Source organism: Vanacampus margaritifer, chromosome 1, assembly GCF_051991255.1.
Source record: "Vanacampus margaritifer isolate UIUO_Vmar chromosome 1, RoL_Vmar_1.0, whole genome shotgun sequence".
Taxonomy (NCBI): Eukaryota; Metazoa; Chordata; class Actinopteri; order Syngnathiformes; family Syngnathidae; genus Vanacampus; species Vanacampus margaritifer.
The window spans coordinates 48,473,563-48,617,741 of NC_135432.1; the positions used below are offsets into that span (position 1 = coordinate 48,473,563).

The 144,179-nt window shown below is 39.3% G+C and overlaps 6 protein-coding genes and 1 long non-coding RNA gene across 14 annotated transcripts in view; 5 read left to right on the top strand and 2 right to left on the bottom strand.

The window, feature by feature from the left end:
* The window catches only part of gjb9a (gap junction protein beta 9a), a 14,997-nt gene extending 9,177 nt beyond the window's left edge, over positions 1–5,820 (bottom strand). The window contains exon 1 of the mRNA XM_077567388.1: positions 5,661–5,820. The gene's annotated coding sequence lies outside the window, so the exon portion shown is untranslated. The remainder of the gene's footprint in view (positions 1–5,660) is intronic.
* A 7,225-nt stretch (positions 5,821–13,045) lies between these two features.
* On the top strand, positions 13,046–20,268 carry LOC144053239 (protein tyrosine phosphatase type IVA 2-like). 2 transcript variants are annotated; one of them, XM_077567531.1, is made up of 7 exons: positions 13,046–13,212; positions 13,626–13,763; positions 13,981–14,524; positions 14,611–14,703; positions 18,254–18,384; positions 19,182–19,256; positions 20,029–20,268. In XM_077567531.1, the coding sequence occupies exons 3-7, from the start codon at positions 14,429–14,431 to the stop codon at positions 20,138–20,140; spliced, it is 507 nt and encodes a 168-aa protein (XP_077423657.1). In that variant the 5' UTR covers positions 13,046–13,212; positions 13,626–13,763; positions 13,981–14,428; the 3' UTR covers positions 20,141–20,268. The 2 variants fall into 2 exon arrangements, with proteins under 2 accessions (XP_077423657.1, XP_077423740.1); XM_077567614.1 differs by having other exon boundaries at positions 13,626–13,690.
* Positions 20,269–28,199: 7,931 nt separating this feature from the next.
* LOC144053336 (apoptosis-stimulating of p53 protein 1-like) lies at positions 28,200–86,814 on the top strand. 3 transcript variants are annotated; one of them, XM_077567743.1, is made up of 24 exons: positions 28,200–28,392; positions 42,350–42,497; positions 46,912–47,019; positions 49,650–49,711; positions 61,417–61,512; positions 65,226–65,282; positions 67,156–67,276; positions 67,357–67,436; positions 67,516–67,683; positions 68,703–68,843; positions 68,923–69,118; positions 69,440–69,568; positions 74,289–74,356; positions 75,142–75,352; positions 75,491–75,718; positions 75,788–75,994; positions 78,040–78,190; positions 78,283–78,320; positions 78,404–78,756; positions 80,249–80,386; positions 82,243–82,376; positions 84,910–85,076; positions 85,187–85,386; positions 85,633–86,814. In XM_077567743.1, exons 1-24 carry the CDS (start codon positions 28,384–28,386, stop codon positions 85,672–85,674), a joined length of 3,252 nt encoding a protein of 1,083 aa, XP_077423869.1. In that variant the 5' UTR covers positions 28,200–28,383; the 3' UTR covers positions 85,675–86,814. The 3 variants fall into 3 exon arrangements, with proteins under 3 accessions (XP_077423869.1, XP_077423947.1, XP_077424032.1); XM_077567821.1 differs by lacking the exon at positions 69,440–69,568; XM_077567906.1 differs by lacking the exons at positions 28,200–28,392; positions 42,350–42,497; positions 46,912–47,019; positions 49,650–49,711 and adding an exon at positions 55,442–55,678.
* On the bottom strand, positions 64,419–65,689 carry LOC144053488 (uncharacterized). Its single transcript, XR_013294461.1, has 3 exons — positions 65,536–65,689; positions 65,409–65,439; positions 64,419–65,315 (listed from the first exon to the last, which is right to left on the bottom strand). It is a non-coding gene; the product is annotated as an uncharacterized LOC144053488 (long non-coding RNA).
* A 4,000-nt stretch (positions 86,815–90,814) lies between the features above and the next one.
* On the top strand, positions 90,815–97,552 carry sdsl (serine dehydratase-like). Its single transcript, XM_077568106.1, has 10 exons — positions 90,815–90,908; positions 93,176–93,542; positions 93,620–93,778; positions 93,862–93,898; positions 94,001–94,140; positions 94,643–94,731; positions 94,822–95,055; positions 96,562–96,692; positions 96,787–96,873; positions 96,994–97,552. The coding sequence occupies exons 3-10, from the start codon at positions 93,632–93,634 to the stop codon at positions 97,098–97,100; spliced, it is 972 nt and encodes a 323-aa protein (XP_077424232.1). The 5' UTR covers positions 90,815–90,908; positions 93,176–93,542; positions 93,620–93,631; the 3' UTR covers positions 97,101–97,552.
* Positions 97,553–103,477: 5,925 nt separating this feature from the next.
* The window catches only part of syt14a (synaptotagmin XIVa), a 69,968-nt gene continuing 29,266 nt past the window's right edge, over positions 103,478–144,179 (top strand). The window contains exons 1-7 of one of the 5 annotated variants that reach the window (XM_077568327.1): positions 103,533–103,543; positions 110,663–110,710; positions 130,597–130,824; positions 131,427–131,579; positions 134,664–134,894; positions 143,495–143,766; positions 143,863–144,179. The exon at positions 143,863–144,179 is cut by the window's right edge and continues 133 nt beyond it. In XM_077568327.1, the coding sequence (XP_077424453.1) occupies positions 130,638–130,824; positions 131,427–131,579; positions 134,664–134,894; positions 143,495–143,766; positions 143,863–144,179 (1,160 nt within the window). In that variant the 5' untranslated portion in view covers positions 103,533–103,543; positions 110,663–110,710; positions 130,597–130,637. Of the gene's footprint in view, positions 103,544–108,498; positions 108,762–110,661; positions 110,719–130,596; positions 130,825–131,426; positions 131,580–134,663; positions 134,895–143,494; positions 143,767–143,862 lie in introns of those variants that run through there. The other 4 variants (XM_077568238.1, XM_077568501.1, XM_077568413.1 and 1 more) reach the window with 4 other exon arrangements.
* On the top strand, positions 110,736–123,533 carry LOC144053852 (uncharacterized). Its single transcript, XM_077568740.1, has 5 exons — positions 110,736–119,678; positions 119,756–119,806; positions 119,894–119,965; positions 120,077–122,726; positions 123,018–123,533. The coding sequence occupies exons 1-4, from the start codon at positions 119,301–119,303 to the stop codon at positions 120,161–120,163; spliced, it is 588 nt and encodes a 195-aa protein (XP_077424866.1). The 5' UTR covers positions 110,736–119,300; the 3' UTR covers positions 120,164–122,726; positions 123,018–123,533.

Genomic DNA, 144,179 nt, shown 5'->3' on the forward strand with positions numbered 1-144,179 from the left:
CAAAAATTGGGGAATTATACTGAAGAAGGATTTATAGCTGTCAGAGAACAATTGGCTGCAACATCACTCATGGCGTTCCAGAACCGCATTGCGGTCGACATGCTACTGGCAGAGTGAGGTGGCGTTTGCGCTATGTTTGGGGACCAGTGTTGTACATTTATACCAAACAACACATCTCCGGATGGGTCCCTCACGAGAGCCATTGAAGGCCTGCGCACCCTGAATCGAAAGATGAAAGAACACTCAGGTGTGTCCACCTCAGCATGGGACGAGTGGTGGGAAAAAACGTTTGGAAAATATAAAAGTTTGGTATTTTCTGTCATGATTTCTATGACTCTGTTCACCTCAATTCTCGTGCTGTGTGGATGTTGTCGTATTCCCTGCATTCGCGCATTACTCGTCCGACTTATCTCAACCGTCGTCGCTCCCACAAATTCTAAATTACAAGAGAGGTACCCTTTGCTTATTTCTGCAAATTGTGGTGATGGAGGGGACACTAATGACCAAACCAATGATGAGATAATTTCTCCTGCCGTCCTATTTTACACACCTTAAAACTTAAAACATAGAAAGGGGACATGATGGAATGTTTAAGTTTGTCATCCAGTAAATGATTCAACTAAATAAAACCTTTAAATCAAAGTTCTTTTGATGACAAAATTTTTGGAGGCAAATGTAGAATAAACAGGAGGGAAATGTAAGAATTATTTTGGAGGATTATTATACATTTGCCGTGTTGAAGTAAATTGCCTCTTGGGAAACACAAGTCAACGTAATAGTGTAGTAATTTCTGTTTATGATTGCTATGTATTGCAAAGGAGTGTTATTGTATTTGGTGAAGTTGCAAGTGGACGACTCAGCTGCCGAGTGGGGACAACTGATAAGAAGACGTGACGCACGTCAACGCCAGGGTCCCTGGACTTGCATGCCGCATTAGAGAGTGTGAAGTGAGATAGGAGTTGTTTTTCTCTTTCTGTCATGTAATCAGATGCCCCGATTAGTACATATAAGGGGACTATTTGAGTGATGAACCAAGAGAGACTCTGTACCGATCAAACTAAGGCTGCAGTTTTCTCTTCCTCATGACCAATCATGAGTAATAAATTTGGAACCAGATGCTTCTTCTCTCTTTATTTGATAAATGTCTACATCTAAACCTGATACTGACAAACACAGAGGCAATGTTACATAGATGTTTGATCTCATTCGAGAGCAAATAAGTAAAAATGGAATGCAATGAAATGTCAAAAGTTGTCCATGATCCTTTCCGTGACTCAGGTTAGCTACCAATTTCTTTTCATTTTGAAACAATTCCATTAGAATCAATTTTAGTTGTGATAATAATGAATGCCAACTTTTGCTTCCTTTATCATACAAATCTATAAATAAATAGACAAGTTAGAGGCAAGGCAGGTTTATTTGTATAGCACATTTCATACACAAGGAAATTCAGTGTGCTTTAGTCTGTTATAGTAAAACTAAACTCATAAAACGTGACCTGAGTGAATGCAGACTGGAGTGAATGCAGAAGTTATGTAGGACTTTCAGAAGACATGGAGTTGCGTTTTAACTTAATTAATTGTGAAGAGCATCAATTAAGTTAAAGTTTTGATAACTAACTTTTTCTACCATTTGGATGTTCTTAGACCCCTTGATGCCCTGCCACTAATCATTTATTGTAATTATACGTACAAGCTAATTCAGAATACAAACTGTCAACTAGTGGTGCAACGGATCACAAAAGTCACGGTTTGGATCAGATTACGGATTTGAGTCACGGATTGGATTGTTTTTCGGATCAGCTTAAAATAAATGAATAATAATAATACCTTGTCTTCATTTATTTTGTAAAATACATTTTCCCATTAAATAAAAAAAAATCAAAATGTTTAATATAGCACTTTAGGATTTAGGACATTAACTCTTTCACTGCCAGACGTTTTCAGAAACGGGTTGTCCCCACTGCCAGCCGATTTAAGCATTTTGAGTGATCTTTCAAGGTCCACAGAAAATGTTGTGTTTGGACTATGGAAACACACATACTACCAAATGAAAGATTGGACTCTCAGCTTTCATCAGAAAAAAAAAGTTTGTTTCTAGCTTATTCCGTTCTTCAGTAATCAACAATAGAAAATGGTTACTTTCACCGAAATTCTCTCTTTTGAAACGAGAGAGCTTTTTGTGAAACGAAAGAGCTTTTTGTGAAACGATGTTATTTCATGCACTCTAGTGAATTGTACACTTCTTTTTGTCCATGAATGATGCCACAAACACCTAAATAGTGCTTTACTTCTGTAAAACGCTTTCACCAACAATGAAAAAGTGTTTTTTGATTGCAAAATACGTTTATTTCCATTCAACAGTGTAACAATTTGACAAAACAATTTCGCAAACTATTTACAAATGTGTGCAACTGTGGTACTACTTACAATTATGTGGATGTTTCAAATACAGTTTTTCCTTTTGTAACGCTCTCCTGCGTGCAAGGAGACGCCTGGACTCGCACAACAGTTTACTTTCACTTTCACATTGGTCCGTTTTGCGTGCAAACGTTACACTTTCTTGACGGCCTTTTTTTCCGGGGAATAAAAAGCAAGTAGCAGACTGTACACACTTCTTCCGATGAATATGCATTGGACTCGGGGCACTCTCCGTCGTCCGATCGAACGTCCGCCTGTGCGTGCTCGGTTGCGCTCCGCGTTACGACACCGTCATAGCCGCCGCGTCAGCGGTTCCAATTTCGCCGTCAAGCTCGGATTCACCTTCATCATCATCGAGGATGATCACCGTCGTCATCAATGTACTATTTTAGCGTTGGTCGATGCCTTTCGTCTTGTAAGTGTAGAGCTGCTTGCAAACGCTCGCCATTGCCCGTTCCCTCCTCCATCTAGCTCCATCTAACGTCTTCTACTGCCGCGTCAATGCTTTCCAACCACGGAGTCACCCTCATCTTCATCATCTATGATGATCATCGTCGTCAAAAATGTGCTTTTTCAGCGATGCTTTTGGTCTTTGAAAAAAACGTCTCGGGTGTGAGCTCCTCGCGACCGGCCGCCATTTTTCCTTTGTCTTCCATTCTCATCTCCTGCTCGACGCTCTAGCTCCGCCTCTACTGACGCCCACCCGATCTTGTCAAAAGAGAGTCATCGCTGCCCTCTAGGGGCCAAAAATAGTCATTAGGCACAACAGACAGACTTGAAACTTTCTCCAGACATGCGGAAGGGTTTCCTCTACCCGTTTCAAAAAAAAAATAAAAAATCATTGGATGACGTCTTTTGACGTCATTGGCAGTGAAGCGTAGGTTTTTACTTGACGTCTTTAAACGTCAGTGGCAGTGAAAGAGTTAAAGTTGTGCTCCTAAAATCTAAACGGCTATGTTTAAAATTTTGAGTTGAATGTTGTTGTTTTTTAATGGGCAAAATAGTTTTATACAATAAATGAGGAAGTTCTATTTATTTATTTTAATGATTATGAAAATACCTCAAAATGCAGTTCCCTTCCTTTAAACATGGAGAGTGAATTACAAAGTAGCCTTGGTCCAGAATATTAAAAATAATTCAAGTAAGCAAGGTACAGTACCAGCTGTCAAACTCACAGTTATCAGCCAGACACTCATTGCTAATGCTACCACCTAGCCGCTAGCCACTTACGTCGGAGACTTCTGCCGTATCATACAATGACGGCGTAATTAACTAGCGGTTACTTAGTGTCCTAAATTACCGATTGAATATGAGTTTGGGATCGCATTGTGTTGATGTTGTTCGCAACTACAATGTCGATCAAAACTACGATAAAAAAAAAAAGCTAAACCTTTTTTCTTCTTTTTTTTCTTTGAGAGAGAAAAGCCTAAACTTCTAAAAGGGAAGTCAAGTTAACCATGACGCCACGACGTGGGCCAACTTCAAAGTTAAAGTCTGCCAAGGCTATTTGCATTGCCGTCAATGTATTACCGTATTTGGTAAACTTTATTTTGAAGTTAGTCTTAGCCTGTTACGTTGAGTATGTTTCAGTTTCCTTGACATGACTGAATGGTGTTCATTTTGAATGCACACTGTTGTTGGTACATAAGTGTTTTTCACATAAGTGAAACACATAAACACCATTTTTGTCATTTGTTTTTATATGTTTATGTTTTTGGGATGACACTGAATGCAGGCATCCCAAAAATATAAATAAATAAATAAAAATACAATGGACATAAGCGTTTTTCAAATAAGTGTCATTGTTTTAAATGTTTATGTTTTTGGGATGAAACTGAATGTAGACATCTCATAAACGTAAAAAATGGTGTTTTTCACATAAATCCATTTTTGTCTTCTTCTTTTTTTACATTTATGTTTTTGGGATGAAACGGAATGCAGACATCCCTAAAACTGGAAGACAAAAAAATTGACATAAGTGTTTTTCACATAGCAGCGACGTTATTTTATTCTTCTGAGCCATGTAATACTTTACTAAACAGGAAGTTCATAAACGTGTATCACTCTCATATGTCATAATAAACTCCACAAAAAGAAATGCAAATCACATTTGTGTACTCACTGAGCTGAAGTCTCTCAAGTTAGAAGGTGTGCAAAATACATGTCAAATCCAAACTACAAACTATGGGTTTTCCACCATCAATGCGGGCCATACAAAGACCGTGCTGTGTTTGATTAGTCCGTTGTGCAACAAGAAGCAAGAGGTGCGGCAGGACGGCTCGTGGCTGCCACCATGACAACGCACCTGCTCACAATGCCCTGAGCATCTGGCAGTTCCTGGCCTAAAAGAACATCAATAAGCTAGCTAGCTGACCTACTCTTTCTTGTGTTTTTTCCTCTTTCAAAAACTCAAGAGGTTCACCAAGGGGAATTGTTTTGAAGACATGGATGAAATTAAGATGACTGTCACAATGGAAGTGTGAAGTTTTGCGGAAGGTGTGGTAGAGAAGAGCTGGGAAAATCCTAATTGAGGCTCCACTGTGTAATAAAATCACAAGCTATAGAAAAAGTAAACTCCATATTGAATAAACAGTACAACAGCCCTGTTACTCTTAGCCCTGCATTCTTTCCGTGTTAGTCAAGGCTCACCCACTGAATCATTTGGTTTGGAAAAAAAAACAAGATTTGAAAGGAGATGTATGTTTATAGATGACCAAAAGCTGTCGAGGCTCAACAATGAAGACTTTTCTACTTTAAGACCAAACGACTTGGGCTTTTCATAGCATCTCTCCACTGCCCCTTTTTTTTACCTTCAGTGATGCTTGATCAACAAGGTGCCATCCAACATCATGTACATTAACCTGTAGTATATTTTTTACCCCATCACCAAACCTGATACGTACAACCAACCAACAGAACATCTCATCAAGCCTGTATAGGTTGTGTATCTTGATTGCAATGTCATCATGATTGACAATCATAATCTTTTTTCGTTAACAACTTGTAAAACTAAAACTCAACTCTATTAATAACATAGGTTACACACATTTTCCCTATAAAAGAGTGTTTGATGTAAAACAAGCCATAATTTTAGCTTGACTAACTTTTAGACGTGTTTTCGGAAGGTCTGTGTTTAAATGTTTAAATCCAGCTTCCTACACGCTCATGCGTGCGTTCAGAGAAGATTTTTCACTTTGCGAGACCGGGAAACATACGAAAATAAACCAGTTTTCAACTTACCTGGTGATGAAACCTTCCTTAAACTCTAAAACGGAATTCCTCCAAGCAAAGAAGAAAGTATCAGTTTACAACTGCTCAAGTCAGGCTGTGAAACAGCTGTAAAAAAATATTTAGCTCTTTTCTGCCTTTCCGGGATTGTCTGTTCTTGCTCCCCCCTTTCTCCAGAAATCTTGCCAAACCAGATTCAGCAGCTTTTACGTCATCACATACACACACACACCTACACATGCACGCCCTGTCTTGTCAGAGAGAGATAATAAATAATAAAATACCCAAAGGAGCGAGAAAGAAACAGTCAGATTTAAGCTTTACTTACCCATGTAAAAAGTCGTTTGTGAATGTGCGCCTGAGTGTGTGCTTTTAGGGAAACGTAGTGTGTGCTACGGGGAGCCACACCCTTCTGTCCCGCACAGAATATGAATTTACTGGAATGAAATGTTTTGAGGGACTCTGTAAATCCCATCAGTGTACGAACATTATTACAATACAATGATTATCTTCTCCTTTTCTTAGTGGTATGTATATAACTTCTTCCTACCTACTTACAGTACCTCTTAACAGTTTGTTCAGCCAAATTTTCTTCATTAAAAGTCAGTAAATGACTGCTTGTTATACTCCCAGCCCTGAGATTGATGCGCGACCATTACAGGTTGTACCCCCGCCTCTCATTAAACATAACCCCCGAACCTAATGAAGTTGGGTGGATGTGGTGCTATACCAAAAATCAGTGACAGGGACAGTAAACAGAAAAAATGTGTAGAAATCCATTAAACTGATAAAAGAAAATTGTATAGGCCTACCGCTGTAAGAGGTGTAGCGTAGGTGTAAAATATGGCCAAGTCAACAAAAAGCCACCAGAAGTTGACAATGATCATTAAAAATGACGGAATTTACAGTACAAATTTAGCTGTAGTCTTTATGTGAGATACCATCTTTCTAGCTATCTAGCTATGTGAGGAACTTACTGGGGAAAACCGGTTTTTGAATTGAATTAAAAATGGAAACCCTTCCTGCTCTTTAATGCTTTGATCGGAAGTCATTCTCATGTCATCATAATGATAATTAACCAGCATCTCAGTTGTCTTACGGCTTTTCTCAGTCGCGTTAAAACATTTCTCAGATCAGATTTGAATATCACAAAACAACTTGTTCAATCCTCACATCACTGTGTCACTTAATTGTGCACATCAAAAAATCAGTTTCTCATTTATTTGAAAAAGTTGTTTTGGTACTTCCATTATTATCCACAATTCTCTGCTGTTTCTGACAATATAAATTGCTTATGTCATGGTGATCAAAATGTACTGTAATTGGTCTCTGTTGACTTGTCTCACACCCCTCAACATTATGGTATTTGTTTATTGCCAAGGTGGTGTTGGTCATTGTAAATTTTAAATGTGCATATATATTTTTTAGAGTCTCTAATTAATTTAGAAACAGTATTTAGAGTAATACTGAAATTACTTAACTACACTGACTGGGTCAATAATTTACGGGGAGTGTGTCGTGTCTTGTATGTCATCCTAAAAACCACCAGTTGTTTGTTTTGTGTGTGTTGAAAATGTCTGGTAATATGAAAAACAAATGAGATATTTTTCAATTGTTATTTTTTCACAGTTAGTTCACTACATCAGCAAAGATGAAGCAAGTTCACCCTGTATTGTACAGTTGACGGGGGGAATACATTTTCACTTCTGAACTTAAGCACAATTTTTTACTTAAGGTGTAGAATAAGTACTTTACAAGACTTTTCTTCTTCACACAAATATGTAGAGCAGGGATGGACATTCAGTCTGCATCTATTGACCATTTGCGCTGACGTCACGTGATCATGTGATTGCCCTATGACGGCAGAAGGATATGATTGTTGAATGGAAGTGGACGTGACCTGGAGCGACTAGTAACTTAGCGACTGTTATTTTACAAATTAAAAGTTATTATTGCCCATCGAGCCATGGAATCTCTACTTCAACTGAAGGTTGTCTGTCAGTCGAAGTTGCACATTTAGTCGGGACTCATAGAGCGCGATATTTACTTAAGTTGGAAATCGCTAGTTTGAAAACAGCCCCTTACCTTCTGAAATTCACAGCGCACGACCCATATCATTATGTAGTCAATGCCGTCTCTTCTTACACCGGGGCTGATTCAAAAGCTTGTTGCTGGCTGAGTCTCTGAGACAAGTTGCTACGCTCACACCGGGGGACAATATAACTCGTAATGCAAAGGTAAAACTTGTTTGCCATGCTAACAGACTTATTTTTACACAGTCCGTTCTATATTGAAACGCTGTGATGATGTTATGTTACTATGTTTACTAGCATGGAAGAAATGACTCTCGTAGTGGCAGGCTATGAATATGATTCCGGCCGGCTCCAGAGTGAAAAACTCCAAGCACAATGACGAAATCCCCCATTATTTAACAGTCAAATGCACTTTATAGTTTTAAAGAAGGTACATTTTAAAACTAAGCTTTGTGTTCGTGCAGTTGGAGTGGATGCTAACTATCTGGCTCGTTAATGTGATTTCAAACAATTCGACACCTCTGTTACAATCTTTGTTAAAGTATACGTTTACTAGTAAAATGTATGAACATTTATCTACTAATTACAACATTTATCTACTAACCTCGCAAAAAATGATCGCTGCAAATCCGTGACTACTTTGTGGGCTGCCAGTCCTTTCTGTTGATTGCTGCTATCAATCGACGTCTTTTTTCTTCCATTAGTAGGTATGCGATAAAAAGCAACATTTGGTTTACTCCTTTGTCTATCTGTGCAACCGACCGCACAGCAAGATATGACATTTTATAAGATAATCGATTAGATAAAGGACTTTACACTGTACGAGATTCAATGGTTACAATACAGGCAAGTGGTTCTTTTGCCGTCCACCGTCCCGGAGGGGGCATTCCCATGAGAGCGGTGACGCCACGTGCAAAAGGGAGGGAGAGAGGGAGGGAGGGAGGGAGAGAGGGAGGGAGAGAGAGAGAGAGAGAGAGAGAGAGAGAGAGAGAGAGAGAGAGAGAGAGAGAGAGAGAGAGAGATTATAAACATGGTTGTTTACTTGTGTAGTGTAAAATTGTAATATCACTATTCACCACGAGATGGCAGACATTGCTTAGTTGTGCTTGCACCGGGTCTTAAACTGCAATGTGAATAATAGCCCTAAATTCTTGCAGATTTTGAATATCATGCAGGACAAACATAATTCCTGAATAATATTAAAAGTTTGTGTGAGTTGATTTTGCACAAAATGAGTTCTTGCACTTAATGTTGGTCATCCTTTTATGGTAATTTTTATGTATGACATTAAGGTTGGATATTTTATACATGCATCAAGCATGAACTATACTGTGATGCTGTACATATCCATGTATTTTGTCCATATTGAAAATGACATTGTAATCTTACTAACATCTTGTAAAAAAGTGTGTGTTCCTATGTGCCCCCCAGTAGCGCTGATGAAAAAAGTTTTGTCAACCTCCAGTGTTTAAATTCCCCATCTATGATTTAAACTGTTATTTAAGTACTGACTGTGAGTATACTTTTGCCACCTCTACTGTACCTCTGCATCCTCTGTATAGAATGACAACATGGAGGACAGACGACTCATTTCTCCAAACAATATGGAATCAGAATTGTGAAAACAACCAAACACAATTTAAAATGCAAACAAAAAAAATAAGCCTTGAGAGATAAACTCTAACTCAAGCAAAAAAATGGCATCTCAAAAGTAGGGATGGGTGAGTAACAGTATCGAGGCAATATCAGGCCTTATTTCAAGGTATTGGTACTCGCAAAGGTGACTGATACCAGTATCGCCGGATTCGCCGACCTCTTGTGGCCATTTTACGATTAGCAACTACACTTTAGAAATTAAAGAAAGAAAATGCTGTATTAGGATATATATATATATATATATATATAATGCTCAGCATAAATGAGTAAACCCCCTTCATATAATTAAACTTTAAACATTATGTCAATGAAGACAAAAACTATTTCCAAAATGATGACCAGACAAAATTTATATAACATCTGTTAAACTTATAACATGAAAGTAAGGTTAATAATATAAATTAGAGAACTAAATTTTCAGTTTTACTCAAATTAGGATGATGCAAAAATGAGTACACCCCACAGAACGTCTCTGGAGCAAAGCCCAAAAAGCCCAGATTTTACACTAGATACGCCTAGTTGAGTCTCATAATTCATGACACAAGCGTCAAGCAGACAGTTTGATATAAATGGGGTGTTACTTAAAGAAAACAGTTTCCCATTTCATGCTGTTTAGCAATGGCACCACATGGAAGAGAAATATTACAAGATCTGAGAAAGAAAATAATTTCTTTACACAGCAAAGTTGAAGGCTACAAGAAAATCAACAAAGCTTTATTTATCAGTCAGAATACTGTAGCAAAAGTGGTACAAAAATGTAAAAAAGATGGAACTGCAACCATCTCACAGAGACGTCCAGGTCGTCCACGGATGTTAACAACTCAACACAGCGTCTTCTGATGAGAAGGGTGGAAGAAAATCGACATGTAAGTTCGCTGCAGTTATCTAAGAAAATAGAAAGCCAAACTGGGGTGACTATTTCCAATGACAAAATATGGCATACACTGCAGAGGAATGGCATGCATGGGTGCCGTCCACGGAGGAAGCCTTTCCTAAAGCCCAGGCACAAAAACGCACGCCTAGAGTTTGCCAGGGCGCATGCTAACAAAGATGAAGACTACTGGGACTCTATACTCTTGAGTGATGAGACCAAGATAAATGTTTTTGGAAATGATGCCTTCAAAACTGTATGGCATCACATAGGTGAGGAATATGTTAGATATTATTAACATTTAAATTCTTTATTTCATATATTAACCATTGTTATACATTATTAACATTTATATTCTTTATATTAACCTTGTCGAAATGTTTTGTAGATGTGAGGTAGTGTTGAACTCAGTATAATTTGACCTTGAACTAAGCTGGAACATATTGTTTGGTCTAAAAAATTCCTTCTCAGTGTTCTGTGCGAAAACACATTTAGTCCTTGAGAATAAAATCTGCTTCGAACACACACACCCCTGACTCTGTTTGCGCCATCGCTCACGGAAAAGTACCCAGAGAGTATGTTTTGTCTACAAATGAAAGAGAGGCGGTCTGTTTAACTATAAGAAGCCATTTTACACGCGGAAGAGACACATTCGGACTCTGAAATTCCACCTGTTACGTGATGTTTGGAGTCTGTCACGATGTCCAGAGATCTCTGTTTTTTTTATTAAATCATTTTTGCAAAGGTGTTTTTTCTTACATTAAATCTGTCTTCAAATTTTGGAACACGCAAAGAGGACAAATAAATTTATTCCTCTTCAAATACAAGGAAAAATGCATGGTGCCTACAGTGAAACATGGTGGTGGCAGTGTCCTCATGTGGGGTTGCATGAGTACTGCTGGTGTCGGGGAGCTGAATTTCATTGATGGCGTCAGGAATTCACAGCCGTATTGCTCAATTTTGAAAGAAGATATGCTGCCATCACTCAGTGCCCATGGTCGTCGTGCATTTTTCCAACATGACAATGATCCTAAGCACACATCTAAGGCCACTATTGGATTTCTGAAGAGGAACCAGGTGAAAGTGATTCAGTGGCCAAGTAAATCTCCTGATTTGAACCCAATTGAACACCTATGGGGAATTCTAAAGAGAAATGTTGAGCATCGCTCTCCATCCAGCATCCAGTCGCTAAAAGAGGTTATTCTTGAACAATGGAAAAAGATTGATGCAACAAAATGTTGCCAGCGTGTTCATTTCATGCCTAGAAGCTGTGCTGTGATTAAAAATCGTGGAGGCCATAAAAAGTACTAGATTTAGTCATTTTTGCATCACCTTATTTGAGTAAAATTGAAAAAATGTGTAATCTAATTTATACTATTAACCTTACTTTCATGTTCTAAGTTAAAAATTGGTAGGTAAACTAAGCACTGAAATGGACCAATGAAATGTGAGCGGTTCAGCAAAGAAAATGTGCATCACTGACTGAAACAGAGACAAAACCACATAACCCAGCCAGGTGAACCCATACAGGTCAGTCATGCTGAGAGGAAGAGAAATCTCAGGGGACTTCAGGAAGTGGGTAGTGACAGCACATCTGTCTGGGGAAAGCTATAGAATCATCTAAAAAAAATTTGCTTTCTCATTCCAATGTGAAGCAGATCCTCTGCAACTAGAGGAAATTACTACAATCCAGCCTAGAAGTGGACAACCTTCTACAATATCAGCAAGAACCACAAGAAAAATTATAATTCAGGTAAAAAGCCAGCTCGAACATCACATCAAGGGATTTGTGGACCTCTTTTGCTGCATCTGGGACACATGTGCGTGTTTCAACAATCGGAAGAAAAGTCAATTGACAAGGCTTTCATGGAAGGCTTGCTAGGTAGAAGCCTCCGCTCATAAAACAGGTCAAAGCTGCCCATCTCAATTTTGCCAACGAGTACCTGGACAAACCTGAAGCTTTTTGGAAGTCCTTTCTGTGGACAGAATTGAACTGTTTGGTCACAACTAAAACAGTCATGTTTGGTGAAAAGTCAACACTGCATACCAGCAAAAGAACCTTCTCCCTACAGTGAAGCAGGGTGGTGAGAATGTTAGGTTCTGAGCTGGCTTTTCATCCTCAGGACCTGGACAACTCCACATAATCCAGGGAATCATGAATTCAGAGGAATATTGTGAAATCCTGGAACATAACTTGAAGCCGTCCTTTGTGACAGCCTGGTAGACGATGGATCATGCAACATGACAATAATCCAAAGCATTCCAGCAATACAACCAACGAATGTCTTAAGAACAACAAGATTCATGTTCTGGATGTGCCCAGTCAAAATCCTGACTTCAATTCTTTCAAAGTACTGTAGCGGGACCTGAAGCGGGCAGTTTATGCTAGACACCCATCCAACCTCTCTCAACTGGCTGCATTTTGCTCAGAAGAGTGGCAAAATTTCCCCCAAAGTAGTTGTGAAAAGCTGATAAATCACTAAAGAAAGTGTTTGGATGAAGTTCTCATTGCAAAAGGAGGTGCAATGTCCAATTAAGTAAGAGTTTCACATACGTTTCACAGTTTTTCTTAAATCAACAACTTTTGTTCAAGAATGAATGACACTATTATCATTCTTTTTGTTCAAGTCAATTATTTTCAATGTCAGCATTGTAGATTTGGGCATGACTAAACATTTAATAAGGTTATTTGAATAATTTATACAAAAAATCTGACCTTGCCTGCAGGGTTCCAAAACTTTTCAGCACCGTAAGTGTTTCATCCCAGCCCTACAAACGTTCACACCTCAGTCCGGTAGGTGGCGGAAATGCATTGGTTTGCCAACCGCTAAATAAATTTCACGAGGAGAAGAAGAAGAAAGAGAAGGTCGCACTCGTCTCGTAGGGAGCGGGCGGGGCCATTTACCATCTCGAGCTCGGTTGCATTGCGTTGTTTTGGAACCTGGTTGTTGTGACCTGCTTTTTGTAACCTGCCTTCCCAGGACCCCTTCGGACCAAATTAGCTGTAAATACAGTTTGATTAAACGTTTTTGTTTTGTGTTACATGCGATGTTTTTGCACAGAATGTCATATTAGTAGGCTATATTATCACGTCAGACGCCTCGTGAACGTTACATTGTAAATCAGTTAACTTGAGTACAGTAATAACTCATTTTTGGTAATCATTTATTTGGCATACTAGTCAGTTTATGGGCTGTAGCTATCAATGAAATTTGGCCAAATATCTCAAACCTAGACTCGTTTTTTCCCCCAATGTCACTTGTCTGCAAGTGATGCATTGAATATTGTAATCTATTATTAGAAACAACATCCTATTATCACTATTGCTTAAAATGATTTCGTCGTTTTGTTAAATAAGCCTTCCCTGAAACGTATCATTGCAGCTACCCTTAGCTACTGTGTTCTCTTGCACAACAGATTAGCAGCAAGCTAGCAGGCCGTTAGCCGTGAGCAGAACCAAAACACCGGCATCTTCATCAATGGTGGGTCTACATCCAGCAGCCGTCACATTGTCCTGTGTGTGCTCAATGAACTGTCTCCTCAGCTCACATCACAGTGAGTAATTATTGAGTTAACGTTTTTACCCCCCCCCCCCCCCCAAAAAAAAAAAAAATTCATTGTCTGTAGTCAAACCTCAGAAATTAGCTTCCCCCCATGGCACAAGAACTTTATGTCAGGCTTGCAAGTTTGCCACCAAGAACACAACCACTAGAACTTTTTAAAAACTACATTGAAAGAACAACACAAAAGTATTATTTTTCTCTCTTTTCAGGCTGCTCATGTATGGCAGTTGCAAGGCGTGAAAGGGAATTCTGCCAAGCCCAGCACCTGCTGCTCATTGTGGACAAGTGAACCACACATACCAGAAAGTCGAAAAATACTGCCATTCACACACGCATACCCACAGTTACGTCAACGTAAATAATCAGAAAAATATTTAAATATAACACACGGTATCACTGTTTTGCAGGACTTCCCTGCCATCCTGTTAAACCACATGAAGAAATCAGCAAAGCCTTTGTTTATTTGTGGTCTCAACCTAATATATACTTCTCTGGATGGGTTGACGTTTCCTAAAGAAAGCCTGGATTGAGCTTTTTTTTATTTGATTTCAGTTTTCCCATCTTGTTCAGTCCTAAGATTTTCTCGACCAATCATCCTTGTATTTCACAAAGCCTTTGCAATTCTCTATTAAGTAGCACACTTCTGCCAGTGTAAAAATGAACCGACTTGCACCAGTGGAAATCTCCTATGACTGTTTACGGTTCCTCATCACGCACAACCCCACCAATGCACAACTTGGAAGGTTTATAGAGGTAGAGCAAAGTTAAAAAAAAAAAAGATATATTGTTTGAAGAGATTATTGTGTCATATATTGATATCTGTATGTGTTGATTTAAAGGATCTCAAGGCATATAGCGCTAACACCCTGGTAAGAGTGTGTGCTGCTACTTATGACAAAGCGCCGGTGGAACAAGAAGGCATTCGAGTCCTGGTGAGTGATACATTTAGACCAGATTTTCCCAAACTTAATTAACCTTAATTTTATTTACTTTTCTATTTGAGCACAAACACAGACCCCAAAAATTTGGTTCTTCTCTAGGATGCTAAAGCTAGTGTTGACATTGTTAACATTTTTTGTTTTATTTTACATTTTACCTGTTTTCGATTTCATTATAGATGTGTTGATGAAGGTGTAATTATGTTGACCTAATATAACCTGATGAGTAATGCTTTTAACATTCTTGCTATCTTTTCTACTGTTTTCCCAGACATGAGAAAGTTAATATGTTTCTATGTTTATCTAAGAAGTATAGTTGCTGTTCGTCAGAAATCCGGTTTTTAAAAGTTCAAGGACGATCTAGTTTACTGGGAAAATGCAAACTCATTCTGTACCTCACGGGATGACAGAGGCGTTTCCTCATGTTTTGAATAAAGAGGCTGTGTGGGCAAAGGAGCACACACACATTGGATGACACTGCTTAGGTGATATGCAATTGTGTGACCAGAGATCTCTGTAATAAATTCTCCTTGCAAGGAGCCTTTTCACAGGAATCTCATCTTTGAATGATTTGAACACGCAAAAGATTACAAATCTTAAATATAACCCTTCACTAGCCAATGACAATCGGCGGTGGGGCATCCGGGGAGACGAGCGCTCTGGAGACGCGCATCAGACAAATCTAGTTCCGGGTTAACGAGCAGCGCGCGCGCCCGCTGTTCCAATGACCGTGCAGTGAGTACGTCATGCCGCTGTCTTTTTGTGGATTAAAACAAATGATGCAAAACAACGTATTGTAATGGGAGCCACCAAACGGCAAACTTGATCCAGGCTGACACAACATCTTTGGGAACCCCGAGTCCACTGGTTACAACGTTCACATGTGAGTGGCAAACTTATTTTAATCAGTCAAGCCACACAACACATGCATGGATAAATTGTATAATAATGCGGTTAACAGACTCACGCAGGCACACAAACAAAACAACAATTATATTGGAGCATAAAATTATTTATCACTAAGCACAGTTCCAGTAAAATGAGTGAGTTGAATTCTCTTTTTTTTTTATTATTGCCAAGTTTGTTAATGTTGATAACTGTCATCAAGTTCTAATAAAAAAAAAAGAAGAAGCACTTTTACACATCCTTTTGGATTGGTATTTTGCTTAGTTTTTCCACTGACCCCACATATCGTTATTGTATATTATTGATATATCTTAACTCAACTTTATTTATAAAGCTCTTTAAAACATCCATTGCTGCATATCAAGAGTTGCACATGGAATATAAATCAGTCTTGCAGTAGAGACAAGTGAAAGAAAATAACACAAAATAAATTAATTATAATAATTATCATTAGCAAGTAAGTATACAAGGCAAATACGATTAAAATTAGCAAATTAATAACAAGACTTGGGGAAGTGAATAAGTATTGAAATATGTATCAATAAAATAACACAAAATACTGAAGGCACCATAAAACACTGAAACAATGCTCCCCTCCCAAAAAATAAAGTAATACCCCCTTGTAATTTCTTTTTGCAGACTGGTTTGGCTACATACCTAGAGTGAAGAAACAATTTGCCAACAAAATGTATTGGTTTGATGATCAGGAAAAAATATAAAATTTTCCCAAGCCATTCAAAAATCTATTGTAAATCTGTCAAATTACAGGTGAAGTGCGAACATTTAATCTGTAAATGTTTTTTATATTAAGAAGTTTGGCACGTAGCAAAATGGCTACATACCTAGAGTGAAGAAACAATTTGCCAACAAAATGTATTGGTTTAATGATCAAGAAAAATCATATTTTTCCCAAGCCATTCAAAACTCTATTGTAAATCTGTCAAATTATAGGTGAAGTGTGAACATTTAATCTATAAATGTTTATTATATTAAGAAGTTTGGCACGTGGCAAAATGGCTACATACCTAGAGTGAAGAAACAATTTGCCAACAAAATGTATTGGTTTAATGATTAAGAAAAATCATATTTTTCCCAAGCCATTCAAAACTCTATTGTAAATCTGACAAATTACAGGTGAAGTGTGAACATTTAATCTTTAAATGTTTATTATATTAGGAAGTTTCGCACGTAGCAAAATTCCACTCCAAATAAACACTAGTGTTATAGTGTACTATACACATGTACACTATTCCGCAGATAGCATGCAGCTAACCCTGTAGGACAGACATGTCCAAAGTCGGGCACGGGGGCCAATTGCAGCCTGTGTTCAGATTTCCACCGGCCTGCAACCTTTGGCATAAAAGTGTGGCCCGCCAGGACTGTTGACTACAGTAGAAAATATACATGTACAAAGAAACTGTTTTGTATTTAACCAGAAGAACCAGACCTTTGGCCACGCTCTCGGGTGCATTTGGAAATATGCTCCGAGCAACGCACCCCCCTCGCTGTATGACCCTTTTGTGACTCTTTCCAGCCCAATTCCAAAATGGAGACTGTAGTGAAGAAAAGGAAAATTCACAGAGAGGAGGGTCGTTGCTTCCAGGACAAGTGTGAATTGGCGTTTTTGTTTTTTTCAATCGAATAGGAAACAGCTGTCTCTGTCTAATTTTGACAAATGACTGTGGCTGTTTTCAATAAATTTAATATCAAGACTCATTACCAGACGAAACATTCAAAACTACGACAAGGTGACTGGCAACAAACGCTGTGAAAAATAAAAGCAACTGGAAGCTGAATGGTCACCCCCACACATTTTCACCTCACCAAATCTGGTCCTCTGCAAAAAAATAAAAAATTAGACACCCCCTAATATAAGCATAGATTACGGGTTACTTTCAATAGTTACAATTAGCAGATACGGACATCCCTGGTTATGATTAAAAATGACGCCCATTTTTGCCACTTAATTGGAAGTGTTTTTATTAATAATAAAATATTTACTGACAGCAACTTTTTTGACTTATAGTTATTTTAATTTAAAAAAAAGTAACAGTTGCTATTTGTTTTTTAATGAAAAACAAAACAAAAAGTCTTTCCACTTTTCACTAAACTAAAATAAATTTCTTAAATAATTTCCAAATTAAACAGTCTTGTTTACTTGACATATTTAACTATTAATGTTATAATGGCAAAACTCAACATTTATAGTGTACATTGTCATAGCAATTAAATTTGGGGGACTCCTCCAGTCACACAATATGGTGTGACTGAATAAATACTGCCCTGCTCGATCCATTCCATATTTTATTTATTTTTTTGACCTGGTGTTATTGAAGTTACGTAGATATCACTGTCGACTGAACAGAGAGTATATCAAACCTTAATATTTGTGTTTTTAGCTGACAAACTCAAAATAGTGACTGTACCTGCATCCTGAAAATGCTAATTCAGCTCCTTCCCTCCCTGTTGGACATGCAAGTCTCAATGCGGTGAAAACGATAAAGTCACTCCCTCAGACGTGAACGTTAATTTGAATACTCCCACAATGCATTTCACTATGTTGAATACCAGAGATTTCCTAGACAGAACATAAAACGGTAGCGATGATGTTTCCCTAAATCCACATTCTCTATTCCAGGATATGCCATTTGAAGATGGCTCTGCCCCCCCAGATCAAGTGGTTGAAGATTGGCTGAGTCTTTTGCAGGCAAAGTTTCGAGACGAGCCTGGCAGCTGTGTGGCTGTGCATTGCGTTGCTGGACTGGGACGGTATGTTTGCCCTGCCGAGAGGCATGATTAACGTACTGTAGTGCAGTGAACAAATATTTGCCTCTGTTTCCAATTTGTGTGTGTGCAGTTTTCCCTTTTTTACGACGCAGTCTTAGGGCCACGTAGAAATATATATATTTTTTAGAGGGTGGGGGCTATATTCCGAGAAAAAAAACTCAAATTTGCGAGTTCATGAAGTGGCAAGTTTGTGAGAAAAAACTCAGAAACTTACAAGAAATACACGTACCGTACTACTCATATGTTTGTGCCAAGACTTTTCAGTCGGGTTTTCAAATAAGGAGATAGTAATTGCTTTAGCAGAGATTAACCATATTATGTTAAGCATTCGCTCTTTGAAGCATTGGGTACGGCCAGCAACATTATAGATGCCTTGCTTTGCGAACGTCCACACTCTGAGGATCAAGCATTTAAGTTAATTTGTTTTTTTTTCTCACAAATTTGCTACTTCACTTTATAAACTTGCAAATGGCAAATGAACGTTTTTTTTTTGGGGGGGGGGGGGCTGCTTTGGTAATTCAGGACCTGGACGAATTGCTGTGCTTGATGAAACCACAAATTATGCTCTCAACCAGAATTCCGTTCATGACCTCAAGCGCATTTAGGTTCTGCAGCAGGACAACCCCACTACCATGAACTGGTCCCTGACAGGAAAAATGTTGGGCACCACTAGTGTAGAATGATTGATGATAGGCCTCTCTCTAAATGAAGTATGCTAGGCACGTTCCGAAGTGTACAAATAGATTCCTTTATTGTTGGAATTGACTTTTTGTCTCCAGAGCTCCAGTGCTGGTAGCCCTTGCTCTAATCGAGTGTGGGATGCCGTATGAAGATGCCGTTCACTTCATAAGACTGTAAGTACAGGAGCACACAATGCCACATTTTTGCTATTATTTTCAGTTTCAAGTCAAAATTCAATTTCAATTTCAATTATTACACTCCACAATTAAAAAATCTGCAAAATCGTAAAAAAAAAGATTAATACTAATTTGCACTATTTTTATTTTATTTTAAAATGATTAATAAACTTTGTTTAATCCAAAATGAACTTGCATAATTATAGCGTTTCAAGAAATTGTATTTGTCTTAATACTTTTTGTTTATTACGTTAAAACTTTTTCTTGTTTTGTACCCAAAAGTAAATGATCGTCCTACTGCACAGTGCACATGCTGCACTCCAACTTCCAAGTTTTTGTGAACATAAATGAATAAATATTATTTTAAAAATATATATATATATATATATATATATATATATATATATATATATATTATAAATTCTGTTTGGTCCAAAAGGAACTTACATAATTATAATGTTTTTATTTTTGTAATTGGTCTTAATATTTTTAAATGTGTAAAAATGTTCTTGTTTTGTACCAAAAAATAAATGATCGTCCTAGTGCACAAGCTGCACTCAACTTCAAGGTTTTGCGAACATAAATAAATAAATATAATAAATTCTGTTTGATCCCAAAAATTATAGTGTTTTTTTTCATTGGTCTTAATATTTTTAAATGCTTAAACATTAAACATTTTAAAAATAAATAATCGTTTGAATAGTCGTGATTATTTCAAGCCGTAGTTTCAAGCATCATGATGTTGTTCTGTGAAATGTTGTTTTTTCAGGAAGCGTCGTGGTGCATTCAACTCAAAGCAGCTGCTTTACCTGGAAAACTACAAAGCAAAACTGTGCTTGCGCTCCAAAGATGCTAACGGTCAGAGTTGCACAATACAGTAAACGTCGACAAGCACACAGCGTCCCCCGATAAATCTTCACTGCAGTTTCATCAGTGCTTCAAGCCTGTTTTGAAGAGATCGTTTTATTAAATAAATTGAAGATGTCTGTTAAACATCTAATTAAGATTATTCAAGCAGTAATTCCACTTGTGTAGTGGATTACAAGACTTCTTGCCTCTCATCTTTGGGACTTTGAGTTCTGTCAACTATTTCAAATCCAAAACACAAGTTTTTTCTTTAGCGTAATCCCTCTGGCCTCTAAAGCACTTTTCCAGCTTTCTGTGCAACACTTTCATGAACTCCTTGAGATTCTGATGCTCTGTCATCACGGCCATTGATGATTCTTTTGATTTTGGGATAGAGAGAGAGAGAGAAAATAATCAGTTTGATAGGGAGCAGCAAGGCACTGTTCTTCTTAGCCAGGATTTTTCGGAAGCTTTTGGGTATTGTGAGCAGGCGCATGTCATGGTAAAGCAGCCATGAGTTGTCCTGCCACAATTCTTTGCTCCTCTTGTGCACAAAATAAAGCTAACACCTCAGAATGTCTTACTAGTTATATTGATTGATCCTCTGGCCCTGTGGCGAGAAATGTCAGCGGAAGAGGTCTATCACATTGAAGAATGCAATCAAAATGACTTTTGACTTGGTCCAGGTTGATGTTGAACTCTACTGTTTGATCTCTTATACTCCGCTGCTACGTGCTGGCCATTTTTTAAATAACTACCATTGCTTCTTCAATTTAAGCATTCTCTTCAGTTCAGAGGCTGCATCAAATCCTTCTGTATGCTCTAGCATTAAAAAAAAACAACTTATAAATAAGTTTTCAGGACACTGGTAATATTTAAAATAGAACATTTATATGTTTTTGTGAGCAAATGAGTTTATTGGTCTCATCGTCACTCAGTCTGCTGATTGCTTTATGACCTGACAGAGGGCATGTAAATGCACATGAAGAAAAATTCAATGGTTTCAGAGCAGGGCTGTGTGGCAAAATTCAGAATTTAGGAATTCAATTCAATAGATGACTTTGAATTGAATTAGAGGCAGTATTGAATTCAATGCAAAGAGAAACTCTTTCACATCACATATGAGTGAGAATGAGACGCAGTGTATTTTACTAGTGTGCTCCAAACAAAATGTCCAAAATGTTTTGGCAGCTACTTTAAAGACTTCGATTTTTTTTTCTGGGAAATTAAGTGCTGTTCTACCATCTTATAAAACAAAAAAGTTTTGCAATTTTAATTATCTGTTTTATCCGAGTTCAATAGTGTTAATTTTGTCAACGAAAACTAAACAAAAATAATTCCGTCAACACACATTTTTCACCAGACTAAAACTAGACGAGACTGGACTAAATCCCTCATTAACAAACAAACAACTGGGACTAAATCAGTATGCGTTTTCGGCGACTAATGAAGACAAGAAAAGAAATGTACTTAATAAAAATTGGACTGTTAATTATCTGTTTTATCCGAGTTCAATAGTGTTAATTTTGTCAACGAAAACTAAACAAATAATTGCGTCAACACACATTTTTCACTGGACTAAAACTAGACGAGACTGGACTAAATCCCTCATTCACAAACAATAACTGGGACTAAATCAGTATGCATTTTCGGCGACTAATGAAGACAAGAAAAGAAATGTACTTAATAAAAATTGGACTAAAATCTATGAACATTTTAGTTCATGAACAAAAACGAGATGAAAGTTATATGATTTTGTAAAATCTTGTCTCTGCTAATCTGTAACTGTGACAAACAGTGACCCCCCCCCCATTTTTTTTTTAATCTGCAGCTAGCAAGTGCAACATGCACAAACACATGGGACTGACAGAGGTCGATTCACCGTGAAAGGTTTAAAAAAAAAAAAAAATCTAATAAAATTGTAGTTATAATGCTTTACGTAACATTAGTCCAACGGCTATAATATTCCCAAAATAATGTTAATCCGATTGCTAACTAATGCTGGCTAATTTACTATCTTGTAGCATAGAGCCATATTAGCCACTTGTTGATATACAGTACAGTAATTGTGTGTGAAGTTGTTTTTCATCAAAAAGATTTGAGAAAATTTCATGTGAAATACTTTTCGATCCGGGAGAAATGTTCAACATAATCTTTTGACAAAAAATATACAGTGGTAAAATGATTGTCCTGACTAAAACTACCGATAGATAAAAATGTTGACAGTTTTTGTTGAGTCAAAGTAGACAAATTAAGTTATGTTTCCTTGGACTAAAATAAAGACTAAAATGCTAGATTTTTAGTCGACTAAAAATTGACTAAATAAAACGGGATGAGGTTGACTAACTGCGATTTAAAAACTAACAAGCGGGACTGAAATTGGACTAAAACTAAGACTAAATTTATAAATGGTGGATAAAATTAACACTAGCTTTTAATGTTAATTTAAAAAAATATATACTGCTACGTTACGTACTATAATAAGTATTGTGTACATGAAGTCCTTCCAATAATAATTGTATGAAATGCATGTAAATTGAAGCTTTACCTTTTGTTAATTACACTTTAATGTGGTATCATGAATTTCAATTCTACTTCCTGCTATTCGAAATTCTATTCATTTTCAATTCTGAATTTCGTACAGCCCTGCTTCAGAGAGTAAAAGAGGGTGAGCCAAAAGTAGGCATACACTTTCTTTCTTTTGCAGGGTAAACATTTCGTCATCTAATCAAGTTATAGGGCTTCTCATGTTCTTATTTCCTCCCTCATCTAAATGTGAGACATAATAATAAAAAAATAACATTAAACTTAAAGCAACACTAAGGAACTTTCAGTTTATGTTGATTAGAGCGGTGCCATATGGACAAAAGTGGTAATGTTATGCCTGAAAGAAGATCACATTTCCCATGAGGACAAGCGCATTGCGTCATTTTTGAGCTCACGACAGTCAAATTGGCTTTGTAACGAATGGGTAAAGGCGGAAGTGATGTATGCCATGAAGCAGTCGGCACATTTGTAGTTTTTTTGTGTGGCAGTGTTCCTACCATCCTCCTCAGTTGTTTAGTACCAGTAAAAATGATACCGACACCTTCAGGCCATGGTAAAGGTACCATTCAACTAGTTTTAAGTCCATATTTCATCAGAAGAGTTAGGAAATTGTTTTATTAAGGTTAGAAAGTTCCTGAGTGCTACTTTAAGGTAATGACTTAGAAATTATTAAGATGTTAGTTTTAGGCAAATGTTGCTGTCATATACAATTCAAATGTACCTACTATTCGTCCCAGGTTACTGTTTCTTTGTAGAGGAACCTTGTATTGTAATAGTTTGCCAGTGGTCACCAAGTTTTAACGGGCAATGGTGTAAAAATTGTTGAATCTACAGTGCCATGAAAAAAGTATTTGCCAACTTCCTAGTTAATATATTTTTTGTATGTTTACCACAAGTATGTAAAATAATCAAACCAATACACATATGGCCAGATTAAAGTGCTCAGTGAGTATTAGCCCCACTCACCCCAGAATTTTTTTTACCTTTTGTCACAGTTCAGCCTTCAAACATAAAGACCAGATTTTTGTTGTTTTTTGTTGTTAAAAATTGACATCAAGTGGGACACAATCGTAAGTTAAACAAAATGTATATATTTTAAACTACAAATAAATAACTGAAACGTAGGGGGTGTAAAATTAGTCACCACCTTTTATTTAAATGCAGCTAACTGAAGAAGTTCCCTGATGATTTCCGAATGATCCGATGTTGACCTAAATGACTGATGATGGCGAATAGGGATGGGTGAGTACCAATACCAGCCTTATTTTAAGGTATCGGTCTTCACGACGGTGGCCGATACCAGTATTAGCTACCCTCTTTTGGCTGTTGTACGATCAGGAACTAGAAATTAGAAGAATAGACATTTCCTATTCATTTCATGCAATTTTAGGGGAAAATGCTATGTTTGGATTTACCTTATGGTTATTCTTTAAAATTATCTGTCATTGTTTTTTGTTTTGGTGGGGATTATTTATATCAAAAGTACTACTGTACTGATATTGGTGCCTACTCAAGAGTTGAGTACTCATACTGGTATCGGTCTGAAATGAAGTTCTCTCGAACATCCCTAGTAAAGAGAGTCCACCTGTATATGTAATCTAATGTCAGTATAAATGTACCTGCTCTGTGATGGTCTCAGAGGTCTGTTAAAAGAAAATTGTGGCGCAAGCATCATGGTGAAGACCAAGGATTACACCAAGCAGGTCCGGGATCAAGTTGTGGAGAAGTGTAAGGCAGGATAAAAAAAAGGGATGCATATAATAATAATAATAATAATAATAATTTATACATTATATCTTTATGCATGCGGCCTAAAATGTGGCGAAAGGTCAAAAAGTTGAAGGCCGAGCTAATACTATGGCATGGCACTACTGTAAGGCAAAGACTTAAGACATCAGCAATGAGTTAAATACTTTTTACATGGCACAGTATGCTAACTATTTTGTAGATTGTCTTGGCTGTAAGAAGAAATTGTGATTTGTGATTACAGTCAGAATTATTTCCTTGTTTTCTGGCCTTTGTTGGTGTTGTGTCAACATGGTAATGGATCACTACTGTCCATGCTAAACTGTTGAGTGATGTGCATGGTAACGGTCTTGGCTGAACTGTAGTGTTAGCTGGCCTCTGTGCAACCACATGAGCACACTTACCAAGATGGTAACAGTACGCAAACATTCTTGTTGTTCCAATCACAAAGCACAAGTTTTGCCAAAATTCCTTCATCTCTGATACTCCTGTATTTTGTCTTAGGTTCTATCATTTTCTTAGTTTCTTTTCTGGTCCTTTTTATTTGTTTCCGTATGTACTGTTGTGTTTGAAAATGTACATACACTCGGGTATGTAAACACTCGAGCACACTGTATGGTGAATAAAAGACTTAATGCCCTTAAAATCCAAAATACTGTGGCAATTGTTTTCAGAAGTTGAAGTTGACGTGTAGAGAGACCTGCATGTGAATTTTTGTGACGATTGTCGCTTCCCCGCCTGGGAGACATGTTGGTATGTGTGCGTTTTTGTGTGACTGAGTGCAAAAAACAAGCAAACAAAAAAACTGTGCGAATATGAACCGCCCCCCCAGACAACAAGTAATACAAATAAATAGCATAAGTACAGTGCAATACAACTGTTTAGTGCAATTTGTGCTGCCATTATTAACTACAAAATGTTTTCAAACTATGTACAATATATTTGTGTAAGATACATATAAAAAGTAATACAAATAATTAGGTCAATGACGGATGCCCATTTTGTTAATTGACGGGAAAAATTGATGAAAATTAACGTTATTTTGAATAATGTTTATTTTTATAGACAATTCTGGTTGACTGACATGCATGCCTCTACCCTTGGCCCGTTTTTCCTCCTCCTTTCGCCGCTTTCTTAATGTACCTGAGGGCTTGGACCTTTTCATTGTAAAGGTTTTTGATGTATGGACAACAACATAAGCGAGCCATCCATCTATCAATAGCGCCAACACTCTGACATGATGCGCGACCCCTCCCCCTACCTTTCACTGTAAACAGCAGCAGCAGGTCAGATTCAGGGTGCCAGGTCATGATCTCATATTTATTTGGACTAGAAGTCATTAAAAATATATATATAAAATATATATGTGGTATAATATAACATATAAATAATGTAATGTAATAATGTAAAATAAATAAAATATATATGCTCTATAATATTTTGTAGCATCCTCGGTTGAAACAAAGGTGTTTTCTCCAACTGATGGTTCACAACTTTTATTAAACCTTCCTTTGTGTGAACACACTGTAAGAGCTACAATACAAATAATAACAAAAATTGCCATTAATAACTCAAACGGTATGTTTTGTGTATCCTTTTACCGTATTTAAGCCATATACTAGGGTGACCATATTCCTATTTCCAATAAAAGAGGGCACTTGCCCCGGCCTTGAAATTGTGGTACCAGTCGCAGTTACACAGTGTACTTCACCTCCTATTAGTCACGCAATGCCAACTGGACATTTTCATGAATTTATAAAACCCCCGGACGCCCCAACAGGATGTAAGAAAATGGTCTGTCCTCCCACACATTTGGTCACCTTACCATATTCTATAAATGAATTGCCTTAAATTATTACTTTTTATAGTCTTGACAATCTCTTGAGTACAATTTATATTGTAAATAAACATTTTAACCTTGCCTGTTGCCTTTATAAATACCTTAAAACAAATATAAACCATACAGAAATACAGATTTTTAGTCAATAAAACAATCTTGAGCAATAGCATTGCTAAATATTTACCAAGTAGCGTTAGCACACTCCGGTGGACGAAAACGGTAAAGTTTTATTATGCAGTAAATTACACAATGAACATGTAATATAGCAATATTAGTTAAACAATAAAACATTGCTCCAATACGAACCTCATTTTCCTTCTCAGCTAGGTGCTAAAGAATCCTTCACTAATTAGTTGTAAACTTCACTTTTCTCTTATTTCCTGTGGCGCGCACACGACTTCTCGTCACTTGGAAGACAGCGCTACTGGCATGGCAGTACGCCGGTTACTTACGTCAGTTCCTACCGTTTTATGAGACCTTTCCCTGCAATTTGGCGCCCCCTCCACTAAATGGCGCCCTAGGCGACCGCCTAGTTCGCCAATGCCCTGGGCCCTGACCGCACCAAACGAAAAAAATAATGTCCGCTTTTTTTCCGGACCAAACAAGCGGACTAAATGACTTTTCTGGTCTGAATACACCCTTATTCAAGTTCCTGTCGGATTGAAAAGAAACATGGGTCAAAATACTTTCAGCTACACATCATGTGTGACTTGGAATCGTCTACTTTTATTTGTGAAGAACGAGAGTTCCCTTATCGCCTTTAAAATTGCCATAAAGAGATGTTTAAGGGGGAATAGAGTCAGTTAATAGCTTGACTGCCTATAGATTAGGTAGGATCTATTTTTGCCTTGTGAATCTGAAGATGTGTTTTTGTTGTATTTTGATTTGCAAATTATTAAATTTTAAAAGAAAATAACATTTTACAGTTTGCACAAAGTCCCAAATTGGGGTTTATCTATCTATCTATCTATCTATCTATCTATCTATCTATCTATCTATCTATCTATCCATCTATCCATCCATCCATCCATCCACCCACCCATCCACCAATGGTGAGAGCGAAAGGGAGATGACTGATTGCCTCTGGCTACGTGCTTGTTGTATAATTGTGTACTGCAATACCAGAGTGGCATCACATGGAGGTCCATGTGATTTGTTCCATGATGGAACCAAATGTCTGGTTCAAGGTTGATTGAATTTTTACAACAAAAGAGCGGCAGTGGACAAAAGTTGGCTGAGTAAGCGAATCTCACGTTTTTAAGACGAATGGAGGATCCTAAAATAGCTTTCTGTCAAGGACCGTAAAATACAACAATCGGACTTGAGAGGTCAACATCTCCAGCATTGGTGTTGTTGGCTCCTGTGGACAGCAGAGGGTGCCAACATCTCATGTACATGTTATGATTCATTTTGATATACTGCAGAATATTTTGTCACCCAACCAAGACCTGTCCTGACTTGCATATACAATAAATTCGAACACGAAAATAAAACCCGTTAATTGTAGACGCACAAACTATATAGCGGACATTGAAGACTTCTGGTTGACGCATCATTTAATAACCTAATTCTAATTGAGATGCTGTACGATGACGTACATAAAACAGTAATCCACAGTCTGCCGGGAGGGGGGCGTCCTATAAATAAACCTGCACGTCCGAAGAATATTAAGTTGTTGTTGTTTTTTTCGTGTTCAGTGTTCACTTTTAACATTTTGAACGAAGCCACAAGCTTTTATTTGCTGAACGGGGGAGATGTGATGGAAGACGGGACTGTTACCCACTTCAAACTGCAATACTCGAAGCCGGCCAACTGATGAGCAAAGAATAAAATGCGCTTATTTTCTTCAACTGCTATATTGTTTTTTTCAAGACCATGCGAGAATTCCCTGGGTGGAACGATCACAGAGAGGAAGGAAGGGAGAGGGGAGGGAATGGGAGGGGGAGGGGTTGACAGGAAAGAAGGGAGCAGGAGTTTTGGGTTTTCCATGCATGCATCTGAATGTCTGCTGCACTCGGAGAAACAAGTCTGGGACTGTATCGGGGGGAGAACCGAGGAACACAATTGGGAAGAAGCAGCGAGGAGCATTAAGGAGAAATAAGTTATTTTTCAAACTGGGCAGGAGGAGCCGTGTGAGCAGCAGGAATGTTGCCGGTGAGTTTTCGAATGATGAGGTGAACCACACATGTGATGGATTATTGACATGACCCAACTACAACCATTAATGAAATGATAAGCTCAGTAGTTGTCTTGAAGCCCAAGTTGGAGGAAAATGGAACTAACTAACGTAGGCTACTTTTATATCAAAACATCAGCGGTGGTCCACTAGCCAAAATTGGACCTACTTTATTTATTTATTTTAAATCTGTGGTTGCGGGATCATTATAAATATTTTTTATTACAGACATTATAGACTTACTTGATAAATAAATACAGACAAGAAAATGAGTTATGATGTATTTGCAAATCAGATGTATCCATTTATATTTTAATCTATGTCAAAATTACTCATCTTAAAATAGGCAACATCAGCATTTAACAAATGAAATTAATTTTTGTACTGTAAAAAACACAACTTTCAATTATTTTTTAAGACCACACAGCCTAGACAGGACAGTGTCGTTCACTCACCTAGCTTCAAGCGAGTTCCCACTTAATGACAGTATGAATGTGCATGCCAATAATTGTCTCACTCTAACTGTGACTGGTGTAAAATACTTTTTTTCAAGTATGCTGTAGTATTATTTAATATTCCACTTCCTGCAGTGCACCCATAACTGTCCCCCAAAACACACTGCTGGAAGCAGCGAGAGAAGTAAGGGAATCCTCGTTACGTTACATCTTCCTTCTTTTATTGCAATAACATGTTTACAAACTCCCCGCGATCCTTGTGAGGACAAGCGGTTAAGAAAATGGAAGAATGTTTACAAACTAAAGTATTATGAAATACTGTAATGTAATGTAACATAATTATAAATGCAAACATACTGTCAACATCAAAGGTTTGAACACAATATAAGTGCCATCAAATTAATAACTAATCGTGCTGTAGGCACAAACAAATGAGAATAGAGACGTTACCAGCACAGCACTTAAGCCAGACATCTCCTTCTGGCCTATTCCCGGTCCTGATTATTTTTGCAAAAATGACAAATTCAGTCTATCAGGTGGTTATATGACATTTCCCTGCCCGCTGGTACACCATTCAGATGAGTGGGGCTGTGCAGACCTCTGTGGCAACCTACATGGTAAAGAACGCAGTTCTGATGGGACAAGGGTCTGCGTTGCCGTGGGCGGTATCGGATCAGGGAGTTCAGACCTGATGATGATTTCAGGATTTAATCTACTTTGATGTATTTTGAGTATTAGTTCGCTAGTTTGATAAAATGGTTTCTTCCAAATGTGAATAGGTCTGAGGCCACCTATTCAAATGATAGCTCTGTTGTCTTCCCAGCTTTCTGGGAAGTGTGTTTTGGATTTTGGCAAACTTCCTGACCATGTCGTCAATCTCAACACTCATTTTCCGGCCAGTATAGCACTGCATGTACTTACAGATTGCACTTTATGCACTTTATTAGATGACACAGATAAATGAACACCAACAAGTGTGCATATATGGTGACACCAGAATGGACAGACCTTTGTTGCTTCTTCTTCTTGTAGCTTTTGGAGCCTCAGTATGTTGAACGGGAAGAGGCACTTTCCCCCTGCTTTTCTGGATTGTCCTCTATAGAGATGGATTAACAGTTCTGCATATTTCGGGTTACTCAGGGACACAAAGCTAAGCATGAAGACACTGTTGAGAGACCAACTCTGCCTCTGTTGTGCTACCATCCAGTTGTGCTCTGGACAAGGTGTCAGTCACTTCCATGTCCTTTCTGAGTTACTTTGTGACCATAGGAAATTTTGAATCTGATCGAATGGCCTTGACATGCGGGTTCCGTCAAGGGTCAGTCCTTGGACCACTGTTGTTCAGTCTGTATATGTTACCTTTGGGTCAAATGCCTTAGAACACCAATGTTGACTATCCCCAAATGACAGTAGTTCAAGTAGCGTATTGTGTCACTTCCTCGAGCAAATTAACAACTGGATGAACCAAAATTTCCGTCAGCTTAACGAAAACAAAACTGAGGTCTTTGTTTTTGGCAATAAAAAAAGAGGATTGCTGTTAGAAGACACCTTGAGTCACAGTCTTTTTTTTCTTTTTCTGGAGAGCTCAGTATTGTTCATTCGATAATTTTACCGATTTGACATGACATCATCATTGCTCTCTTTTTTTAAAATTTTTAAATAAATTTTTATTTTGTATGTGGGTGAGTATGTGTATGTGCATGTGTGTGTCTGTGTGTGTGTGCGTGTGAGTGTGTATTCATTAGTTCACCTAAAACCAATTAAAAAATCCCATACTGTTCACCTAAACCGAACACTTTAGTCGTGAGGCCGTCAGGAGACCCGAGGAAGGATCAAAGAAAAGAAAGGAAAGTGAAATCCAGCACCGACCAGACACCGGGCCACCAACCAGAGTCCTTCACCAACCCCAGAAACATCTAAATTCCAACAAATCAGGGAGACCTCAAGAGACCAAAGGAGAGACTGAGGAAAGGAATGAAGGACAGACGAAGCAGAGTGAGATCCACAGACACCAGCCTCCACAGATTCAATGGCTAGAGGAAGAAGCAGATTGTGTCTGAGTTTCGATAGATGCTGGTGTGGTGGATCTGGCATGCATGAAAATCTCCACCAAAGAGGGGAGCCGTTGACCCCTGCCAGGACAGAGCAAGCGCAACACCTCATGGCCCCCCAGGCCACGGCAGCGCCCATGGACAACGCACGGGCCCCGCAGGGGCCACCGGCCGGAGAGCAAGGAGACGACAAGAAGGGCAAGGGGCAGCGGCAGGGCCGCAGAGAGAGGGGGAGAGGAGGAGGAAGGGTGAGTCACTGTCTTAAGAAACCAAAGACCAATTTTGAAATCTTGAGGTGCTAACAGACTCAGACCTGACCTTCAGCAATCATATCAAATCAGTCACTAGAACTAGGATGACCATATTCCCATTTCCCCAAAAAAGAAGACACTTGCCCCGGCCTTGAAATTGTGGTACCAGTCGCAGTTACACAGTGTACTTCACCTCCTATTAGTCACACAATGCCAACCAAACATATTCATGAATTTATAAAACCCCCGGACGCTCAAACAGGACGTAAGAAAATTGTCTGTCCTCCCAAATGTCTTCCCAAAATAGGACGTTTGGTCACCTTAACAAAAACTGCCTTTTTGCAGCTGAAAAACATCTCCAGACTGATGGACTACATGCCCCAAGCAGACCAAGAGAAGCTCATCCATGCTTTTATCTCCAGACTCGATTACTGTAACAGTCCTCTGACTGGACTCTCTCAAAAGAACATCAGACAATTGCAGCTCATTCAGAACGCTGAGTTCTGACCAAAACAGAGAGATCAGAACATATCACTCCAGTCCTTAATGCTTGACACTGGCTCCCAGTCAGCTGTAGAATAGATTTCAAAATTCTGCTACTGGTCAATAAATCACAGTTATCAATTATGCCTGTGGCTCCAGCTGATGCCTTCAAGCATCTTGTCCATGGTGGAATGTTTTTGGGTGCACACTTGATACCAGAGGGAAGTTTCTGCCTTCTGAACGTTCCTGTCGGGGTTAGTGTTAAGACTAATAAGGTCTTAGTTTAGGCTGTTTGCTTCAATGCAGATTCTGATTGTCTGCTTGTGTGTGACAACCACCATAATAATGGTCTACTTTAGTAATGTAGCCGTCCTCCTCCAGTTCAGCTAATTTCTAAATGATTTTTTCTCTCTCTGAGTGTTGCTGAAATTTGGATACACAACACCCTTGGTGTATGCATCACTTTTGGTCAAGTCTCCATCGTGTCATCATCATATGTTGGCTCTGGAAAATGATCCACCCCTAAAGCCCGTATCTTGCGAGGGTGTGCGCACAAGAAGGCACTGTTCAGTGAGATATCACCCTAAAAGTGTATCTTGCTTCAGTGTTGTATCACTGACAACGAGGACTTTCACTGCTGTCATGATTTCTGTTTTTGTGGTTTAGATTTGTATTTGGTTAAATGCTTTTGTCTCCTGTTGTGTCTCGTTATCTTGTGTTATCTTAGTGTCTTATTCGTTTATTTTTTCCTTCTGTGCTCGTCAACCCAGTCCCTTGCTTGTGTATACCAATCAGCTCCTCCAGCCGCTCGTGTCTTGTCTAGGTGTTTCTTGTCTTGTCAGTTTGCTTGGATTTACGGTGGATTGGAGGGAATTGGGAAGTCTGACTTTTCCGACTTCATATGAGGAAGTGAGCACGGTAATGTTCCTTTGAACTTGTACATCCGAGTTGCAAAGTCGGGAAAAAAAAGGACCCCAATTTCACTGACCGGCTTAAATCTGACGTCACTTGACAATGGCAAGCCCCATGGAGAGACAGGCCGTGAATGGAAAAACAAAATTTACAAATTTTGAACAGATATTTATGTATTGTTACTTTGATTAGTTATTTGAAATAGGTTCACGTAAAACAGCATGATTTGGAATAAACCAGAACAACAAACCATTTATCGCATCCAGCCATCTTTGTTGTTTACATTTGCCTCGAACGCTTTGAGGTCAGAACTGGGAAATTCCAAGTGGGATATCCCACTTCCCACCTTCCTCGAATGCACCATTAGTATTGTTTTTTTTCTGTCTTTGTCAGTTCATTGTTGGTTGTCTCAGTTCCTGTCAATCGTCATGTCAAGTCTTGTCCTGGTGCATGTTTGTTACTTTGAATCTCTTGCACTTGGGTCCTCAACCAAGCAAATCCTGACAGCTGCAGCATCACTGAGTGAATTCTCCTTTGCAATACATAATTTCTAGCTTGTACTTGTGTATTTTATTGAACGCCTAATTGCAGCAACCGATATCAATTTGTGGTTTGAATATGAGCACAGGATGCTTTTGGACAGAGATGGGAAGTAACAAAGTACAAATACTTTGTTACTTTACTTGAGTAGTTTTTTTTAGTACTTTGTACTTTCCTGAGTATTTTTAAAAACTACTTTTTACTTTTATCCCTTACATTTTAACATGAGTATCTGCACTTTTTACTTGATACATTTTCAAAACAAGGTCATTACTTTTGTTTTTAAATGCATGAAAACGATTAAAATACTTGACCTGGAAGAAAAAGCAGCGTCAATGTCTCCTGGCTCTGCCAATCATATGAAACGTTACACATGGCCCCCTACATCCCAGCTTGAGTTTGGCTCCACGACATGCGATCACATGGCGTGCAATTGGCTAGATTAGCACAACCCGTCAATATGAGGGCTACGCGCAGCTTGCGTGCCACCACTACAGAGGATCATTTTGAACTTGATAGCTAGTTAGAGAGTCAATTGGCCAATGTATACCCATTTTTGCTCCATTTTGGCTTTCAAACTGACGTAGGAGCAACATACAGTGAAAATATTTTTTACTTTTAGTTGTCAAGTACTTTTCAGACCCTGTACTTTTACACTTCTACTTGAGTAATTATTTGAGTGAGTACTTTTACCAAAGTTGTTTTTTATACAAGTAATTGTACTTTTACTCAAGTAGAGAATGCCAGTACTTTTCCCACTCTGCTTTTGGAGCGCTTCAACTCTTCTGGGTGCTCTAGTGTTTGCTAGCTAGGGTTAGTGTGCTGTCCTTTGCACTGATGTGTATTTTAAAATCCACCTCCGGAGCCAGAACGTTCATGTTTATTACCCATTTGTCATCTGTCACAGTTGTAACTGGAACCCTTGTCTTGTGTTGAGTTTGCATCCAAAATTTCTTCATCCACTGTTTCCTCCTCTGCTGACTCCATGCTCTAGTACTAATGACTCAGTGTGCTGAATAAGTAGACTGAGCTGTACAGCAGTGATTTCCAAACTGCGGCCCGGGGCCATTTGCAGCCAGCAGTCCATTTTCTATCGGCCCTAAGCATATACAAAAAAAACTAACAACTTTTGACACAGCCTGCTTTTGTAGATATGCAAAGAAACTATTTAAAACTAAAAAAATATTTTTTTTTCTTTGTAATTTAATTAATGAAGTGAGATCTTTCAGTTTCAGACGCAAAAATGTTTTCCTCCATGTTCTGCAGTCTGTGTCAAGGTCTGATTTGTAAACAGTGAATACATCACATTCATGATTCAGTAGGATCCTCAAGTAAACACTGCTTTTAAAATAGTATTTTTTTTAATTTACTTATTAGTCTTTCTTTGATTTTGAGTGTGGAGATTGGCACAGGGCTAAGCCGGATCTATTCTAGTGGGATGCAGGGGTGTCGTCCACCCCAAAATCATGAAAAATCCCAAATGGTTTGTCTTGTTTAAAAATAACTAAAAACCTGCTAAAATAACTATAGTGCATAATTGATTGACTTATTAGGTTAATAAAGTCAGACAATGACAAAGTGGCAAAGGCATCCTTTTATTGTTCTGTATGCGGCATTTAAAGGAAAAAGTTTGGAGACGCCTACTGTAGAGATTATTCTTCCCAGGACCGCTACACTCAAAGTCCACCAAATGTGGAGGAACACTGCCTGTACAGAAAACAAAAGGTGATTGCACAATAAATTACAGTAACGTTATGAAGTGTAATAGTGTAAAACCTCAACGGGACCTGAAATAAATATAAAATAAAGGGTTTTAATATTTTTCTCAATAAAAAATCACTTCAATTCCCCTTTTTATGGTTTCTTGTGCTTTATGCTTATGAAAAAAACAAATTTGAGGGGTCCAATCAATAGGCACGGCTGAAGAGGCGCTTGACCGATACATAGGGGGAAGAAAAAATCTGAAAATAATTTATCAATATATTTTAGAATACCAGTCAGTTAAAGTTTTGTCTTTGTGAACTTGAAATACTGTATTCCATTTTTGAATTATAATCTTTATACATACAGTTACAATAGAATTTTTTTCTTTCTTTATTTCAAACAGTGTTGTGATTGTTAAGTGATGCAATAGATAAAGGTTCTGCTCTGCTGCTTCTTTGGCTTTCTTTTACACAAGCACACACACACACACACACACACACACACACACACGCACACACGCACACACACACACACACAGAAAACACCTCTTTGTGTCTCCTGTCAACGCTGAACAATGCACTAAAGATATAAGGATGCGTTTTAGTGCTGGGAGAAATGCAGAGACAGAGAGAAGTTGTACACTCACTTTTGACCTTATCTTCCTTATTTCTTCTTCTTGTACTGCTGTTTTGATCCAAACCCCCAAAGGGCAGAGGCTTTTGGATAATGGTGTTTCAAAGAGTTTAGTCTTCCTTTGAGTAAATGTTTTTTTTGTGTAGTACAAATCAAACAGTTTACTTAATTACCAAGGCCTTAATGTTCTGTTGTCTCCTGTGTTTACATGCATCTATGCTAGTTAATAGCATAACTTGAGAATGTCTAATGCTGCATTCAAGGAATGTCGGAAGTCGGATTTATCCCAGTTGGTGTTTCCTGGTTCCGACCTGAAAGTGTTTGAAGCGAAAGTAAACAACCAAAATGGCAGATAGTGATAAATTGCTTTTTGTTTTGGCCCTCAAAACACATTTTGACCTCCCGCAAACGTGCCTTCTCCCAATTCTGCTTCATTTATATATTTATCTTATTTCACAAGCTTTCCATACAGTTCAGTAGTTCACCGTATAATTTCATGCAGGGAGATAGCGGCATACTGTCACGAATGTTGTGTTATATTAAGTTATGCCAAATATTTATGAATGAAGAAAACTATCTAGTTTTATACTTGAGTAAATTGTGTTTTACAATTCACGGTATGTGTTTCCATAGTGGTCACCATTGTAGAGGGTTGTCGCATCGAATTTGGTCTGTGAAATCGGGGTACTTTTTTCCCCTGAGTTCAAGGCGGCGTTCCCGTACACACTTCCTGATTTGAAAGTCAAAAAAGTCCCACTTCCCACTTTCCCAAGTTTGCTCCTGCATTATCTGAATTTGTCCACTGTTGAGTGCAAATGTGAGAGATGTTACTAGTTTCCAGTTGTCATAATACTTTCCCTGGATCTCAGGCATCTGCTGACTTCCTGAAGGGTATATAAGGGAAAGGATGTCTTTTTTTTGTTTTTGTTTCTGTCTCTCACTTCTGGTTTAATATTTCTCTTTTGATTGGTGGCGGTGCAATGAAGGCCATTCGGTGTCCTTATCTCCACGTTTTGTTGAGATCTGTATCCGTTTTGGTTACATGACATATATGTAACCATGTTTGCAGAACTGAGCACTTGGGTCTCCCGTTGCTTCCCGTCATTGACATCGCCCACCTTTCACCAAGTGCTTCCGCATATTTGGTGAATGGTTTATGACATGAAGCCTTGCAAAAATACACGGAATGACAAGGGACTACCTGTACTCACCCCAATCGACGGACATAAACGTGCTTCAGTTGGTGTTATCCATTAATTTGAGGCTTCACATCATTGTGCAATCGTCGAAAGGTGGCCATGATCGGCAGGAAGTAACGGGAGACGAAAGTGTTGTTGGCTGTTTGTTGTTGATATTTTCCATGTGAGTTTTTTTTTTTTAAACATGTTACTCAGCAACACTAATGAACTTTCAGTTTACGTTGATTATGACGACACCATATGGACAAAAGCGGTATTGTTATGTCTGAAGGAAGACCACATTTCCTATGAGAACAAGCGAATTGCGTATATTTTTAGCTCACTCCAGCGAGTGAAATCTGGGCCAATGTTGATCCTTGACTGCCCTTATATATATATATATATATACATATACGGCACATGCGCGTGTCCTACAAAGGGATTGCGCGAGGGACCCATGAGAAACCAAAATAAATCAATAAATGTAAAATATCGATACAAGCGCTCTGGTATCGATCCAATACTGACACTCACGTTAGTATCGATTCTATGGATACTTGGATCGATGTGCACAGCCCTAGTGAACAGCATCTTGTGTGTTCGAGTTATGTCTTGAAATCTCTAGACTGGGTGGCGGTGCACGGGTCATGGGCATATGTGAAGTGGTGGGTTCTGGGCATGTGGCGCAGGCTATTTGTTTATCTGTTCAACTAAAATGGGTGACAGAACCGGACCGTGTGTGTATGTGACCATAGTAGAAGCTGGAGTGCACGGAACACAAATTACCTTCAGCTGCCACTGTTCTGCTGTACTTCCTGCTAACCCCCTATGCACATACACACAAGAAAGCAACCAGTCCTCTAAATATATTTTCATATTTCATCAATTATTAGATCTTTTTGAAACATCATGCAGTTTCCCCAAATACCTGTTCCCAACTTGGAACGAGCATGAAAACATCCTACCAATCAGGAGTGGCCGTTCGCACAGCTGAATTTGCATATGCAGACAAGACAAGATGAGATACAGGACTCAAACTTGTAACACGTCTGGGGAAACAGTCCACCAATCAAGAGCAGACATTCGCACAGATACATTTGCATATGCCATTGATAGTAGCAGCCCTGTCAACACACCCATGTGGGCCCCATGTGGATTAGATATGGGCTGGTGAATGGGTCCCATCTGGGCTGCTTAGCTGGGTCCCAGTTAATTTTGGCCAGGGATTTCATGGTGGTCCCATGTAGGCAAGCCCAGGTGGGCTCAAGGAAGCCCTAGCTAAAACCGGGGCCCAGAGACAGCGCAGGGACCCATGACAGAAGGGGAAAAAAGGAAAGAAAGAAAGAAGAGAAGAAAGAAAGAAATTTTTTTGTGTTTCCTGAAAAATCTGAAGAAAATGACTAAGGCGATTATTTTAAGGAGATGTTAATATTAAGTTTAAATATAGATTTTTTTGGGGGGATAATGGAGGCATTTTTAAAAAAGAAAAGAAAACCTTACTTAATTGTAAAGAAGGCCATAGGCCAGGTAGTAAGCTCTATCGTGCATGGTGTACTGTACAAAATTTTAATATTTTCTTATTTTGTAATAAAACCCAGCCAGAGCCAACTTATTGCCCATACTTAGTTTGGCCCATCTACTGCCCAGCTAATGCCCAAGTGGGGCCCAAAAACGATTTCACTTTCCTTTTCTTTTCTTTGATCCTTCCTCAGGTCTTCTGACAACCTCACGACTCTAGTTGGATTCTGAAGTCTTTGGTTTAGGTGAACGGTATGGGATTTTTAATAGGTTTTAGGTGAATAAATGAGTACACACTCACACGCACGCACATGCACATACTCACGCACATACAAAAAAAAGAAAAAGAGAAAAAAAAGAGAGAGAGCAATGATGATGGCATGTCGAATCTGTAAGATTACAGAATAAACAATACCGAGCTCTCGCTCAAAATAAAAAAATAAAATAAAAAAACAATTTGTGAATAATGTTGAAACTTAGCTACATTCTAAGGCTAATTGCTGCAAAACGGAAACAGATACAAATATACTTTTTTTTCCTGATGAAAGAAGAGACTAATCTTTCGTTTGGTAGGTTGCACGTTTTTATAGCAATAGAACACAATATTCTGAGGGCCTTGCAAAATCAGTCAAAATCCAGTAAAACAGCCAGGAGCAAAGGGGGTTGCTTCAGTGACAATGACAGGGAGTGAATGAGTTAATAGGCAATAATTGAGATGTTGTGCATGCATATCCATCATAATTTTGGCATATTTGTTGTTGTTGCTTTTGAAGTAAAGGCAATGCAACGCAAATTTGGCTATATGTAAAATAAATGTGAAATATGAGCAGCTCGCTGTTTTTTTTAATTTTATTTTTTAAGTAGCTCGCGATGGGGAAAAAAGGTTGGAGACCCCTGCTGTAGCCTGTCCCTCCTTTCAAGCCTTATGACACGCTGCAGGTACTTTTAATTGTCAATCTCAAGACTAAATTTAGCTACGACTAGGTTAGCTTTGCACACAAAGCAACATACAGTAAAGCCCATTTTCAGGCACTTTGCATGATATGCCTGCGTGGCTATGATAATTTCCACACTTGAAACAAATTCCAAGAACCGTCTTCCTCTTTCTAGCCTGAAGCACAGTTTCATTTGCATTTAAAGCACAACATTGACACCTCACATGAAACCAGCTGATTATTTTGGCCTGGTTGTATTAGTTGCTATCCTGGCTGCCATAGCAAAAGCTTAGCAAGAGTCTCCAAGCAACAGCTGCAAAGGATTGTGGGACGTAAATATAGCTAGATCCATGCAACAACAAATCTGTGATGGTAGATTTATTATTAGTGTGTCTTTGTGTGTGCGCATGTGTGTGTGTATGTGCGTGTGTGTTGAATGGATTGACAGGAAATAAAAAATTGATATTAAGAAGACAACGACATTGGGACTCTTAGTAATGACATAAGCTCCCATCCAGCTTGAGTGTACATTAATGTAATGGAGTCATTGTAGTAATAGATTATTCTATCGTTGCTTGTTGTCATTGCGACCAGTTCTCTGCTTTGCTAAGCCAACTTGAAGTCTACTGTTACAACAGATGTTAACAGAACAGTCTGAACATGTGATCTTGTGTATATATTAGATGCAGGTCTTCTTGCCAATGTAACCTCTGTGTCCCGTTCCTGATTGTGTGTATTGTGTCCTTTCTTATCTCTCCCGTTCACAATCGTAGTTGCTGTATCTGGACAGTCTCACTTGGTACCACTGGCCAGTACTGTGTCAAGTTCATATTTATTTTTATCAGATAGTTGATACAGTGGAGCCCCACTATTCGCGGGGGGTTAGGAAGCTAGCATGACAGTGAGTAGAAAATTCCTGTGGATAATTGATGTTACCGTAAAAGTGATTGCCTATAGTTTAAACTAGGGGTGTCAAAATTAGTGTGTTAATTTTTAGTTAATTTAAAGTTCTTTTAATGCCACAATTTTTTTTAACGCACGATTAATGACCGCCCTTTACTTGGAAAGCAAATACTGGGGGAATTGCAACGCAGCAGACAAGTCCACGTCAAAATTTAGCAGTCATAAATTTTATAATAATGCATATAGATGTGGAGATTGGGGTCAAGTTATATTTTACAATTTTAAAAATCTGCAGAATTACACAAGTTACTTCATGTTAAAGATGAAAAGAAAAATGCACTCTTAATATGAAAAGAAAAATGCACTGAGCTGTCACTTCATACAAATGCAATTATGCCATCTAGTGGCAGAAAAATGACCTCAACACAAATCAATATCACACTTTTTTTTAATTTACAGTACATCTTTTTAATGTTAACTCAATTTTATAAATTATTATATCAATGACTAAAAGATGCAGCCATATTTCTATTAGTCTATATTTTTTGTGCAGTTTTATATTGAGTATGAAAACTTTTGTAAATTTAGAACAGATATAAAATTTGCAATTAATCATGAGTTAACTATTGAAGTCATGCGATTAATTACGATTAAAAATTTTTTTTAAATCGCCTGACACCCCTAGTTTAAACCATAAATATATCCCAAAACACTTTCAAATGCTTCCACAAACATCTTCAAGGATTGATTTCCACGGCTACAGTATATAGCACTTTAAAATAATTTCAATGACATTTATCCATCTATCCAGCCATCCATTTTCTTGACCGCTTATTCCTCACAAGGGTCGCTGGAGCCTATTCCAGCTGGCTTCGGGCAGTAGGTGGGGTACACCCTGAACTGGTTGCCAGCCAATTCAATGACATTAATTTTAAACAAATAGTTCAAATAAAATCCGAATTCACAAAGCATGACAAATGAGTGCCATTCTGACTTGTGTTTCAGTACTGCGCCACCAATGACTTGACGAACATGTCTCTGTTGACCCTGAGTGACCCGACTGGCTCTGCAGTATTTGATGCTAAAAAAAAAAAAATGGGGGGGAGACAGAATGTCTGAATTTTTAAGATTGCAATATGTCTCTTGTGCTAGAACTAATCAATCAGTAAAGTGTAGAACATTAAGCGGTTATTAGATAGACTTTAATAAAATGAAACATATGTATTCAATAATTTTACAAAGGCAGTGTGAGGACCATTTCCATAGATGAGAAGGTTTTTTTTCCCCTATAAAAACATTTGATGATGTAATTACCAGTACTCGTTTTGAAGCAAATTATATATAAAAAAAAAATATATATTATGATAAATATAAAGATATGTGTACTATTTATATTTTTGTAGTTCAGATGTACTTTCATGCAACTGCTTCGCATACTAGCTATTTGTTAAAAGTGGTCACACTGAATAACATTCCATTTGAAAAAAATCCTAGCACATTGACGGACAGGGCACACTCACACAGGACCAGTTGTAGAGTATCAGCATGCCGTTGCACGTATTGTCTGCCCTCTTCTGTTCCCTCGCTGAGCTGCGTGTGCCATCATTTCAGCTGGGAAGAGCACTTGCACAACTACATTGTTCAAGTCATACTTCTATACTATACAAACATTAAATCTGACATGGTCTGTCCACAGGTTCTGCATCCACTGCAATTTCATATTTCAATAATCAGTCCATTTTATACTGGACATACAGTATTATATCTGTTGCCTCTTGTCAGAGTAAGATACTATGTTTAGTCAGCACAATTAGTCCCAGAATGGCTAAACATGTTTAATTTCAGGAAGTAGTACAACAGTGCTTCATTTCAAAAACGTTACAAATATTAAGATGAAACATTAGATCCCTTGTGGGACTGTTTGCTGAATTATGTTCCCTTCAGGATTTGCGTGCGTGTGCATCTAATCCAAGATTTAGAGAATGTATCCCTGCTCAGTCTGTCTGCATGCTACCAGATCACATGATCTGGATAGGTGTGTAGAATACTAGGGATTAGTGTTTAGTAATCGTGTGAATGTGTGTTGTGGGGATGTGGAATATGTAACAGTAGCCAATGTATGTGAGGGATGCATGGGGAAAAAAACATGGGTGACCCTAATGTCTGTGTGTCCCTCACCCAAATAGCCTCAATTCATCATTCAACTGTTGACTGACAATCTCACATGACACCATCAGTCACATTGAAAATGCTGACTTCATTGCAATGCTAACTTTGTGAATATAAGAATTTATATCAACTTTCATAAATACTGGGCATCAGGGGCTGTGAGATTGAAGTTAAAGGAAAATAATAACTTTCTATGCTTTCAGGTGATCCTGACAGTTTACCTCAACGACACGCAACAGATGCTGACCGAGGTCCCGGTTACTCCTGCAACCAGAGTTTTCGATGTGGTGGAATATTGCAAAGAGTCAGGTGAAGGGGAGTGTCACTTAGCTGAAAAATGGAATGGACATGGTGAGTCTGCTCTTGGTCTAACAAACAAAACATGCTGTACAATATATGCATATCGTCGCTGTTATGTGAAAAACACTTATGCCCATTTTTGTCATTTTTTTACATTTGTATGTTTTTGGGATGAAACTGAATGCAGAAATCCCAAAAACATAAAAATGTAATTTAAAAAAAATGGACATAAGTGTTTTTCACATAGCAGCGACCATATCGTCATATCGTCGCTGCTATATGAAAAACACTAATGTCCATTTTTAGGTTTTTGGGATGAACCTGAATGCAGACATCACAAAAACGTAAAAATGTAAATGTTTTAAAAAAAAATTGACATAAGTGTTTCTCACATAGCAGCGACAATAAACAGTTATAAATGGTTACAAAATCGCCAACAGTTACCAAAAAAGCCAACCTGGTATGGACTGTAGAAGTCTCTGTCAAGAAAATCACAAAATCTTTCGGCGTTACTTTTTTGTTGTTGTGTTGTACTTTACTCCACTTTTACTCCACTCCAATTAAAACCAGTGATTCTTAACCTTCTTGGAGGTAATGAACCCCACTATTTCCTATGCACATTCACACAACACTTCTTTATTGAAAAACAAAATCAGATTTTTTTTTGTATATAATTTTTTTAATTCAACATAGGTATAGGCCGGTTTATGGGTGAACAAAATGAACAGGGTTCGTAGTCTTTTCATCAAATCTGGCTCCCTTCACATTGAAATCAAAAAGTGTTGTGTTCTTACATTCTCCATCTCCATGCAGCTTACGGAATTGTTCCATTTGTTTTTCTAGATAGCTAGTTGTGCTGAACTAGAATTGCTCAACTTCTCACTGCAAATCATGCAGTTAGGATGCTGACTCCCATCACCCAACTCAACACTATATTTATAGTCCACTTTAAAACTTTCTCAAGATGGAATCCCAGGGAAGCAGATACAATGAGAACAACAGAGGCCCCAAAATTGAACCCTGTGGAACACCACACGTTATGTTATACATGTGAATTCATATTGCATATTTCTTTCTTTTTTTCCCTTGAGAGAGCTCAGTATTGTTTATTTGGTAATCTTACTGATTCAACATGTCATCATCATTGCTCTTTTCTTTTTTTCTTTTTTCTTTTTTGTGCGTGAATATGTGCGTGCGTGTGAGTTTGTGCTCATTAATTCACCTGCAACCTATTAAAAATCCCATACCCTTCACCTAAACCAAAGGACTTCAGAATCCCGCTAATCGTGAAGTTGTCAGGAGAACTTAGGAAGCATCAAAGAAATAAAAGAAAAGTGAAACCCAGCACCGGCCAGACATCACCTACTACCTACCGGGTTACCAACCAGAATCTTTCACCAACCCCAGAAACATCTAAATTCCAACAAATTGGGGAGACCTCAAGAGACCAAAGGAAAAACTGAAGAAAGCATATTCAAACCACCTTCTTTTTTTGCTCGACATTGTATGAAGGGATTACATTAATAAAGAAATTACATGACGTACCATCACAACAGCCACACTGTAATTCGGCCTCTGCCAAGGCCAAAAAATGTGCCATGATCAGCTGCAGCCAATGATGGCCAAGTGGGCTGTATCATCACAAATCATCTGCGTTGTGGGTGTGTCTTCACCTCCGTCGGGCCCCTAAAACACTGTACAATTTCAGATCTTCATTGCAGTGCAGGTATGTGTCCATCATTAAAAAAATCATTAGAAAAACAAAAACAAACAATAACTTTTTAATCTCATTGGCTGTTGTTCCAATGTAAACATTCAGGAATAAGTGCATGTCTTCTTTTTTCCTTTGTCTTGAGCTACACAAGGAGAAAGGCCAAATAAAAATCTTTTTTGCATTGCAGTATGCACCAAACTCTACAAATAGGACTTTTTTGTGCATTTTTCAATAAACAAGCTTTAATAAAATCTTTCTTCTTTGTTGACCTTTTTCCATTCCCCGTAATTCCTCCCTAATGTCAATCCCAATTTCCCCAACTTTATTTTGAATTTTTTTTGCACTCACTCACACATTCAAACATGGTCTTCCATGCGGGGAATCGAACCCACACATTGGAAGCAAGTGACAGTACCACGCCAAAGTTACGTGCAAGGACAACCATGTGCAGCACTTGTGACTACACTACAATGTGAGCTACATATCTGTATACACATACAGTATTGTACTTAAAACAATTCATGATTGTAAAATCTTGTAAAATTTGACAGCGATACAAGGATCATGTTCATTATGCATTTGGTGGATTTTTAAGTATTTAATGGGGCATTTTTGGAAGAATCCCCAGCCACCCTAATACTGGGGTGATATATGTTATAGCGTGGACAGGACCAGAGGTTACATACAAAGCCCATGAAAAGATAACCTCATTTTGTGCCTTGTCAAACTAAACGGCCCAGTCCACATGCAGACACTGGGAACCGCTGTGGCCTACATTCGTTCAATCCAAGGTGTTAGAGCAGTGATCCACATCGCACATTACATGTGACTGAATGGTCAGCCTATAAAAGATTCAAGTACTATAATGTTTTTAAAAGGTTGACCATGTAAAGCAGTAGACAATAAACGGAAACGATAAATTACGTGTTGCGACAAGAGGTCATGCCTCAAGGCTACAGCCTCATGGCTGGCATGTTTTTTTTCTTTTTTTCATTGTCCTGCTATTAGTTTTGATGAAGTGATTGGTTGCAATAATATAGTGCTCACATCTTTTGTTTATTTGTTTCATTATAATTGTTTCACTCATCCTCTCTCTGTTGTCTGCCATTTTCATTTAATCCTGACAAGTTTCGAATGTTATTATTATTATTTTTTTATCAAGGGGGAACTCTGCTGTAGAAATTGTATTGCACAACTACCAGATCACACACATACAATGAGATATTTAGAGTAGGGGTGTCAAAATTACTGCGTTAATTTTGAGTTAATTTAACGTTCTTTAAACGTCACTATTTAAAAAATAAAAATAAAAATATGCATGATTAATGATCGCCCCTTACTTGGAAAGCCTGTACTGCAGACACTCACACATCAAAATTTCGTAGTAATAAATTTAATAATAATGCATATATTTTAAAAATGTGCAGAATTTCACAAGTTCATGGCAACCCCTGAAGGTAAAAGATGTAAAGATTAGATAGATCTATGAAAAGAAAAATGCACTGAGATGTCACCAACGTCTTACAAATGAAATTACGCCATCTAGTGGAAAAAAAAATACCTCAATACAAATCAATATCACATTATTTTTTTACAGTACAGTACATCGTTTTAATTTTAAATGAATTTTATGAATTATTATAAAATTACTGTATCAATGACTAAAAGATGCAGCCATATTTCTTTTAGTTTAACATTTTTTCCACTTTATGTTAACAAGAGTATGAAAAAATTGCAATTAATGAGTTAAGTATTGAATTCATGCGATTAATTACGATTTCAAAAAATTTAATCGCCTGACACCCCTACAACAAATATACCAGTATTCCCCTTTCCATGACAACTTGAGTAGACCATGTAATTACTTATTTTAAAATTGCATGCCAAAAACTCAGCCAAAAACTATTCTTATTGTACATTTTATTGTACATTTAGAACAGATATAAAATTTGCGATTAATCTTGAGTTAACTATTGAAGTTGTGCGATTAATTACTATTAAAAATTTTAATCGCCTGGCACCCCTAATTTAGAGTGAATTGGGGGTGGTCTGATGAGTCCATATTTCAAATTGTAGATGTTGTGTCCTCCATGTCAAATAGGAAAAGGTGTGTTTGCATTGTTATCAGTGCAAGTTCAAAAGTCAGCATCTGCAAAGGGGCCGTGTTAGTACTCATGCCACGGGTAACTTGTACATGTGTGAAGGCACAACTATTGCTGAAAGGTACATACATGTTTTGCAGCAACATGCCATATGCATATGCTGTCATCTAATCAATGACTTCATCTGCCCAGTCACTGCTTATTTCAGCAAGTCAATGCAAAGTCTGTTACAAACAGCGTCGCTTCATAGCAAAAGAGTGACTGGCCTGCCAGTAGTGCAGACTTGTCTCCCTTTGAAAACGTGTGGCGCCTTATGAAGTGCAATATACGGCAGCCGAGACAACAACTTTTAACTTGTTTTTAATCAAACTATTGATTTTTTTTCAAGATGTTGTGATGTTTACATGTCATACTATGTCACACATCTATAAAACAGTCGTGCTAATTAAACCTAATAGTACATGTACATACTGGATCGGAATTGATTACAGGTACAGCAATTGAAATTTAATTAAATTGGAATGACAAAAAAAATCTGCATGTAAACCCGGCTAATGAGAATCAATAAGAGAATCAATAATGGCATCCATAAATTCTTATCAATCACTACCTCTATTGACAAGTTGCTTTTCCTTGTGTCTCCTGTCAGAGCGAGTTCTCCCTCAGCAGTTGTTGCTCCTGGACCTTCTTCAGCAGTGGGGGTCAAGGAGGCCAGAGGTCAGCTTCTACCTGCGACACTGTCCCTCCTTGCCACAAGGTACAGCACACATACAATGCGTTGGCCATACCTACTGTATATTATATGATACATTTAATGACTGTGAGACAACATTATTGTGAGCCAAGGCATGTTTTTATCAATTTGTCATCAGTTCATTATGGGAATGCTGAAGCATTCGCACATTTGTTATTGTGATTTTTATCGACCACACGTTTTGCCGTGAAACAATGCCCACATAATACTTTTGATTTACACCTTTCAAATTTCAACTTGCTTCCAAAATTCACGCCTCCCGGGGTTTGCGCCGTCTGATATCACATTACTTACAGTATTCGCACAATTTTATGTTAAATATAAACTTTTCCCCATTTATTTTTAATGGGGCTAACATTTTTTTTTCAACTTTCCACGCACACGTCTATGCATACAACTGCTCATCATTACGAGCTCTCTGATACTGCTCAGTGGCACAGTTGGTAAAGTGCATTGTCCAATAACCAGGAGGCTGCAGGTTCTAATCCCACCTCCCACCATAGAGAACCTGGTCTCAAACCCTGCTTGGACCACATTTTGGTACATTTGATGGTTCGATACCAACTGTCAATCATATCAAGAAATGTATTATAATTTCTCTGAAATGATTAAATCCCACTTTAGACAGATTGCAGTTCAAGTTTTCTTTTTATTCCTTTGTCATTTTACTATAAGTAAAAATTTCTAATTTTCACATAATTTATCTTTCAATTTACTTCATAAGCACATGCATTCAAATCTTAGCTTTCAGCATTCCCACGCAATTTTCAGAAATTGAATTTTGTCTAATTCAGTTCTATTATTGTGATTTTTTTAAACTTGTGCTGGATTTGTGTGGTTGTTATCAATATTAGTAGTAGTAGGCAATATTATATTCTATGGCTAGAAGAAAATTACACAGTGAGTGGTGTTTACAAGGTTTAGAAGTGAGGTCAGGGGCTGGGTCAGTAATTAGCCCGATAAGATGATTAGAATTATATAACATGCATGGTGTAACCCTGAATGGGAGGGGAGGTCCGCGTAAGAAATATTGATGACTTTGTTGCCAGCCTGATGTAATGCAATTCATGGGTGTGGTTTACTGTGGGTGTGGTTTACTGTATATAATTCAGAATGCACCATAGGCTGTCACATTATGCCACAACCCAAATAAACCCGAATTGACCCATATTGGGCTTTGATGCAATTTTTTCTTTCTTTCTTTTTTTTTTCAACCTTTTCTGTGATCTAAGAAGTTACTGGAATGTTCCATAGCAATACAATCAAATGACATGTGCAAATGACTGAAAGTCATAGTTGGCAATTGTTGTATTCAACCATGAGATAAATGCACTTGTCTTGTTAAATAAATGCCCATTTTTTCATGTTGTTCCAGTATTTGAAACTTGAAGCCATATAATACTGTAATTAACTGGGATTTGTATGTTTTACTGCTGTGCTGTTATTTTTGTCATGTCATGTTGTGTTAACACTTTTTCCGAGTTCCGAGCAGGGTTATTATAGTTTTGGAATTTTCATTTTACTTAGTTTTTATTTTGTTTTGAGTTTTGTTATTTACATTTAGTTAATTTTAATTAGTTTTCAGGGTGGTTCTGTTAGTTTTTATTAGTTTTAGTTTTTTTAAGCTTAGATTTAGTTTAGTTTTGGTTAGTTTTAGTATTAGTTTTTGTTTTTTTATTTATTAATTTTGTTTAATGTGTATTACTTGTGCACAATATTTAATAAACACCATGGTAAAATGAAAACATCACTTCAGTGTGACACATTTTCAAATGTCTTCATTTCAGTTAATATTGAAATAAATATACTTAAAATCACATTCAAAATCATCCCCAAAGGCTCATGTATTAAATTAATTACCAAAGACTAAAACAAAGGACATTTTCGTGATAATTATAATAAGTTTTAGTAAACATAAAATGTAGTTTCAGTTAGTTTTCTTTCTTCTTTTTTTTTTAAAGCATTTTCGTTTTTATTTTATTTTGTTAACAAAATAGTTTTTGGAGTTTGAGTTTTACTTTTTTTGTTTGTTTTCGTTAACTAAAATAACCTTGGTTCCGAGAGAGAGAGAGAGAGAGAGAGAGAGAGAGAGAGAGAGAGAGAGAGAGATAGAGAGAGAGAAATTAGAAGATGTTCCACTACTATATTGTTTTCAAAGTATCATTTCATTTAGCCAGGGAACTGGTTGCCACCAAGCTGCAATAACACATTTATATTGACTATAAACACTCTAAAAAGAGCCAACTTAAATAATTGCTTCAATTGGTAGCACACAATTGAATTACGTTTAGCCAAAGTGAATATTTAAGTTTAAATAAGTATCAGTTCATTAAACCAATATATTCACTTTGCATTAACTAAATTCAATTGTGTGTCACCAGCTGAAGCAAGTATTGATGTCGATTCAACAATTCTGTTTTTAGAGTGTATGGACACAATATAAGGCAGACACAATTTTGCCCTGTGATTGGTGATCATTCCAGGGTGTACCCACCTCTCATCCAAAATAGGCAGGCATAGGCCGCCCGCAACCCAAATGCCAACAGGCGGCACAGAAAATGGATGCGCGGATGGATGTGTGACCATTTGGCAACAAGTCGAGCTAATGCCAATGTTTCTGCTTCTTTACACAGGAAGTCAGCAGCCTTTGGAGACAACTTGGACCACAGAAGCAACAGAGGGCAGGAACACCAGTGTAAGACAAACATGTACTACATACACAATTTACAGTACACACAATAGCCTGGTAGTTGTCAATCATACTAGTAGCTATTTTGATCCATTGTTTTTGCTTCACTTCTCTAGAAATTCTGGTCAGGCAGCCATTGACCACATTTGTGTGTAGTAATATTGATCAGTCTGCCTGTTAGTCAGCTGGTGTGTGTGTGTGTGTGTGTGTGTGTGCGTGTGTGTGTGTGTGCGTGCGTGCGTGCGTGCGTGCGTGCGTGCGTGCGTGCGTGCGTGCGTGTGTGTGTCTGTGTCTGTGTGCGCGTGTGTGTGTTGGCCAGTCAGTGAAGGTGGGATTAGCTTGGTCTCATGACATAACCAAGCTAAGAGGATTGTTAGCCAGCCAAACAGCTCCTCCTCGTCCTACTCTTCCTTTCACCTTTCTCGCTCCTCCACTTATTATCTTGTGCTGCTTTCTCCATCGTGTGATTTTTACGTTTGCTTCAAAGACCAAAAGAACTTGAGGTGCGGCTGCAGTTTAAATGGGCGGGTAAGTTCCGCAAAAGTGTTTTTCATATAACTTTTTTTTTCCACACAAAAATATTGGACATCTGCTTTTTATTTGCAACTGCACTGACCGTAACACTGACTTATATACATATACTGTCTGTAGCGTTTCACCATGTCAGGGCACAGTGTCTGTAAAGTGGTTAAAATATTAAGTAGCTTTTTTTTATTTTAATAAAAGCTTTTATAAAGATAGCAATGTTCTGTCTTGTCTGATAATATCAGATGTATATTATAGAGGGGTGAAATTATTATTAATATGATTGTGGAAAAATGAGGAAAATTACATTTGAATGAAAATGCAGATGTCAGTAGTTAGCATGACGAGGGAGGGTTTACAAAAATTGCCACTTTCCGAACGCACGTAACCAGTGACTTCATTTAGCAGATTTCTTGTCTGTCTAGAAATTACAGTATTGATTATATGGCTATCATTGGCGCTTAATCAAATTCTGGTGTTGGTTGGCTAAACAGCAACCGAAATATACATATAGTAATAAGACGGTGATGCATGGACAAGATGCAGAGTGCAAGATGAGAGCTGATTGGAGGAGATTCAAAGAGCAGGTAGAGCCGATAAGAGCATGGCAAGATACAGGCATATTGAGCTCTATTTTCACCTGCGTTGTATATATATTATGTGCGAAAACTTTGTTTCTGAAAGTAAATGGTATTTCATGTCACTTGTCTCAGTTGTTTTCATCCTGAAAATTGACATTTAGTGATCCCATAGATTGTCAACAGATTATTTGCTGTGCCCTTAAAGTGACAGTGTGTAATCTTTAGCGCCATCTAGTGTTGAACTAATAATTCATTCAATTTAAAAACCCACTATTGATTTCAATAATAAGCACACGAAAAAAAATGTATCATATCAACGTACTTTTTAAAAATATTTATATAATCGTAGGTTTAGTAATCAGTAAATCGTTGCTGAGTCGCGGGATTCAGGCTCCCATCACTTGCCACCTTCTGCTTTGCTCTCACAAGCTTTTACTTGCTTTAAAAAAAAAAGACTAACTTATCTTGCTAGCCGCTCTTGTTAGCTGCTTCGGCTAAATCCGGGTCGCTCGGTCTTTTGCCATCACTCGCCGGCCTTCAAACCGGCTGCCAAGTCGCCGTCGCTCACCGAGATGCTCGTTCGCTCACCTCAAAATAAAAATTGGTGGTGAGCCACCGTAATGTGCGTGCTTCGAAATGCGTGCACTCTGGCTGCATTCTATGGTATAGCGACATCTAGTGGTCAACTATTACACACCGTCACTTTAAATGAAAAGGCTTTTTTACTGGAATACCGGAAAAGTGCATATCTTGATACGATTGGTGTCATGTTATGTTTATGCTTACACTTTTCACTTCTTGGTTAACTTGTGTTTTTTAGTTCCAAATTAATGGATGTGGGTTGAAACAACAGTCTTATCCAAGCATTCCCTCTTCCCTCTCCACAAGGGAGCCTCGCCTCTTATTAACCTCACCATAACTTTAGAGGCCCATAAGGGCTGTTCCAAACTGTGATGTGTGGATGTTCGTGTAACTCTAGCCCATCCAGCTGTAAATGTGTGCTCTGCTGCGGTCTTTATTAGGAAATCACGTGTGTCTCTTTCTTACTGACTAAACACACATCCAATGTTGTGATAGACTGAAAGACTCAGATGATTATTTTCACTGTCTATATCATCACAATACAAAAATGTGTTGGGAAATATCACCTGGGATTTGCTGTCACGGTAAATAACTTTCAAACACAATCGAATCGTCTTTACTGGCCAAGTATGTTTAAGAACTCACCAGGAATTTGCCTCAGAGTAGTGTGGTCATGTTGATACTTTGGTAACATCTGGGTCACTTTGCAGAAATAAGAGTAAGTCGCATGCAATGTCTTTAACCTTTTCAAGAAAAAGGAAACAAGTCAAGTCATGTCCCCATTAAATTTCGAGCATGTCATCGTCAGATCTTGGGTTAAGAGGTCATAAAGTCATAAGTCAAGTCGTACAATCTTGAACAGTTACAACATACAGTATATTGGAGTGAGTGACTTCAGTAGTTAAAACAGTTAATCAATTAATTAATTACAAATTTTATATCTGTTCTAAATGTAAAATTAAAAAGATGTACTGTACTGTAAAAAAGAAGTGTGATATTGATTTGTGTTGAGGTCGTTTCTCTGCCACTAGATGGCATAATTGCATTTTTAAGACGCGGGTGACAACTCAGTGCATTTTATTTTTCATATTAAGAGCTATCTAATCTTTAACATGAAGTAACTTAAATTATGTATTTTTAAAATTAAAATTGGGATCTCACTTGTGTCTTCATTTAAATGTAAAGCATCATGACTTGAAGTCAAAAGTCAGTAAACTGTTGTAATAACTGGCGGGCTTCCTCACACATTACACAAATTATACTTTTCTTTGAATAACAAATGGCACACTATTATGAAAATGCTCATTTTCAACTGTAAAAAGGCAGGTTGGTCTAAGTCATGTTTCAAGTTTAAGTCAAGTCTAAGGAATACCAAGTCAAATTGTCCCACATCTGGTCACATGTGCACCAAGCATTCATTCCGCTGCATTTTAAGATGACCAGTTTGACCATAAAGCAATGGACAAGCGGCAGGTGGTGAGCTTCAAAGGTGTAACGACCACTGAAGCCGTAGCCTGGGGCAGCAGGAATGTTTCAGTTCTGTTATTGTAGACCAGGAGGAATATTTTTACTGGAGAGGCTCAGCATATGGTGCAGTGATCTCTGAAGGGATCAATGTGAACAACCTCTTCATATGTGCGTCTTTATTTTGAATGTGCTATGTACAGATCTTCCATGTGTTACTGCAGCAGCCTCCAACTTTTTTTGCTCCACAGCCCAGTTTTATGTAAAGACCGGCATCGAAACAAAGATAAATAAAAATGTAGGGGTATATTTAGTCATTTGGGGGCCCAAATGCAAACGCAGTCATGGGGCCCACCACATCTGTACATGTATACCACAAAGATTATGAAAATTAGTGTTTATCATCAACTGAAAAATGAATTTGAGGAAGTTCTCTCTCTTCAATGCTGGTCCAGTCTTGGGGTAACCTTTTTTCTTTCTTTCATAAAACTTCAAACCCGTGTCTTCTAATGCAGGGTGTTTGACTGCCTCATTTTTTGGCCTTTTTTTGATGAAGCTCTCTAAAGGTAGATTTTTTTAGCGATGGTCCACCTCAGGTGTAATTGTGTTGGTTAACCGCTGATGTGAACGAAAGTGGTCACGTTTCAACAATTGAGTACTACACAGCTCTCAGTCTTTGCACGTTTTGAACAATTATCTTAAAACATGTTAAATGTACAAACCTCAATCAGAGTGACGTTGAGACAATGTGTAAAACATTCAGAATATAATGGGTTGAATACACATTCTTAAAGTGGAAGTCAACCGTAAACATTTCTTGACAATAATATGTTGAAGGTGACCTCACTAGTCTAAACATGACATTCTGATTAATATTACATTTTTGGAATATGAGTTATGAAGCAAAATGCAGCCGTTTTGTAATGACCAATCACAGCTTACCTGTTTTCTGAATCTGAGCTGTGACTGATTGTTACCTGAGACCTGAGCAGCTATGTCATTTTCACTCGACAGCAAGTGGCAAATTGGCCGCCCCCTAAGATGGATAAAAATGGCTGGATTTTGCTACTTAACTCATATTCCACAATTGTAATATTAATCAGAATGTCATGGTTAGACTAGTGAGGTCACATATAACATTATTGTCAAGTATTTTGGGGGAGAGTTGACTTCCTACCTTTAATATTCAAACTGATCAACGCTACTTTTGTACAACAGTCCTTCATAGTAGTTTGCAGGCCAACAATCATATAATAAAATGTAAATAAGAGATTAAAAAGATAATCCAAATTGATCCAATAAAATCCAAATTGAGTAATTACAGGTTTATATCGACTGGAATACAGGGTGAGTAAAAAATCAATTCGGCAATATATCGCGATATTACGGCGTGCAATTCTCGAATCGATTCGATATGCAGCCGAATCGATTTTTAAACCTCAATTTTTTATGCGAATATTCAACAAAACATCTTACTTGGGGTTAGGATTTACACATTAAGCATGGAAGAATGTTATATTAATGGAACATTAAGCCTTAATATTTTATTTCAGTGCCGTTCAAACATGAAACAGACCTCTTTGTTAAATGCAGTGGGTCAGTTATAAGCCTGAATTTTCAGATAAATAATTACATTTTCATACAAATCGTACAGTATACATGTACAAGTTTACTGATTATTATTTTCTAAATTTGAGGAAAAAAATTCACAATAATCAATTTATAGATTTGTATCGGGATTAATCGGTATCGAATCGAATCGTGACCTATGAATCGTGATACGGATTGAATCGCCAGGTACTAGGCAATTCACATCCATAGTGAGTATTAATATGTGCTTTTTTTTAGACTGAGCGAAATCTGGAATGTGGTTGCCTAGCAGAAGTTAAAACAATAAAATATTCCAGATTTTGTTTCCATTTGCTGCAGCCCACACCCACCCACCAACTGTACCTAGATGATTGGGTCAGATTCCACGGGCAAGATTCTGTACTTTGTGTGTGCGTGTGAGAAAATGATGACGCTGCAGGGGGCAGATATTTTCCCCACCAAATCATACAAGCATGCGTGTAGGTGTGTGTCACTGGGCACGTCTAACAAAATTCTTGTGTACGCTGCCAATACTAATAAGTTCTATTATTATCCAACCTCCTCATCTTCCTCACAACGCACACCTAAAGGCAATGGTGCAGTGATTTCCTTCCTGAGAGTGGGAGAGATGGAGAATGCGGAGTTGTGAGGTCGGTTTAAGGCTGTATGGGGGTGGGTAGTCGGTCAGGTGGGTCGGTGAGACTTGGGTCTCGTAGCAGCAAAGAGCCAGCTGCAGCAGCGTGACAAGGACTGAGTGAAGGAGAAGTGAAATTGAATGTAGACATGGGAAGGGGTCAAAGAAAAATGTATGAAAGACAGTCACACTATAGAAAATAAGTGGTTGATTGTATACTTTAAAAAAATCTAACTGTAGTAATAATTGGTTGCTTGATGGATGTTTTTGTTTTACAACCATACCAATAACAGACTTGATAAGGGGACGTGGGGAGGGAGGGAGTGTGGGTCGTGCAAAGGAGAGTGAGCGAGAGGTGTCGTGAATTATAGCACATCAGTGGCGAGATGGGAGAGAAAGTTGTTATAAGAATTGCTTTGTTTTCTCGCTGCTGCGAGCCTTTGACGTCCTTCAGAAAACATAACAGGCAGCCGTTTGTCTGCACGTGCTGAAAGGATGGAGTGGAATGAGGTGGATTTGGTGCAGGAATTTACCATTGAAGGGCAATGCAGCAAAATTAAAGTCCGCTCCTGCAGGATCACATGGGACAGCCTGCAGGTAAATACAGCACGGCAGGAAAGGGATCGAGACTGCATGTTAAATATCAGACGGGAATGGACAGCAGGATGTTGATTGCATGAGCTACAAAAGCAAAGAGCCCGAAAAATCTCAATCTATTTTCTATGTTCCAACTATGACAAGTGATTCAGATGAAGTGGAGTTCAAATGTTCATCTTGGACAACAACTTGTGAAAAGATCAAGGTTAGGAATGCAACACAGCACTGTTGCATATTGGACAGCATATGAAGTTAATTCATCTTATCTATTTCAACTATAATTATCAAGAACATTGTCATAGTCAGACAATGGCGTGTCATTAAATTGTGACCATCATGAGGCAGCACAAAGTATTTAGACAGATGAAATGGCTCTCTGCAGGTTTGCTGCATTAGAAATGGCTTAACGCAGCAGTTCACTCAAGTAACACAAAGGCAGTACCACTTTTTTAACCCATGCCTACCTTTTTGCATGCTACTATACAAAAGTATAGCTCACCACTAGCTTTATTGTTTTAACCCTATAAAGCCTTACAAATGAGAGAAAATTCAGATTCCTTGTAAAAAAAGAGTATTTATTGGAAACACACAAAAAATTTGAAAATTAACTTCCACATATGATTTTTGATTTGTGACATATTTGATACATCCGGTCACAATGCTTTCAATTCGTACATTTATAGCTGTAAAAAAACATTCTAATAATAATAAACAGACATATCAAACATATTAGTATTTCAAAAAATCCGAAAGAACATTTCCCCTCTCCTTTCTCAAGTAAGGCAATCTTGCAAGGTCATTGAAAAAGCCATCAGTTGGGAGATACTACCCTCTAATGGATTATCCGTGCAATGCATGTGTCACATTATATGTGTCAGGGTTTTAATGGAAAAAAAATATTATACACATGAAATAGAGGACTCAAAATGTCTTGTATTTATTATGATACGTTTGGCTTGATGGTTTTCGTAGCATTTTTCCACTTTTGCCAACATTTCAAACTTGGTGGAGGTCTGTGCTCTACCAAGTGACATTCTACTGCTGGGTTAAAAATAGCCCATATTGGGTTATGGTCAAAACATAATTGCCATGATGGGCCTTATTTCAAACTATCAGTACTTGCGACAGCAGCCGATACTAATATCGGCCGCCCTCTTGTGGCCATTTCATGATCAGGAACCAGAAATCAGAAGAAAATAATTTGAAAGAAAACAACGCTATACTTAGATACAGAGGTCTTACATTAAAATGATCTGTCGTTTTTTTATTTTATGTCTCAAAAGTACTTGTTATCGGGGTCAGTGACTACTAAAGATTTGAGTACTCATATTGCTATCGGCGGTATCGAACATCCCTCATCCTAAGTAATTTACTACAACAAAAAGCGGACTTTGCAAATATGTACTTGCCAGATAAGCTAGCGGTTAGCTAGTTAGACTCACAGTTGTTGTTATGTGCGTAGGGTGCTTTGGTGGTCACTTCATGTGAAGCACGGTTTTTAATATTTATGAATATCTTTTCGGATGCGTCAAATTGCTATGTGTTTGCTTTGCTTTCTGCAATGCTTCAGTTCAGTCTTTGGACGATTGCTCTTTCACCAACACTCGTGATGATCAATGGTTTACATGTTCACTATTGAGTATTGAGACAGGTTTTGCCAACATCAGCAGTCTGTTGTTGCTGTAATAAATTATTGGTTTGAGGTATTCAGCTTGTGACTCAGCATCAGGAGCAAGTGGGTTTTCACTGTCTTGTTTGAGGATATGTCAAAGCGGGAATCTTCTAATAGCTAGATGGCAGCTTCACCTGCATGCTGCCCTCAGAGGCGTTTCAATTAACAAATTGCCTCCACCAAGCCAAGTCACTTCCCCAAGGAAAGACACCATCTGAAATATTTTTTTGAAACAATATTTACATGTGAACATGAAACTGTAAACTCTTTCTGCACTTCATTGTAACCGCTGGCCATCATTGCACTTATGGAGGACCAAAACTGCCAAAATTAAAAATTAATAAATTACTAAATAAATAAATGACTAAAAGTGAAAATAAAAAAGGATATAAAAAATAAATATAATCAAAGGCAGTTTGCAACGGTGGAGTACAACCCAAGACACGCTTAGGACCGCCCCCTTATTTGAATAACATTTCGTCCTGAGCGTCTGCAACATGAAATAAACAAATGTGAGGGCAACACTTTTTTATTTATTGATTGATATTTAATTCTATTTATATTTTTATTTTTGTAATTATTTCGACATTTATTTATATTTTTGTAACCTCGTTTTTTTTTAGTTTTTTTTCTGAAATACATTTTTTATATCCCTTTTTATTTTCACTTTTAGTCATTTTTTTATTTTTATTTTGGCAGTTTTGGTCCTCCATATGCCCGAACAGGAATTTCTATGTACAAGTAAGTGTATTTCGTGTGTGTGTGTGTGTGTGTGTGTGTGTGTGTGTGTGTGTGAGAGAGAGGGAGCGCTCATTTGTTTGTGAGTTGACATAAACAATAGCAGGATGTGGCTGGGTTGGGACCTTCCTTCCTTGTGATCTTGTATTCATTTCTTTCTCCATACTTGCAGTGATATTTACATCTTACCAAGTAAGGGATATCATCTGCAAATGATGAAATGAAATGCTAATGACATTTTATATTTTTTAGTTATTTATTATACTAACTGTAATCATTCAAGGAAAATTCAACTCACTCTAATGTATAACTCTACTAATCGAAATAGACCTGCAAAAAGAGTTGTCAGAGTAAAATGTGACACGCCTCTTGATGGTTGATGCCTTGCTCAAAGGCACCCGCATGACTGATTTTTCCTCCATTAATAGCACTTTGTATGCAGCAATGGTTGTTTTAAAGTGCTTCATAAAGTTGAGTTGAGTTAAATGACAAAAGCAGGGGAAGTCAAACATGCAAAATCATCGCCTAGGAGCAACATCATCTGTAGGTGCTTTTTTTTATGGCTACTACTGGATGACGTCACTTCTGTACGACACACTTTCAAACATTGCCTTTCACGCACGTCAAACATTGTTAACTCATTCACCTGCAGCCATTTTCACTGAAGCAACCCCCTTCGCTCCCGGCTGTTTTACTGGATTTTGACTGATTTTGCAAGGCCCACAGAATATTGTGTTCTATTGCTAAGGATGTAACGATATCCAAACATCATGATACGATATTATCACGATATGAAGCTCACGATACAAAAAATATCACAATATTGTGGGGAGGTCGGCAATATAAAAAAAGGTCACAATATTGTAAAAAATAAATAAACTCATACTAAAAAAAAAGCACAATATTGCGCTTTTGTACATAACAGCAATGCATATAAATAAGCTGCAATCACTAATAACACTTAATATTGAGACACTTACTTGCTAATGCACGCACACATTGAGTTCCTCCAAGCATATTACATTCCCCTTGATCTGACCATTAGCATGGATTTTAAACATAGAAGGGCCAAAGCATGCCTTATGAAAATTTAACTGCAGCAAAAAACTAGCTACCAGAGGGTGCTACAACTGCACAAATGGAAATCAACCTGACTTTTTGAACAGCTGTGCTGCTTTTAATATTGTGACATGACGACAACGATATTGTGGCAGTTTTAATATCACGATATCATAATATGGCCGTTATCATTACGTCCCTATTTATTGCTATAAAAACATGGAACCTACCAAAAGAAAGATTAGAATCAAGAAAAAAAATTGATTTGTATCTGTTTCCATTTTACATCCATTAGCATTAGAATATAGCTAAGTTTCATCATTACTCACAAACCTGCTGAAAACACTGGGGAAAAGAGCTTGTTGCAACACAGCCCTAGCTGATCTCTTATGACGTCACTTGCAAAGTGTGACATAGTTGCAGTGCCACCCATCGGCTCAGTCTCGTACACGCCTCCTTAGTGAGTTGGAGTCGGAATAGGAGCTTTTGCAAACATCTTTATACCCATTTTTAGGTTAGTGATTTATTAGCATAGCATTTGGTTAGCTTATTTAGCATAGCTTTTCGTAGGAAAGACATTATTTAGATGTAGATGTAGATGTAGTTTTCACTGCTGCTGTCAATCACAGCCAGACCACGCCCAACCCTCTTTCCATTCGCAACCCAACGGCTCTCCGGGCAACACCCACTTTGAGTGCTGATTTCAAATCTGAGAGAGAGATAGAGCAAGAGTCTGATTTCCTATTGAGTTACACTTTAAAATCAACACTAAAGGCATGTATTAAATCATCAAAGACAAAAACGAATAACATTTTCACTGTAATTGTAGTTAATTTCAGTTTTTATTTTATAAAAAACATTTTCGTTTTTATTCTATTTAGCGAATTAGTCGAATTCTTTTAGTTTTAGTTATTTCATTCGTTTTTGTTCAACTAAAATAACATTGGTGTGTACGCTGCCCTGCTTGTGACCAATGCGCTTGATGTGCATGACTTTGTTGACATTGTACAGGATTGTGATGAGTCGTCTTTTATTTGTTATTATTATTAGGGCCCGAGGAGCAGCCGCTGCAAGGTCACTATGGTTTTTCATAACGACATGTCTCCATAGCGCCCCCTACAGCACAAAAATCAAAACCAATCTTGGCAATTTTCATCTACAGCTACAAATATTGGCAGGCACGTGTGCTTAATAACTCTGCTGTCCAAGCTCCCCAAAAAATCCCAAACTTCTCATGCAACTTAATAGCCACAGCCTGAAAACATCGATATGATAATATTCGGTTACACATGTAGCACCACCTAGTGATGGTGACAAGAAATGTCATGCTTTACAATTATATCTACTGTGCCAAGCCCGTTGAACGGATCCAGTTGAAAATTTGTCGGAATAGCCTTAAGATGTTGCTCATGCCCCACATCAAATATTGTAACTTTTCGCCAAAGGGCATGGCCGATACGGTGCCGCAAAGTCTGATGATTCACAGTGACAATAAAAGCTGTGTTAACTTGACCCAGATGAGCCGATCTTTTTCAAAATTTCACACATTTGATGAGAGTCCAGGCCTGAAGACATCTACGAACTTATATTTCTTTGTACTGTAACGGTAGTCTGTTATTAGGTTTTGTTAAAAGATGGCTGTTGTAAATAATACAGGAATGAGGGCCTATTAAAAAAGAAACAGCAACAACAACAAATTGCTGGGACAGGATGGCCTGAAATGGACCTGCCGTTCGAGATCAGCCCTGAATTTCCCCGCCTCTGCTCCGTATCCAAAGCATAAGCCCTTACAAATGAGCGACTGCCACCACATGGCAAAATGCAGGCTTACAGTATGTGAGCAGTATGATCAGATTGCATTGCAGATGTGATGCCGTCAGTGACAGTGTCACAAAAGTGAAGCCAAATAGAAAGCAGGCCATTTTCCCTGAACTAATGCTATAACTTTGTCACCCTGCCAAGGCCACCAGCTGCTAACATAATAACATGTCCTCATGTAGCAAGCTGTAGAAGCTGGATGAGCTGCAAATGTGAAGTGAAACTAGGCCAGCATTTATCGTCTGTCACTCTTATGGTTTCATCTTATCAGGAACAACCTCATCCATCTAAAATGTGACAGTCTATAATAGATGGACCAATGAGAGTAGAAACACAAATTAAATCATGTTTTTACTGTTGTATGGATAATGTTTTAATATAATTAATACATGCAACATATGGAAGTTATCACGTCAAGGTACGGTCTGATTTTCCTGTTTGTATTGTGTAGGTTCCCCGAGTGGAGCTAACCCTCTCTGAGCTCCAGGAAATGGCCACAAGACAACAGCAACAAATAGATGCTCACCAACAGATGTTGCTTGCCAAGGTACATTTTTCACAAACATACACACACACACACACACACACACACACACACACACACACACACACACACACACACACACGGTCATTCTCTGGATGGATTGCCTGTCACTTAGTTTAAGGTCGCTTACATTTAGAGTCAGTCTTAAAAGGGTTGACCTTGGCACTCCAGTAGTTACAGTCAGACCGACTAAGAAGTGTCTTATGTATGTGTGGTGTAAAGATAATGGCTCATATATACAACAAAAATATTAACTCAAAGATATAGATATAAACTCAAAGATCTAAAACTTCTTCCAAATACACAATATCACCATTTCTCTCAAATATTGTTCACAAAGCAGTCTAAACCTGCGAGAGTGAGCAATTCTCCGAGATAATCCATCCCACCTCACAGGTGTGCCATATCTTTATATGGCACACCTGTGAGGTACACACTCTTACAGATTTAGACAAATGAGAAGAGAAACAAGAGAAATGGTGATATTGTGTATGTGGAAGAAGTTTTAGATCTTTGAGTTCATCTCATACAAAAATGGGAGCAAAAACAAAAGTGTTGCATTTATATTATTGTTGAGTACATTTTCCAAGATGATGCTGTCAAAGTGGGCATCTAAGGATTGTCTAAAATTAGCAGCATTTGAGTTCCTTGCATATTTTTTAGTGTAGCTTATGTTAAGTCATCAGGAAGCCAAAGACTATTCTATTCCAGAAAGACAGGAAGTCTACGGGCCCTCCCGGAAAGAAATGAACTCAAAGATATTTTAAGTACGTTTCTATTAAGTCTACGAATTGATTGTAGTGATAGATTGTCTCAGGTTTGGTTTTTGGATTTATTTTCAGATGTGACATTGGCGATGTTATGCATGTTTATGTCTTTATTTAAATGTATTAATGTCTGTATTTATGGGAAATCAGTGGTGTGTCAAAAGAGTGTGTTTCTATCTGCACGATGCAACCCCTTAGCCAGAGGTGGGTGTCAATGAATATTGAGCATCCGTCATTTGTCAGTCTTCAGCCCTTTTGTCATTGTCAGTCCGTCAATATTTCAAGCCGAATGAGTCATTCCTCATTCCTCAGTATACAAGGCTCAAAATAATCAATTTCGCATCACATTATGAGAGTCAAAATTGGCATTTTGCACCTCAAACACATTGAAACTCAAAACTGTGAATAGGCTGACAGTATAGGACAAAATGCAGAACTGCAAAATAATACAAAAATCACTGGACGGCAGTGGACGCTATCTTGTTAAGTCCGTAACTCATCAGGATCGTTCCGAATAGAAAAAAAAAAGAAGTAAAATACAATACACTAAATACAGTTTGTGCCTTGGCTTGTAATGATTTCCCGGAATAACCGGATTGTGGATCCCACAAAGGCAGAGACACAAAGGGTGTGGATTGACAAATTTAATTGTACACAACGGAATTCTACAACACGAAGCGCTGGACGAAGCCAGGATAAAAACAGTTAACAAAAGTCACTTGCAAAGTATGCAAGGAAAATAAAGTAACAAAAATACACCCGAGGGCTGTAGAATCGCACAACGCGAATAAGAAAAAACACAACGAGCTATACAAAGCGGATAAACTAACAGCGACGTGGAAAAAACAACACGTGGATACCAAACACTCAGTCGTAAAGCTGAGGAAACACAAAACTACAGAGGAAAAAAGGCATGGTTAACAAACACTCGGGCAATAAGCCAAGGAAACAACAACATAAAACTACATGTCAAAAGACTCACGTGAGAAACTGGAAACAAGAAACGAAGCTAGCGATAAGAATTTGGAACTCAAAGTCAGAATAAAGCTCTTGGGCGAGGACATAGCAAGGTCAATACTCTGACGAGGAGTGTCGGCAGTTCCAGTCCTTATAAAGCGTTGATTTGTGAATGAGAAATAGGTGTGGCGCAGAAGGACACGCCCTCTACTTAATCAGAGACAAAAAAAAAAAACAACAACACAATGAGAGCACAACCATAAAATGGCTAAATAAAGGTTGGGAAACACTGTTCACTCGCCTTATTGTGGAGCTTTCTGCGAGAGTTCTGTTCCCTGTCAGGAATGGTGTGAATATGAGTGGGGATGGTTGTCTGTCGTTAAATGTTCCCTGTGATTGTCTGGCGAGCAGCCCAGGGTGTAGTCAGCCTCTTACCTGAAGTCAGCTGGGATCGGCTCCAATTCCTCTGTAGTCCCTGAACAGATAAAAAATAGATGGAAGGAAGTAGTTGCGTAAGAGATGCTGGTCTTCGTCCTGAGCACTTCTAGAGTCAACCTTGGCAACAAATGAGAAAAAAAGTCTGTACATTGTACATGTAATGCTTAAATTAAAATCTTTAACTGAATTTGATTACATTGACAATTGCCACTTTTGCATTGTTCTTAAAAGGAACCCCGACTGTAATGACATGTTTGCTCTATATTACTGTATTTATTTGGTTCTTACTAACATAAGTACCTATGAGATTCATTTTTCAAAAATCATTTCCAGTTCAATACATTTTGTAGAAACTTTATTTGGACGTACGCCGCCATTGTTATTTACGTTGCAACGCATTCAGTGCGTAGTGACGTAGAATGGCAGGCAATGTGAAACATAAGGTAGGAGGTAAGGAGGAAAGCCTCTGTAGTGTTCCTAAAGGGACGATCAAAACTCTTGAATGTGTCTGGTGAATGATGAGAGCACGGCGTTAGGGTTGCTCGGCAGAGAGCCAGCCACCATTTTACGTCACTAAGCACTGAATGCGTTGCAACGTAAATAACGGCTTACATCCAAATAAACTTTTTGCTAAATTTATTAAACTGGAAATTATTTTTGAAAAATTAATCTCATAGTTATGTTAGCAACAACCAAATAAATAATATAGAGCAAACTTGTCATTACAGTCGGGGTTGCTTTAAACATTTTAATAGCAGAAAATCGAATGGTGGATAAAGCGTGATGCACGATAGGATTGATGTAAACGTTTGTCTCTCAGCATCCATACAAAAATATTTTTAACACACAATAGCATCTATATGAATTATTGTCTGTCAGCATTTTCAACAATGATGCTTCTTTTATCAAGTAATACAACGATGGTGACGTTTACTGTCGTGGAAGTTTGATGCCAATTGCCATACACACAGCATTAGGAGGATGTGGGGGTTCAGAATATTTGTCAGCGCCTCCTAACAACGATAATTAAACAACACATGCAAAATATTTCTTTCTAGAACTGCTGAAGTCTCTTTTCAGAGCATATAGTTGTCTTGCTTTCCAGATTCACATAACATGACATGGATTAAGAACTTCCAAGAAAATGAACCCCAAACATAGATGCTGGCAACCAGTTCCACCCATACATGCCTATGTACAGTACCAAAGCAAGTTACCATTACATAATTATTATTTTTTCACTTGTCAGCATTCCAGTGCCCTCTTCCTCTGCGCACAAACAAACGCACATGTGAACACAGTGGCTGCACTACATGATCAAGAGAAGTCACTGTCACATTTCTATCAGGCCAAGCGGAATACTACATGTCGTTTGTGGATTAACATTCGACCATGCCACCTGTGGAGTCCTGTGAAATGTTCTTTGGGAGTTTGGGGTACCAGACCCCCTTATATATGGGCTGTTTGACAGGTGTCTGAATGTTTGAGATATTTCAGGGATCTTACAGGGTGTGCATTCTAAACTGAAATATGTTCTACTTGTCTTTGTTTTAGGAGCAAAGGCTGCGGTATCTTCAACAAGGAGGCAGATCCAACCCGGGACAGACACAGGTGGGATCCAGATGGCAATTTTGCATGCCAATTCTAAAGAGAAATGTACATGGCACAGACAGTTGTGAAGTGTAATACTCGTATATACAGTTAAAAGAAAAAGTATGGGAACCTTTTTGGAATTACCTGGATTTGCGCACAAACTGGCCACAAAAAGCTGATCTCATATGAAGTCACAATAATAGACAACTGTTATTAAACTAAAACCACACAATTATTGATATAATTTACTAAGATTGCAAATAGTGGTCACCCAGAACGCAAATCTAGCCAGAACCGCCTCTGTTCTTGAGGTGGATGGTCTTGAACCGGGGTCTCCACGGTGGCGGCTGATGATCGTAACCACTTGGCGGCACCTTCCTGGGTACCCATAAGACATCAAAGATTCTGCCAGAAAAGCAGTTGGTGTCATGTTTAGATTCTGTTTTCCTTGTGTGTCTTCCTTGTCTTGTTAAGTGTGATCCTGCCCTTCCTCGTGTGATCCAATCAGTGCCCTCAGCCACTTGTGTCTTGCCCAGGTGTGTCTTGTTGTGTCGTTAGTGTCTGTGTATTAGTCTGCTGTCTCCCCTCTGTCTGTGTCGGTTCATTGTTTTTCCCCATGTCATTCTGCCCGTTTTTGCCTTGTCTTTTCCCCATGTCATGCTGCTCGTTCTTGCCTTGTTGTTCCCCCCATGTTTTGGTTCATGTTTTTATGATTGTTTTATCTTGTAATTTGGAAGATCGCTTTTTTTAATAGAAATTAAATTCCTTTTTTTTTGATTGAACCTCTGCCTCCTCGCCTTGTCTTCCCGCATTTGGGTCCCCAAGCTCCCCCATCATGACTGTTGGAGGCTGGAGGAGAGGGCAACTGCATCAATTTATGGGTCAATTTGACCCAACTTTATGGGTCCAATTTTTGACTCAGGTTAAGGATCTGACCAATATTTACGAATTGTTTTACACTAAAATACCAATTTCTTGACTCATAGTTGGGTCAAATAAACCCAAGTAGAAGATCAGTTCATTTTTGACCCAACTGTTTTTAGAGTGTAGGGTTAAGGAAAGATTTTTGTCTAAATTGTCTGGCGGTTTGATTGCAACTGTGATTGGTCGGTTGTCTATATTGTGCCCTATGATTTGATTGGCTGGCAACCAGTTCAGGGTGTAGTCCATCCTTCCACCCCAATGCCTGCCAACAAGTGGTGTAGAAAATGGATGCTTAATTGCGCGTTCACTAACTTGTAACAGACTCCGCGCTCTCGGCAACAGGTGTGAAAGCAGTGGAAATGGCTATATTTTAAAGGTTTTAAAGCACTGATGGTTTTCATCATGGAATATTTGGGAAAGCACTGCACCTGTGAAATGTAGTTTGAAGTAAAGGGATTTGAAGTTACTGAAAGAGGCAAGCAATCATAGTTACAGTACTGAGTTACATTTTACATTTGTGGCCGGCGATCCAGAGCGGATCGTTCAGTAACTGAAATGTCCGCTGTTCGAGTAGCTTTCAAGTCATGTGTCATCGTGTCCTTGGGTAAGACACTTCACACACATTGGCTCCAGTGCCCCTCATACTGGTGGATGGTTAGTGAATGTTTGCTGTTGTATGGAGGGCCATCTATCAGCCTGCCCAAGGGCAGCTGTGGCTACTTAGGTCGTAAAGTACTTTGAGTGTGAAAAAGCACCATTAAAAGCTGTCACATTATTATTAAAGATAATAAAACTACCATAGAGTATGTTTGGGGACGCCAGCAATCGTATTTAAAAAAACAAAAAAACGTGAGTGCCCAATGCCATCCTGCTCTTTTTGAAAAATGCCAAGCAAAGTCTTTAGAAAGCAAATCCACATATCTGATGTATCTTATATTTACAGTTTATTTTTCTTCTTCTTGTTCAGTCTGAAGCTGAGAAACTGCAGCGGTTGAAGGAGCGAGTGGAGACTCAGGAGGCAAAGCTGAAGAAGATTCGAGCCATGAGAGGACAAGTGGACTACAGTAAACTGATCAATGGGAACCTCTGTACGCCCGAACATACAATTCTGTTGGATGACTGAACATGAACAAATAACCAATCGTCAATTGATGCTTTCTTTGTCCAGCGGCAGAGATTGAGCATGTTAGCAGCCTGTTTCAGGAGAAGCAGGCTGAGCTGCAGTCTGCGGTGACTCGAGTTGACCAGGTATCTCAGGGGGATTAAAGAGTCAAGTTCATGTCGCCCTAGGAATGATTTGTAATCTATTTTTAAACTGTTTCACCAGCTGACCCAACAGCTGGAGGATCTGAGGAAAGGACGCCTTCAGCTGCATTCTGTCGCATCCCAGCAGGGGGCACCCAACAGACCCCATGGTGCACCTACTGGAATGAAAGCCTCCCCGCTTTCTGGCCCCGCCGCCTTGGAACTGAGAAAACTCTACCAAGAGCTGCAGGTAATAAGACCAGAGGTGGCAAATCAAGGTCTAGAAAGTAAAATCTAGGGGTATCAGGCGATTTCATTTTTTAATCGTAATTAATCGCATGAGTTCAAAAGTTAACTCACAATTATTCACAATTTTTGTATCTGTTCTAAATGTGCAATAAAATATATATATTTTTAAGTTTTCATACTCTTGTTAAGATAAAAGTTGAAAAAATGTTAAACTAATAGAAATATGGCTTCATCTTTTAGTCATTGATAGAGTAATTTCATAACAATTCATAAAATTGAGTTAAAATTTAAATGATATACTGTACTGCGATTGGCTGGCAACCAGTTCAGGGCGTACCCAGTCTACTGCCCGAAGCCAGCTGGGATAGGCTCCAGCGCCCACCGCAACCCTTGTGAGGAAAAGTGGTTTAGAAAATGGATGATAGACTGTACTGTATTTGTGTTGAGATTTTTCTGCCACTAGATGGCATAATTCCATTTGTAAGACGTTGGTGACAACTTCCATATTAAGAGCTATCTAATCTTTAACATGAAGTAACTTGTGAAATTTTGCACATTTTCAAAATTGTAAAATACAACTTAACCCCAGTCTCCACAAATATATGCATTATTATTAAATTTATTACTGATAAATTTTGCCGCGGACGTGTCTGCTGCGTTGCGACTGGAATTCCCCCGGTACAGGCTTTCCAAATAAGGGGCGATCATTAATCGCGCATTAAAAATATTAGTGGCGTTAAGGAAACTTGAAATTAACTAAAAGTTAATGCACTAATTTTGACAACCCTAGTAAAAACCCTGCCAGTTTGACTTTAGCTCTTTGTGATAGCGAGCTAGCTCCCTAAGAGGTAACCGAACACCCGGGGAGCTAGCTACGGAGTTCGCTAGCTAGCACCTGGGGTTAAAGCCAAACTGTGGCAGGGTTTTTACTTTCTGGACCTGAATTTGTCAACTCTGAATAAGACTTTGTGCTTGGAAAGTTCTTGGCAACACTGTTGAGTGTTTCTTATGATGTGTCAGGCGCGCAACCGTCACAATCTGGAGCAAAGTAGCAAATTGGCGCACAACAAGGAGTTGCTGAACAAGAGGAATGCTCAGGTGACAGTGATGGATCAACGCATTGGAGACTTGAGGGAGCGACTGCAGAAGAAGAGAGCAGAAGTATCCTCACGCCTGATATTTTTCCTTTTGAGTCTGACTGCTGGTTCGACTGCTTGAGTTTCTACTTTGCATCTTGCAGTTGAGCCGTATGAATGGAGCAGGCCCACCTTCTCCTCAAAGCGCAACTCGTCCGAGTGGTGGAGTCTCAGGACGGGTGGCTGCTGTCTTCCCTTACATCCAAGCTCCACTTGACGGGGGACAGGAGGCGGGGTACAAACTGTCACCTGAGGCATCCCCCAAACCCTCACAATTCAGTCACACCCGCTCCCTATCAGGTGGGTGTGAAGTATTTTTTTTTAATCCATTTCTTCCTCTGATTTCTGGCAATTCTCTAACTGGCTGCTTCTGTCTCCTTTTCCTGTCTGTTGCCTTCTACCTGTCCCTCTTGTCGTTTTCATTTGCAACCTTGACCTTATCGTTCGTGGTCACTCGTTATCACTCGTAATGATTGTTTGTCGCTGTCGCTGTGTTGTGATGTCATTTCAATGTCATCATATTGCCCGCAACTGTTGCTGTGTTTCCATGACTTGTGACGACGGTTGTCTCGTTGATTGTGCTTTGTGGTTGTTATTGTGGCCATGGGTGTGCTCATGCAGACGAGGACAAGAGTGGCGTCAGAAAGCCTCCCAACCAATGGAAAGTGTCAGATTTAGACATCATCCTGTCACAGCCAAATGACTTATGCGAGGGTCTTCACTCTCCTCAGGGCGACAAGAGTAACAACAGTGAGTCTTTACGGAAGAAATCACTCTGTTTCCAGCTCAAAGCTCCTCACTTTGGATCACGGCCTATTGATAATATGAACGTGCATAGACTCAAATTGCATGGGCTCATATTCAGAATATATGTTCAGTGTAAAGGAAGCAGATGCCTATGAGACATTACATTGTGAGCTTGTTCAGAATAATAGGCGTGTTTAAAACGTGACTAGATACGGAAGAGGATTAGGGCCAGTGAAGTAAAAAAAAAGGGTGGGCAGGTTTCTCACTTTATTCTCAGAATTCTCACTTTAAAGTCAGAATTGAGACTTCAACCCATTGGGGCGTGACCGTGCTTCTCCCTTTAAATCCGGGAGAACGGATATGCCATTTGTTTTTGTTTTGCCCAGTTCTTGGTTTCTTAGCCGATTAAATGAATCAGAATATGCAGGAGAGGGTGACGTGGGCCTTGTAGCATGTCCTGGAATTTTATTCGAGCGTTTATGGTTGACGCACATTTGCTGGAGTTATGAGATAAATGATGCGATTGACGCCGCCGCGAGAGGAATCAGTGTAAGGAATCGACAGTGACATATTGTTAAGATATATTTTTGTAGACAATGAGGATGTTGAAAATTTTGATGGCTTTGTAACAGAATGAATAACGAATAATTACCACTCGATCCCCCGAGGTTATTACGACTGCGCTCCAGTTTTGAAGGTAGATATATTTTGAGTTATATACCCGCAGATGCGACATTTGTTTGTTGATTTAAAAAAATATATATATTGAAGGTTTATAATAATAAACTTAGGTTTGTGTGAACGCCACAAGCTCTGAAATGTTTTTGGAATTATGTTTCTATCTGCTTCAGGAGCTGAGATATCAATTATTTATAATATTGTTGAATTGCCAGAAAAACTTGTTTTCAGGGGTGACTCAAAAGTCACCCTTAGATTTTAGGAGGCATGTTTTGCCAGCCGCTTTAGGCCTTGATGGGTTAATCTCAGAATTCTGACTCTATTCTCAGAATTTTGACTTTAAAGTGAGAATTCAGAATTTGTGATGTAGAGCTATGAATTGTGGGAGGAAGTCAGAATTCTTAAGTCAAAATGTTCTCTTTAAAGTCAGAATTCTGAGATTAAAGTCAGAATCCTGCCAACATTTGTTTTTCTCTTCACTGGCCCTAATCCTCTTCCGTCACTCAAACTCAAAATCTTTACAGTAGCTTTAATTTCCATACACACAAATGCATTTTGAACACCGCACATTATAGATTAAATTAAAACATGATAAATAAATTAACAAGTGTTGTAAGAAAAGCGAATGTCCATCCATCCATCCATTTTCTTAACCGCTTGTCCTCACAAGGGTCGCGGGGGGCGCTATCCCAGCTGGCTTTGAGCAGTAGGCGGGGTAGCAAAGCGAATGTTAAAAATAATATTTAAAAAACTGCTTTTTTTTAAACGTTTACTGAATACTGAATTATGGATCCCTGAACTAATGTTTAGTAGTTGCATAACCACTGTGTCTGAGGAGTGCTTAACATCTATGTTACATAGTCGACAAACTACGGAATAGCACCTGTGAAGTACTATTTCTTGACTGGGCAACATTTCTCTGCATTCCTTGTTTCTGAAGATGGCATTTGATGATGACGTCTGACAAGCTCTCTATTGGATTTAGATCTTTGGATTGGGATTGTTATAATGTTGATATTGTTGGCCTCAAACCAAAATTACCCCCACCTACATTGACGGACAAAAACCCACTTCCGGCAATCCATCACTCGTCAACAAAACAGTTGTCCGTCATTGACGGACCTTCCATCAATATTGACGGAATGCCCGCCTCTGCCAATTGCATATTGTGTACTTCCTGTGCATCTTCCGATCTACTGTCAATGCCCACATACCCATCCCTCTACCTACCTACCTACCTACTTACCTACCTACTACCTCCTTAGTATTCTGCATAGAAGAGTATTGGTACAAATCAAACCATAAGGAGTCATGGAAGACTTTTTATGAATCCCACCGTAATCTTAAATGCCAAAGCAAATGCCACAGAGCTATTTATGGTCCTGGCTTGCTTCAAGTCGAAAATGTGGTGTCATAAATCACGTCAACAGGCTACTGGCGCACACAATGGATTAGAGCAGAGGTGGGCATCGAGGGCCGGAGTCCCGGAGGTTTTGCATGTTGCCCTTCTCCAACACAGCTGATATATGATCAGCTCATCAGCAAGCTCTGCATAAGCCTGATAACGATACTGTTGATTGGAATCAGCTTGTGTTGAAAGTGAGAAACCTCCAAAACCTGCAGGACTCCGGCCCTCGAGGACCGAGATTGCCCACCTCTGGATTAGAGGAAGGTCAAATAATTTTAAAATGTAGACTCTGCAATAATGTGTGCAGATGTTTTTGGCTTGATATTTTTTTTTGTGTGTGTGTGTGTGTTAAGTACATAGAGTCATGATCTCGGTTTTGGTATGTACACATTATACAACATAAGCATGTTTTTTTTAAACTCATTCACTCCCAGCCATTTTCCCTGAAGCAACCTCCATCACTCCCTGACGTTTTACTGGATTTTGACTGATTTTGCAAGGCCCACAGAATATTGTGTTCTTTTGCTATAAAAACAGTCGAGTCTCTTCTTTCACCAGGAAAAAAAGTATATTTCTATCTGTTTCCATTTTGCAGCAATTAGCATTAGAATAGTTTAATCATTATATTCACAAGACTAAAACAGTGGGGAAAAGAGCTTGTTGCAACATGGCCCTGGTTGATCTCTTATACTCTGCTGCCACCTGCTGGACGTTTTTGTAATAACCACCATTGCTTCAAGCATTCTCTTCAGTTCAGAGGCTGCATCAAAGCCTTCTGTATGCTCGCGCATAAAAAAAACGTATAAAACGTATAAATATGTTTTTGGGACCATGGTAATGTTTAAAATAGAACGTATTTATACGTTTTGGGGAGCAAATGAGTAAATGAGGAACTACACAAATGATTTTGTGTATTTTCATTCACATTAGTTGTTTATACTTACTAAATTATTTGTGCCATTCTCTTAAGCTATTATGTGCACACACAAAAATTCTAAACCATCCATCCTCTCTGGAGGCCTGTGTTATATCGTCAGGGAACGTTTAATAATCTTTCTAAAAATAAATGGTCTTTGTAACATTAGCAACAAATTTGTCATGCCTGCCTAGTCACTGTTTTACATCACCAGTGTAACTTTGCCATAATAACTGTAATTTTAAAGCTTGGATTGTTTATTTGTTCTTTATTGTAATTTGTAATGCCTAGTATTATCTCGTATTTGTTAATAGATGAAGAGACCTAAAAAGTGTCAGTCTTCTGCAGCAGGACATAATGTGAAGGCAGTGGGTGCTGATTCGCTCTAATCTGGACTCTGGGGCAGATAGCCAAATTTCCACCCTGTGCAGAGCTAACTGTTTGCTTCCTCTTACCACTGCTTTCCTCCTGAGGTCAGCAGGACAGTGCAGTGGCACTCAACATGTTGTGCAGCTGATAATAAGTACTAGTCTGTGTCAGCACTGTGACGTGGTTGTGCTGCAGAGAGCTGTGAGATAACACAGCTTAAAATGATACTTGATATTGGAGGCTCGGTTTTTGGTATGGAACTGTCCCACTAAAAGCCACAAAATGCAGTATGGCGTTTTGTCAAATGCATGATTTTTCTTTTCCTTTTTTTCATGGCATCAAGATAATTTTTGAGGAAATGTACTCATGAAGCACAAAACCATGTATCCCCTGAATTCAGCAGCCATGAATCAATATTTGAATGACTGGTCTGATACTGTGATTAGACTTGCATTGCGCTGTGCCAGACAGTTTTGTAACTCCACCACCAGAGAGAAAACTGAAAGAGTTGTGCCGTTGCAAAGCCAAACTGCTAGTGCATTAACACAAATTAACAGGTGACCATTCAATTCCTCATTTAAAAAATGTGTGAGTACCGATAACAGTTAGCGATATCGGGCCTCATTTCAAGAAATCGGTACACTTGTGCTGGTATTGGTCTGAAAAAGAGAGGTATTGAACATCAGAGAGAGAGAGAGAGAGAGAGAGAGAGAGAGAGAGAGAGAGAGAGAGAGAGAGAGAGAGAGAGAGAGAGAGAGAGAGAGAGAGAGAGAGAGAGAGAGAGAGAGAGAGAGAGAGAGAGAGAGAGAGAGAGAGAGAGAGAGAGAGAGAGAGAGAGAGAGAGAGAGAGAGAGAGAGAGACACACACACACACACAAACGATCATCTTTACTTTTTATATGACCTTACCTTGCATCTTGGAATGTTTTATCATATTAAACAATTTGCTATGACATTCCCTACAAACTGCTGTTTGAAGCTTTTGGAAAGTTGTTTGGTGCTTCAGGATCAGAATGTGAACCTTGACAATAGAATGAGAAGTTTAAAGTACATGATGGCTTGTGTGCCAGACGTTTAATTTCAGATTCTTGTTCTGAATATCTGAAGATCAACCAGACCTATACTGCTTTATTTCACACAAATACATGTCCTTATCTGGATGTCAGACAACAGCTAATAATCAGGCAGCATGTGATTTAAATTGTATGTCAGCATAACCCATGCCCTTTTTAGCTCAATTTCTCACACTTTGCAGTTTTCAACTGATGGTCTTTTTTTTTTCTTCTTCTTCTTTTGTGATGTGATGTGATCATTAACTTATCTAATCTGTTCTTGTGTCTCTTGCCTTACAGCCAGTGAAGCATCGTGGCCTACCATTGGTAAAAATGTGTCAAATTGGAGGACTAACAGTGCAGAACAGGTAAGGTTAAATTTTAACCCAGAAGAATTGGGACACAAGTAAACCAGCAGATGTAAAGGTGGGAGTGAGGGGACACTTTGAAAACGCTTTTCTGGATGAAAAGCCAAATATTCAGATTAAGGTGGGAAGCTGCTATCTGTACAGCTTTACAACTGTTTACTGTGTCAGCTCCCACAGGGTCAACATCAGTGGCATTTGACTTGACAAATGCTTTACTTAACTCATTCACTCCCAGCCATTTTCACAGCAGCAATTCCCTTCACTCCAGGCTGTTTTACTGGATTTTGAATGATTTTGCAAGGCCCGCTGAATATTCTGTTCTATTGTTATGAAACATAGAACCTACCAAAAGATAGATTAAAGTCTCTTCTTTCATCAGAAAAAAAGTATATTTCTATCTGTTTCCGTTTTGCAGCAATTAGCATTAGAATATATCTAAGTTTCATCATCATTCACAAATGAATTGTGAGTAATTGAGGTTTTTTTTTCAACGTGGCGCTGGTTCATCTCCACCTGCTGGCCATTTGTGTTATAACTACCATTTCTTCAACCGTTCTTTGCAGTTGAGAGGCTGCATCAAAGCCTTCTGTATGCTCTAGCATAAAAAAAAACATTTAAAGTATAAATACATTTACAAAATACAACCATGGCAATATTTCAATAGAATGTTTTTTTTTTCAATGTTTTTGGGAGCAAATGAGTTCATATGAGGCTCCGTTGCACAAAGCAAGGTCCACAGAGTCATGACCGGAGTTTTATTTGCTGTTTCTTTTCAATTTTGTCAGCATCTCCCTTCTGGTTATGGCACCTACCCCAGCACCACCCACCAAGCAGCAGGGAATCACTGTTCCACCAGCTCCCTGCCTCGATCCGCCCCTGGCACATTGGGATGGCCCCGATCAAGCACTGCGAACGCCACCTCATCTTCGTCAACCTCATCCTCGTCTTCACAGCAAATTCAACAACGCATTGCAGTCCCTCCAAATTCAAACCAAGGTAATGTCAGACTTGATGTTTTTCCTAACATCCCTTTTGCAGGCAAGTGAAATAAATAATTGACGTCTACCAAAATGAAATGAAAGAACTTTTTCCTGACATCTGTACCAGAAGCCTTCGATGTGTCTCCCCTGCTAGGCTCGAACTCTGGCCCCCAGCCTTCGACCTTGCCACCTCAGAGTGAACGAACAGATCCGCCTCCAGCGGTGGCTGTACGTCCTTACGTCCCAGACCATCCATCCAGGCCCCATTCTCCTCGAAAGGGCCCTGCCACAATGAACAGCAGCTCCATATACAGCATGTATCTTCAGCAGCCTCAGGCTAAAAATTACGGATCACTCAGCAACAGAACCACTGTCAAAGCAGGTCAGTCAACAGTGACGACAGAAACACAGATTGTTCAGTCTGTCAAATAATTTCCTTTCTGCCTCACAGTTTATGGGAAACCCATCCTTCCCACGTCCTCCACGTCTCCATCCCCTCTTCCTTTTCTCCACGGAGGAATACGGACAGAAGACGTTCCAGACAAAGAAGGAGTAAAAGGAGGTGGAGGAGGAGAGCCCATCGATGGGCAAAACATACCTCCTCCTAATGTGGACAACATTCCTCGTCCTCTCAGTCCGACTAAGCTCACTCCAGTTGGTATGTTGCACAGGATAAATCAGTGATGGCCCGCCGTCTGCAAACATTAATAGGGTGACTAGATTTCCAAAATTAGATCACTGCAACACTACGATTTTGTTGAAAAATCAAATATACTGTCAAGTTCAGTCAACGTAGAACATTTAATAAACAATAGATAAGGAAGGAAGACAAGAGACTTGGATTATTTTACTCCCGAGGTTAGCGAACAGAGATGTGCACAGATTACAATCTCCTACCGTTCTGAGCACTCTCCGCCGAGTCCTCTCTTTTTAATAGGATTTTCCCTAGTTTACACAGATGTTGCTGCTCTAAAGGAGAGGGGGAACACACAGTATCAACCTTCAAGGATATGAGTCATTATGCCGATAATAATACAGGCGTGTCTTTCTTTGGCGCTAAAGGTAACAGTCAAAGTTCAACAGTTCATCCGCAAAGTGTTTCAGCCGCTATCTTGTTATAAGGCACAGTTCCTGCCCTGCAGCTGCAAGAGTATAAGTCATGTTTTGCAATACTATAAGAGTAAATATGGGGTAACTTATGTAATTTTTTTTCCAACATATACAACAAATTATCCCTAGGAAATATGTATAACAAATTTAATCAATCTGGTGACAGGTGGTCGTTTTATTACTTTAGCTAATGCTAAATGCTACCTTGGTTGACAGTTCTACAGTTAGTGCAAGTTAGTGAGTTAGTGCACTCACCATTATTCAGAGGTGAGTAGAGTATCCAAAAATTGTACTCAAGTAAGAGTAGCGTTACTTGAAAATAATATTACTCAAGTAAAAGTAAAAAGTAGTCATTAAAAAAATCATTCAAGTACAAGTAAAATCAAGTACTGAGCAATGACAATGACAGACAAAACCATAACATTTTGTGCAAATGCTGGCATCTTCAAATCATAAAATTAAAAAAATTAATAACTTTTTGAGCTCAAACAACAGTGCAAACAGACACGTTAGCCCAAGCATGCACAATCCATTCACAAATTGTGGCGTAACTCGCTCGGCGTTGCCTCCCAATATAATCACCATAGGTGGCAGTTTCTTAAAGCGAAAGCACCAAGAGGTCATCTTTCAGTTGACTCTTTTGGGTTCTCATCATGCCTGCCGGTCTTCAACCAGGACCACATTTCCTGTATATAAGCAATGTGTCCGCAGAAATGCTCCCACACAGTCAATCAAGACGAGTTAGGACTGGAATGGCACAAATAATTGGCCCTGGCATTTTGACTTAGGCCCGCCGGCCTAGCCCTATTACTGACCACCCTTGGCTACCACATAGCTTTACCGCTGATGTTTATTGGTTCAATTTGCACCCTATATTGTAAATAGATGGATAGGCTGCTCCTTCTAAATTGTGAGCCGTTCCCTGGGGTAAAATGGAGGAAAAATAATAATCGAATAGCACCACATTGGCCCCAAAGGACACCGGCCCACCGGGCATCTGCCCTGTTTGCCAGATGGTCAGTCCAGCCCTGAGCGGAGCGCCTACCAAAGTCGCACAATATTTATAGATTTTCTAGTGTGAACTCGGTGCACACAAAAGGCGCATCTCATTAATAGGCATGCCGTCAATTTTGAGAAAATTTAAGACTTTTAAGTGTATAAATACGGTAAATCTAATGTATGAAATGGTGGTAACGACTTTAGTGTAGAACAATATAGTGGAGTAAGAGTAGTGTTTCTTATTCACAAATCTACTCAAGTAAAAGTAAAAAGTATTGTGTGGTAAAACTATTCTTATAAGTACATTTTTATTAAAATGTTTCTCAAGTAAATGATGTAACGGAGTAAATGTAACTCGTTACTACCCACCTCTGCCATTATCCAACATTTTTTGCTCGGTTAATAAACAGCCATTTGGGAAAAAAATGTTTTATAATGCACTTTTATGCGAAATAACATTTTATTCCATTATACGATTAATCGATGGAATAATCTATTCAAAAAATAATCAATAGTGACAACCCTACATCAGTTCCATTTGAAATTCACAAACAAGTTTTAAATAATATTTACGTTATAACCCTCTGTCTTCAGCCCACTCTCAACTCCGCTACCAAAACGATGCCGACCTGGAAGTCCTCCGCCGTCGTCTCAGCAATGCCCCGCGACCTCTGAAGAAGCGGAGTTCTATTACTGAACCTGAGGGCCCACAGGGGCCAAACATTCAAAAATTACTGTACCAGAGGTTTGTGCTGAACTCCATTCTGTTTTGTAGGCTTAGTTTTGATCATCCATACTGAAGGTTGATAGTGGTAATTTTTTGGTTGTTATCTGCAGGTTTAACACTTTGGCTGGAGGCATGGAAGGAGTCTCAGGTAGGATATGTCGCTTAACCACAATGACTCTCATCTCAATAATACATCAGTAGTCACTAGTCAAAATGCACTCTTTATTTTAGGCAATACTTTCTACCAACCTGAATGCCTTTTGAGTGACATGGACAATATCCATTCAGCTGAAGTGAATGTAGACCCAGGTGAGAAGCATGCCAGTTTAGCAGCAGAGGACGCAGAAGTTCAAAATTTGAACTTGGACTGCCGCCGCTTATCACCCGGTGCTGCCGCTGAGACGGACACCACGGTAGAAGTGACCAAGAATAGGTCTCCATCACCACGAACCAACCTTCCCTCAACACCTGATAAGTCTGAAGATCAGAATAATAACAATCAAAGCAGTTCTAGTTCGGTCCACAGCATGGCAGGTCAGGCCTCCCCTTCACCATCACCGGCTGCTCCACCTTCAAAGCCTAAGGTAAAATGCTTCACTGGCTACTTAATACACACTTCAAGGGGATCTAATTGAAATTGTCATAGTCAAAGTCATATATTTGTTTATATGTATGTTATACAGTATTTGTTTAAAAAAAAACTTTCTAATTGAAATTGTCATAGTCAAAGTCATATATTTGTTTATATGTATGTTATACAGTATTTGTTTAAAAAAAAAAAAACTTGATGCTTATACAAATCCCAACCAAAAGTGGTGATTTCAAATGTCTTTACCAGGACCAGATTTCCACAATCACATTAAAGTGGGTCGTACTGATTATGGTGCAGATGTCTCAAAAACATTGACAGCATCATTATTTGTCAAACTCACAGTATATCTAAATATCCAGCCATCCATTTTCTTAACCGATTGTCCTCACAAGGGTAACTTGATAATATCCTGAGCAGTTAGCTTAACATCGGCATATAGCTTTATTCTCAGAAAAATATCCTATGACTTAATTATTATTGTAACTTTTTCTAGTTTTAATTCTGCTGTGACTTAATTATATATATATATATATATATATATATATATATATATAACTGTGACTTAATTATATATATATATATATATAACTGTGACTTAATTATATATATATGTATATATATATATATATATATATATATATATGTGTATATATATATGTGTATATATGTATATATATATGTGTATATATATATGTGTATATATGTATATATATATGTGTATATATATATATGTGTATATATATATATGTATATATATATGTATATATATATGTGTATATATATGTATATATATATATATGTGTGTATATATATATATATATATGTATATATATATATATGTATATATATGTATATATATATATATATATATATATATATATATATATATATATATATATATATATATATATATATATAATTAAGTCAACCTTAAACATTTCTTGACAATAATATGTTTTATGTGACCTCACTAGTCTAAACATTAAATTCTTATTACATTTGTGGAATATGAGTTATGAAGCCAAATCCAGCCGTTTTTTGGCGGCCATTTTGCCACTGTCGACTGAACACACAGTTGCTCAGGAGTCAGGGCTCAGGTAACGACCAATCACAGCTCACCTGTTTTCTGAAGCTAAGCTGTGATTGGTTGTTACCTGAGACCTGACCAACTTTCATGTCATTTTCACTCGACAGCAAGTAGCAACATGGCCGCCAACTGATCTCGATAAAAACGGCTGGATTTTACTTCATAACTCATATTGCATAAATGTAATATTAATCAAAATGTCATGTTTAGACTAGTGACGTCACATATAACATATTATTGTCACGGTTTTTATTTAATCTTTTTGGCGGAGGGTGGTTGACTTTCAGTTTTAGTCTCTAAATTCATAATATCACCAAGTTTACTATTTCTGCTTCTGAGCCTTTTTGTAGATACAAATGTTGCTATCTTTACGTTTGTCTCATTTTCTTTTTATCAGGTTAAGCGAACCAACTTGAAAAAGCCTTCATCTGAACGCACAGGCCACGGCCTGAGAGTCAAGTTCAACCCCCTCGCTCTGCTGCTTGATGCATCATTAGAGGGAGAGTTTGATCTGGTGCAGAGAATTATATACGAGGTAAAATGCACACTTAATATTGGGTCTAGTTTTTGTAGGAAAAAACAGTTTTACATTTCGTAAAGAGTACTTTTACATTGAGAGTTTTACATTTTGAGTTTTGTTATCAACTCCACCCATCCAACCATTTTTCCCTACATATCCGGGGTTGGGCAGGTTGCAGGTGCAGTAGCTTTAGCAGAGACTTCCCTCTCCCCAGCCACTTCATCAATCTATTCTGGGGGTGTGGAGGATCCTGTTTTTCGTCTACACCTGGGAATGTGAGGACTGTAATTTTGATTACTTTGTATGTCTAGCACATGCCCCTGCCCACCCCTTTATGATGTGTTTGCACCCCAGACACTTCATACTGGTTAATAAATGGCATGCAATACAGAAGCTAAAAACTAACAGTGTCATGAGGGAAGTGAGTAATTGAGGGATGGCGGACCCAAGTACAGGAAAATAAGGCAGTGGAACAGGAATGAATGCAATGCAGTGCAATGCATGGTACTAATGAAACATGTGGAAAAAGGTGAGCAGTCAACCGTGACTTGATGAGACGTGACTGGACTAGTCGCCATGACTGACGGGACGTGACTAGACGGGACGTGACTAGACTGGTCACCATGACTGGACAAAACATGACTAGACTGGTCGCCATGACTGGAAGCGTGACGTAACAGGACCTGATTTGCCTTGACTTGGCTTGACTTCCTGGTGCTTCTACTATGGCTGTGATAAAGACAACTTGGCTGTGACAAAGACGACTTGGCTGAGAAGTTGGCTACTTGGCTGTGACGAAGACGACTTGGCTGTAACAATGGTTACTTGGCTGTAACAAAGACGATTTGGCTGTGATGAGGACGACTTGGCTGTGATGAGGACGACTTGGCTGTGATGAGGACGACTTGGCTGGGACGAGGACGACTTGGCTGTGACGAGGACGACTTCACACACGAACTTCCACACATTATATAGACAATGCAACCACACCGACTGGACAAACACAACAGACTAAGGCCCCGTCCACACGAAAGCCAGTTTCAATGTATCATCACAAGTTTCAAGAGAGATTTCAATACGCGTCCCGTACGCGTCCGTCTGGACAACATATACAGGATACTCCCCCAGTGATGACGTAATGGTTGCAGCTCTATGACAACGCATTGTCGCAGATTGATGACGTGTGCGCCAATTCTCGCGTGACTGCGCGCGAACCGTCAGTCTGTCAACAACAATAGCAGATAACCGTGTCGTAGTTTTTCGCAGCTTCCTTAGCTTGCTTTAGCTGCAAAATATTTTGCTTCTTTATTCCCACGTTCAACAAATAGTGTTGTACTTGAATCACCCGCCATTGTCACTTCTCCTATGTTCACCTTTTTCATGTTGTTTTGATACATGGAAGGTCATGTTTGTTCTGTAGATTGCAATAAAGTTTAAAAAAAAAAGTGTTCGTCTTCTTCGCTGATTCTTCTTCTACGCTTTCCTTTAACTCCGTGGCTGCGCTACAGCACCATCCCAGACTTGGTATATATACTACAGCCGTTAAACTTTCTTTTTTTTTTCTTTGAAATGCTTCTGTGTGTACGAGATTTGTTTGAGGAACGAAGCCGGCTTTGCTTCTGTCTGGACGGGGCCTAAATACACCAACACTAATGAGACACACATGGAGAAGGAAAGACACACACAGGTGGACATGGTTACACATAACGAGACGAGGGGAAAGACAAGGTTCACAAAACAGAACACTGAACACTCAAGAAAGAAAGAAACAAAGAACATGAACACCCAAAATCAAACAAAAACCCAACTCCACAGAACCAAAACGTGACAAACAGAGCATTTGAAATACCTTTTTTTTTTTTGTCTTGAAGGTGGAAAATCCCAGTATGCCAAATGATGAAGGCATTACTCCTCTTCACAATGCCGTCTGTGCTGGCCACCACCATATTGTGAAGTTCCTGCTGGACTTCGGAGTGAATGTCAACGCAGCAGACAGTGATGGATGGTTAGTAACTTCAGTCAGTCATACATCTGTTAATAGCATTTGTATAAACAGTAGAACAGTGGCAGCTGGAAAATATGGGGCTACATGATCCGGGTAATACACACAGTCGGAACTGGGGTAATAATGACATTGCATTTCTGCTTCCCTTTAGACTGCGCTACCTTAATAAAATCAAAGGAAGAGATAGCGATCGGCATTCATGAGGTGCTTAAATGAGTTTGACTTAATGTAAGTCAGTGTCATCCTGGTTAATGGTGAAATGCACTGCTTTTGGTATCTTGCATTCATAATTCAGATGCAGGATGTAATGGTGTCAAACTTCATGTTTAAAACATTGTCATAGTAAACTATAATCAGATATGGGTACACAGTAAATTCTGTAGAGTAAATTTGACTATTTAGAGTGGGACTAAATAGACTCAGTTTTAGAGTAATATTTACACTTGGATGAGAGTAAAATAAAGAATTTGAAAAAATAAATCTCACTCAAGGGTTGAGGAACCAACTTACGACTTTCAGCTCGGAAGACTGCCACACTGCCATCTGAGCTCTATGCCACTCCTACTATTTGCGTATATCCAAGAGGAGACCAAACACAATGTTTTTGGTCTCTTGGTGTTACGAAGATTCCAGCTGACACAGGCGATATACTAACACACAGCAGCAGGCAACATAGCACACTGTCTCCCAACCTGAAATTGTGGGTTTGTTACTCAACCCTTGAGTGACACTTTTTTTTATACTCTCTTCCAAGTGTAAATTTTACTCTATTTAGAGTGGGACCAAGTAGACTAAGTTTAGAGTAAAATAAAAATGTACTCTACAGAAATTACTGTGTAGAGTAGCCAAATAAAATACTCAAGTAAGAGTCTAGTACTTTAGAATAACATAATTCAAGTGTTTTCCTAAACACATAACATTTTAATTTACAATGTGTTATTTGATTAGAAATAAGACCTCTAAATATGTAAGACCTGACTTATGAGGGTTTTGTTGTTGTTTCAGATGTGATCCATTGTTTGGCTGATATTTTTTCTTTTAATGGGAACAAAAATATGAGATACAGGCATTATGATGGCATTGAACTTCAACTCATCAACTCACTTCAAAACAAGCAGTTGGGAAGATGAACAATTCTTCAAAAAAGAGGCTGCTCATTGTCATGCCCGCTTGAAACTGTCAAACTAATCATAAAACAAAAGAAATAACAATGTTTATTTAAAGAGTAAGCTAGTCAAAATTGTTATTTACAATAATGTATTCTATTACTGTCTAGTCTAGACATGGCATTCTGATGAATATCGTGCTTTAGAAATATGACTTAAGCAGAACAATCCACCCTTTTTTTTTATCCATCTCAGGGGGCAGCCATTTTGCCTTGTACTGCCGCTTGCAGTCAACTGAAAATGATATTATGGTGGCCAAGGGCTCTGGTAAAGATCGTCACCTGCTTTGTGGGTTTGGTCATGTGATGTTTGCAAGTTGAGCCCTTAGGCACTGTGATGTCATTTCAGTCAACAGCACGTGGCAGTACAAGGCAAAATGGCTGCCCTGAGATGCATAAAAACGGGTTGGGTTTTTCTGCTCAATTCATATTCTAAAAACACAATGTTAATCAGATTCCTGTGTTTAGACAAATGGGGCCGTAGAACAAAGAACATATTTGATTTGACTTCCCCTTTGAAACAATAAGCGTGTAATAACAACAAGCTTAATCCTTGCACTTCTTGAAAACAGCCATAAGTGGGCTAATGAAGTGCATCTAAGTAGTGGTGCCATAACACTTTAAACACATCAGCAGCATCACATGTAGCCACTATAACAACACTCACAGGCATATATTCTTTTTTAATCCTTGTGAAAAACAAATATTACGGCACCTTACTGAGTAACAAACAGTAGTTGAGAAACTCCTTTGTGTCTGCATGACTGTATTATACTGCCCCCTGGGGACCAAGTTGCCCACTATTTAAATGATTAATTCTTTACATTGTATGAAATAATTTTATTGCTACATGTTTTTAGGTACAATATTCCAGGGGGGGGAGGGGGGTGACCTTGCCTCTTGAGGACATGCCAGCCCAACTCAAAGAAATCCAGGTCCAGAAAGTAAAAATCCTACCACAGTTTGGCTTTAGCCCCTGATGCTAGATAGCTAGCTCCCTAGCAGATAAACGAGCACCATGGGCGCTAGTTAGTAGCTAGCATCTGGGGTTAAAGCCAAACTGTGGCAGGGTTTTTATTATCGGGACCTGGATTTGCCACCTATGGACATCCCAAGCCCAGATCAAAAGGAACATTTGGCGTTGGGAAGGGCATCTGTGCTTCAAATCTTAAAAGGAAATGAGCTGTTTGGAGAAGGCTCATCTAAAACAGTGGTAGAAGAATAGAGTGTGGTTATGTTAACCCTTCAAGAACTAGGGATGTGGCCTGCTAACTAACAACCACATCAACACGTTCATATCAGCATAGCATAGCTTTATATGTCATATGTCATATATGTCATAAGTTTTGATGCTTCGTTTATCCTCAGGACTCCACTGCACTGTGCCGCCTCATGTAACAGCGTCCACCTCTGTAAGATGCTGGTAGAATCAGGGGCAGCCATTTTTGCCCAAACAATCAGTGATGTTGAAACAGCAGCAGTTAAATGTGAAGAAATGGAGGAAGGCTACACACAGTGTTCTCAGTTCCTTTATGGTACGTACTGTACGTAACAGAATCAGAATGTGAAAGTAGCTTATGATGAAATTCATTCAAATAATGTGTCATTTATACATCCTAGTTGTCATAAAGGGTTTTTGTGTCAGGTGTACAGGAGAAGTTGGGCGTGATGAACAAAGGCTTGGTCTATGCGCTGTGGGACTACACAGCCCAGCAGTCCGATGAGCTAACCCTCAGCGAGGGGGACGCACTCAGCGTGCTGCGACGGCGTGACGACACAGAGACAGAGTGGTGGTGGGCTCGACTCAACGATCGGGAGGGATACATTCCCAGGAACTTGCTTGGGGTGCGGCACTGCGAGCTCACTCATATACAAAATTGACATATTAATGAAGGCTATTCTTGAGCTATTAAGTTGCAAAATCACAACCACTATGTTTAGAAAATGAAACTATTTATTAATCATATATATATATATATATATATATATAACTGTCGCCCTTTATTTCCCCTCATTTTTTTAGGGGGCTTAGTTCTTCTTCAGGGTTTTATTGAAACACAATATGACATTATTCATTCTGTTTCTCTCCAGCTGTATCCAAGGATCAAACCCAGACAACGCTCACTGGCCTAAGGCTCAAGTCAACGGCATCGTGCACAGAAGAGGAGAGAATCGGCGTGTGTTGTAGATGGAGATGTGAAGCAGAGTGGGATGCACAGTGAGAGAAACAAGAAGGAAGTTACTCTTCCAACACAGTGATATTATTTGAAATGTTGCACTCCCACAAACAAATATAAAAGCTGCTGCATAGTCAATGTAATGGTTATTGACAAAATTGTTGTCCAACTTTTGTCTTGGTCCCATTTATCGTAAAAAGCAACTGAAGAGTTCAGATGCATGCAATTCAGATTAGATTAGATAACATCTGTCTGTGAACAATAATACATTATCTTAATATTTTTGGATGCTGTTTCGTAGAGAGTTCATATTTTGCCATTTTAAAAATGACTATTTTTGTATGGTTTTCTCTGAAATATCAGCACCCAAGGTGGCTCATGTTATTATAATCTGGTGAGCTGCACAGTATATCCTGTAATATGTAACTTTTGAGTTTCCATGTAAAGGTATTGTACGGAGGTAAGTTGGTGTGACAAGTAAGTTGTTAATGTGGTGATTGCGTATGTGAAGGGAGGGTGAATGCAAACATTTGGTTGACTTCAACGAAAGTGAGACATTGTTGGTGCTGAGGTTGTTGATGAAGTAGTTATAAAATAAAGTTGAAACTTTTTTCATTCAAGCATGCACTGACTATGCTTTATACTATCATAGCATGGTAGGATGGCTTAGACAAGCTTCAATTTAGCGTAGTTTACGTCTGCTCCTGAATTTTGCAAAGACTGCCAATGTGATGAAGAACTGAAAGAAATTAAGAACACGGATGAGAGTGTTTTTGAGGGGATTAGGATGTATTTGTACAACCAAAGTACATTTGAGTTGCACAACAACAATGTGTTTACCTGTAAAATAAAATATATAAAAAAATCCACAACATCATTAATAATGGGGCTTCAAGCAGCTTTTAGAATCTGGCTCAATGATTTTTCGTTTACCTATTGTGAGAAAATATGTAATGCCACATAAAAATAAACACTCTGAAGTTTATAGTAAATGTTGAAACATGTTTTTATGACAGATCGTCTAATAAATTTGACAAATGTGTTAGATCACCTTTTCCGCATAATAAAGTGCTTTATCATGGACTATTTCCTTGGACAGATTGCAGTTTAAGTGTTTTTTTATTCATTTATCTTTCAACTACAATTAATACTTTGTAATTTTCACATAATTTATCTTTCAATTTACCTCATAAGCATTCAATTTAGCATTCAGCTTTCAGCATTTCCACGCAGTTGCTGCAGAAATTGCACTTAGTCTCGTTTATAAAACAATTGAGCCGACAAATTGGGTTTTCCCAGAGAAGTCCAAAATGAATCAAGCATAAAAAGCATAAAAGGAACAAATTTTTCTGTTTTGTAATAATCTTAAATTAAACAGCTGCAACTCTTTTGCTCCCATTTTTCATGAGCTGAACATTACAAAAAGGTAATTTCTCTCAAATAGTATTCACAACCACAAACCTTTCTAAATCTGTGCTGGTGAGCATTTCTCCTTTGCCATTTGCCTTACGGTGTGGCATATCGCGATGTTGATTGAACAACATAATTATTGCACAAATGTGCTCGGACAGTCCTTGTGGGGAAAAAAAGCATGGCGGACGCAGCAAACGCTGTCAACAGTGTTTTCGACTTTTGACGATTCTTTGTTTTCTTTTTTTCCTCTTTTTTTTTAATTCATGTGGATTATTCACCCCAAACTGTTTGTCGATAGTTCATTGAGGGGAAGAAGAATAAAACAGTTATAAAACATTTTTCTACTTTTGTTGTGGTGAAGTGCTGTTCATATGCCTCCTATAGTCTGGAAGAATATCAACCACAGCGGGGGCAAACAGTCTTGAGTATGAAAGTTGCAAAATGTGTGCTAGCTGGCTTTCCGCACGTCTCATTTCCACACGGAGTGTTCATGCGTCAAGCATAATCCAACCTTTAGGCTGCCTGCAATTGAAGGCCACACAAACCAGTTAGAAAAGCATTCAGTATCTAGTGTGACCATTTGCTCCTTCACATACATGTAGAGTTGATCAGGTTTTTGGTTGTGTGCTGCGTAATGTTGGTCCTCTTTAACTCTTTGCTCCCTGCATTTGGGTCCTCCACCAAACCGCACCCTTCTGACAAATACATTCTAATATGAATTCGGAACTAATGAGAGTCGGTCAAGGACATTTTATGTTGAAATGCTACATCAGATGGAATGAAACTTCATGGATGTTATCCCATGATTGTCTTCTCATAACTAAAACTGCACTGGAATTGGTTGAGTAGTATGAGGAATATTTTTTGTGACACTGTTATCGAGATAGTGTAATTGCAGTCAGTCACACAATAGGTTTCAAAGGGCTATGAACTGCTGAATCCAATTTTGTTAACAGTATTTTGATTAAATACTGTCATGGTGTAATAACTCACAAAACATTACTGGTGTCTTGGGTACAAATTTATTATCCTTTTAAAACTAGTATTTTTAGAACAGCGCATGGGCGTGGCCAGTTGATTTTCGGACAAGGAACACAGGCAGGCGACTGACGGAGTGTATTCCTATGAGGCAAAATTTGTGAACTGACTCACTATTTCACCATACATATACTTAACAGACGTATTATTGTTACAACAAACCTCTGCTGCTTTGGTGTCTGCCCCTATGGGACTGGCGATGTTGTGACCGGGATCGAATGAAGGGAGTTTTCAGATGGATGTCCCCAGCCCTGCTGGGTTCAACCTAACATTGCCAGCAAGATGAATTCTTGCGGTATTTGTGAGTTCACAAACTCCGGAGAATAAAACTTGTACCGCTCCCGCTGATACGTTTGCCGACAATCTTTTTTCAATCTGACCAATCAGGCGTTGTTTAGGCAGGACAAAACCAATAAGCGCCAATGGTGGGGGGAAACAAGCAAACCTAAAAGATGAATGGACGCTACAATTAATTCTGTTACAGAATTCTCACAGAATTACACACCGTTTCCTTGTTGTATTTGAATAGCAAAGAGGAGTTTTGTGCAATTTTTTCTGGTAAAGATGTTCGTGCTCCCCACCTTAAAATGAGACGGAAGACAAGATCCGTTGCCTTGATTGGTCAAAACAAAATGTTTAAAGATGCTGCATCGTCCAATCAGCTTGAAGTATTGTACAGCAACCCCCGCTTTTCCTGAGCGGGTCTGCCTTGTGAAGTACCAGATTGATAATGTAAAAAACTCCCTCGAGTGAATCACATTAATCAATTTGGCTAGCGAGGTTAAGTTCAAGCATGCACAATTAAACGGCAGTGATTAACGTGAAAAATGTCACCGAAGACGACGCAATGTGCTCTCTACAGTTTGTTGGTGGAAATGGGCCAGCAGCTGAAAATCCAGAACCAATCGATTGCAGGTATGTTTATCGTCTGCCTTCTCAGCGTTAGCCTTGTGCCTGCTACAACATGCTAGCTACTATACATCCATCCATCCATTTTCTTGACTGCTTTTCCTCACAAGGGTCACGGGGGGTGCTGGAGCCTATCCCAGCTGGCTTCAGGCAGTAGGTGGGGTACACCCTGAACTGGTTGCCAGCCAATCGCAGGGCACACAGAGACAAACAACCACACTCACAATCACACCTATGGACAATTTGGAGTGTTCAATTAACCTGCCATGCATGTCTTTTGGAATGTAGGAGGAAACCGGAGTACCCGGTGAAAACCCACGCAAGCACGGGGAGAACATGCAAACTCCACCCAGGAAGGCCGAAGCCTGGACTCGATCTCACGTCCTCTGCACTGGGAGGCGGACGTGCTAACCAGTCAGCCACCGTGCTGCCCGCTACTATACATCATGGTGTAAATACCTCAAGTTTGCCTACGGAGGCCACTGCTGCTTAGATGTGAAAATTAATATAAAGTATCAGCGCTATAGAACTCTATGCCTACACCAACATGCTAGTTGATCAGTGTAAGATGTGTGCAGCCAACCACTGTGTCACCACGCTACTTTAACAAAAGTCACTAGACAGAAGTAACAGCCCAAAGGTAGGCTTAGAATCTCCAAATGAAAATCGTGACTTTAATGTGTTTTGTTTTTGTGACAATTAGCGACCAGCACGATATTAGCAGTCATCTAGACCGCACCGGAGTGGCAGCTACGATCACACAGCAAATCTTACCTTTCTACAAAAACTGCTTTCTTTCCGCCCATTTTGAGGTCCGCGCAGGCCAACCACCGTTTATGCTGTTCCAAAGTGTGTTTGTCGATTGAACCATGTTGGAATTTCACACCTGGTACGTCGTTCTCTTCCAAAATGATGTGTACGCGTGTGTCCTACTGTTATTTTGTCCGACTCATGCATATTAATAAGGAAAACGTGATGTCATTTGAGATCAACCCTATTAAACGTGTTGTTGGTCACTTTTTTCTTTTTTTTTTAAGACATTGGCCCTCTTTACCGTAATGCTAACACACGTAATGCTAAAACACTATAAAGCAATATTTAAAAGTCAGGGGGGTTAGGGGAGGTGTTCAGTCATGTAGATTTGGGCTGGTCCATATCTAAATTTGACACAATTTACAAAAAAATAATTAATTTAAATTTTCAATTAAAAAAACAAACATAATTGATCAATCAATGAAAATTAAGGATGATTGTCTTACATAACCAAGCAAATAAAACATTAGTCAATACGAATCTTGTTCAAAAGGAAAAGAAAAAAAGTCAACAAAACGTTTCTGTAGTCCTACAATTCCAGAATCAAAGTCATCATACAACCAATCACAATACACTAACATAAGTCCTCTATTGATTGTTTTTAATGAACACATAGTAACCATAGCAGGCAGGACCCAAACTACTGAGCAGATCACGAGATATAATAGGTCCCCAAATTTATTCATATGAACCAGAAGAATTAAAATAATAATAATGTTAACAATAAATCATAAACGGTCGCTGCTCCGACCCTATTAAGCTGACAAACATTAAAACACAAAATACATGTTTTGTTATGTTCCAAGTACAGTAGAGTACAGTACTTTATTATATTTTTGCATTAACCACGCCTTTACTTTTTAATGTCGTGCCTACCATTGTCATGTGACTACGTACTTACGGAAGACGACGTATTGTCCTCTGCGCACGCGCGGTTCCGTCCGGAAGAGAGTCGGTTTAAAGTACAATAGATCACGTTGCAAGCTACATTTCGTTTGTCAGAGTTCTTGCCAAAAAGTAAGCTTTTATATGTCCTTTATTTTCTCTTGTTAATACATTTGTAACATTGATGTCAGTTTTATGGTCCTTATTAGGAGTTTAAAACTGAAAGGGAATTCCAGGGCGAGATTTCTGCTTCATTCGCCATTTTGCACTCTTCTTTACAGCCACAAGAGGTCCCTATAGACCGTCAGAACGCATCAGTGCTTTTACGTGTCTTTGAATGAGCCTATTAGGCCAATTGGCAATTCCGAACATCCGCATTTCTGATATTTCTGCAATGTAACACGATGCAAATGCTTCTTTTACACGGGGTGCTATTTCCTATGACTAGCATACAAACCAAGCAGATCGTTATGGTAGTCAAACATTTCATCACATTGTGACATCAAAATAATCCTGACAAATCAAATCACAAATTGCATCAAATCAATTAAGTCAATATTAGGTCGGTGGGAATGATCCATGTTTATGTTGGTACTAAGGTGTATTTCCTTCCATGTTTTTTTTTGTAATAGGATGCCGATGCTTTTGTTTGACCCATTCTGCTTATTTTTGCAGATATGTGATATTTGTTGAAAGATTGTGCTTCTCCTTATTATTTATCCTCATCGTCTACCTCCTCTATCTGATAACTTGTCTAAGTAAAGACTGAACACCAAGAACCTATATCCTTAACAATTGGTTTTCCCTTTTATATAATCAACTGTCTTTAATTCTGAAATTCACATTGTATATAGCAGCTAACTCTATTTTCTTCTCTAGAAGCAAAGCTATTATTTTATATAGTTAAAAAAAATGTCACCTACTGTAATTAAAAATTGAGAACATTTGATGTGCACAACTCAAAAGTCAACATTCAGGACTATATTGTGAAAAGAAACAATAATGAATATTTTATACTATGCTTTTAACCTATTCTGCCATTCCTCCTGGCTGACGTATGGCGTAGTCGTCTACTGTAATTTATTTCTGATTCCGGTTCTGTTGAGCAAGCAGGTTTTCTCTCCAGAGTTCCAACAATTAATTTGCGGTTCCAGCCAAGTGTCTGTAAAAAGTGTACAATTTGTACACACACACACACACACACATACACACACACACACACACACACACACACACACACACACACACACACACACACACACACACAGTGAACAGGGGCAGTGTTCATGAGGAGGAAGCGGGGGCCCTGACAGCGCTAGCCGTGTCAATCTTATGTTAGCTTATCAATTAACATGGCTTCCCACTTCATGAGAATGACACTTATAAGAAATGCATCTTAAATGTCACCACAGAAGCGATGATTTCGCAACATGTTCAGCCGCAGCAGTACCCTGCCAAAACTCGTTGCTAGCTAGCTGGTGCAGCATAAAGTTAGTAGCCTGTGCCTCAACCTGTTGGTGGTGACACAAGCGACAAAGCTCAGCAAAGTTTTAGATACCCTTTTATCAGGTGTGCAAAATAATTTCATGCTTGGCTTTTTTTCAAGTTATTTTTGTTGGTCAGAAATTAATCATCTATTTTCTGAATAACATTTAAAAAAAATATTCAGTATGTAAACAAGCTTTGCTCCGATTGCGTTTCTGTTCTCCATAGTTTGATATGCAAAACAGCTTTTCTCTGATTGGTTAGGTCCCAATATGTGAGCGACTTGTGGCCACTTCTCTTGTTTTGGCTCTGTTGGAATTCAGCGGCCTAGAATTGTGTTGTGTTTGGCACATTTTGTGAATGATGCCTTTTTTCAAGTCACCCTTCATTTACACGCTACAAATACATTTCCGGTTTTTAAGTGTCACAGCCAGATGCATTGGCCAGTTCTCCTCTGATGGCTGCGAGGTCGCACGCAGAGCTGGGCACTTCTGTTTATCAATAATTCCCGTATGACGATGCCCACCTTGCTGCTCGTGCACAATGACGTAATTGCCGATCTTTGGTCGCACGCATCAACATAGAGCTTTATCGGTTTACAAACATGAACAGTCTGTGCAGTCCTGATGGTTTCCGGCAGCTTTTTCCACAAACAGGGCCATTCAACTTTAACGATACCACATCGCAAGTTTGACAAGGACATGTTCAGTTAAATGCTTTGTTAAAGTGTTTTTTTTTGTTGTTTAAAATGGCTTACCTTTAACCCGAATACTGCATCGCATTGTAGCAAATGGATTCTCTTCTTCTTCTTCGTCTCCTTCTTCTTTGTCTTCATCTAATTTCCACCAGAAGTACAAAGATTTACGGTGCTGGCATTTATTCTTCATTTTAAAAGTGTGACACGTGTTTACCAGGGTGAGAAGCTTGGTCACTCAGAGTCGAGCCGCTGCTCCTCCGCGTTGAGAGGAACCAGTTGAGGTGGCTCGGGCATCTGTTTCGGATGCCTCCTGGATGCCTCCGTGGAGAGGTGTTCTGGGCATGTCCCACCGGCGGGAGGCCCCGGGGATCACCCAGGACACGCTGGAGAGACAATGTCTCCCGGCTGGCCTGGGAACGCCTTGGGATCCCGTCGGAGGAGCTTTTTGAAGTGGCTGGGGAGAGGGAAGTCTGGGCTTCCCTCCTACAGCTGCTGCCCCTGCAACCCAACCCCGGATAAGCGGTAGTAAATGGATGGATGGATGGAAGTGTTTACCAGGGTGGAAACCGTGCGTGTAGCAAAAAGTACATCCATACACCAATCAATTGTTCAATTCATCGTCAATCCGAATGACTGATGTATTGTGTTGACAACTTTTCAGTCACTTTTCATCATGGCTGAACATTTCCACATAAACACGCCCTTGCTGGAAAGTGCTGCTATGTCCAAACGTGTGGGAACCACCGTGTATCTGAAAATGGAGAATTCCCAGCCCTCTGGTTCTTTCAAGGTCCGCGGTATTGGGTACTTGTGCCAGCAGGTATATACCTTCCATATACATGTAGAAAAGCATGATGCATGCGGGTAAGTACTATATTTCATATTCTTTTTTCCCCTTTACAGCTTACATCACAATCCAAAGGATTTGTCTGCTCTTCAGGTTACCACTTATTTTTTTTATAGCGCCTTCTCATATTATTACCTAGATATTAGTACAGTGCCTTACAGTGAATGGTTGACTTGTAATATGATCTTCTTTCAGGTGGAAATGCTGGGATGGCAGCTGCCTATGTAACAAGAAAAATGGGTGTGCCAGCCACCATAATAATCCCCTCATCAACACCTCATTTTGTTACCAAGAGACTTGAGGATCAAGGTGCTACTGTCAAGATTGTGGGCAAGGTAATTTATCAATTTCGACCTCAACAGGTTGTTTGGGTTCTACGGAAGAGGATTAGGGCCAGTGAAGGGGGAACAAAAAGGTTGGCAGGAATCTGACTTCATTCTCAGAATTCTGACTTTAATTTTAGAATTCTGACTTTAATCTTAGAATTCTGACTTTACAGGGAGAATTCTGACTTTAACGGGGGAATTCTGACTTTAACGGAGGAATTCTGACTTTATTCTCAGAATTCTGACTCTCCCCCCCACACACACAATTATTAGCTCAACGTCACTAAATCAGAATTCTGAGATTAAACACTTTAAAGTGAGAATTCTGAGATTAAAGTCAGAATTAAAGTGAGAATAAAGTCAGAATTAAAGTGAGAATTCTGCCAACCCTTTTTTTCCCTCATAGCTGGTCCTAATCCTCTTCCGTAGGGTTCAATTATTTTGTATTTGAAATGTATGAAAATTGTAAATGTTATTCTGAAAAGGACATATAAGCAAGCTCTGAACACAGGTTTGGGATGAAGCAAACGCTGAGGCTCTCAGGCTAGTCCAAACAGAGGGACTTTCTTATGTGTCTCCATTTGATCACCCTTTAATATGGTAGATAATCAAAATTTATTGACGTATCACCACTTTAGTTCTTCTAAATTCTTAATTTTTCAAATGTTCTTCCTCATACCCGCACATTAGGAAGGGGCATTCGAGTGTGATCGCAGAGGCTGCAACCAGTCTGGGTCCAAATATTATGCCGGGAGCAGTGCTGGTATCAGTGGGTGGAGGGGGGCTCCTCTGCGGGGTCGTCCAGGGCCTGAAGGATGTCGGCTGGATGGACGTGCCTATCATCGCCATGGAAACACTTGGTGCAGACTGTTTGAATGCCTCACTTAAGGCAGGAAAGATCGTTACCTTGGATGACATCACCAGGTCACGTTCTTCTTCTTCACTTCTTTTGAGGCTTGCCTGAATACCGTAATTTCTCAAGTTTCGGACACTTTGGGGGTGGGGGGTGGGGGGGTGTTGGCGGCGTGAGTGGGAAATAAAAAGTGGGGGCAAACAAATAAGTGGTCGTAAATAGATATAAACATGTCTTACCCGATATCATGTTTTGTATAAAAGTGGATTTGTCAGGCTACAAACAGCATCAGTATTTCTTCCACATAAATACGTTAGCCATTTTTACAACGCTCGGTCACCTTCACATGGGCGCATCTTTTTCCCCCCCTCTTCGTGTTGATCATGGATGTGCTAGAATACTAGATACCAGAGGTGTGTGGCTCAAGTCACATGACTTGGACTAAACTAAGTTGCTTCGCACAAAACTTCCAGCATAATTTCTGTATGGTGTCGGTCGGTCATATTTCTATGTCTACACGACCAGCAAATTAAGTTGACAATTGGGACGTCAAACGGTGGCTTAATATGGACAGTGATAGACCGTCGATGGCAAAATATAATTTATATGAATATAAACACATTTATCTCCTTATTTAGTATAACATCCATCCATCCATTTTCTTCACCGCTTGTCCTCACAAGGGTCGCAGGGGTTGCTGGAGCCTATCCCAGCTGGCTTCGGGCAGTAGGTGGGGTACACTCTGAACTGGTTGCCAGCCAATTGCAGGGCACACAGAGACGAACAACCATACTCACAATCACACCTATGGACAATTTGGAGTGTCCAATCAACCTGCCATGCATGTCTTTGGAATGTGGGAGGAAACCGGAGCACCCGGAGAAAACCCACGCAAGCACGGGGAGAACATGCAAACTCCACCCAGGAAGGCCGAAGGCCGGACTCGATCTCACGTCCTCTGCACTGGGAGGCGGATGTGCTAACCAGTCTTACTGTTACTATAACATTAATTTTGTAATTTAAAATAAGTAACTTCATGCAACACAACATGATTTGTACTGTCTGAAAGAACCAGAATAACAAACATTTATTGGAATCAGCTATCTTTGTTGTTTATATTTGCCTGGAACGCTTTGTGGTTGGAATTGGGACAATCCGAGTGGGATCAATCAGACTTCCCAACTTCCTTGAATGCAACATTGCATTCATTGCAACTTCCTAGCTCATAGTCACTGCAGGCACACGGCTTTTAAGTGTGGTATGTTATATCTAGGTACCTACGGTTATTCATATTTGTGGGTTCAAGTGTTGACAGCTGAAACTGATTGCAATGAATTCTCTTTACCCCACAAATATGTGTCTGAACATGAGAAATCCCAATCCATCAAATTTCGATTTTTGATACGAGCACATTTTGTGGGGGGCACATAATACATGAGTACCAAGGAAAACCGTCTTTCGAAGGGGGACATTGAGGTTGTGTATTATATCCAAGAAATTACGTTATCTAAAAATGTCTCATTTGACACTTGTTCTTGCACAGTTGACTTAAAATTTGCCCCTCTTTCCCCCTTTAGCGAAGCTAAAAGTCTTGGTGCAAAGACCGTTTGTACGAAAGCCTTTGAATACAGTCAGAGCAATGAGGTCACAATCATTTCTGAAGTCGTGACTGACCAGCAGGCTCATCATGCTATGGAGACATTCCTGGGTAAGGTTCCTTTTCAAAGGCCATCAAAGTTTATGCCATTCGCTTATGAAGAAAGTGCAACAAGAACCTAGTTGTTTGCGTCTCCATTTGTTAGATGAAGAGCGTGTACTGGTGGAAATGGCATGTGGAGCAACACTTGCAGCTGTCTACAGCGGAGTTGTGCCACGATTACAGGCTGAAGGTAAGTCATCTCGTTCCTATAGATTTCTGAACACATTTTGGAATGTTCAATTTGCAATGTGAGGTGAGTCAAGCAACAAGAAAGGAGGAGAAACCACCATAATGACGTGTGACATTTTAGGTCGTCTACCAGCTCTCTTGGGCCCCCTGCTGGTAATAGTGTGTGGAGGCAGCAACATCGACGTGCAGCAACTCTCCATTCTGAAACACAAGCTGCAAACAAAGTAAATGTTTGACAGAGTCAGCGTAAGTGTACAACAGAGAAGAATTTATTGTAAGAGATGAATAAATGTAACTCATTTTATAAACGTATGCAAGAAATGGCATTTTAGAAATGTATGTTGTTAATTTGCTTTAATTAGCTAAACAGTTGTTGTTTTTAAAGTGAATCTAAAAAAATCTGTATGAAAAATTAAAATTACTGTGCTTGTTGCAGTCCATCATTCTGGCCCAATCAAATCCTTTTGCAATTTACCAATCATTATTTGAGAGGGGGAAAAGTAAATAATAACTGCAGATACAATCGGGACTTTACAGCATGAAGTCCCCATTGATGATAATTTTTTACTGCTATGTTTTCTTTGTCTTTTCTTCTCTTGTTGGTGTGAGGAAGACAAACCCCAAAATTTGTGCTGTTCTTTGTATTTCTATGGCAATAAATTGATTGTGAGATTTCATAACTGAATGATGAGTGTGTTTTGCATGGGACAGCAGTGGCGTCTTTGGTATGAAAAGTGGCACAAAAGTGGGCACTTTACATCCACCAGCAGCATAGAAAACACAATAAATTTTCATTTAATTCAAGATCACAATCCAGTGGAAAAGCGATATATAAATGAAGTAGCCTACCATCTAAAATGTTTTAATTAAGGTAGCTGTATCATCGATACCGACGTGGTATCGATAATATCGATATTTGGATCGATCTACCACCACTATTTCATGCAAGTTGCTGCCAAGCCCACTGAGAGCAATTCAGGGTTCCGTGTTTTCGACGTGACACTTTGAAACGCCAACCCTTCAGACACTGGATGGTTTGCTCTACCAACTTGTCATGTTTCGGTTTTGTGGGGGTTGGGTTTTTGTTTGTTATGGGTATTCTTGTTATTTGGTTAAGGTTAGTCGTCCTGGTCACAGCGAAGTATCCATTGTCACAGCCAAGTCTTCGTCACCACCAAGTCGTCTTTGTCACAGCCACAGCCAAGCCATAGGCCCAGCCAAGTCATAGCCACTCCACAGGAAATCAAGTCAAGGAGAATCAGGCCACGTCACGCTCATTCCAGTCATAGCGACCAGTTCAGTCACCTCCTGTCCAGTCATGGCGACCAGTCTAGTCACATCCTGTACAGTAATGGCGACGAGTTCAGTCACATCCTGTCCAGTCATGGCGACCAGTTCAGTCACATCCAGTCTAGTCTTGGCAACTAGTCCAGTCATGTCCTGTCCAGTCAATGGCGACCAGTTCAGTCACGTCCGCTCCAGTCTTGGCGACTAGTCCAGTCACATCACGTCCAGTCATGGCGACCAGTCCAGTCACGTCACGTCCAGTCATGGCAACCAGTCCCGTCCCTTCCAGTCATAGCGACCAGTCCCGTCCCGTCCAGTCATGGCGACCAGTCCAGTCCCGTCCAGTCATGGCTACCAGTCCAGTCATGTCCCATCAAGTCATGGTTGTCTGCTCACCTTTTCCCCCATGGTTAATTAAAGCACCACACATTGCACTTTGGGGTCCGCCATCCCTCAATCACTCACTTCCCACATGACAACTGAGCCTGGTACTGCAGTAATCAAATATTATTTGGATTGTTTTGTATTTATTGTTTAGAATTGTTTTTCATACAAAATGTTTACTTACTGTAAACACAACTTTCTTACTGTGTTGGCGTAGGTTGCTGATAGAATATGCTTTATTCTGACTTGCGTACAAATCTTGGTTTGTGGCCGCGGTAGAAATAGAAATGTAATAAAACTAGTACATCCTTTATTTTACATTATGATTGCACTGTACTTAAGAACATTTGTGTCCCTTGGTCTAAAATGTTTAGTGATCCTGCAACTGAAGATGCTCCACATAAAAAGTATTTGATTCTTAAATGCCCTAAAAATGATCAAGTTAAAGCTGAAAATTGACACCGCAGTCACAGTTTGATTGTTTCATTTCAAATCCATTGTAATGAAAGTCAATATCATTTGTCATTTTCCAAACACTTGTGTATATTCAGCATGTTGTCTGCCAGGTGCAGATGGAGATGCCTGACTAGACATTAGCTACAATATTCTGAAATGCTTGTTGCTACGCATCAGGTTCTTAATGTAATCAAGATGAGATAAGTGTCTGTCTTAATGTTATGTAATGCAACGATTGAGTCACTCTGCGAGCTTAGAAACACAGCTTCCATCACCACTTCCCCAGCAGTAGGCTGACTCAAATGTGTGAGTCCTGGGAGGAGCCCAAGTAGTGATCACACCTCAAGATCTCACATGGAGTTTCTTTATGTAAAAACAAAAAAACAAAAAACCCAACTTTTATGAACATGTACAGGGTTACTTTAAAACGTATTCCAATACAGTAGCTATAGTTACCTGTTCATTTTTTTTTTTACTAGCTAGTACTAATGTAATCCAAGCACCATAACATTCCCGATGACAAATTAGCAGATGATATATATTGATAATATGGTGTTTAAATAGTAAAGCTGTGGGTGATTTGTGACAGCAATCAGTGCAGCATGTACTGTACTTATAAATTGTGAGCGTAGGGCTAGCCTGCTAGCTCTTAGCTGTTTGTGCTCCTCCATGGCAATGGTCCAGATTTTTGACAGCTCACACGTTTCTATGTGAATGTTATTTAAAATTAATCAGTCCTCTATTGAATACAACCGAAACTGTCACCATTCTCAATGGAGTCACTTTTGAAACCGACCGCTTTAAGACCAACATGCTGTCAGTGACAGTGTAATTGTTGAGTCAACAAAAACCTTACGCAGGGAGCAACGACAGTCCATTGAGCTATATTGTGGTTAGTTATCCACTTTACTCCGGGAAAGCTTGTTTGGCCAAAAAGTTTGAGAGCAGACAAGGACTCACCTACAGCATCTCTCCCTGTACTGCAAAATAATCATTTTATTTAAAAAGTGGACCAGTAATCTGATTACGTGTTTGTATTTATTTAAATGTAATGAATTACAGTTACTTTTTTATTTATTTATCCAGAATACGTAACACCTTTACTCCCAAATCCTGGTTTTCACACACACCTCATAAGGTTAGTAGTTATATTTACATTGTATTGCAGATAGCCAGGATACCTGCTCAGATGACACACCACAACAAGTTCTCCTGCTAACCATGATTTGGCAGGCACAAGAGAAATTTGCAACCAATTTCTATGACGACGGTATGGAGTTGCAATGATGTGTCCAAGAGAGAGCATTTGAGCAGTGGTGGAGCTAAAAATAGGAGTGCAAAGGATACATGGTTTAGTTTTGTGTGGATGTGTTCATGTGCAAGCAGTTATGATTTGATATAAGACTGCTGTTGTAATCTACAATTTACTTGTGTCATGTGTAGGGTTGCCACCTTGGGTTTGTGAAAAAAAAGGGGCACCTAACCAAGCTTAGGCACTTAACAATTAAGGCCGAAATTGTTTATACCCCCAGCAAATTTTGAATATGTGGATTTTTTACCATGACAAAATCCCAAAACACACAAAAAAAGTGGTTAAAAAAATGGTTCACGGACGAAAATATTAACGTATTGCAGTGGCCCAGACAGTCCAGATTTGAATTCAGTTGAAAATCTGTGGAGGGAACTATAGATCAGATTGATGAGAAGAAGAGCTCATCGCTAGCTGATCAGCAAACTATAGGATGCGTTTTATTTGCTGTAATAGCCAATAAAGGCTATTCTATAGATTTTTGAGGAGAAAGGTATGAATGATTTTGAACGTGCCAATTTTTGTCTTTAAGTATATAAAAGTAGAGAAATATATATTTTTCAGAGAGAGAGAGATCACAAAACAAACTGAATTTAGTGGAATATTCATCATTTGGCAAGTCACACACTGTACACTATAAACCAGGCACACACTCTAAAAAACAATAACATACAAACACAACGCAACAACGTGTAACTATTCTAGGAAAACGTCACCCACAATTATGTACATCCTACAAAGTCACAGACTTGGTAGGTTCTATAAAAAGCCACCATGTGATACAAGTGTTGATATACATACCTTCTTGTTAACATTTTGTGTTCAAATTGATGTGTCTGAAAATCCCGGTGTTTCTCTCTGCACTCTTTCGTCGTGGCTCACTTCTCTGGCTTTTCTGTAAGGCGCAAGGGCTTAGCTTTCAGGTACCATTTGGAATTTTTCAGATAGCACAAACGGAGCCAGAGTTACGGTAATCCAAAGTGCACCTACAGAAATGTGCCGCGGCAGCACGCTTGGGAACAAAGCGTTCCACAGTAGCACAGGCAAAATTTAAAAATGACAACATTTTGGACATCAAATTAGCTTTTGGCGTTCTTCCTAAAAAAACAGGACAAATTGTGTCCTAGGAGAGATTTTTATTTCCCAGGACAGCTGGTAAAAAAAGAGAACAATTCTGGGAAAAATGGGATGGGTGGCAACTTTATCATGTGTTGCAAAATGCACTGGAGTGTACAGTATAATGAAATGAAATAATCTTTTTTTGTCATGTATGCACACACACTGTTGATGACACAGACTGGATGGAGCAGGGAGGCTGATTAAATTCAATAATGAAAATTTGCGTCCGTACAAAGCTGCCAGAGCCAGAGGGCTCGGACGCCGGAGACTGATGAAGACCAAGCCTTAACTGTACTTTTACCATTACCGCTTAATTCTATACTCATGTAGACTTAATCAACATTGGATTACAGTACAAATGAACCCGTTCTAGCGACTTGTCACTGCACTTGCAACCTCCCAGAAAAGACCTCCATGGGGCTGCTGAACACTCAAACACTGCTGCCGAGCCTCACGACCTCTCCAACGCCAGATCCAGAACACACAAAACGGGTGATCTGGAACAACAACGCTGGTAAGAATATATTTACAATTTATCTGTAAAAACAAACAAAAACAAAACAAAACAGGAGAAAAAGAATAATTGTGTCCTTATTTTATTAGTTTCAAAATCCAGTGTGACATTTTACCCCATACAGTATAGTGACAACTTACCCATTTGTGGGACATGTCACATGTTCACTCCCTCTACTGTATTTGATGGCTTATAACTCTGCACTGACTCAAAGTATAAAAATGACATGAATAAAAAAATATATACCTAAGACTTTGATCTTTCATCTGGTATACATTTTGTTTATATAAGATGTATTGATTCCAAGAAATATATAAAAGTATAAAAAGTGATACAACTTGCTCTGGTCTCCCCTAAATGTGGTGTGAAAGGATCTCAGAATTCTTTTCAAATTTGAATTGGTCACTTATCAAGACCAAAAATCTCAGCTGCATGGACTGGAAGTTTGTTTCGTAATTTTAGATCAGCATCACATGCACTATGCTTGCTCGCCAATTTTGTTGTCTTTGTCAGTGTTTTGTATCAGCAAATGCAATACAGAAGCTGCATGGGTGTATTCAACCTGATTATGGCTGGCAGACATGCTGGCGATGAATACGAAAATGATTTCCTTTGTCATGCTGTACATGTTGAAAATAAAATGTTTGCGCTTTCGAGAGCTTCCATTCATTGAGCTTCTGTTCATTGAGGTGCGCGTGAGCATCGAGGTGACTCCACTGCACGCATACGTCTCTGGCATACATACAAACAATCAAGCAATATTTGAAGTAACACTTTTCGGACCAATTAGGTGAAGTGCATCATTTCCTGCTGCACGCCTGATGATTTCTCATCAGGTGGTTGGAAGCATTGTTACTGTGGATGACCTGGTTATACTCTGAAAACATTAAATCAAATTGATACACTGTTAAAGTATGTGCATTTTCAGTCGGATACAGTTTGAAATTGCAACCGTTGTGATGAGTCTGATTCTACATGTGGAGGAAGCCTTCTGCTCATTTATTTGGAGTGGGCTCACTGACTCATCGTTAGTGTTCATTCCCATGTAGTTTGTTCTCAAGAATTAGACCACTGTTGGTTGATTTGCTTTTCCCTTCCAAACATTTGCAATCAGTGCGTGATGAACACCCAAAGTGGTTATACAAAATGTTCTCTGCTTAGTTGTCCAAGGTATTTTCTAAAAAAGCTACTGAAGGTGTTATCCCTTCCTTTTAAGTAATTAGAAACATTAGACAAATATTATTCATAACAATTTTATCAGCCGTAGCATGGATTGCAATTATTTTGGGTCACCCCCCATGTGCATCTGCATCAGCAGCACTGATTATGTTTCCAACATTATTGATGTAGTTTCGGGAATCTAAAAATGCAAATAAAGGGGTCAAGGACATTAAGTCATTTACTATTTCAAATCAGATGGGCACGTAACGTGCGTAACGTTACATTTCTTTCGCTACATAAGCGCTATTTGGTATATTTATAGTGGACTAAACCATTAGCTTAACTCCCCCTCCGCTCTGTCTTGTAGGGGTCCGCCCCCCTGCTCCCTTCTTCGCCTCCTGATTTGGTTGAATCCAAAACACAACATCATGGCGATTGATGGTAAGTCGGCGAAAGCCGTCTCTCTTCTTTACTAATTCACCCCCACTGCCATAAACACCTGCCATGTGGGACTTGTCATGGTTAAAATGTCACTTGTTAGCTTCAACAGAATGGTCGAATGAGATGCAAATTCCAGTGCGCTCTGTTAGCGGTTATTTCCTGTGGTAGTTTTTCGTGGAGTTCAATCTGGTTTTGTTGGTGCTGAAGGGATAGTTCCGCTGTTTACGTTCACATTTCATTGTACGAAACCTTACAATGTACCTCACGTCCCGATATTGAACATAGATTCCCTTGATGTCCGTCCGTTCGTTTCGGTTTGGATTTTAATAACGCCATTATTTGCAAAATGAGTGATTGTACTCGTCAAATGTGTCAAGTCTGTTTCTGGCGGTAACTTTGTGAGTTGTGCACAGCTTTCGTGTTTAGCTGAACAGCTTGTTGTCTCAAAGCTGGAAGTGTAATAAGCATTCTTTTGAATGTCACTAAAAACAGCAGCTTCAATCGTGCTGAGTGCTAACTGCTCGATGAGAGATTTCTTAGTAAAATGCAAATGTCGTATTCAGACTCAGTAGTGGTTATATTTATGTGCGTGTGTGTAATTCTGATGTACTTAGCAACACACTTCTTTTTCTTTTTTTAAATGCGTAAGACCACAAAGAAGTCACTTATCTATTCTCCTCACAGTTCTGAGGTTAGGGGTTCTAATCTAACCTGTGGTCTGCCTCTGTGGGGTTTGCATGTTCTCCCAGTGCTTGTATGGTTTTTATCCAGGTACTCTGGCTTCCTCCCACATTCCCAAAACATTCTTGTTAGGTTGATTGAACTCTAAATTATTTTTTAAGGTGCATACTTGACTTTTTATTTGAGGCCTGTCATATTGGGCAAAAACAGAGAAGGGTAAACTGTATTATCCACAAAATATATGGTGTCACATCGCTATGTGCAACGAATCCATATCTGGACCCTTCCTTCCCCATACTCTCAGACTGGCACTGTCTTAGCTAGTTTTTCCACTAAACACTTGTACTTGGTTCAGGGTGGCGTTGGGTCATGAAACCTTTTAGCCAATGTGGCTAAACAGTATAAATATCTCCTAGCCACATTTGAGTGTAGCTAGCAACGACATCACATGTTGATGTGGTGGCAGTGCCGACTATTTTGCCGCTATCTCACTACGTGCACCACTCATGCATACACACGGCAGATTCTAACAAACACACAACACTTCTGGGAAGATGGATTTTTTTTTGGGGGGGGGGGGGGTTCTTATATAAAGTTCTTATAAATAAAAGCAAAAAGGCAACAATGGCAAATCGCCACAGATGAAAGAAATTAGGGCACTTACTGTATCGTACTGTTCCTTGGTTGCATCAGCTCGTCGCCATTTTTGCCCTACGCAAAAAACAAAAATAAAACAACAAAATATCGGGACAATTGAAAGTGTGTACAAGTTTCCCGAAATACCTCAGCAATTCTGCACTAAACTGATCTCAGTCTTTGCATGATGCTTTTTATAGGTTATTTAATGTTTAGGATTTTTAAAAATTATTTTATTTTATTTTTTACATTTATAGAAGTATGATTTTCATTCAATATCTCAATGCATCCGGATGTAATCATTGCTTAAGTATGCTTTTATTGTCCTATATTCAAGTACAGTGTTAAAGTTTGAACTGTGCATAATGTTGCTGTGGCCTAAAATAATAAATACAAGTGTATTTTAAGAATAAAGGCTCTACTTCGTTTTTAAAAACACTTCAGTCCTCTATGCTATTGTATTAAGATGCTGGTGAAACTTGTAGAGTGGCATTTTTTTGGGTCTGTATACTATATTTTGCACATGCAATTTTATTCAATACATACTGGTGGAGCGGCACGGTGAATGACTGGTTAGCACGTCCGCCTCCCGGTGCTGAGGACGTGATATCGAGTCCGGTCTTCGGCCTTCCTGGTTGCAGTTTGCATGTTTTCCCTGTGCTTGCGTGGGTTTTCTCCGGGTACTCCGGTTTCCTCCCACATTCCAAGGACATGCATGGCAGGTTAATTGAACACTCCAAGTTGTCCATAGGTGTGATTGTGAGTGCGGATGGTTGTTCGTCTCTGTGTGCCCTGCGATTGGCTGGCAACCAGTTCAGGGTGTACCCCGCCTACTGCCCGAAGCCAGCTGGGATAGGCTCCAGCACCCCCCGTGACCCTTGTGAGGACAAGCGGTTAAGAAAATGGATGGATGGACATACTGTTGGAATTTTAGCCTTTATTTGCCCTTATGTTCAAAAGTTATCTTTTTAGTATTCGAATAGTATTCATTCACTCACCAGAGATGCGTGTTCGTTTTGGACCCAAAGAGGATAAAAATGACTGGACACAAGGTCTTTCAAAGTTGATCTGCTTTTATCTCCGAAATTCAGTCAGAGTACAAGTTCTCAATTGAGGGCCGTCTTTTTAATCTGTCTGCGCGAGAAGACGATTGTGTGAACAATCCCAAAGAACGGCAAAGCTATTCTCGCGGCCCTCCTTATTTATACAATAGTTTAAAAACAGCCAATCTAAACATTAACTCCTAATCTACTATGTACCAAAAAAGGTAGTTTGTTTTCCTCCCTTTTCCACCCAAGTCTGCATTTCATGATTTTGCGCTGGTAAACATCGTATCATTAGCAAAGTTTACAATGACCTTGTAATCATTTTATTGCAAAGAGCAAAATCCACTGACCGATTGTACTGGTCTGTGTAGACGTGTATTATCTTAAACAAACTTAAAGTGTAACTAAAGCTGACCGATTTAACTGGTCAGCCTGACCATTGCTTTTGTGTAAATAAACTTGATTTGTACTTGAAAGTGAATAATTAAATGTCCCTGTAAAAATGCTTGATCAAAACCCAGTGTGATTAATATGCGAATAACATAATGTATGTAATCAATGTGTCATGTAATCATTCATACTGAAAGTAACATAACTTAGTATGATTTACTTCCATCAATACAGTAACATTTTGTCATGATTACTGCATTATTACATTCAACTGCAATTGCCACTGAAGACGACAATCAAATACGTTACGTAAATCAATGCTGAGTTTATATGGGCAAATGTGCACACTTGACGACACATGAAAATAAAATAAAATGGGTTACGAAACACAGTCCACGTACCTGTGATGTTCTTCTATCTTCGTGCACATTACCCGGTCCCTCTGTGATCCTTCATGGACATGCTGGCAAATGGAGAGTTTGGACACACACACACATGCATACTCACGCACTCAAGGGACCACAATGGAAATAAGCCTATGGCATTATTATGTTTTTATCCCTTTGGCAGCAGTTGTGTCGTTGTATGTTTGTAAACATGCTTTGTTAGTTGTCAATAAATATTTCAATCAATCAATCATTCTGACTTCCCGCTCATGAACGTGTCTGATTATCCTTCTTTTACACACTTTACCAAAAAAGTTTGTGTATTCCCCCTGTCAAAGCCAAGCGATGTTAACAAACCACAAAGATTAGACAAGGGTTCACGTCCTGGACTGGTTAAATAGCTCATCTGCTCATCTGTCATCCCTTGTTTTTTTCCCAACATGTGAGTGGGCCCAGGGGGTAATTCAGTTGTTTTACACGACTCAGGGGCAATATAGTTACTTTTTGGTGCAGAAACAGACACAATATTCAAATTTTCATCCTTCCTCAGGTCGCGACAGAACGGCTTACATACTAATGTTGCTAATGCTCGCTCGCATCAGCATTCTGCTACCGGCAGATGTAAACAACGTTCGTCACTGGCCGCATCAAGGATCGTGGGATTAGTGTATGCAATTTACATACATTTTTTTTGCATACGGCATGGTATAGCGATATTCCCCCAGTGCAATTTTGACAGACAAATTGGCCATGCCAATGTAGAGAGCATGGGGATTATTTACCTGGCCACTCCCCATTTCACTTCATCATTGGCGACGTAGCGAACAGGGAGCGCCCACCCAGGAGGTTGTTTGAGATATGTCTATAGTTTGCTAATATAGAAGCATCCTGCTTTCGCTCTCTTTTTCTTTCTTTCTTTTTTTTCTTTAATTTTTAATTTTTATTTTATTTAGAAATGGCTAAATGATAGCTACTTACAGTGATTTGGCAAACTCGGTACAAAGAAGAGTGGAATAGCAGGAATGACCTATGGTTGAGGAGTGGAATATGATTCCACAATGTTGTGTGACCTGGCTGGTGACCATCTTGAGGAGGGGATGCCAGAATGTTGTGGCTCATTCACTCCCACCTGAGGTTCTTGATTGTTTGCTTACAATAAGTAAACAAGTAATTTTGCCAATATTGTATGTCTTCTTTCTTCTTTGTCACTGATTAGACTTAAATCTTCATCCCTTCCACCGAAGAACACTGACGAGTCAGTCGGAACAACAGTTATCGCAGGCATGAATGTTTGCTACAAATAATCTACAAAAAACTAATTTCCAAATCCCAAAATTTAAATTTCTCCCTGTTCTCCTTCAATTATTACAAAAGCTCCCTTCTTTCTTTACTTTAAATTGCAGAGAGAGTGCTTGGTTTAAGAGGTGACATACCATTCATCTATTTGTGTCAGAGGTCTCTGATAATGTACAAGAAAGTCTGACTCAGGTCTCTGTTCTGTATTATGCCAGTGTGTGTTTAATGGGGTCAAGGTTAGGCCTGGAACAGCCTCATCCTACTCACCAAGCTCATTCAACCATGCCTTTATGGACCTTGTTTTATGCACTTGAGCACCTTTATCATGACTCATAAAAAGACCAAACTGTACACATGAAGCTGGAATCATACCATTGTTCATATGCTATACATCATAGGTAGGGATGGGCGAGTACTGATACCAGGTATCGTATCGGGGCGATACCAGGCCACATTTCATGGCATTGGTACACGCGACGGATATCGATACTGGTATTGGCCCCGCTCTTTTGGTCATTTTTCGGTCAGGAACTGTCAAAAAGACTGGGAGGAACGAACGTTTTGTTCCGTTTCGTTTGTTTCTTGTGTGTCTCCTTATGATGTAACACTTGTTCATTTCATTACTTCCGGCAGCGCCATTTTGGTATGCATGACAGTTGATGCGCTAAGCCTTTTGTAGCTGTGATACATATTGAGAGTGGAAGATGCGAAGGCTATTTGAAACTTCTACCTGTAGGCTGATCCCCTGCTGCACAGCTCTGAGACTCAGAGGCTTTCACAAGTGTGAGTAATAGTTAATAATTACAGCCACTGCTTGGTAGTCTAGATTATACAATTATTGTAAGAAAGTCTGTGGCAGGTTTGCAATGTCTACATAAACAGGAGAATTGGTGCAGTGCTGTTGGACATGAGTACTGCATATGCACAATCGAATTGCATAGTTTTGAGTAACAAATCATTCCAGCCTTAAATGAGGTAGAAACAACCTCATGTTAGTTCTTTATAAAACTTAGATAGCTAGCTAGCTAGCTAGCTATCTAAATAGATAGTTAGATAGATAGATAGATAGACAGACAGAAAGACAGTAAATTATGTAGAGTAGATTTGACTCTATTTAGAGTGGGACCAAATAGACTCAGTTTTGGAGTAATATTTACACTGGGAAGAAAGTAAAATAAAGAATTGGAAAAAAAGACAGAAAAACACTCAAGGGTTAAGGAACGAACTCACGACCTTCAGCTTGGGAGACAGTCGATCTATTCCCTGAGACACGCAGCTCCTGCTTGTGTGTTAGCATATCGCTCGTGTTAGCTGGAATCTTCGTAACTCCAAGAGACCAAAAACATTGTCTTGGTCTCCTCTTGAAAATAAACAGTAGATGTGGCATAGCTCAGGTGTTAGCGTGGCAGTCTCCCAAGTTGAAGGTCGTGAGTTTGTTCCTCAAATCTTGAGTGACTTTTTTTTTTCTTCAATTCTTTATTTTACTCTCTTCCAAGTGCAAATATTACTCTAAAACTGAGTATTTGGTCAACAGCCACCGACTCAGAGCAGACGGAGGAGAAAAGTGCCCGTTGGAGCAAAAATAATAGTTCTGAATTTATCGCCCATCAAAACAAAAACACATTTTTGTTTTTCTGTTAACTGTTATTCATAAAATGCTGAATATTGGTGCCGATTGTCGGCCGGGCCGATTATCAGTCTATCCCTAAAATATAGGTTGAACATTATTTGTAAATCATAGTATTCTGTTTTTATTTATGTTTAACACAAAATCCCAACTTCATTGGAATTGCTGTTTGTACAACCAAGATCTAAAAGAAAAATGGGTACGCTTGTACTTGTGCAACCTATGAGCCTCATAGGTTACAACTCGCCTCGGGTGTCACACCTCATAGAAGGACCTTGCTCACTCCAGAAACTGAAAAACAAAACAAAACAAATACTGTACACAGGAATGGAAACAGAAACATAAGAAAGAAATATAATAAAATGTATGCCGTGTTAAAGAAAAGTTTATTTTTAAACAATATTAGTTTAAAACAAAACACATTTTCATCACAGTTGCATGACGTAATGCCATCATTAAGTATCGGTATAGTCAGTCCATCTGTTCAAACAAAAGAGAAAGGGGAAAAATCAGTTCTGTGCTTTTCCCCCCTTTTGAGTAGAAAAGGGTGACAACGATAGAACTGCTGCAATAGAAATATCCATACTAATCTGTTGAGAGGTCGCTATCACTGGGAGCTTGACGTTTTCTAAAGAAACATCCCAACTATAATTGTAGCTTTGAATGTATTTCATCAAAGCAAAGTCATGGACTTGAACTTCCATGTGTGTTTTTTCTCATAAACTGTGTTGTTTGAACCAAAAAACAACTCATTACAACTCCACACTTCTTACAGCGTATGCCCACTTAACTTTTATTACAATTCTATCTGCCCAAAAAAGTTAAAATGTGTTCAAATAGTTGTTTTTTGTTATGTCAACGAAAATTAACAAATGGAACAGAAAAGTGTTAGAGATCATGGAGCACTCATGCCAAACTGTTGCTGTTCTCTGTCCTTCACTGTCCTGTAATCATGTTACATTTGTCTTTGTGCAAACATATTTTATTATGTTTTCATGATTATATCTTTTGTTCCCTCCACCACAGTGGGGCTCATTTAAATGTGTTGTTTTTCCAGGTGGCGAGCGTAGTTGTGGAGTACATGAGTTGATCTGCGTCAGGAAAGGTAGGTAGGTAGGTGTGGTCGATCTTTGACCCCAAACCACACCTCTCGCACCGCCCTCTCCATTATTATCATTGATAATTTTTTGTTGTCTCAGTACCATACAATGACCACAAACGCATTTTATTCTATCATGTTAAGCTTGATCGTCCTTGTCATTGTTGTGTCCTCCTTGTTGTGTTTTGTTATGCCATGTGTTGCTTGTCCGTGTGCCACATGTGTTGCTTGTCTTGTAAAGCTCAAAATAGGCCAATGTGGAACATTAAACAATGGCTCACTATTCCTGGTCATTTGTTAAAAATAAATAAATTATTTGAGTCACGGATCGGATCATTTTTTGGATCAGCAAAAAAAAAAGAAAAGAAAGCTAAATAGTACTTTGTCTTCATTTATTTAGTAAAGCGCTTTTTCCATAAAAAATAACTAAAAATCAATTCAAAATGTCTAATATAGCCATATAGGATTTAGTGTTGTCATTTATTTTGTAAAGCGCCTTTTCCATTAAAAACAACAACAACAATCAATTCAAAATGTACAATATAGCCATTTAGGATTTAGGAACACAACCTGCCAGCAGCCAGACACTCGGTGGTCATGTTAACAAGTAGTTGCTAGCCACAAAATGACGGCGTAATTAATTAGCGGTTTCTTAGCCTCCTAAATTAGCGATTGAACATGAGTTAGGGGTAGCGTTGTGTTGATGATATGCTCGCAACTGCCTTGTCAACTACGATATAGAAACATCTGAAAGGGAAGTCAAGCTAGCCATCACGCCATGACGTGGGCAAACTTAAAAGTAAAAGTGTACTAAGGCTATTTGTATTGCCGTCAATATAATACTGTATTTGGTCAACTTTATTTTGAAGTTAGGCTTAGTGTGTTATGTTGAGTATGTTTCAGCTTCCTTGACATGTCAGAATGGTATCAACTGTGGATGCACACTTTGTTTTTGTTTTGTTTTTTTCATTCACCAACCAATCCGCGGATCAGGCGTAATTCGAACAGTGGGGCAGATCCGATCCGACCACGGATCAATGATGATCCGTTGCACCACTAGCCCTTTCACAGCTTTGTTTATTGAGAATTGCTGCAGATGTAAATTTTTAAATTCATGTATTATAGATTTTTTTTAAATAGTTACAGACATTGAATGTTTTTAATCATTCCATGTTAACCGGGCTATCCATCATTCACCCCCACCCCCCACCCCCCCCCACTCGTTTATGCATAATTTACTATATGTTAAACTGATTCTGTGACATGGTTTAAACATAAAAAAACAACTTTTTTTTTTTTTTTAAATAGCTTTTAGCCAGGTTATACTGCTAAGTCCTCACCAAAAAACACCGAAGTGGTGTTTTCCTCCATTCGCCTCTCTATGAGAAATTCGAGGTCATTCTGCTCTCCAAGCACCAGCCCCTCCCAACCTGAGAAAATGAGTGGGTGCTCACTGTATGACGTCATTAGGTGCGGCTCCACCCCTTGCACCGCCTCTGCGGACTAAACGCACGCCCACTTTCTCTGAGACCTCCATGGGATAGTAACAAAAGTAGCCTTTATCAGTAAACATTCTGTCCAAATGAATTCAAATAAATCAATTATCCTTCACATTTGCAATGCCAAAGTGCAATGACAATTGGCCGTCTTAAAATCCCAGTTCTGGCTGACACTTCTGTAAAATACAAGTAGAACCTTTGCGCTGTTAAACCTTACTGAACAAGTGTGTAGTGGTTAGCACGCTCGCCCTGTAAGCAGTAGGTTCCCGACCCGCAGAATTTTTTTCCCCCTTCTTCCTTTTTCTTGCCTCTCCCTTCTCCTCCCCTCCTCGATTTTTTGCGGCAAGGAGCCATTTGGTTTCAAATGTTTATTGAAGAATTGATGGCTTGCGTGGCCATTCAGAGGAGTGTTTAAACACAGAGCTTCGGCATCAGCCGCATGGACCAAAGGGGGCGCCGCAACCCTCACGGGCATAGGCGGGGTTTTTACTGAACCGGGGGGGGTTTTACTTCCACTTTAGAAAAAGAACCAGCAAAACACCTAATATTTCATTAAAAAAATTACATTGACATGGTGTCAAATATAAAATTTAATCATGTGTATGTAATCCCTTTAAGGTTTACATCTATGTTGTTTGTCATTTGCATGCAATAACCCTTGAAAGGAAAAAGCCTGCAGATTGTGCAAAAATTTACGGATTTTAATTTGTTTCCGTGATGACTTAAGATCATGACTCATTATTAAAGTATATGCCCACTTCGTGGATGCTACACGGCCACTCAACTCGGGAAAAATCACTGACGGCGGCACCACACAGCGTCTAAAACATTTGAGTTGAATTTTGCTTTGTTGGGCACAATTTGTGGAGGATGGCATCACCAAGCTAATCTATATTTCACACATGGTATAATACATTTCTGGGTTTTAAGTGACACAGCCACTCATACACACACCCATCTGGTCTTTGCGATGTCCCGCCGTGTCACTACGCAGGTGGAAAAATGCTCCTCCATGGGGAACGGTCTGTCGCCCTGCCACGGTCACGTGTGGATGCACTGCAGTCGGCTACAATTCCACCAATGACCTGGTCCCCCTGGAGGAACATTTTTCCAGCTCCATGGCGGCACCTTGGCAAGCACTCTGAAGGGGAATGTGCGGTACAAACAAAGCTGTCTCTAGATGGGTCTCAAATCTCAATGCCAGAGGGAACTGACCAATGTGAGTGAATGTGTGGCTGTCGTTTAAAAGCAGAAATTTGTTAAAGCCATCCACCACGAAATGTGTCAACTACAGCACAATTCTGGTCCGCTGAATTCCAACAGAGCTAACATAATGAGGACTGGTGACCACAAGTCGTGCATATATTGGGAGCTAACCAATCAGGGGGAAGCTGTTTTCCATATCAGATTAAGGATAATTAAGGAGAAGATTAATTTCATATTGAATATTTTTTATATTAGCTCATTCACTCAGAGACGTTTTCACTAAAGCAACCCCCTTCGCTTCCGGCTGTTTTACTGGATTTGGACTGATTTTGCAAGAATATTGTGGTCCATTGCTATACAAACATGGAACCTACCAAAAGAAAGATTAGAGTCTATTCCTTTATCAGGCAAAAAAAGTATATTTGTATCTGTTTCTGTTTTGCAGCAATTAGCATTAGAATATAGCTAAGTTTCATAATTATTCACAAATGTCATACTCAGCCATCAACGTGTCTCAAGACATCTTAAGTTATGTCTTAAGACATATTTTTGAGACGTCTTGAGATGTCTTCTAAAGTCAAGTCATGTCTATAAGACGTGTCTATAGACTCGAGTCTTAAAATGCCTTAAGATGCCCTAAGATCTCTTGGAAATATGAATGTCTTGAGATGTCTCAAGATATCTTGAGACGTCTCAAAATGTCTTCACACGTCTCAAGATATCTTCACACATCTGTAGATGTCTTCACATGTCTGAAGATGTCTTCAAACGTCTAAAAATGTATTTTACGGTATCACTATTTTACTGTTCCTCTTTATATTTAACATTTTATTACCGGTGCTTTTGTCAGTTAAGACCGTGTCTCACTGAGCAGCGAAGGCTTGCAAGGGTGCACGCATTGCAAGTGATGGCATTTCGTCGGGTCTCTTTCAAGACTGCAAAACATTGCCAAGAGTATTTGCCAGAACATTATCACCCATTTTTATGCTTGCAAAACGTTTTTATAGTCGCAAAGAATTTTTTTAACATGTTCAAAATTTAATGGCGACAAGAAAAACTGAACATAAAAATGGTTTTGGAACGTCTTTGCAACGTTTTGCAGTCTTGAATGAAACCTGACGAAAACAAACTATTGCTACGTACGCACCCTCGCAAGTCTGAGTTGCTGAGTGAGACATGGGCTTAACTGAAAGTGATAATATTTTAAATTTAACTGATTAAGAGGAACAGTGAATAGTGATATCATAAAAGACATTTAATCATCACACTGGCTAATGTAAAAAAAGAATGAAAAACCATGTTGCATAGTATATACAGAATGCTAATGTTTGTTACCGCTGAACGTATTTGGTGAGCATACATTAATTTGCATCCTGCTACTTGTAGTTGATAGCTTTCTTGCAAATACAGTATTTTGATTAAGGCAGAACCTAGAAAGAAATTTAACGATCAACACATTCAATTTTAACATTTATTTAATTGCAACATTTTCAACCGTTTGACAAGGTATGAAGACAGAGAATCCCACAAGGTGTTTTTTTCACTACCTTGTAACTGGACACATTGAAAGCAAAGTGAAACTGGATCTAACCCCAAAAACTTGGATACACATTAACAATAATAACAATAACAACGATAATAACAACAACAACAACAACAAGAATAATATACAGTATTTAACGAGAATCAAAGCAAAACTGCTTCATGTGTGTATTGTCAAAAATATTAGCTAGCTATGGTGCAAAAAAGTTTGATCAAAAGAAAGTGAGAATACAAATATTAGATATTAGTAAATATAAAAATGCAACAAATAATTATTCCCCAAAAATGTGCAGAAAATACAAATTACTCAAAAATAAATATTTTAGACAAAAAACATATTAGAGAGAACGTATGAGAAACTAATATACAATATTATCAACTGCAAAAATATAAAATATATATAAAAAAACAAAATGTTTTTTCTCTGAATATTCACACTCTCCACACTTCACTGTAACATAAAAAAACAATCATTCAACAGTTCCGTGTATTGGCTTTTATCAAAAATATATGAACAAATACTCTTATACTGATTCTTTAATCTTCGCTCTAACTTCAACCTATAAAATATCTGTATGTGAGCAGCATAACACAAGAAATAATGAATCACTTTGTCAACAACAGTTCAGAATACTGGTTCTTCATACTTAACCATAACTCTAAAATAACCTGTATATCACAACACATACACACAAAAAGAATCAGTTCAGCCTACTGGCACAAGTTACGAGTCATTCGAGTTTCTCAGAGAAAATAATATACAATATTATCAACTGCAAAAATATACAACACTACACAAAATGACAAAATACAGTACAAATTAAATAATACATATATTACATAAAAGAAACAACAATCACATACCGTCAACATCAGTTCAGACAACTGGCTTCTCTCAGATATTACTCACACTCTCCACACTTCACTGTAACATGTTGAAAACACTGGGAAAAAGAGCTTGTTGCAACATGGCCCTGGTTGATCTCTTATACTCTGTTGCCACCTGCTAGCCGTTTTTGTTGTTGTAATAACTACCATTGCTTTGAGCGACCTCTTCAGGTCAGAAGCTGCATCAAAGCCTTCTGTATGCTCTAGCATAAATACATTAAAAAAAAAAAAAAAAAAAAACTATTAAAAAACGTATAAATACGTTTTGGGGAGTGCAGGGCAAAGTATAAAAACATATTTATTTTTGGGGGATTTTAATGCGTTAATGAGAAAACAGACCAATCAAAATCAACATTAAATTCTGACCAACAAAACTACTGCTCATTTCAACCCCAAATTATCTTGCAAACTTTTGGATTTGGGATATTGTAGATATAAAATACAATCTGTAAGTGTGAAATGTTTGTTTTTTTTAATAATAAAAAAAGTAATTTTAAAAAAAGTAATAATTTTTCAGTTTTCTTGATGTACTAGGCAGGGAAATGGCAGAGGGCCCCAGACTATAGTACTCCATGTGAACCATTTGTTCAAATTGTATTTATGCCAAGGTGCGCTTTTTCTTAAGGCTATTAAACAGCATTGCTTTGTTTTCGTATTATAGTTTTGTTGGGTTTGGGTCTGTTGTGTGTGTTTAATCAGTGCAGTGGCATCATGCTCGAGTCTTCTGAGAACATGCGTGGGAGTGTGTATAGGAGCGCTGGTGAGAGTGCTTCAGCCTGCCCGTGGAGAAAGTGGGTGTCCTTGTGATTGTGAGATTTTTTTTCTTTTCTTTTGATATTCAACATGGCAACAGTCTCCATGCAGATAAGACATAATGGAGGAAGCACAATTGAAATATGTAACAATGAAGCATGAGTACAAAGTATGACAACCTTATTTTACCTTGACTGCAATTCAGTTAGTGGTTTGCCATAAACCCTCCTGCTAGATTAGCGTGTTGAGATTTGCACAGTGCTTGAAACACACCAGACAATGATCAATAATTGATCCTGTTAAATTTGCAATTCCTTCTGACAATTCATCAGATCCCTTCTCATAGAAAAAAAATCCCAAAACCCAATATCTCTGATAAACTCTTCTCCAAAATACCAAGAGATTAACAGTTCAGATGTGTATAGTGATGGTTGTATTGATTGTGTGCTAATCTATAATCATCTTAATTATGTGTAATTTAATTACAGTATTAATGATTTACATTTCTGTCATACAATTTGTTTTTATTAATAGTCCTGGTCACCAAAGATATGGTGACAAAGTAAAACGACTTATGTTAATTATTTATTTGTGGATTTATTGCTTATTTTCACATTTAATTGTTTTGAATGTAATGGTGGCTAGTTTTAAGTTCAGGGGTCCATTTCACAAAGCAGGTTCAACAAATTCTGAGACTAACCCTGAACAGTGAGTTGACCTACCCTGAAATAGGAAACTCTGCGTTTTTCAGTACCACGACAGCTGATTTGAGTTAGTTTGAAAAAAGTCTAAAAAGACTGCATCAATAGTGCCCTGACTCGACGAGTCACCATGGCAACGGGGAAGCAGAGGGGGGCATCATCATCATCATCTTAAACTGGAAATCTTAATGTAATTGTATGGCGAATTTGAATATGTCTCTAGGAAAAATCGTTAGGCAAAAGAGTGGAAGGCGGCATGGGAGAATGTTGCTGCTCAGGTCAATGCATACATTTAAATGTAGTCTTTTACAATCACAATAATATTACAGGGGAAACCTGTTTGAATGATAGCTTATTAATTGATTTCATTTAGGTGCAATCCTGCAGGGGAGAAGCGCACTTGACAGCAACAATATAAAAACATTATTCAAACAGGTAAGAAAAAAACGGAGCGCAACACGCAACATATGCTGTGATGTGAGCGCATGACAACGTACGGCTGGTAATGTTACAAATGTAAGGACGGATTAAGTTGTGTATGTAGGTGATGGACTGTGATGTGAAACGGTACCGTTCAAAAAGATAACTGTCTGGAAATACCAGAACATCTATGCGCAGCCTGATAACCATCTCACAACGAATATTTCATTTTCTGCGCAGTAATGCAACCTGCACACTCTAAAAATAGAATTGTTGAACCAATTAAAGATTTCAAATTAAATTGTTGACTAACTTAATAAAATTGATTTACTTGTTAACATGCGATTGAATTACATTAATCCAAAGTGAATATAATTAATTTTAATTAATTATGAGTTCATTTAACTTAAAATATTCACTTTGGATTAATTTTGGATTAATTTATTTCAAGTGAATATATAATTTTAATAAATTTTGGATTCATTTAATTTAATTGAATATATTAACTTTAATGAACTCATAATGAATTCAACTTAATACAGTATATTCACTTCGTATTAATTCAATTCAATCAGGTGTTACCATTTAAGAAATTTTATTAAGTTGGTCAACAATTATATCTGTTCATCAATTCTCTTTTTAGAGAGCACCTTCATCAAAGGGATCATTGTCAAAAAAGCATGCCATGTTCGTCAAAAAACTGTAACTCTTTGACTGCCAAGCGTTTTCAGAAAAGGGATGCCGTTGGCTTTGTTTTTGGACTCTGGAAACACACATACTACCAAATGAAAGATTGAACTCTCATCTTTCATCAGAAAAAAAAGTTTGTTTCTACCTTATTCCGTTTTTCAGTAATCAACAATAGAAAATGGTTAGTTTCACCCAAATGCTCTGTTTTGAAACAAAATACGGAGAAATCAAGCTTTTTGTGAAACGATATTATTTCATGCACTCTAGTGAATTTGACACCTTTTTTTTCCCATGAATGATGCCACAAACACGTAAACAGTGCTTTACTTCTGTAAAACACTACCACCAACAATGGAAAAAGTGTTTTTTGATAGCAAAATACGTTCATTTACATTCAACAGTGTAACCAGGGATGTGATTTTTCCGCTAATTCGCGGAATTCCGCTTTTTTTATCTCCAAAAATAAAAATTTAAAATTTCCGATTTCGTCTCTACAGCATTCCATTTTAGTGTTTCTGTAACTGAAATGAAACGGATCTTGCGATTGGCTGAAGTGAAACGGATCTTGCGATTGGCTGAAGTCTCCGTGTTGACCAATAAACGCGCTTGTTATAAAGGCATAGGAGTATGCCATTGTTCATTTCTCACACGTTTTTGCCGGGTGTTTAACTCTTTTACTGCCAAAGACGTTAAAAGACGTCCTCCCATTTTTTATTATTTTTTTTTTGAAACGGGTGCTGGGAAGGCTTGCGGAGCTGTCCTGAAAGTTTCAAGCAGGTCTCGTGAGCCTAATGACTATTTTTGGCCCCTAGAGGGCAGCGATGACTCTCTTTTGACAAGATCGGGTGGGCGTCAGTAGTATAAAAGGCAAGGCGGGGCGAGAGCGTCGAGCAGGAGATGAGAATTGAGGAGAAACAAAAAATGGCGACCGGTGGTAAGAAGCAGCTCACGCTTGATCGTTTTTTTCAAAAAGGAGAAGCATCAACCAGTGCTAAAGTACACGTTTATGACGACGGGGATGATGATGGTGACAACAAGGTTGACGCCGAAGCTGCAGCGTTGACGCGGCGGCAGCTTCGATCACGTCCTAAGGCCTCAGAGGCTAGCGGTGCTAGCGCCGGAAAACGTCGTGCACGACCGAGCACTTCTGCACGCGAGGCCGTTGAATCGGATGACGACGAAGAGTACCCTGAGTCAGATGGATATTCTTCGGAGGAGTGGGTACAATCTGAGAAAGTGATTCGGACAGTCTTTTATCCGCAGAAGACTGCGAAGGTAAGCACAAACTTGCTATGAGATACTTTTCCGGCACGCTGCTAGCACCTCGTGTAACGTGAATGTGCAATTCATAGATCGCGGATCGTGCTCACAGCGACGTCCCACTGCAAAGACGACAAAGAGAGGTATAAAAAAAAAGTGTTTTCAATACACCGCAACAACAAAAGAAAACTGTCTTTCGATATTATTGTAATTGTATATATTTCTTTCAGCTGCAGCTCAGAGTGACTCTCCTCAGAGTGAGCAAAATAAAGGTCCATCGACCAGTGGATCCCAGAAAAAAGGTAAACATATATATATATATATATATATATATATATATATATATATATATATATATTGCATCACACTGATCTAAAATGAATATTATATGATATTGAAATGTATATTTGCAGATCCCAAAAATTCTGGCTGGCATGAAGCAGGCTGGCAGCCAAACCGAGAGGTGCCGCAGCAGAGCTGAATTCGACCCGGCCAGTTGACTTCCTGCAACTCTTCATCACGGACGAGCTTCTGCAGCACATTGCTGATCAGACAAACTTATATGCACGCCAGTCTATGCAAAAACGGGCTGAAAATCTGCCACACTGCAGGAGTCATGCTTGGAAGCCAGTGTCTGTGTCCGAACTCAAAACTTTTTTTGCACTGCAATTTCTTACTGGGTATATAAACAAGCCCAGTATAGAAATGTATTGGACTCAGGATGAAATAGAGACGACACCATTTTTCAGTTGCGCGATGCCTCGAAACCGCTTCCAGCTCATCTGGAGTTTCCTGCACTTCAACGACAACGAGACACACATTTCAGACGACAAACTATTTAAAATTCGTCCTGTGTTCAATCACGTTGTAAGCAAGTTCAAGGAACTGTTTCAACCGGGCAGGAATATCTGCATTGATGAGGGAATGATGAGTTTCCAGGGACCTCTTTCGTTCAAGGTGTACAACCCCCAAAAGCCGATCAAATATGGGATCAAATCGTACATTTTGTGTGACTCCCAAACCGGGTATTGTTTTAATATGCAACCCTATGTTGGTATTAGTTGTTCTCTCCCTGATACAGTGTTCAACTTACTGGATCGTCTGCCAGAAAATGGGTACACACTATTTATGGACAATTTTTATAATTCGATTGCTTTGTGTGAACGTCTCCTGGCAGCACGTACCAATGTTTGTGGAACGCTGAGGAAAAACAGGGGTGAACCCAGTGAGATCACATGCCTAACCAACACTGGCCTTGGGGTGGGGGGGAAACTGGTAAGGTACAACACGAATGTTTTGATTGTGGCATGGCAGACGTTTGTTGAGGATGGTGACAACATTTCATGAAGATGAAATGCGGACAGTGGAGGTGTGGCGGAAGGCACAAAAAAAAAAAGTGCCTTTCCAAAAACCCATTTGTGTTGTGGACTACAATTCCAAGATGAATGGAATGGACAAGATGGATCAAAACATCTCGTACCACCCATTCACACGTAAAACTTTGAAGTGGCACAAAAAGTTTGTTGCATATATGTTCCAGATATGCATGTTCAATGCATACATATTGCACAAAGCAAAAAATCCTGGGAAGTGTCAACATTTTTTGGAGTTCATCCAGCAGGTGGTGAGAGGGTGGCTGTTGCCACGAGACCAGGAGGAAGTTGGGATGGAAGGACATGAAGCCAGACAAAACACCAGGTCACCACATAATGATCCTGAAAGCCGACTTGATGGCAACATGGCCAAGCACACGCTGCAACACATTCCTGCTACACCCCGGAAAAAAAAGCCAGCAAGAAAGTGTAGGGTCTGCACACGAAAGGGCATTCGCAGGGAAACAAACCTGTGGTGCAAATCCTGCTGCATCCCCTTGCACCCAGGGGAGTGTTTCACTGTATACCACACAAAAAGAAAAATTGTGTAGTTCAAACTCCACACAATTGTAAATAGTCACACATGCACACCTTTGTAAATACTTTGTCAAATTGTTACGCTGTTCTGTAAATAAACTGTTATTTTGCAAACTAAAAACACTTTCTCATTTTTGGTGGTGGTGTATTACAGAAGTAAAGCACTATTTATGTGTTTGTGGCATCATTTAAGGACAAAAAGAAGTGTAGAATTCACTAGAGTGCATGAAATAACATCGTTTCACAAAAAGCTCTTTTTCTCCATTTTTTGTTTCAAAACAGAGCATTTCGGTGAAACTAACCTATATTCTATTGTTGATTGCTGAAGAACGGAATAAGGTAGAAACAAACTTTTTTTTCTGATAAAAGATGAGAGTCCAATCTTTCATTTGGTAGTAAGTGTGTTTCCATAGTCCAAACACAACATTTTCTGTGGACCTTGAAAGATCAGTCAAAATGCTTAAATCGGCTGGCACTGGGGACAACCCGTTTTTGAAAACGTCTGGCAGTCAAAGAGTTAAAGAAAGATGTCCGTGAACGAACGCAAAGATGCACCGCGAGTTAAGGAAATTGACAAGATCGTAAAAAACAAGTTTCGATGGGACTGGTTAGAGAAGGATATATCTACAAATGTTGGAAAGAAGACTGTGACGAATTTGTTCAGTGACTTTATTCGGAAGATCGATCGTGCCGGGAAAGCGCTTTGCATTTGGTGCCATGATACCATTGACTATGGTGGGAGAGGTTTCAAAGCTCTTGAAAGTCACGCAAAGAGCAAAAAACACGTGAAAGAACTCCAGTCAAGAACAACAAATTATTCCATCGCTGGAAGTTTCGGTGCCCAAACGAAAACTCCAAAACTTTACGGCCTCCATCCCTTATTGACATCTCAATCGGAAGCGGTAATAGAGAGACATGATCCACCCCAACAACCTGTACCAGTTGCTGATAGAGTCGTGAATTTTGAGGTAGGTGGTAAACTTTTCAAATTAATTTGACAGTTTTCCCCTTTTTTTCGAAAATATTATAACATAATAATGATCATGTTTGCACTTTTCAGGTTTCAATATGTTGACTGTCTTGATGTATGCAGTTACAGAGATGATCTTAGTCGAATGCATGATTGTGTTTTTACCAGAGCTTGCTGCATGAGGTATTTTATGTTTTTGTTATGCATTATGTATTAAATTAAGAATGATTGATTAAATGATTTATTGCATGGTAAATATTATTTCCAATGGTTAAAGATAATTTATTATTTTGTAGCTAATTTTCAACATTTTTTGTTACCATAATAAATACTCTGACGTGAATGTGCATGAAAGTTTAGACTAAATCCTTTTTTATTTACTTTGGTCGCATGACATTTTGGATTATAATTCAAATATTTATTTAAATTATTTAATTGTTTACTGATTATTGTTAAATTTCTTTTATTCTTCAGGCAATGCTGTTGGGAGTGCTGGCCGAAAATTCTCTTCCGTTCACCATGGCCCCAAAGCTCATCACACTGGCAAAGGAACTGGCAAGGGATCCAAAAGCTCTGAATGGACTGTCCATGGATAGAACCAGTGCATCCTACAATCACATTAGTTAGATATGATGATATTCTCAGTGATAGTTTTTAAAAGCAAAGGCAGTCCAATGTTTTTGAATGTGACTGATTTTGAGTTGACTAAAACTGCCATTTTATATGGGATAGTTCAATATACATTGAAAATTTATGCTGTTGTTTTGTCTATTTCTTTGTCATGTGAGTGCATTGAAAGTACTTAAAAACACGGAAAACCCATGAGCTCCGGCTTCGCCCCCCTTGTCCCCCCACCAGGGCACTGCCCTGGACCTAGCTGGGTGCCGGCGGCCCCCAGACCCCCGGCTAAATTTTCAGATAATTTCACTTTGGTCAAATCACATCCCTGTGTAACAATTTGACAAAACAATTTGGCAAACTATTTACAAATGTGTGCAACTGTGGTACTATTTACAATTGTGTGGATGTTTCAACTACAGTTTCTCTTTTTGTGTAACACTCCCCTGCGTGCAAGGGGACGCAGCAGGATTTGCACAACAGATTAGTTTCACTGCGATTGCCCCTTCGCGTGCAGACGCTACACTTTCTTTCTTGCCGGCTTTTTTTTCCGGGGAATAGCAAGTATATACTGCTGTGTGTGTTTGGCCATGTTGCCATCAAGTCTAATATCAGGATCATGATACGGTGACGTTACGGTGGTGTTACGTCTGGCTTCCACATGTCCTTCATTTCCTATACCGGGTGGTAGATGTTCTGATCCATCTTATCCACTCCATTCATGGTGGCATCGTAGTCCAGAACCAGTGTCTTCTCCGTGATCAGACTGTACCCACTCCTCCGATGAATATGGATTGGACACGGGGTACTCTTCGTCGTCCGATTGAACGTCCGCCTGTGCAGAAGTGCTCGGTTGTGCTCCGCGTTTTCCGGCGTTAGCATCGCTAGCCGGTGAGGCTTTATGATGTGATCAAAGCCGCAGCGTCAACGCTTCCAACTTCGGCGTCAACCTCGGAGTCACCATCATCATCATCGTCGTCATCAATGTGCTCTTTAGCATTGGTCGATGCTTTTCGTCTTTGAAAAAAATGCTCAAGCGTGAGCTGCTTGCAACAGGTCGCCATTTTCGCTTCCTCAGCCATTCTACCCTCAACACTCTAGCTCCGCCTCACGTCTTCTACTGACGCCTACCCAATCTTGTCCAAAGAGAGTCATCGCTGCCATCTAGTGCCCAAAAATAGTCATTATACTAACTAGATCCGCTTGATACTTTCAGCACAGCTGGCCAAGGCTTTCATCCACCCGTCCACCCCCCCCCCCCCCCAAAAAAAAACATAGTAAACGTCTTTTAACGTCTTTGGCAGTCCTCCATAGGATTTCACTTAACGTTATTAAACGTTTTTGGCAGTCAAAGAGTTAATATACGTGTATTGACTGTTTTTTAAAGAAAATAACAGAAAGCAGAACTATGTTACGCCAAAACTCACCAACTAAAATGCTTGGATGGTGATTCTTCTTTTCCTTTCGGCTTTTTCCTTCAGGGGTCGCCACAGCGAATCAGTTGCCTTCATCTAACCCTGTCCTCTGCATCCTCTGCTCTCACACCAACTACCTTCATGTCCTCTTTAACTACATCCATAAACCTCCTCTTTAGTCTTCCTCGAGACATTATGCCTTGCATTTGGAAACTCAGCATCCTTCTGCCAATATACTCACTATCTCTCCTCTGGACATGTCCAAACCATCTCAGTATGGCCTCTCTGATTTTATCTCCAAAGCCTCTAACATGTGCTGTCCCTCTGATGTACTCATTCCTGATTCTATCCATCCTGGTCACTCCCAAAGAGTACCTCAACATCTTCATCTCTGCCACCTTCAGCTCTGTCTCCTGTCTTTTCCTGAGTGCCACTGTCTCCAGACCAAACAACATTGCTGGTCTTACCACAGTTTTATAAACCTTTCCTTTCATTTGAGCTGAAACTCTTCTATCACACATCATACCTGACACTTTTCAGCCTGCCTGCACACGCTTCATCACTTTGTTTCCACACTCTCCATTGCTCTGGACTGTTAACCCTAAATACTTAACCTCCTCCACTTTCTTGGTCTCTTCTCACTGTAACCTCACTCTTCTACTTGGGTCCCTCCCATTCACACACAGATATGCCGTCTTGCTATGGCTAACCTTCATTCCCCTCCTTTCCAGGGCAAACCTCCATGCCTCTATCTTCTCCTCCACATGTTCCTTGCTTTCACTACATATCACAATGTCATCAGCAAACATAATAGTCTATGGAGATTCCTGTCTAACCTCGTCTGTCATCATTACCACTACCATAGCAAACAAGAAGGGGTTAAGAGCTGATCGCTGATGTATTCTCACCTCCACTTTGAACTCCTCCGTCACACCTACGTCACACCTCACCACTGTCTTACAGTCCTCATACATGTCCTGCACCACTTGAACATATGTCTCAGCTACTCCAGACTTCCTCATACAAAACCACAGTTCCTCTCTGTCCACCCTGTCGTAAGCTTTCTCCAGATCTACAAAGACACAATGTAGCTCCTTCTGACTTTCTCTGTACTTCTCTATCAGCATCCTCAAAGCAAATACTGCATCTGTAGTACTCTTTTTTTGGCATGAAACCATACTGCTGCTCACAAATGTTCACCTCTGCCCTCAGTCTAGCTTCAACTACTCTTTCCCTTAGCTTCATTGTGTGGCTCATTAGCTTTATTCCTCTGTAGTTGCCACAACTCTGCACGTCTCCCTTGTTCTTAAAAATGGGCACCAGCACACTTCTCCTCCATTCTTCAGGCATCTTCTCAATATTTAAGATCCTGTTGAACAACCCAGTCATTTATATTATTAGGACCGAGTTCCTTTCCACACGTCATCCTCTTCAATGCCCTTCTCAGTTCATCCTTACTAATCTTTGCTACTTCCTGGTCCACAACAGTCACCTCTTCTACTCTTCGTTCTCTCTCATTTTCCTCATTTATCAACTCTTTAAAGTACTCTTTTCATCTTCCCATCACACTACTGACATCTGTCAACACACTTCCATCCCTATCCTATTACCCTAACTTGCTGTACATCCTTCCCATCTCTGTGTCTTTGCCTTGCCAACCTCTATAGGTCAGTCTCTCCCTCCTTACTGTCTAACCTAGCATACATGTCATCGTAAACCCCATGTTTGGCCTTTGCCACTTCTACTTTCACCCTACGCTGCATTTCCCTGTACTCTGTCTACTTTCTTCAGCCCTCTCAGTGTCCCACTTCTTCTTAGCAAACCTCTTTCTCTGGATCCACTTCTGCACCTCCTCATTCCACCACCAAGTCTCCTCATCTCATTTCCTTCCAATGTCACACCAAGGACCTGTCTTCCTGATCACATTTGCTTTAGTTGTCCAGTCATTTGGAAGCGCCCCCTGACCGTCTCATCTTCTTCCTGAAAGTCATACAACTCTTTCTTTTTTAGCTTCCATCAGTTCATCCTCTGCTCTGCCTTTGCTATCTTTGTCTTCCTCACCACCAGAGTCATCCTACACACTACCATCCTATGATACGATACGATACGATATACGATACGATACGATACGATATACTTTTATTTTCCCCGTGGGGAACTTTTTCCTGGACTCCGTCCAGCTGCAGTTTACAGTAAGGAAAAAACAACAGAATAGAAAGAGATAAAATCAAAATTAAATAAGAAGTGCAGCAGTAGTTTACAGTAAGAAAAACAACAGAATAGAGAGAGATAATTAAAATAAATAATACACACACACTCCTATATATATATATTGCACCACTTAGTTAATGTCGGTTATTAAGCAATTTGATGGATGTCGGCAGGAATGAGTTCTTGTAGCGGTTCAGCCTGGTTCTAGGGGCCCTGAATCTCCTGCCGGAAGGCAGTAGCTGGAACTCATGATGCAGAATGTGAGTCGGGTCAGTAACAATTTTCTGTGCCAGTCTGGTGACGGACTGCTCGTAAAGCATCTTTAGGGAAGGATGATTCCTGAGCCCCATGATCTTCATGGCAGTCCGCACCAGACCGGCAATCTGTGACCTTGACTGCACAGTCAGGTTGCCGTACCAGGCCGCAATGCCGTATCTGATGATACTTTCCAATGCAGCCCGGTAGAACAACAGCATGATCCTCTGCTCCACTCCATAGACCCTCAGTCTGCGTAGGAAATAGAGACGCTGTTGGAGTTTGGAGCAGAGACTTCCAACGTGTACCCTCCAGCTGAGTGTGTTGTCAATGTGGACCCCCAGATACCTGTATGAACCCACCTGGCTGATGTGATTGCCTTTAATGACGACTGGCCCGTGGTCACCAACAGTTTTTGGACCAAATATCACCTCCTCTGTCTTCCCCACATTGAGCACAAGATGATTCCAGTCACACCACTGGACAAATTTCTCTATTTCTGAGAAATAGTCCAGTGGGCTACCGCCGGCCTGCAGCAAGCTGACGATAGCTGTGTCATCAGAGAACTTGATAAATGATAAAGTTCTCAGGGTGTGATGTCACACAATCATTTGTGTACAATGTGAAGGGGACCGGGGAGCTGACGCAGCCCTGTGGGGCGCCTGTGTTTATCAATCTGGGTTCCGAGAGGGAGCTGTTGGCCCTGACTTGCTGTGTGCGCTGTGTCAGGAAGGAGTGATACCACCTCGAGATGTACTGGTTCACATTCATCTCCTTCAGTTTACCCAAAAGCATGTGTGGCTGCATTGTGTTGAACGCTGAGCTAAAGTCAATGAACAACACACGTGCATAAGCTTTAGGGGCATCCAGATGTTTGCTGACCAGATGTGTGATGCTGTTGATAGCATCGTCAGTGCCGCGACCCCGCTTGTAGGCAAACTGAAGGGAGTCTAAGTGTGCATCCACCTCCCCCCTGAGCCGAGTCACCATCAGCCTCTCGAAACACTTCATAACAATGGAAGTTAGAGCCACAGGCCTGAAGTCATTATTGACCACAGGACATTGTTTTTTAGGAACCGGGCTGATTACTGATTTTTTCCAGAGACTGGGAATGGAGTGTGAGTCCACAGATCTCTGGAAGATGGGCTGCCATGCCGCTGTGAGCTCCTCTGCACAGGATTTTAGCAGAAGGGCAGATATCCCATCTGGTCCTGAGGCCTTCTTTGTGCAGACAGACCTAAAAGCAGATTGGACATCATGGGGATGAATGACCAGCCTTGAGTCCTGCTCATTCACTGAAATGGACCTCAGGACCTCCCCACATTCAGAGGAGAAGTCCTGGGTTTCGAATCTTAAATAAAAGTCATTCAGCTCCCTTGCCTTCTGGAGGTCATTTAGAGTGCTGAGACCTTTTTGAGCAGGAGTCAAGTTGGTGATCCTCCTCATGGTGTCCCACATTTTCTTAGAGTTGTTAGCAGCAAAGTGTTTTTCTATAGTCTCTTTGTGCTTCCTTTTTGCTTCTTTAAGCATGTTTTTGAGTTCTTTTTGAACCAGTTTGAGCTGGGCTCTGTCCTGGTTCTTAAATGCCCTTTTTTTGCGGTTAATACAGTCTTTAACCTCCTTAGTAATGTACGGTTTGTTGTTGGGGTAAACAGTTATTTCCTTTGTTGGTATGATGTTGTCCACACAGAATTTAATGTAGTCAGTTACAGTCACAGCAGCAGTATCCATATCCAGCCCATCAAAGGTATTCCACTCTGTGCATAGGAAACATCCTTTAAGGGTCTCAATGCTGTCATGAGACCAGATTTTAACAGTCTTTCTTTGTGGTTTGCTGCGTTTGAGAGCTGTTTTGTAGGTGGGGATGAGGTGAATTGTGTTGTGGTCAGAGTTGGAGAGGGGGGGGGGCTCTACTCACATATGCGTTCTTCACGTTCCCAAAGCATTTGTCCAGGACTCTGTCTCCCCTTGTTCCACATTTTACATACTGATGAAAACCGGGGAGAGACAGCTCCAATTTGCAGTGGTTGAGGTCCCCTAAGATGAAAACTGGGGCCTGCGTGCACCGTCGCAGTTGTTGTTGAACGCAGTCGGAGATGAAGGCGGCGGCACTGGCGGCGTACCCGCTGGCCGGAACGTACACGGCGCAGAGGAAAATGTTTCCAAACTCCCTCGGCAGGTAGCCCGGCCTCAGACTTAGGCAGAGGAGCTCCACGTCGGGGGTGCAGGTGATCTGCCGCACCGCGTAATTCCGACACCAGTTGTCGTTAATGTAAATGCAGGGCGCAGGCGTCACGGTGCTCGCAGCAGGCTGAGGTGAGGCTCCTCAGCTCATCCAGCTTGCTCTTTAAGGACCTCACGTAGCCGAGCAGCAAGGACGGCAGCGCTGGTCTGCATCCTCTCCTCCGGAGCCTTTGGCGTGCTCCACCTCCTTGTCCTCTTCTCCGGCGGCGTATTCCCCGGTCTGCTCGCCGAATCTCCTCCGGCAGGTCGGGGGGTGTTGTGTCGCCTGTTGAACGGAGGGCCCAGAGCGCGTCTCTGATGTATGACAACAAAGCCAAAGCCATGTCATTCCTTTGATCTTGTTAGATTGTTAGATTAGGCTCCAATCGGAGCCCCAACGTGTGCTGTAACTAGGAGTCGCGGACAGATTGAGCAAGTGGCTCATCATTTAAAAAGTTAAAAATTAAAAGTTAAATAAGGAAAAGTTGGAAGAACTGCAGCTTTTCCACGGAGCCCGTGTCGCAGACGTGCTGCGCCAACGTGACCGGGAGTGGAAGAGTCTATGCTGTCTGGCTACACTCTCAACTACCACTACTTTGCAGTCGCTGATCTCCTTCAGATTACACCGTCTACACAAGATGTAGTCTACCTGTGTACTCCTACCTCCACTCTTGTAGGTCACCCTATGTTCCTGCTTCTTCTGGAAGAAAGTATTCACGACAGCCATTTCCATTCTTTTTGCAAAGTCAACCACCATCTGTCCTTCTGCGTTCCTCTCCTGGATACCAAACTTGCCCATCACCTCCTCATCACCTCTGTTTCCTGCACCAACGTGTCCATTGAAGTCTGCACCAATGATAACTCTCACTTCTAGGGATGCTCTGCATCATTTCTTTAAGGTCCAACCAAAAGTTTTCCTTCTCCTCCAGCTCACATCCTACCTGTAGCGCATAACCACTAACAACATTGATCATCACACTTTCAATTCCTAGCTTCAGACCCATCACTCTATCTGACACCCTTTTTACCTCCAGGACGTTCGTAACAAACTCCTCCTTCACGTTAACTCCTACGCCATTTCTCTTCCTATCTACACCATGATAGAATAACTTGAACCCTGCTCCTAAACTTCTAGCTTTGCTCCCTTTCCCTGGTCTACTGAACACACAATATGTCCACCTTCCTCCTCTGCATCATTTCAACCAGCTCTCTACCTTTTCCTGTCATAGTTTCAACATTCAAAGTCCCTACTCTTAGTCCTAAACTCTTGGTGTTCCTCTTCTCTTTCCTCCTACGAACACACCTTCCTCCTTTCCCTATTCGACCAACAGTAGTCCAGTTTCCACCGGCACGCTGTAGGTCAACAGCACCGATGGCGGTTGTTGTTGACCCGGGCCTCGACCGATCCGGTATGGAAGTCATATATTTCATTCGCATGTTTGATTTGGCCAAAGTTTTTACGTTGGATGCCCTTCCTGACACACGCCTCTGTATTTATCCGAGCTTGAGACCGACACAAGAAGACACTGGCTTGTGCCCCCTTGCGGCTACATTGAATGGTGATGCACATTTAAATTTGTATCTGACTGGTCAAATTCAGATTGAAGCATATAATTCCATATGAAATTATTGCATGTCTTTGCGATATGCATATTGCATGAGCCAATATGGCAATATCGAAATGTTCTCGGTACATTGTGCATTTTATTTCATGAAACATGACTGGGGATGCATGATAAACAATAAAGTCTTGGCCATGTTCGCTGTGTAGTCTAGGCTGACTTGACAATCTCTAATTTGTGAGGCTATATACGCAGACACGTATCATTATCATCATCATCATCATCATCATCATCATCATCATTGCTACCCCTCAGTGAGTCATTGTGTCACTCTAGCTCTGCCCCTGATTTTATGTAATCCTTTGTTTTTTTTACTCTTCACATGCAGGGAAGGCTGTCTCCACTGAGCACATATCCCGGCCGGATATGGACATTTTAGTCGTTGTCCTGTGGCTTTATTGTGTTGTTTTGTGTCCCATTTAACATTTTTAATTTTAAATACAATTTGTCCGGTCCCTATTATCCTCGAATTGTTATTGTCATTCGAAATTGGCAATTTGATTCCACAAATTCAATCAATGTTTTTCTCTGTTTCTCAGTCTCTCCGGAGGTCCTTGGATTTTTGACAGCCATCGGGCTCTTCATTATCCTCATGACTCTTCTCTTTTGGTACCTCAACAACAAGTTGACACTAGAGAATGCAGGGAGCCTTCAGTGCCTTGATGACTTCAGGAAAAACATAGAATTGCAAGGTGAACCACCATTACCAGATGTATTGCTTTGAAACTTTTTCTGTAATTACTGTACTTTCAAATCACCATCTGCCTCTTAGCTAGTACAGCATGTAATGTAATAAATTGCCTCCATGTGAAAAGTACTTAGAGAATAGCGCTACTAGGTATCGGTATCGGGCCGGCCTTGTTCAAAGGTATCGAGAACTCACAAAGGCTGCCGATAGCAGTCACTGATATTAGTCACTGGCGCCCTCTTGTGGCTGTTAAACCATCATGAAGTAAGTGGCATCCATAGTTGACAGAACATTTTTCTATTCTAAGTGAATGCATCCATGTCTATCCTCTCAAATACCCAATACGATTGTGTATGATTTTAAGGCTTATATTAATGCTTTAGTGTGCATTATTAGTGTGTTGCTACTAAAATTGATACATTTGCTAACTGAATTTAGGTGGACCGATGTTTTTCTCCAATACAGGAGTTCATATTTACTTAACACATTCACCTGCTATCATCAACTGAGAAAAAGTGAATGTTGTTATTCAGTGCATTGATAAGGACTATTTTTCCCTTGTTAAATGCAGTACAGTCAACATAGCGCTTTTACTTACTCATGTGGATCATAAAGAGTCTCTATCTTCAATCCATTTTATATTGTTTTTCTCAATTTAAATATATTTAAAAAGATCAATATTTATCAATATCATCTTATATTTTCCAGCTTTATAGTCATGCTAAACAATTTGTAATATTTTGCACTTCAATTTATTTGGAACAAAGACTAAAAGTCAGCGAGTTGTCACTTGTATTGCATTTTTGCAAATTTATTGCAAAGGAATCCTAAATCAGGGTGAGTTGTTTGCATTTTAGATTTTATTTTTTTTAATTAAATTCTGTATTGCAGACATATTGTATGCTCCACGATCCTACCTAAATTGCGGTTTATGTACTTTGTAAAAACGACTGAATTTTGAGATTTTTTTCCAGTCTTTGGTTAAGCGTCAGGACTGTAGCCATTCTAAAACTGTGCTGCTCTTGCTGGAAAAACATGAAACAGCATTTAACTTTTACTGGGAACATTCAGAGTTATATCACATCCTTAACTTACTAATTCTTGATAAAATATTAATACTGCATAAATATCCACCAGTCACCTTACCCATTCTGTACGTTGTTCCATTCAGAATTACTATATGTCTTCAATGAATTGTTCTTTCTCCTCCTCAATTCATTCATCCATCTTCCAAACCGCTTATCCTCACCAGGTCTTGGGCGTGCCTCAGCCTGAACTGGTCGCCAGCCAGTCGCGTTTTCATTAATTAATACTCAAATCAATAACAGCAAATCCACTATTCACAAGCGATTGGGACTGAGCTGAACTCCGCGAGTAACTGACACCACAAAAATATTTGTAATTGCCTGTAAATTAAGGTAACCTACTGTATATTACTGACAAAGCACAAAAACAGCAAACGCACAACTTCTCTGGAAAGTGCTCAAATAGGTGAATTTGTGAAAATTGCCGTTCACTGTACTAAATTTCAGTCATTTTAACACAGTCTCACAAAATATGCTGCTTCCTTCAGTTATGAAGTTTCATCACAAACGTTTCTCAGCAGCATGTTAAACTCAACTCCTCAAATAGTTGCTCAGGCATCAGTTACAGTTCTCACACACACACACACATATATATATATATATATATATATATATATATATATATATATATATATATATATATAGTTGTTAACACACTAAAATTCAATTTTTTACACAATTCTTTACACTTAACTTATTCAGCCATTTTCACTGAAGCAACCCCCTTTGCTCCCGGCTGTTTTACTGGATTTTGACTGATTTTGCAAGGCCTACAGAATATTGTGTTCTATTGCTATAAAATTATGAAACTTACCAAAAGAAAGATTAGAGTCTCTTCTTTCATTAGAAAAAAAGGATAGTTGTATCTGTTTCCGGTTTGCAGCAAATAGCATTAGAAAATAGTTTCATCATTATTCACAAACCCGTTGAAAACACTGGAGAAAAGAGCTTGTTGCCAAATGGCCCTGGTTGATCTCTTATACTCTGTTGCCACCTGCTGCCCATTTTTGTAATAACTACCATTACTTTAAGCGACCTCTTCAGGTCAGAGGCTGCATCAAAGCCTTCTGTATGCCCTAGCATAAAACAAAAAAAACAAAAAACGTATAAATACGTTTTAGGACCATGACAATATTTAAAATAGAATGCTTTTATCTGTTTTGGGGAGCAAAAGAGTTAATAAAAAATATTTAATGCAGTAATCTTTATTTGTCTACAAATTTGTATTTGTATATATTTAACAGTCGTAAGAAAAACTATTTTGTTCTGATTGTTATTGCTTATTTATTTGGATAATGGATGAATGGATGATATGTTACTGTAACCGAGTGTGGTAAGAAATAAATATTTTTAGTCTGCAGCATCAGCGGTGTGAACTCTGCAGTGCGTAGTAAATTTACAGTAGTTGTGTAATTTCTCTGTATACCTCAAAGTAATCATGAAGGACGTTGTGGGTTTGTCAATATCTATTTGTCATCTAAATTATCCCTAACATAAAAATGTTCTTTTTTTTTTACAAATGTGTTTTGTATTGATCAGTCACAGTAGTGTGTATTTGACTGCAATAATGTCTGATCAATTGAAGACCGTGTTCGTGAGATGAAAACAAAAGAATGTGTATATGTTTTTAAAATAAGTGTCTATGTTTTGACTTAAGTGTGTCATTTTGCAAACAATCTAGGAGTAATGCAAATTGTTGTGTTTGGATAATTGTGAGAATATTTTTTAAAAAGGAGCCTTGTTTTCAAAATTATGGGTAAACAATTGCAAAAAAACATTTAAAAAAAGGATTTAAAACACAATATTCAATTATTAATATTTACAATTGTGATTTAAAAAGGATTTTTCCTTAGACCTCTGAGACAAGCACATATTGAAGCACAGACTAGGGGTACAAAAATAAATATTAAAGGTCCCAACAAGTACATGTCAAAACAAAATAGGTATCTCACACTTGAATTTGCTTGGAATTGATTTGTTTCTGCCATTTTTTCTCACAACAGAGAATGTTTACACTGATGGCGACCAGCATGCCTCATCGTCATCGGACAGCGAGGACGAATTGATGGGCCAGTATCAAGAAGCAGTCAGCCGGGCCCAAGGTCTCAGGGGACGTGCCAAGGTGTCTTCTAATGTCAAACATGCGGGTCGCTTTAGGTGGGAAAACCGACAGAAGTACAGTCCCCTGACGGCTGATTATGATGGCTACAGCAGTGATGCCTCCGTTGATATCGGTAGGTTTACTTAAAAATCCAATCTGGACCACTACATCAGTTTCACTAATACATCATAGAACATTTCCTTTATGCTGATAGATTCTTTTCTCTACATTAAACTTGCAAACAAAGTTCAGCCACAATGTACACACCCAGATATATACACAGATTTAGAGAGGTGATCAAAGTGGAGCTCCCGTTCAGCACACTCTCCATGGGAGGGTTATGAAACAGTCAACTGTCTGCATATTTTTCTTTTCTTTTAATATGCTTCATTCAAGGTGCTGGAAAAAATCAGCATGGACTTAGCCACAGGAGAACCAGTTCTAGACTATTTGGATCAGTCTTTTTGTTCTCTGCATTCATCTTGTCACTTGGCTAGAAGTGTGTGGTCACTTTAAAAGATGAAAAAGTTCCAAGTACCCTCTAACTAATCATGATCAGAAATCAGGGCGCAGTGTTACAATTTTGGGTCATTGTAGTTGCACTGCATGCTTCAGCCGATTACAGCTTTCAGAGAGAGAGGCTGAAAAGTTGACTATTCATTCTTAATCAGCACTGGATAAAAATTTTAATTAACAACTTGTTTTTTTTCTCTATTAAGATATTTATTAGCGATAGACCGATCTGTTTTTTTTTCAGGGCTGATACCGATGGCAATTATTAGTAGTCAAGGAGGCTGATAACCGATATTTGAAGCCAATATTCATCTTCAGTAAAATGGGGGTAAAAAAATATTAGCGTCAAAAATTGTTTTAAATACAAATGCTGATCTCGACTTTGTTGTAATGTCTTAAAAGTGTTAATGCTTATTGAACAATTTTTCAGACTTTTCAAAATATAGAAGTTTTTTGTATTTTTTATTTTCAATATACAATAATGCAAACAATGACAATGTACTTTATCAATATGTCTTAAAAAGTTAAATAGACACTTAAAGAAGTAAATATCATAGCTCTGTTTTTTCCTAAATAATAAAAAAAAAGAATAAATCTTAAGCATTCAAATTTCTTTGTTTTAATGTTGAACAAAAACAAAAGGTTCAAAGGGTTCCCAGGGTCAGCAGCATTTCTTATAACATTAAAGGATCTTTGTGCAGTTTGTCACTTTTTTACTCAAAGCGTAACTGCAACATCTGTGTCAGGCTCGTTCGTTGTGTGCGTGCAAATATGTGCATGATCTTAAAACATCAGCCACAATTGACATGTCATGAGTGTCTTCTTTCAGACAAACTAACTTTTATTTGGCTAAGGTGTCATTTAGTACCTTTATTTTCACTTTAAGCGAGGACAAGTCGGACGAACTCGCCTATCTCTTCCATATTAAATTCAGGCGCCTTTCGCTCTTCATTTCTGATAAATCATAAGTTTTCAACCTGCTCTCATTTGGTCATTTTTCATCCGATTAAAAAAATGAGAACATGCTCGTGTTCCCCAAACCCTTGCCGTTCTAACGAGCCATTTCTTGAATCTGTATCTTGAACCGTTAAGTCGTGAGAGGCTTTTGTTCAAAGGGTGCGTCTCTCATACAATCTCAATGGAATGTGGGGCGCGTGATGGCTCCAAGTCAAAAATGGGTGTGCGTTCTTAAAGCGACAGTGAGATATTTTTAGTTTCTGTTAATTATGGTTAACTTCCACATTTCTTGACCGATTTTTGTCGTTTGAATTTTAAACTGTTCAGCTCATTTACAAAGTCAAATGTGTGTGCGTGAAAGTGCATTTTTCTTAAAGGGACAGTGAGATATTTTTAGTTGATGTTGATTATGGTTAACTTCCACATTTCTTGAGCGATTCCAGTCGTTTAAATTTTAAACTGTTCAGCTCATTTACAAGAGTCAGCAGTCCCATTCAAAATTTCAGCGGGAATTTTTCTAGTTTAATTTATGATCTTCTTGGACAGTTCTCACCTTCCCTTCCTCTGGCCATTATTTAGTATGGTATACGTACACCATGCCATCAAATAGCACAGTGTTCATGTTTACATGCAGCACTAACCCTTTCAAAACCGGAACATGACCAATATTTCAGTTGCGCAAGACGATCTAAACATATATGCTCATATTCCTTTTTTAACTCATTAACTCATTTGCTCCCAAAAATGTATAAATATGTTCTATTTTTATGTCCCAAAGACATATTTATACGTTATGTTTTGTTTTATGCTAGAGCATACAGAAGGCTTTGATGCAGCCTCTGAACTGCAGCGAAAGGGTGAAGCAATGGTAGTAATTATAAAAACGACCAGCACGTAGCAGCAGAGTATAAGAGATCAACCGGGCCGTGTTGCAAACAAGCTCATTTACCCACAGTTCTAAACTGATTTCTGAATAATGATGAAAATTAGCTACAGTATATTCTAATGCTAATTGCTGCAAAACGGAAACAGATAGAAATGTACTTTTTTACCTGATGAAAGAAGAGACACTAATCTTTCTTTTGGTAGGTTCCATGGTAGGTTTTTAGCAACAGAACACAATATTCTGTGGGCCTTGCAAAATCTGTCAAAATCCAGTAAAACAGCCAATAACGAAGGGGGTCGCTTCAGTGAAAATGACAGGGACTAAATGAGTTAAAAGCTTGAATAAGACACCTGGGTTACTCCTTTAATAACCCGGATATTTGGTAACATAAAATTATCTCGGAATATCCCCATTGAAAGGAATATTCATTTGTGTTCTGATCAATCCACGGGAATTGTGGTCTTTTAAGTACATGAATTACTGGTATTTGTATGTGGTGTCTGGCGCGCAGTCCACCGGAAATATACCAGCAGAGGTGAACAAATAGGAAGAAGTGGAGAAAATGACCTCTATTTGTGTCATGACATTGACCGTGTGTCGTGGCATTGATGGGGATATCCCAATTGATTACAATTACCATGTGTAACTGTCTGGTCACGCATGTAAGCGTGTTATTCCAAATGTTTCAAAAACCTTAAGTTTGACCCAAACTTGAATATTGACACATAAACATAGCCAGTGACTACTTGTCAGCCTTTCAATAGGCCAACTGACTGATTACAGGTTTGTAGACACCTGCGATTTCCCAATGGTCAAATTATTTTCAATATTTTTTATACCATCATTTTTGTCTGGGCCTGTTTTATGAGTTTGTTTTTCAAAATAATTCTGCTGAACAACAATTCAGACAAAGTTTCTGATTTTCCTTGGTTACTTTTCATAAAAATGTTGTTTGTTTGTTTATATTACTTATATCAGATTCAAATTATTTGCCTGGCTTCTTTGGGGTTCTTTTTTCATTAACATAGGGGTACCAATAATTTTGCCCACCTGTGTATTATTGCATACTGTTTAAAAAAAAAAAGGCTGTCCTGTTCTGGATTCTGGAATGGTAATTCAGTTAGAAATAATATGCTTTCGATGACACTGTTATGTCACAAATCAAAAAAGAAATATCTTCCTGCATTCTAAATCACTGCGTCATGTCGGAACTAGCTTCCTGTTATATAAGAAAGTGGGTTTTAAGACTGAATGTCTAGGGCAATCTATTTAAAGCATTGTTAAAATATGCTGCGGAATGATGAATGGTTTATGCCATGTCTTGGTTCCATTGGTAACAAAGCATCACACATTATAAATCGTACTGAGAAAACTAGTTAACCAAGATACAAGATGGTAATATGATATTTTGTTGCGATATTTTCTATATTATCTAAATGAGATACATGACCAATGACACCGATATGGTAATGACACGTTTTTAGTTGTTTCACGCCTGCTTAAGTTATTGCAGATTCATCACAATACTCACATGTTTTTTCCTCACTAAGTTATTTCACTCTGATTAGAGATGTGTCTCATCTGATCTCCAATTTCCAATTTAATCTGCAGTGATTCCTTGTATTGTTACCAGAAGAGCTAATCAGTGATCCTTTGCTAAATGACAAGTAATTACTGATTAGTGGTCCATTAAAAGGGACACAATGCTTCCCATAAAAATCAGTTGGTTACTCATAAAATTTTGTACATCTGGTGCATAAGGGGGCTGATTTAGTGAGAGCCTTCACTCGACAAGCTGTTGGCGAGTGCGCCTCCTGCCCCCGCTGGGTTGCTGTTGGCGGGTGCGCCTCCTGCCTCCGCCTGGTTGATCTCGCTTTGGTTGCTCCTCTTAACTCACTCCACTAGTTTTGCACAATACTCTTTCTAAATAGACACATAGGGCACATAACACCCTCTTGGGGGGGGGATTTGGGTGGAGACACCGTCTTCGCCCTGCAATTCCCCTCCAATTTTAATTTACCCCACATCTAGGATGGGCGAGTGAGTGGGGTGGGTAGCCATCGGTTGGGGCAGACCACATTATTGAGCAGTGCTGTCCCCCTTCTGTATCCCCGCCGCGCCGCCACCCCCCCTATTTATTTTTAATGCACCACATACACTCACCAACACATTTCTGGGAAGCAGGGGGATCGGAGCGGGGGGGATATCATTTCCCTCTGCTCCATCTCACCTGCTCCCAATTTTAATGCACCACACACACACACTTGTATATACACTGGGTGGGGTCACATCCACGGTGTCGGGGTAGAGTTCGCCAGTCAGCGAACTGGCGAAATGAGTAACAGGGTTAGTTCTTACTAGGCACTCTGCCGTGACGACCGGGACCTTTCCCCGCCATTCCCAGTGTTCCGCCCCACCATGCGGCTGGAGCTGGGGTGGTGCTGGGTGCCCTCGCTATTCCACTGTCTCTCTCTGGCACCGATTCTGGGTACGAGGGGAGGGGGAGGTCTATCCCTCATCAACCACCAGAGGCGGTGCTTAACAGCATAAAAAGGGAAATTTGTATTTTCACAAGCAATCCTCAGATGATCAATGCAACTTGTACATGGACTTAACCTGGACATCATTATTTTTACACACAACCTACCTATAGTTACGGTTTGTTGAAAAAAAAAAAAAACTTTACATATAACTATACATTCAGCTGCTGGTGACACAAACACAAACGACATCGATTAATGTCCTATAATTTGACATGAACTGCGCCACACAATGCATTTGGGGAACAATATATATGCAAATCAGGTAGATATAACATGCCCGGATCTCATACGGCCAAAGTGTTGTTGCGGCCATTTGCATTTGTGTTTTTGGAACAATATACAGTATTAACAGTTGAGCCCCGCAATTTAGGGCTGGCCTGCAAATAGTGAAAATCTGTGTATAACTAACGGCAATTGTTTTTACGTTATATACCATGATTTTACCTTTTTGGCCAACTTGGTTATATATTTTCTTCCATGTGGCCCCTGAGCTAATATGAGTTTGACACACCTGGCCTAAATTAATATTTTGAACAAAAATATTTTTGGGTCAATTCATGGAGTTCACGTCGAGTCTCATGAATGCTGAAGTCATGTTGATTCTTTCAAAAAAATTTGCCAAGCAAGTCGTAAGTCAAAAAGTACCGGTAAGTGACTCTTGTCGACTTGAGTCCAAGTCATGTGACTTGAATAGTACATTGATTTCTCTGTGCCATTTTTACATTGTTTTATTATTCTATGGGGGAAAAAGCTATACTGTGTGGCGTACGATTGAGCCAATAAGTCTGGGAGAAACGCTAATGCACCTAAAAATCTGATTTATAATTTTTTCTTATAAGGTATATCTCGGAGTGCTACTCAAAGATTCATCTGCATCATGTTGTCAGAACCATCAACAAAAGTAAATCATAAAACAATTCACTTCAAAAATATAAACCTAACCTCTGTGAATCATGTTTCACAATACTGAGATAAGTCTGAATGATGGTCAATGCAAATAGTGAAGTTCTTTCTTTTAGAGCTTTCATTACTCCATGCAGGGATCCTGGTGTAATGCACTGATAAGTGTTTTCAGTAGAAAAAAATAACAGAAGATGGCTGCCTTCAGGCTTTAGCCGCAAGGCACCAATTGTTAGTCCATTTGTATATACACACACGCTTCTGTTGTGCACTCGAATGATCACACTTTTCAGGTTCAACAGAAATCAACTCAGAACACAGATTATGATTTAGAACATGTTAAACCTACTTATTGTAAAAACAACTTTGTCGGCGCAGAGCAAAAGTCTGGGAGCTGATTACCTATAGTTCCCAATTGCTCAACATTCCCTGCACCGCCGAGGGGGAAATCAAGAGAAAAAAAACAGGGATGAGCCAACTGACAGAAAAACAAAAGAAAAGTGTGGTTCATGCTACATCTGCAACATTTGGGTAAATACATGTCACAAGAGCTAACAGAATTTTGATTGTTTGGAGCTCAGTGTGGAACTATGCATTTTTGTTTATACACAATAATACGTCTTCTTCTTAATCTTATTTAATTTGCAGACCTGGGCACTTCCGTTAATCGTCAATTCCGGTCGTAAATGATGCCCACCTTTTGCGTGTGCGTCTGCATATTCGGCGACTGCTTTATGGCACAAAGGCTCGCAAAAATACATAGAATGAGATGGACCGTATGTACTCACCCCGATCAAGAGACGTAAACGTCCTTCAGTCGATACTCAGTCTGTGTATTTTTCCGAGGCCTTGCATCATTGTGCACTTGCCACAAGGTGGGCATCATCATAGACGGAACGTGCCAATTAACGGAAGTGCCCAGCTCTGTTAATTTGACCCTGTAATGTGGGGGAAGAAAAAATATGTGTTTTAAATTTGACACACCACAGTGAAAAATCTGCCAAATTTGATTGAAGTGAAAGAAAAGTCAAATTTGGTATAAAAATAAGGCTTCAATTTCTTTTTTAAATAGAGCACAGCTGGATAGCGAGCTCTTGGTGGCTCTGGCTGTGCACAACCCAAAGAGGCAATCTGGGGCCCCCTTTCTATTTGCCACTGGTGAGTGTCAAGCTGTGGTGAGCATACTCATTGCCTCGATGATGACGAGGGAAGAGCCTCAGGCCTGGCAGTGGTGGTCGGCTGGTTCCTCCCGTATCAGAAGGAGTGTCAACTTCTAACTAAAAATTATGGGGTACATGTACATGCTTTAGCTCTACAGCCAAGAATACCTAGAAAGCAAAAACAAGCCCATAGGAAGTGGATGAATATTTGTGAAGGAAGGAGGGCTTAGAAGAGAAGTGGAATTGTAACCATTCCAATTAGCAGGGAGCAGGAAATAGTGATGCCTTTACACAGCAGCTTCCATCAAATCAACCGCCCCCGGCTCAGCAGGGGGAAAGAAAACGTTCAAAATGGGTTTGCTTCTTTTATCAAGCCCTCCATGACACTTAGTTAAAACGCCGTTGCCTCCATCGTGCCGCTGTTATGTGCCACTTTGAGGTGAAGTCTCACTGTCTGACATGAGACTGAAAGTTCCAAGAATTTGCGAGAGCTAGAAACAATAATTTAGAGTTGGCTGGCTTTTTCTAAAAGTTAGGAAACAGATAAGGACGGGGGGGTTGTGTTTCCTGAGCTATGTTTTGTCCCTATAGGAGCATTTATGTCAGCTGTCCAAATTGTGCAAGTTCAAATTGGACAATAGTTTTGAGAATCCAGCTGACAGATCTGTTTGTCGTGAGTGTGATAAAGGCACTCAGTAAGTAATTTTTTCGTTGCCTTCTTTTTAATTGAAAGGTGACACATAGACACAATTGTTGCATGGGTTTTCTTCAGGTACTCTGGTTTTCTCCCACATTCCAAAAAACATGCATGGTAGGGTTAATGGTAGGGTTTGATAGTGAATGGTTGCCTAAATGTGCCCTGCGATTGGCTGGCAACCAGTTCAGGGTGTACCGTAGAATCTCGGCCAAAGTCAGCTGCGAAAGGCTCCAGCGCACCTGCGACCCTAATGAGGATAAGCGGTACAGAGAAGTGTTGCATGGCTAATAATATGTTCAATGACAGTGATTCAGAGGGCTTGATGCTCGCTGTTCACATATTTATGAATGAAATTCATTTACCGTATTTTCACGACTATAAGGCTCGCTTTAAAGTCTGAAATGTTCTCAAAAATCGACGGTGCGCCTAATAGTAAGGTGTGCCTTGTATGTGGACCAAGGTCCAAAATCTGACTGTGTGAGAGGACTTCCCGCACACATTGCTTATATACAAGAAAGGCGGACCTGACTGAGGACAGACATGAGAGCACGGAAGAGTCAACTTAGTGGCGAGTTCTCCATCCCTTCCTCTCCCTTAGATAGGTAACAAATAGAGTAGGCTAATATTTACACTAGGAAGAGAGTAAAATAAAGAATTGGAAAAAAATAAATACAAGTCACTCAAGGGTTGAGTAAGGAGCTATGCTCCTCCTACTGTTTACTTATCTCCAAGAGACCAAAGACATCATTTTTGGTCTCTTTCATTAGGAAGATTCCAGCTGACATGAGTGATATACTAACACACAGGAGGAGCTGCGTGACTCAGGGAGTAGATCGGCTGTCTCTCCAAGCTGAAGGGCATGAGTTTGTTCCTTCAGCCTTGAGTGACTTTTATTTTATTTCCCCCCAATTCTTTATTTTATTCTCTTCCAAGTGTAAATACTCTAAAACTGAGTCTATTTGGTCCCACTCTAAATAGAGTCAAATAATTTACTAATATATATAGAATAGAGCCAACATATATGTCGACATATAAGTCATGTTTGTCCGGGTCCTGTCTTCCTCCATACTCTAACAGCCAACTGTATCCAGAGGATGAGGAGGACACCCCCACTGGATGAACTCCAACCACCTCCATATCAGGATGAAAATGGATCTCCAAGGATGTCTTACACATTGTCAGACCTTGGTGACGCCAAATGTGATCTCTCACTGACCAGTGGTAGCCCCCACCTTTCCTTCCGCAAATGCGCCAGTGAGGGAAGTGATGGCCATGAGACAGAGAGTTATCTCAACAAGGGCTATGAGGAGGATGTGCCCAGCGACAGTACCGCTGTCCTCAGCCCAGAGGTAAATAATGTGCTTCCACAGAGACACATACATGAACATCAAATGAGGCGGTGCAGTAATTAATTATGTAAACACAACATATCTCTGTCCCTATAGGAGATGTCAGCCCGTGGTTCTGCTGCACAACTCCCTAAAGGCTACGAAACTGATCAGGTTGCAAAATACGGCACTCTTGACGTAATGTTTGACTATGATCCAGACGAGCAGCAGCTGGCGGTGACCATCATGGCGATAACAGACCTTCCCAGCCTAAAACACACTGGCAACATCTCCTGGCAAGTCCACCTGGTGCTGCTGCCCACAAAGAAGCAGAGGGCAAAGACGGGTATCCAAAGAGGCCCTTGCCCTCTCTTCACAGAGACCTTTCACTTTTGCCATATGGAGTCCGAGATGATCAGCAACTACGCCATCAG

Bases quoted from the DNA above. Each gene is read 5' to 3' on its own strand.
- LOC144053852 (XM_077568740.1), top strand. From the start codon at position 119,301: ATGAGAATTGAGGAGAAACAAAAAATGGCGACCGGTGGTAAGAAGCAG. The intron at 119,807-119,893 runs GTATAAAAAAAA...TATTTCTTTCAG, and splicing joins TGCAAAGACGACAAAGAGAG to CTGCAGCTCAGAGTGACTCT. The intron at 119,966-120,076 runs GTAAACATATAT...GTATATTTGCAG, and splicing joins CAGTGGATCCCAGAAAAAAG to ATCCCAAAAATTCTGGCTGG.
- LOC144053239 (XM_077567531.1), top strand. From the start codon at position 14,429: ATGAACCGACTTGCACCAGTGGAAATCTCCTATGACTGTTTACGGTTC. The intron at 14,525-14,610 runs GTAGAGCAAAGT...GTTGATTTAAAG, and splicing joins AACTTGGAAGGTTTATAGAG to GATCTCAAGGCATATAGCGC. The intron at 18,385-19,181 runs GTATGTTTGCCC...TTTTGTCTCCAG, and splicing joins TGCGTTGCTGGACTGGGACG to AGCTCCAGTGCTGGTAGCCC.
- LOC144053336 (XM_077567743.1), top strand. The intron at 68,844-68,922 runs GTATCCTCACGC...TGCATCTTGCAG, and splicing joins TGCAGAAGAAGAGAGCAGAA to TTGAGCCGTATGAATGGAGC. The intron at 78,191-78,282 runs GTTTGTGCTGAA...TGTTATCTGCAG, and splicing joins CAAAAATTACTGTACCAGAG to GTTTAACACTTTGGCTGGAG.
- sdsl (XM_077568106.1), top strand. From the start codon at position 93,632: ATGGCTGAACATTTCCACATAAACACGCCCTTGCTGGAAAGTGCTGCT. The intron at 95,056-96,561 runs GTCACGTTCTTC...TTCCCCCTTTAG, and splicing joins ACCTTGGATGACATCACCAG to CGAAGCTAAAAGTCTTGGTG. The intron at 96,693-96,786 runs GTAAGGTTCCTT...TCCATTTGTTAG, and splicing joins TGCTATGGAGACATTCCTGG to ATGAAGAGCGTGTACTGGTG.